This window comes from Semicossyphus pulcher, unplaced genomic scaffold, assembly GCF_022749685.1.
Source record: "Semicossyphus pulcher isolate SPU_LCO1_2020_fin unplaced genomic scaffold, fSemPul1.0.p SCAF_8, whole genome shotgun sequence".
In the NCBI taxonomy this organism is placed as follows: domain Eukaryota; kingdom Metazoa; phylum Chordata; class Actinopteri; order Labriformes; family Labridae; genus Semicossyphus; species Semicossyphus pulcher.
Genome location: NW_027211759.1, coordinates 25,625,132 through 25,769,310, shown reverse-complemented (window position 1 = coordinate 25,769,310; position 144,179 = coordinate 25,625,132). Strand labels below are relative to the sequence as shown.

The following is a 144,179-nucleotide window of genomic DNA, read 5'->3' as shown; positions in this document are numbered from 1 at the left end:
ATTGTGTTCTTAGTTTACAGCATTTTTTCACACCTGCCTTTACACACCATACCACAGTACTGTGCAAACAACTTTTGCACAGTACTGTATTTGGCGTACTTGGCGTGGCGTGGATCTAGACACTCTCTAAGCCAGGGGGGGCCAACCCTGCTCCTGGAGGGCTACCTTCCTGCATGTTTTAGGTTTCTCCGCACTCTAACACACCTGATTCCAATGTTTTGCTCGTTACCAATCCTCTGAGACGCTTCAGTTGGTTGATAATGAGCAGATCATGGCAAGACAGGCTCTCAGTCCTAATATGGGAGCGGCAATGAAACCTGATATTGGATGCATAGCTGGTCTTAGTCACACATTTTCAAAGAGTCTTTTGGAAAGCCATTCAGGGATAACATTGGCTGTGGCTCTAGTTTAAATCTGATACTATGTTGCTGTGAGCCTACATCAATATCTGCAAATGCAAAATTGCTAAATTGTTTGTTTGCCTTCGTTTTAGCTTTGTTATAGAGCCTATGAACACTGTTTCAGCTTTGTGGGGTTATCTGGTTCTACTGTATATACAGGATTTGGCTTATGTGACTGTTCTAAGTGGCAGGCTTTTGCAAAATAGTTTTTTGGAAAAAAATGTCATTTTGACAGAGCAGATGTCCTTATCAAAATGCTCGTGTGCACATTGTCCGTAGGTCTTGGTCTGAACGTCTTGTCATCGGGGGCCATAGTCATCTTGCAGCATAAACGTCTTTTCAGCTGAAAAATGTTCACTAGGTTCCCAGGCAATTTACATTCATACATTCATACATACATACATACAGACAGACAGACAGACAGACAGACAGACAGACAGACAGACATGTAGACACACATACAGACAGACAGACAGAAAGACAGACAGACAGATAGACATGTAGACACACACACAGACAGACAGAGAGACAGACAGATAGACATATAGACAGATAGACATGTAGACACACATACATACAGACAGACAGACAGACAGACAGATAGACATGTAGACACACATACATACAGACAGACAGAGAGACAGATAGACATATAGACAGACACACAGACAGACATAGACAAACAGACAGACTTATAGAATTGTTTAAGTATGTGTAGATACACTGTGTTATCCCACCGGTCACTATTGTTGCCCTCAACATGTTTAGTCATGCTATGACCACACTGAACAAAGATGAGGGAACACATATATCAATACTAGACACCTTAAAGATGATGTGTAACAAAAATTGCTGTCTTATCTTAATATTTAGATACTTTTATAACCTTTTTTGTCAGAGCTTTGTATAGCAGTCATCCTCCCCTAATGCTGCAACCAGGAAGTAATCAGTTCTGCTCCTGTGACAATTCACACAGCAATCTTCCTGTCACATAGCGGCTAAAATGATTGTACAAGTGAGCAGTGCATCACAGTCACCAACATATTTTTTTTAATACATGGATATGATTCGATCTCATAATCGCTGCACTTGCGTCAAGCACTCATTACATTGCCTCAACATCTTCTTTCACACCCTTGTCCGTAGGGTATTAACCTAATGACCTACGTCAGCATCCAGCGCTCATTCTGCTTTCATAGTCAGAGCTGCACAGCCCAAGTACCTGGGCACACGCAGTCTTCTTTTTTCTTCTTCTGTGGGGAATGTTTAAAACGGCTCCCTTTATGATGTCACTGAACCTTCTTGTTAACATCACACAGCCCATAAAGCGCCATATTTTTTTTATGAAAAATAAATTGTGTTGAAATTACGCCTTTATGTGGACTGGTTTTGACTCACCGCTGGAAAAGGATTTTGGACCCCTTTCATAGCTAAAATGAATCATAATGATAAAACATAAGTGGCTGAAATTAGGTCTTAGAGGTTCAGACCTGTTTTCACCAGTTGAGCTTGCTGGGTGCAGCCTTTCATTAAACTTGTATCTGGCAAAGATGTTGTTTGTTTAAGGCATGAGACACCTCAAATTTGTCACAATATGTTTTCAGCTTCTTTACTCTATCAGATGTCAGAGTCCATGTGTTATTTATATCTCTGCCTCTTTGGCCTACCCACAGAATGAGATAGCTGCCATGGGTCTCTGGTTTTTGTCTCGCAGCAGTCCGGAGAAGCCCTACGTATCGACGTAGGAACACTTGATGAATTCATCATTCGCCTGTTTCGAGTAGCAGCTTGTTCAGGGAACTTCTGGTGCCATGTTATATTTTGGGAGTTACATGACTCCAATTAACATAGCTATACATGTGGCTGCAACCATTTACTGCTTTATTGTCTGACTTCATGTCTACATGCTTCACGCTCATTACACTCATTAACACATACATTAAACAAACAGTACTGCAACAGTTTGTCTGTCCTGATTGTGCTTCCATTGTACTCTTTTCAGTCAGCCAGAATATTGGCTTAAGCAATGCTCCCATGTTACCACCCTAGCAATATCACAAGTCCAATTAAAGACCTCCATGTCTCAAATTTAAAACTCTGGCTCTTAAAGGAAGGCCATGCTCCAACCACACTCAAATCTTGGGTGTATAGTCTGCCACTCTTTCCATGTGATGCATCCTCCTCCGTGGCCACACCAAAACTCTGGAGCATCTAAAGGGTGCAGTTGGTTAAGCAGGTTTTTAATTGTGGTTTTGAATGTGGCCCAAGGGCTGTAAGTGGTTATTAACTTTCTCTGTTAATCCAGGCTTTCCGCTTTAGGCTCTGAGCACTCACAGAAAAAGGGGTTTTACGCAATATTTGACGCTTCTTCCACACAAAAAGGAGCTATCATTGTTTCAGTCAGACTGTTTAAATGAGAAGAGATGATGAATATATAAAATATATTACGGTAAAAACCAACACTGCTGCGGCAAATAAGGCAAGAGAGTAATGCTGCAAAAAATTATTTGGTTAATACGTGAATTAATAATAAGTATTTATTTTACTACAGGAAAGGCTCTCAGTGCTTTCGTGGCCATAGTCCACTTATAAACAAACTGATTATATTCATCTGCATCAACCACAACTGTCAGACAGGGGAGAGGGGGTTGCTGTTATTTACAAAAAACGATTTTAAATGCACACCATTTTTACATAATACCTTTTCATCTTTTGAACATCTTGGTTTTATTGTGTCCTCCAAAGCCGGAGTTTTAATTTGTATAATCTATAGACCTGCCTCGCCAAACAGTCCAATAATTTGCTGGCTTTTTTTTTTATCGTATTGTCCAAGTACTCTTATTTTAGGTAATTTCAACATTCATGTCTGCTGTCACCTTGGATTCTTTTAACCTCACTCAGGTAATTTATGTTCCTACACATTCGAAAGGTCACACCCTTGATTTGGCTTTACACCATGGCCACAGCCCCTACAACTTTAAATCTGAGGATATGTGTGTGTCAGATGATAAACTGGTTTCATTCAGCATGGTTTTATCTCTTTTAGCCCCTCCACCTGTCATAGTATTGATACCTGACACGAGACATTTTTTAAAATGTGGTACGATTAAGATCAGTGATTTAAGGCGATAGATTATCCCCTGACCTCTTTTTTTTATCCCACAGTCATATTCATAACTATTTAAGCAGTTTTACACCTATTTCAATGGCAATTTTTATCAGAAATATTATCTCATATGAATCCAACTACATGCAGCCTTGACACCATCCCCTCTACATTTCTGAAAGAATTAATGGACACGGTTAGGCCCAGTATTTTATGAATGATTAATAGCTCACTTTTAATGGTCATTTTCCTTCTCTTTTTAAACATGCTGTGGTCCAACCTCTTTTAAAGAAAACACATTTGTATTCTACTGTTCTTGCAATTTTAAGCCAATTTCTAAACTCACATTTTTATTTGAAGTTTTAGAGAAAGTGGTTTCAACCCACTTTTAGCTTTTGGAGTCAAAATAACATCTTTGAGAATTTTAAGTCAGGTTTGTTGAGCGTTACATATTACAGAAACTGCCCTCCTCAAAATAACAAGTGACCTTCTTTTAGCTGCTGATAAAGAAGAGCAACATTTAAGTGTGACATTCGACACAGTAGACCATGCCATTTTTATTGAACATCTTGAGACCTGGGTGGGCGTCAAGGGCACTGCACTTATTCGGTTTTATCTTGTAAACAGAACCTTCTTTGTCACCATAGTTGATCACTCATCCTCCTACTGACTGTGCTGTACTGCAAGGTTACATTTTAGGTCCACTTTTATTCTATATCAATATGCTCCCACTTAGTAATATTATTCAACGTCACAATCTATCTTTCCATTGCAATTCAAATGACACACAGACACTCCTTCCGCTGAGACCTGGTGACCAAAAAAGCCTAGCTGCTGGTTTTAACTGCCTCAGGGATATGAATGAATAGCAACTCACACATCAATCTGATTGAAAGTTCCCTCAGTCCACTGTCTTCTAATATCACACCCACTGCAAGAAACTTACAAGTAATTTTTTTAATTCTGATCAAACCTTTGAACAACACATAAAGAAAGTTAAGATCCATATCAAAATCAAATCGATTCTGTCACATGCCAACCTGGAAGAAGTTATTCATGATCTGACAACCTGACTACTGTAAGTCACTCCTTTCCTGTATCACCCAAGAATGATGTGGTATATGTGATGTGTATACATATACATATATATGTTAGGGTTGTGTTTTGTTGGACTGTTTGGTTTTTGTCTGCTCTGCTCTTTTTTCCCCCCTCCCTTTTCTCTTCTCCTCTCCTGCAGGGCTGGTGTGTGACGGGGAGTGTGGCTGGCTTCACCTGCTGCAGGCAGACTAGACACACCTGATCCTTACTCATCGGACCTTCCTCTACTTAAGTTTGGCTTCAACTTCTCTTCGACGGCAGATAATTCCAATTCCTTTGGTAGTTGCTGACATCCTGATGTATTTTTTCTCTTTCGTGTTTCCTGATTGTGCTATTCTAAACCCGTGTTTTTCCGTGTTTGCAGGTCTGGTGAATTGCCTGCCTGCCTGCATTTTGGCCTGCTCTGAGCCTGAGCATTTCCATTTTGTCTGATCCTCTTGGTGTTATATCGGACCGGCGAGTCTCTGCAAGCCAGCCAGCCTCCCGTCACCACACCTTGTTTTTGAACATTCTTTTGTAAATAAATCCTTTTTACTTTTTACTGAAGTCCCGTCTCTGCTTTGGGGTCTAAACAGTACCTGGCCGTAACAATATATATATATATTTACTCGCCGGCCACTTTATTAGGTACACCTGTTAAACTGCTTATTAATGCCAATATCTAATCAGCCAATGACTTTGAACCTGGCATGGTTGTTGGTCTGAGTGTTTCAGAAACTGCTGATCTACTGGGATTTTCATGCACAATCATCTCTAGGGTTTAAAGACAATGGACTGAGAAAGAGAAAATATCCAGTGAGCCGCAGCTCTCTGGGCAAAAATGCCTTGTTGATGGCAGAGGTCAGAGGAGAATGGCCAGACTTGTTTGAGCTTATAGAAAGGCAACAATAACTCAAATAACCACTCATTACAACTGAGGTATGCAGAAGAGCATCTCTGAATGCACAACACGTCGAACCTTGAAGCAGGTGGGCTACAGCTGCAGAACACCACACTGGGTGCCACTCCTCTCCGCTAAGAACAGGAAACTGAGGCTGCAATTCATGTGGGCTCACCAAAACCAGAAGATTGGAAAAATGCTGCCTAGTCTGATGAGTCTCGATTTCTGCTGGGACATTCCAGTGGTCAGAATTTGGCATAAACAACATAAAAGCATGGATCCATCCTGCCTTGTATCAACAGTTTGAGCTGGTGATGGTAGTTTAATGGTGTGGGGGATATTTTCTTGCCACACTTTGGGCCCCTTAGTAACAATTGAGCATTGTTTAAACGCCACAGCCTACCTGAGTACTGTTGCTGACCATGTCCATCCCTTTATGACCACAGTGTTCCCATCATCTGATGGCTACTTCCAGCAGGATAACGCACCATGTCACAAAGCTCAAATCATCTCAAACTGTTTCTTGAACATGACAATGAGTTCACTGTACTCAAATGGCCTCCACAGTCACCAGATCACAATCCAATAGAGCAGCACTGGTATGTGGTGGAACGGGAGATTCGCATCATGGATGTGCAGCCGACAAATCTGCAGCAACTGCGTGATGCTATCATGTCAGTGTGGACCAAAATCTCTGAGGAGTGTTTACAGCACCTTGTTGAATCAATGCCATGAAAAATTAAGGCAGTTCTGACAGCAAAAGGGGGTCCAACTAGGTACCTGTAGATGGCACTGTGTTATTCATCGCCAGTTGATTAATGAAATGACGTCATATAGGCTACGTTCCTCTTCTTATTAAATAGCTAGCATATTCAAGTAAAGGCTGGAATCATTACAGAGCAGTTGCATTTGCTTAAAAAGTAAAAAAAAAAAAAAATTAAAAAAAAGGATTTGCTAATGTTAATATTCTGTGATGATTAAATGCAGCTGTCAATTGATTAAGCTACACTGAACAAAAATATAAACGCAACACTTTTGTTTTTGCTCCCATTTTTCATGAGCTGAACTCAAAGATCTAAGACTTTTTCTATGTACACAAAAGGCCTATTTCTCTCAAATATTGTTCACAAATGTGTCTAAATCTGTGTTAGTGAGCACTTCTCCTTTGCCGAGATAATCCATCCACCTCACAGGTGTGGCATATCAAGATGCCAATTAGACAGCATGATTATTGCACAGGTGTGCCTTAGGCTGGCCACAATAAAAGGCCACTCTAAAATGTGCAGTTTTACTGTATTGCGGGGGTCTGGGGGGCTCAGAAAACCAGTCAGTATCTGGTGTGACCACCATTTGCCTCACGCAGTGCAACACATCTCCTTTGCATTGAGTTGATCAGGTTGTTGATTGTGGCCTGTGGGATGTTGGTCCACTCCTCTTCAATGGCTGTGCGAAGTCTTTCTGACTTTTGTGTACAAAGAAAAAGTCTTAGATCTTTGAGTTCAGCTCATGAAAAATGGGAGCAAAAACAAAAGTGTTGCGTTTATATTTTTGTTCAGTGTATATAACTAGTAGAAAAACATTATATTAATACTTACTTAATACTTATATTAAGCACTTCATCACAAATATGTGGCGGATGGTCAAATGTTTTTCTCTGTTATGTAATCTGGCTGTTGTTGTAACTGATGTCTAGTATGTAAAATCTAAATAATGTTAAGCTTGCCTGATTAAGGTACCTGCATCACTGGAGACAGCTGTTGAACATATTTACTAACTATGCTGCTGGCAGACACTGAGTTGCCACCACAATAATGGCAGCTACACTCTGGTAGAAAACACAAATTGGTCGGATCTGGCTATAGGCTAACCAATTTTATCATCTGCATTTTAGCTCCTAAACCAGCTGTATAAAACATACTTAGCAGCATAAAAACATAATCCAATGTCCTCAGAATTAGATGCTGTTTCCTCATCATTCTTTTACTGTATGGATGATCTGCTGAAATTTTAAGTGTCACTTTTATGTTTATGTATTTGCAGGATCCTTTATTTCTATACATTTTCTTAATAATAAATAAAATCAGTAAGTTCTGGGTTTGGATCTGAGCTTCTTTTTCTTTGGATCTAGCATTCTCTTCTGTCCTAGTTGAGTTAGTGACACCCTATATTTCACAGATGACTCAAACTTGCATTACATTCCTTTAACGACACAAGATGCTTGAGAACCCCATTCCTGGCAAGCATTAAATCTCATCTGGCTATTTTTAGAGTAACTCTATGAGATTCAACGCCATAAAACTAGACCAGCTCGTTAGGGTGCTTGGGTGGAAAACTGGATAGACTCCATACTGCTGAGTAATTGTACTTCCTTGTTGTATCGTGCAGAGGCTGGTCCATCATATGGTCTCTCAAACTTAAGTCAGATAAGAGGCGTAAGATTTATACTAAGGAGAGGTAGTACCGTCTTCCGCCGCTAGAGGGCGAAAAAAAGTCAGAACGAATACAGGCATTAGTGAGAAGACGCCAGACTACGAGCAGGGGCTGGCCTTGAGAGGGGAGGGCCATCGTACCAATTTTCAGTTTCTTTGTACATGGATTGAGAAGAGATACGAAAAGCCACGCTGCTCTGACACACACCAACAGACACCGCGGACTCCTCGTGGCTGATCCCAGCCGGAATCAGACCAGACACCAGACCGGCAGAGAGAGGAAGACCAGGCAGAGCAAGACAGCCGGCAAAGCGGGAAGCTGTGTGTCCGCCGAGTAAGGGCGAGAAGAAACTTAGTCAACGATGTCAGGGTTGAAAAAGAGGAACTCAAATTCCTCGGCAGATAGGGAGGAGGACAAGCAGGTCACGGAAAGGATGCTCACCCCGTCAAGCGGCGGAGATAAGGGGGACACCAACCGGGTCGAAGGACCAGGAAGCGACGACAAGTGCCTCAACAACGCCGCCGGAGGAGAGGGAGGGGAGGACGGGGTTGCCCTGAAAAGGACCATCACTCTGATGAACGGCGTGGCCATCATCGTGGGCACCATCATAGGTTCCGGTATCTTCGTCACACCGACCGGCGTGGTGAAGGAGGCCGGCTCTGTGGGTCTGTCCCTGGTTGTCTGGGCGGTGTGTGGAGTGTTCTCCACTGTGGGGGCTCTCTGCTACGCGGAGCTGGGGACCACCATCAGCAAGTCTGGTGGGGACTATGCCTACATCCTGGAGGTGTACGGCTCCCTGCTAGCTTTCCTCAAACTCTGGATCGAGTTACTCATCATCCGGCCGTCCTCGCAGTACATCGTCGCCTACGTTTTCGCCACCTACCTCCTGAAGCCCCTGTTCCCCGTGTGCCCGGTGCCAGAGAGCGGAGCCAAGGTCGTGGCCTGCCTTTGCATCCGTGAGTATCCTAGCTAAGCCGAGACATGCTGCCCGGGATGATGCGTTTTCAGTCGTTGATTTGTTTTTGTTGTGGGCTGAATTAGTTACGTCTATTTAGTTGTGTCTATTTATGTGTTCATTCAAAGTCAAAGCACACCTGTATGGCTGAAGGAAATCGGAATAAAATAGATAATCCAAAGACTCGGCTCACTTTTATCTTTTCGAAATCTTGCCGAACACGTGTGATGCCAGGGAGTGTCAGGCAGACAAATGAAGTATATATTATAGTCTACTCCACGCACGCAGCATCAAACGCAGTGGTGTAAAATTCGGCGTTATTACATCAGCTCCGGTGATGTCAGAAGATGCTCACGCACATCACTAGCTGGTTGTCTGTTAAAACAATTATTAGGTCGTTTAGTTAGTTATTTCCAGTTTTTTTTCTTTATATAATTGATTTGTTTGTATTTTCAAACCAAGTAACAACAAAGTTAGCTGTAGAAACGTGAAGTTGCTAATAACAAGATTGTGGTTATAATAGAGAATGAATAGAGAATGTTCTTAATAATTAATTAAAGGTATGCAAATATAGAAAAATTTATTTAAATTCATTGGACACCCTCCAGATCTTCTATATGTCAATTATTATTTGTGTTTTATTGTATAAGTTCCTGTTACCTGAGCCCATATATTGTAGGCGAAATTATAATAAATTATAATATTACTTCTTTATTAGCCCTTACGATGATAACTATGTGTTGATAAAATATTCTAAAGGAAGATGTATCATTTATGGTTGCTTTAGGAATTTATAATTCCAAAAAATTATAAGAATCGAACTGAATGTGTCAGGTAATATAATTCTATGCAGTCAATTAAACCCAAACTGTAATGCCATGGTTCAGGATCGGCAATTGTTTTTAATGTAAGTTTCAAAGTTATGTCTAAGCCTAAAATAATGATACATTTGTGTGTGTTTGACAGAGACATTGTCTTTTTCTGCCTGTTGTAAGAGGAGTTTTCTTTAACCGCCACATAGAGAAAATCCCCCTTCCACCTCACACAGTCTATCTCTATCTGATTAAATTATTATGCTTGGAAATTAGTACATGTCTGTTTGTCTGTCGTGTGTTATCACAAGTGTTTGTGGTGCCAGCTAGTTACCTTAGTATCTAATCTTCAGATTGACTTAAGATTAAATCCTTGCTTAGAGCACATGACAGAGCCATGGACCGAGAAGCTTGGTTTATTGTGTGCGTCTGTGTGAGTGTGTTTTACCAGGATGGCTTGCTTTAGTGTGTGTGCATGCCTGCAGTGTAGGAGGAGGGTTGGTCAGGGTTACTGTGGGGCTGAGAGCCTCTTGCGCTTGACACACACACACACACACACACACACACACACACACACACACACACACACTCTATAGGTATATTTTGCAGCATTGAGCATTTGACCCTTTTTTATTTTAGAATATTTGATGTTATTTTTGTACATTTTTATGTGACCATGTACACAGAAAAATGCAGAAAGTATTAGCCACCTGTGTGAATGCATGCCTGGGTAAGTTTGGATGCCAGCTTCTGTGCGTGTTTGTGTGCAAGTTAGTGTGTGACCAGCCCTCCGCTGTACTCAGTCTCCCTCTCTTTGTGTTGGTCTCTTTAACACAGAGCCTCATTGTGTTCTGTCTCGTCTTTCTGTTGTGGCCCTGACCTGATTTAGGAGCTTTGAAGAGAACCTGCTGCTTTAGTTAATCACTTTTAATGGCGTCCAGTGTCGGGGGCTGCTTCAACAACCTTAGGAGTGTGTGTGTGTGTGTGTGTGTTTGTGTTTGTGCAACAGGGGGTGGTGACCATTTTTGTGCATGTATTAGAAAAAGAGAAGAATTTCTTTAACATCTCTGTGAGTTCTTCGCCAGCTTAGAGCATGCCTGTTGAACCATGAATACACACGCATTACCTGAGAAGTATTAATTAAGGTATTAAGTATAAAATCTTTTGTTGCACAGTATCGAACAAAATAATAAGACTATGCGGTGGGGAGGTTTTGTGTAATGCAGTGTGTACATTTAGAGTCTAATGGTGAAAGGAACTCTTTCATGAGGTTAACAGGTGAGGCACACCTGAGCTTCTTCGTGATGCTGCTGCTAGTATCTCTCTCTCACTCTCTCTCTCTCTCACTCTCTCTCTCCCTCCAGTCTTGTTGACCTTTATCAACTGCTACAGTGTGAAAGCAGCCACCAGGGTGCAGGACTTCTTTGCAGCAGCGAAGCTCCTGGCACTTGGACTCATCATCATCATCGGCTTCGTCAAAATTGGCCAAGGTACCTTGCACTAGCACACATACATACAGTACATTCATAAGGTCCCTCTTGATGTGATTTGGTTACCCAATCCAAAGGTCAAAGAGGGACTTTTTTAATGGCCCCTTCTCTTCCCTCACCATAACAACACATAATACAATAATGAAAAACAGGATTTACTCTTCAGCACTAGAATAAGATAAATGAATGAACATCTTGAAGTCTTGGGTGACATTTACATACAAATTAAAGCTAGAAGAATCATATCCTGATGACATAAACTTAGCACGTCATTGCACAATGGTTTTAATCCAGATTAATAATTTCAAATAAGCAATTAAAGTGTTAACAAAATTATTGACTGCCAAATATTTGTATTTTTAATTTATGTTCCTTGTTTTTGGCATCAGGTTAATATTTTTTTGATATTTTGTAAAGGTTACATTAGCCTGAGTGTAATGTATTAATAATAAAAAATTATAACATTGATCAGACTAATAGGAGTGGGATTCATTATTTTTTTTATGATTTTGAGCATTTTAAATTCTTAACATACCAATAAAATAATCACAATCACATTTTTGGATTTTATGTTAGATTTTGGAAATACTTTACATCCCAAAAAATGTTAGAATGTAATAAGCTCCTGGTGAAAAGAGTTTTAGGAAGGATGTAGGAAGACAAAAATACATGCCATTTAAGCTTTTATTTCTGATTCAGATTTATTAAGGCTTGATGTTCCTTACAAGAAGGGATGGGTATCAAGAACCGCTATTTTTTTGGTACAGGTGGCGTCTGATTGTTTCACAGTGGTTACGCAACATCAAACTAATTCGCTCACATCTCCACACAACCCTGCGGGAAGGTACAGGATTTAGTTTGTCTGCAGCTGAAGCTGTGCATCCAACTGTATGTCCCTCTGATCTGCCCTCCGTCACCATTAGCTTTTCTCATTCACAGGTCTGCAAATACTGACATTTTGTTAAGTCCTTTTGGCGTCTCATAAAGATGCATAAGTTACTTTAGCGTCTGTTACAGACAAAGATCAGAGCACTGTCACCTGGTTTTCATTTAGTCCCAACCTACAGACTGTTGGCTGTGACCTAAACACTACTGCACAATTATTGACACCCAGAAATGTCCCAGACACTGCAAACTGCAAAAGAAAATGAGAAAATACAGATAGAGGGAAGACACAACTAAATGCTTTTTCTTTTTCTTATTAGTTTATTTTATTGAGTTTTTCACATGAACATTGTCACATTTTGGGTAGCAAATTGGATGACTCGTGTACATATGAAAATATAGTAGTAGTAATGATAAAAGAAACAAATTCAAAATAATTATAAAAAAATAAGACACTCAAAATAAATACATGAAAATGTGTATTCCTACAACTAAACACTTCTTATGTTTGTGATTGATAATTCAGAGAGTAGTATGGGTCTTAACCAATAACTGTACATATAGACGGACAACGCGTCTCCATCTGCTCCCATTGTACGTAATTGATGCCAAAATAGCCCCTGTGATAGGCGCTGCCATCTTGCAGATGGTGACGTCATATGGAGCCAGAGACTGCGCAGTAGAGATCGGCGAGTGAAGCAGCCGTAGCCACTTCTGCTAACCCAAACACACACTTAACTTACCGAAAAAACAGCAAGGATCCCGCACGCCGGCGTGTTTAACAGCAGAATAGCTTCTCTGTGTTGGTCTGAGGTTAAAGTTCACTGACTGTAGTGATTGTTTTAGTTACGTTTCCACTCACGGATCGTCCTCCGCTCTGCTCATCCGGAGCTGATTGGCTGCAGGAGCCGAATTTGTCAACAGAGCTGTCAATCATCATTTTTACAGCATCGAATAACTAATTAAAAATAAACTTGTCAGAAAAATTAATGCTTGGACGTGAATCAGCATGATAATAACTAACTATAATGACAGAAACCATGTTTGAGAAAAATGTATCTTGCGTGTATTTTGATTTTATAGTTAGACTCATGTCCCACCCGTAGACTGTATAAATAATGGACGTAGTCTCTGTGACGTCACCCATTGGTTTCTGAAGCAGCGTTTTGAAGCCCAAATTACGCCGCCACTGGGGGTCGCCATATTGGAAATGCCAGAAATAAATAATAAAAAAATAACCTATCTTCTCATCACTGCAGTCCGCTGTAATCTCTTTAACTCCTGACTCATATTTACTGCAGTTTTTTGCACTTCCGCATTGGCTTCATTTTTCAACACCAGAGGTTGCTGCTTGGTCCCACCTGTTAACATGGAGGAGGCGGGCTTTATGACCTATACTGCAGCCAGTCAGCAGGGGATGCCCGAAATGTTTTGGCTTCACTTTTATGGAGCTGTCATGTCGTCCATCTCTTTTTACAGTCTATGGTCTTAACAATATCAAATAATAATAAACCATTTTTTGGGGGGGAAAGGCAAAGACGCCAGCTAGATGCGGCCCACCAGGTGGTCTCATCTGGCCCCAAGACATTTTTGGGGACAGGGAGGGAAAAAAATTATTTATTTGAGAGTAGACAAAAATGCTTTGTAATACATATTTGCATCCAGTTGTTATAATCCATGTGTAATTAGCAAAGAAAGAAGTTGCTATGATACGATTGATTAAAATCTTCCTCAGCAGGAAGTTACAATATGAAGTCGTTAACTTCCTTCTCTATCGCTCAAAGTTAGTCAGTCTTGTCAAAGATAATCTCAACACAGCCTGTTGTCTTTTTTCTATACCACAAATGAAATTGTTGGTAGCTTGTGTTAAGCTTCCTGGAGTCGGCCCGAATCCTCACTAAGGCCATAGGATGTTTTGAAGTGTAGCAAAGGATCGGATGCTCTTGAGAAGAAGGTACAGTAAATTACTGCCACTAATACAGACAGTAATGGATCATGGAATCAAAGAATGCCCACTAGAAGAAGGCAGTGCAACTCTCAGCCAAGAGACTACTACGGTTTGCAGTCTTACTTAGGGTAGTACGTTTGTGCTTCCTTTCCAATGAACAAAAACCTCTTCTAGGTAACTGCAGGATTCTATCCCCTTGCTGCTTACTTTGTGTTTGCTGCCAGGCCTTACTGTGCTCCTATGGCTGGCTCTTTTCCTGTCCATGGGGAGGCCGTTGTATGCTGTACTTCTCAGAGAGAGACACAGAGGAAAATGGAAAACGGCAGTTCATTAGATAAGCATTAGATCTGAAGGAACCCTGTGTTCTCTAAAGGGGAGGTCAACAAGCAAGTGTGATGAATGTAAATGAGTCAGTGTAAGGCAAAGTACAAGTCTTGCAGATTTAATATAATCGAAAAACAGAAACAAAAGAGGACATTTTACTGAGTTTGAACTGAAGTGCAGCTCGTACAGACTGAAGAGTGATTGAGAGTGACCTGACCACACCAGTAGCTTGTCTGCCTTCTCCAGCTGTGCCTTTCCTCTGTGAGGAAGTCTCCTCACAGGTTAGGTTTAAAGCATAAAGCATCTAAGATAATTTAGAGGTCACAGGTCTCATATAAGCAGATCGGCAGACAGGACCTTAACATTGACTGGATATGTTCAGAAGCTGACTAAATAGACAGGGTTGAGGGAGGAGGTGAGCGGGAGGTTCAGATGGAGTGAAGAAGAGGGGCAGTGTTTGATTTCTTAGGGAGACATTATCACCACAAGCCCGGGCAGTAAGTGGTTGATCTGATGGGTTTGTAGATGTATTGTTGGTAATCAAGCTCTAAGTGGTGACACATTCTCTGCATTATACATGCTGTTGTTGAGTTCGGAATCAATGCTGTATTGCCAATTGCCATGCTGTAGCCACCTAATGTTAATACAAGAAAATCTGTAAAATATTTAATTCAGACTAAAAGCAACATTTATTTTTTTTAATGTTTAAATGTACCTCATAGCTTTAGTCAAATGTCTAAACACAGCACTACAGGGGACATGTGGAGTTAAATCAAATTTCAATCAATCAATCAAATTTTATTTGTATAGCGCCAAATCATAACCAAAGTTATCTCGAGGCACTTTACAAAAAGAGCAGGTCTAGACCGACTCTTTGTTATGTTATTTAAAGAGAGGCCCAACATGAATCACCATGAGTAGCACTTAGCAACATTCGGCACGTTGGCAAGGAAAAACTTCCTTTTAACAGGCAGAAACCTCGAGCAGAACTAGACTCATGTTGAACAGCCATCTGCCTCGACTGGATGGGCCGAAAGTGGGATAGAAGGAGATGCAGGATAGAGACAGGCAAAGAGAGCAACAACAACATATGTTCTTGTTACAACAACAACATATGTCCTTGTTACATGAACAACAACAGGTAATACATACTTAAGGTTACAATGCCAATAATAGTGGTACACTAGTGTGAAGATTAGCAAATAATAAATTAGCAAGAGAAGCAGAGTAATGATAACAGGCTTATAATAATGAATTTGCAAGAACAGCAATAAAGCATAACAATTAAATTGATGACTAAAATGAGGGTTGAAGAAAATGAGGGTTGGTTTTACTCCTTACATTGTATTGGATTTATTGACAAATAACCTCGTAGGCCACCGTACAGCCTACCAGATTGTAGAAAATATTCTGTGATCCTTTTGTAGCCCTGTTTTTAGGCAGGTTTATCAGCAACAGAAGTTGTCTTCGGTCACTTTCACGATAACAATGACTTAACTTGTATTAGCATTAATTTAAATAGTTTATATTTCTAAATGTTGGTTAAAAATATCCACCACTGTTTATTTTCTCAAATTTGTATGAGGATCACAAATGTTAGGTGCTTTGTGTATGTCTGAAACCCAATGTTACCAATTTTCCTAATTGCTACAAACTGTATTTGTCAAAAATGTTCTTTTGTCAGTCCTCCCTCAATCCCAGTGGATCAAGCTGGAGCCGTTAATCTAGAATAAATAACTAGCATGAGCTCTAAGTGATCCAGTTCTTTGTTGAATAGAGGCAGGTTTTTGAGTCTCTTTATTCCACAGAAAGTAAATGCAGACCTTGCTAGTATAATAACTATTTAGAGGTGTTGCTGAAGCATAAAGAGTAATGCTTCTTGTTTATAATTCTAGTCCTTTAGGCAGTGCTGTTTTAAAAGTAAGCTTTTCTAACATCATATTTAGTATCATGGCTTTGTTAAACCTTTGACATCTGTTCTCTTGTATTTGGTTATCTGAAAAAACCTCAGATTATCTAGATTTAGACGAGGGCCGTGTATTTGGCGGTTACATTGAACACATCAGACTGACTGCCTTTGCTGCAACTCCACCTGGTTCTGCAGCCCTTTCTGCCTGGATATTATAGAGTGATTCTTAGATATTTGTTGCGTAAGCTTTATCGTTTAACCAGCCATCTGGTCATGGAAGAATAATGAGAAACAGAGAAAGAAAGATGTAAGAGGCTGTCTACGTGCTATTGAATTTCTGAAATATATCAATCATTTGAATAGCTCTATTCCAGAATGAAAGTTGAATCAGACACTGGAATGTAACAATTTTTACCGTAACAAAAAATGTTGTATTCCCCCTGTGTTTATGCACAGGTGTTTGTGCGTCTTATTGAGCTCCGTGGCTCAGAGTTCAGAGTCTGCTGGTGTCTCAACTGAGAGATCAGTGTAATCGGATTAGCTGCTTAATGTCACACTTGCCCGCACTTTTAGGGAGTCGAATGCTTAGAGTGACTGTCAACATAATTTCCTTTTTGTGAACAGTCATAACAATGTGTTTATATAAATACAAACTGAAGGAAACTTTGGTGCGTCTATGAAGAAGTAGACAGACGAAGGTCAGCCAGTCACATAGAAAGTTCAGTAATTGTGCTCCCACGCTGAACAGTGGCTTAGGTCTAACCCTCTTAGTACCAACACTGCCCCAGGCTGTTGGTTTAGTAACCGTCACTGTGTCTGAGAATGTGTGTTCATGTTGTTGGGAGCAGCTCCATCAGGAATGTGGCACAGATCCCCTCAAACCAGCACCAGTCTGGGGATCAGAGGAGAGGAGCTGCAACCAACATATCATAAGTCCTCATAACGGCTAATCATATAAAGTGAAATAGTACTGCTCTCAATCCATCAACTGCTGTTGCCCTGCCTTTGAGCAACACAATAAACCACCAAAGATTCTTTGTATCCCTCTCATCTTGTAGCCCCTTCTTTTCATCCGTTGCGTGATCCATCTAAGCCTCAGGTCAATCTACAGCTGAGCCACAGTCTGGGCAACTTATTGACTGTCTCAGACCGTCTAACTCCACTACATTCTGCAGGCTTTAAGTGAGACAGATTTTTGCTGAATATTTGTCTTTCTCCCCCTCCAAAGGCTTTTTGTTGCATGTCAGTGTGCGTCAGGCAAATACAGATCATTGTTTCATTTATTGTTTCGCATTTCAGGCTCTCTAGACTAGCTGCTAAACTTCCATGTAAAGCAAGAATGCAGCCAGGTGGATTTGGGCTTGTTTTTTTGTCTTAACCCAATTCTTTCTCACTGTTCTTCTTCAGGTGACACCGACGGTCTTCTTCCAGAAAATTCCTTCAAGGGGTCCAAATATGAGTTTGGCAGCATTGGCTTGGCGCTTTACAGTGGCCTTTTTGCTTATGGTGGCTGGTGAGTTAACACATCGACCTACATCTGTTACACAATGGTACAATTCCAGACGCTTTTGTCCAAAGCAACGTATATCTGAGATTTAATACAACACAAAGAGGGATCAAGACAGGATGGAACAATGTCAGTAAGTCCCAACAAACAGCTTAAAGTGGGATCAGACACACATGCTGACAAGCAGTACACAGGGCGTAAAGCAGCAGCTGTATATATATATACTGTATATATATTTTCAATAATATCATCATGTGTGAAATCATCATCAACAAGGTCAATATCATCATCATCATCATAACATCAACATCATCATCATAAATACCATATCATTAAGCGCGGAGGTGTTCGTGAAAGAGCTGGGGCTTTAGCTACATCTGTGATCTGGGTTTGTCCTGCTAAGTTAACATTTGCAAGGGACCACTCATGGTGACAAGATGAAAATGAACATATGAAACCAAGTTTTACTACCTTGATCTCTAACTTTTTTTCTAAATAATGTTTTATTATAAAGATAAGACTGAACTGTATCTCCATTAACCACCCATCATATTGCATTCAGTATGCAATTGCGATATGCATTTGATAAATTTAGCTACGTAACTACAACTATACCTCTTTTTGTTGCCTCCTCTGACTACAGGAACTACCTTAATTTTGTAACTGAGGAGATGATTGACCCTTATAAGTGAGTATATATGAATGACTTGTGTGCTTTTATGATAAAATACAGAAATGTTTTGAAAGAGTGACTGATGGTCTCTGGTTGTAATCAGACTTAAGACTAAGAATGTTGGTTTGTCTCTCTCAGAAACCTTCCCCGGGCCATCATCATCTCTCTACCCATAGTGACAGCAGTGTACGTCCTGACCAACTTGGCATATTTCACAACCCTCTCCCCCGAGCAGATGCTTGGCTCTGAGGCTGTGGCTGTGGTGAGTGCACATAGCTTGAGCTGCTTATTTTTTTTAAATGAAGGGTTTCAGAAAAAGTTTATACATAAATTACTATTTTCTTATCTTTTAAATAACCAACACAAACCCAAAAATCTGAAATGTATCCATGGTACATCATTGATCAGGTTTCTAAATGATCTATAGAAATATTACATTATTGTTCAGCAGAGTAAATAAACCCATCACAATGGCATTTAAAATAATGGACATTTACGGCAGGCGATATATTTCAGTGGAATGTGTGCTATAGGTGGATTCAGCCAGTTGGGTGAAGTACCGACACAATTTATAATTACAATTACAGGCTGTCTTTAAAGTGCTGCCCATGAAGGAAATGGAAAGATAGTTTAAAACATATGAAGCTACCAAAGATTTTAAATCACCCCTTTGCCTTGCAGATGAGCAAATTGTTTCTGTTTGAAGTTAACAAATGAATAATACAGATACTCCCAAACCTTCCAATTTATTGTGCATTTTATGTAAGTAAAAGTATGAGATGACTTTTATAGTGTCTCTTATTTATTTAAATATCTCAATATCAAAAATCCAAATTAACAGTTGGATTAACAAAATAACATCAGGTATGTGCTCGTGTTGAAAACAAAATATACCACAAGAGTCTACTAAACATGTTGATGTGTTTTTTATGTATGTGGTTAGGGGCTAGAGTTTGAGGTTGAAGTTTGAGGCTAGATCCTCACTCATCAGAATCGAATCAGAGTCGTGCTTTATGGGGTGTTGGTTTAGCTCAGCCGTTAAATTGTGTGTCCCGTATACAGATGAGGTGGTCCCAAGTTCGACTCCCGCCCTTGGCCCCTTGCAGCGTATCATCCCCTCTCTCTCTTGTTTCTGACGTCCACTGTCCTCTCTCTCTCAACAAAGACATAAAAGGCCAAAAAACAAAAATAGTGCTTTTTTACCAATAGGTAACAATACAAGGAATTTGTTATTGGTTCATTGTGGTAAACAGAAAAATAGAATAAAAATAGGAAACAACGTGAACACCAGATAAGCTCTAAATAATATAAATCTAAAAGAATATTACATAAAATATGTACAATGAATATCTTTGGTGTATGAGAAGAGTTGTAAAAATGGCAAAGGTGCATGTTTGTATGTCCCAGTACCTTTTCATCAAAATTTCAGAACCAATTGCCCCATACTGTTCTGCATGTCGTTTCTTACGCAGCTTAAAAAGCATGCACTGGGCATACGTGTGCTAGTGTAAAAACAAACAACAGCTCTGGTTCTTTAACCCAATAAATCCATGCTCCGTGTATGACTGATAACCTAATTGATCACTAGATTAGCTCAAGGCACATTTAGCATTCTACAATTTGAAAAATAAAATGCACAGCAGTAGCTACCATACACAACAAGCTCAGCAGGGTAAGGTCCATTAGCAATGCATGTAATCCGTTTTTTCATGATGAGCTACTACTGCTGCTCGTCGAGGCAATTTTCATTTGTCCTCTTCTGGAAAAGAATAAGAGGGGAGGGTATTACAAAACAGGGAAGAAAACCCATTTTACAAGCCAATGCTGGTGTCTGTGTCAACTTTTTTAACAGTCTCTATTTTTTAACTTAACCTAACCCTTAAACGAGAGAGTTGTTTGGATGCTGGTTGTAAACGTAACAAAGCAACTTAATTTAAAAGAATTTTGACCTCCTGTCTACTCAGGTGTCAGATTTAGCACCCCCTGTCCCACCCCACCCTCTACTTGCCACATACACACTCATGGTACAATCTATCCAGGTCTTAAAAAGCATAAAAATGAAACTGCGATCGCATGCAAACCCTTGAATCTCTCAAAATGCCCATATGCCCAGAAAAAAGTTCCATTTGGTGTGAGCTGTTCAAACTTTTTTAAAATCATTTTTCTCCATCAAAGTATAGCAAAGCAGTGTGTCACCAAAGGGGGCATGGACCTGAAGTCCCTTCACACACATTCGTTTATCTTTACAATACTTAATGTGTGTTTGTCCTGCAGGATTTTGGTAACTACCACCTGGGTCCAATGGCATGGATCATCCCTGTGTTTGTAGGACTGTCCTGCTTTGGATCAGTTAATGGCTCTCTGTTCACATCATCGAGGTAAACACACATACAAACAAAGACCCCAAATGACAAACGGTACACGGCGCACAATCTGGGTGCAAACTGAGGCACATGGCACAAAGAGTCTTCAGTCCCTGGATTATTCATAGGTGTGTTTTCAGTATAACATGAATCGAACCAATCCAGCTCTAATTCCCTTTAGGAGCCAGGTGTTGCTATTTACACGTCAGAATTCTTTTTATATAAACCGGGCTTGGGACGGCATATTTAACTTCTTTCTTTCCTCTGTGCCCGTGTCCTGTGCAGAACACACACAGGTCACTGTGCGATATATGTCGAAGCACTGATGATGTGAAAGCCACTGAAGCGATCCCACTGCCCAGCAGAAATGAACATTAAGTGAGACCTGTGTACCTTTACGCGCGAGGCACAGCAGCATAACATTAATTATTTACATCACCAGACCCGCCGTCAGGATTGGACAGGATCTTATGTTTATTAAAGTTGTATGTGCTTAACATCAAAGAAAGGTAGGCTGTAAATGTTATTATATCTGTGGGCACGATTGTTGGTGCTACAGGTAGTTATGTTTGAGGTTTGTAATAAATGTACCTCTTAGTTGCGTGTGTGAGTGTGTGTCTGTTTCTGTGTGTATTAGAGACAGCATGTGTCTGAATGAGTTCATTATGGAGAGCTTTGTGTCGGTCTCAATCGTTTTGGCCCGTGCGTGGCTCGAGCAGGAATCTCCCTGAGGTGAAGCAGGTGTGTGTGGAGGCAGCGGTGAGTGCGGTGAGCTGTCTGTCCCATAAACAATGTTATTTCACCGTATCTGCAAATACACTGCATTTTCCTTAGAGTAGAAGCTCTTCTGTGCGTCCCTGTGTGAGTAACAAACAGAGACTCACATGTTGTGAACTCATGGATGTATGCCCATGATGTGCTCTTTAGATAGCAGAGACAGACTTTGAAACAGGTTCTTGTTGGTCTATGGTGCAGTCACTTTCTGCTTCAGATAGCAACGCCCCACCCATCATCACACCTCATTTTATGTTATGTACACAGCGACACTTGCGCTGAGTGCTGCAGTGCTTTGGGCTGGTCCCATAGACTCATTTAAATATGTGTAGACTATCTAACAACATTTGGGAAGCAGTAAAATCTCAAAACAACTGCATTACACCCAGAATGTCATAGCAGCAAAATATATATTTAATGGAATTATATATATATTTATTGACAGTCAGTATTTCCTTCCCTCTCAGATTGTTCTTTGTAGGTTCTCGCGAGGGTCACCTGCCCAGCCTGCTGTCAATGATCCATCCTACCCTGCTGACTCCACTGCCCTCACTTATATTCACTGTACGTAGTCTCTTTTCTTATTGTTATCCACTGTGCACTAAAATACAGATATCTAAGCTGAACTCAAAGATCTGAGACTTTTTCTATGAACACAAAAGGCCTATTTCTCTCAAATATTATTCACCAATTTGTCTAAATCTGTGTTAGTGAGCACTTCTCCATTGCCGAGATAATCCATCCACCTCACAGGTGATGCATATCAAGATGCTGATTAGACAGCATGATTATTGCACAGGTGTGCCTTAGTCTGGCCACAATAAAAGGCCACTCTAAAATGTGCAGTTTTATCACACAGCACAATGCCACAGATTTTTTGAGGGAGCGTGCAATTGGCATGCTGACTGCAGGAATGTCCACCAGAGCTGTTGCCTGTGAATTGAATGTTCATTTCTCTACCATAAGCCGTCTCCAAAGGCATTTTAGAGAATTTGGCAGTACATCCAACCGGCCTCACAACCGCAGACCACGTGTAACCACACCAGCCCAGGACCTCCACATCCAGCATCTTCATCTCCAAGATCGTCTGAGACCAGCCACCCAGACAGCTGCAGCAACAATCGGTTTGCATAACCAAAGAATTTCTGCACAAACTGTCAGAAACCGTCTCAGGGAAGCTCATCTGCATGCTCGTCGTGCTCATCGGGGTCTCGACCTGACTGCAGTTCGTCGTCGTAACCGACTTGAGTGGGCAAATGCTCACATTCGATGGCGTCTGGCTCTTTGGAGAGGTGTTCTCTTCACGGATGAATCCCGGTTTTCACCGTACAGGGCAGATGGCAGACAGCTTGTATGGCGTCGTGTGGGTAAGCGGTTTGCTGATGTCAACGTTGTGAATCAAGTGGCCCATGGTGGCGATGGGGTTATGGTATGGGCAGGCGTATGTTATGGACAACGAACACAGGTGCATTTTATTGATGGCATTTTGAATGCACAGAGATACCTTGTCGAGATCCTGAGGCTCATTGTTGTGCCATTCATCCACAACCATCACCTCATGTTGCAGCATGATAATGCACGGCCCCATGTTGCAAGGATCTGTACACAATTCCTGGAAGCTGAAAACCCAGTTCTTGCATGGCCAGCATTCTCACCGGACATGTCACCCACTGAGCATGTTTGGGATGCTCTGGATCGGAGTATACGACAGCGTGTTCCAGTTCCTGCCAATATACAGCAACTTCGCAGCCATTGAAGAGGAGTGGACCAACATTCCACAGGCCACAATCAACAACCTGATCAACTCTATGCAAAGGAGATGTGTTGCACTGCGTGAGGCAAATGGTGGTCACACCAGTTACTGACAGTTACTGGTTTTCTGAAAGTCTCAGATCTTTGAGTTCAGCTCATGAAAAATGGGAGCAAAAACAAAAGTGTTGCGTTTATATTTTTGTTCAGTGTAGATGGTTGCTGTTGTAATGTAGCACTGCTCATAGCCCTGAATTCTTAGCATTATCCTCAGCAACAGAGATGTGTGTTTACTTCATCTGTTGTTTTCTGGTATGCAAACCTAATATCTCTCTCACTCTTTCCAGTGCATGATGACACTGCTCTACGCCTTCTCCAATGACATCTTCTCCGTCATAAACTTCTTCAGCTTCTTCAACTGGCTTTGCATTGCCATGGCAATTGTTGGGATGATGTGGCTTCGTTATAAGAAGCCAGAGCTGGAGCGACCAATCAAGGTGAGGCAATTTATTGCAATCTACTTATCATAGCACAAAAAAGCACAACTGGCATTTGGAAAGGCCTCTTTTATGTTTCTTATGATAATGGCTATGAGGGGACATGGTCGGACAGACGAGTACAAAAAGGTTTCTTCTTTGTTTTATGCAACAAACAAAGATCAAAGATCCAATCAGCAGAGCTCAGATGAGAAGACTGATCTCAGATTAACAGAGGACAAGCTGCATGCTTGTCAGCTGATATTAAGAGGAAGAGCACTATGCCTCCTGACTAGACCAATGGCTGCAGGACTTCCCAACACACAGAAGACCATTGTTCCATAGTGGCTCTTAGTTTGCATGTGAGTTTGTAAGCTTTGGAGTGTGATGCTGTGTATGTGTGTGTATGCTTTATTAGAGCCTGACTGCTGTCCTGACTCTACTGCCTGCGGTCCAAAGTTGTGTGTTGGTCAGCGGCTGAGTTTGTCAGGGCAGTGATGTGAAATAGGCAGATGGATCTATTGGCCCAGCACTGTGCGTTCGTGCGTGCGTGCGTGCGTGCGTGCGTGCCACCACGAGTGGTGTGACAGTGGTAGCACTGTTTCTCTGCTGACCTCCATCTCTCTCTTTCAGTCTCCCACTCTATTTCTTTCTCCTTTCTTTGTCTGTCACATTCCTGCTGTTCAACAGATTTGGAGCAGAGTGGTCAGAGAATCACACTATTATATATACTATATCGCACACATTAGATTCACTAAATCATCTCTTTGGTGAAGAGAGAACAGAAACTGTGATTCATGACACATTTGCTTGCCATTAAGTTTACATGGCCTAAACAATGTCATCACAGCAGGCTGCTTAAAAGTGAGTATTGAGGCCATTCATAGGCCTGTATAACAGCTGAGGGATTTGCTCCTTGCCAGCCTTAAGAGCATTTGTAGTCTTTGTTGAGTGTTTTGGTATTCTGCCAACATCAAAACACCCACAGCAGTGTTTCCCACACTGCTCTCAGGGTTTTTTCTGCAGTTATATTTAATAATATGTTATTAAATATCATCACTGGGTCACTGAGGTCCTCCAAGAGTTGCACTGTATTTTATTTCCCTTTGCATTTTCAAAAAATGTGACGGTTTTAACTTAACAGCTACTGACTTTGAACGACTCTTTCATTGGACTGAACTGTGGAAACATTTAAAAAGTAACTCAAGAGCTGATTTGTCTTTGTTTAGCTTTGAGTGTTTATGTGAACGTTTGTAAGAGGTGCTCTTTCAAAATGCTAAATAAACACATTTTATTTATATCTATTTATTATCATACTTATTTGCACTATTTATACCTTTTTGACTTTGGTCAGTCTCTTATGACTTCTGGGTTTAATTGTTGAATAGTGCTCCTTAGATCTCCTTAAAATGTTCTGAGGTAAATATACAACCATGTCGAAAGAAGGATACCATTAGGACCTTTCTCAGTAATGAGACTCATTTATTTAGAGGGAAAAAATATTCAGTGAATAACAGCTACATGGATTGAACATTCACTTTAATTCTATTGCATATTCAATTTACTTTCTTGCTGAGACTTTGACGAGAAGAGTCATACCACTATTATAGACCCATGATAGGGGGATGGAGCTAGCTTGGCTCTGTCCAAAGGTAAAACAAAAAATCACTTACAAGTACATCTCAAGTTCACTCGCTAACATGTTGTTTGATAAATGTTTGGTTGTTTTGGTTTTATTGGGCATTCCAGTCCTCCAGTTAGCAACAAAGTGATTAAGCTCTGTCGGATAAATATAAGTCTTTTGGACTGACAAAATCTCTTTCTATCTTTCCTTCTATCTTTTTCCTGTAGGTGAATATTCTGCTGCCGGTGAGCTTTGTGCTAGCCTGCCTCTTCCTCATTATTGTCTCCTTTTGGAAGACTCCTCAAGAGTGTGCCATTGGTTTTGGCATCATTGCCACAGGAATCCCTGTCTACTTCTTTGGTGTGTGGTGGAAGAACAAACCCAAGTGGCTGCTTCATGGAATCTGTGAGTCTCCTCTCATATTTAGGTTTCTGAAACTGTAAATTCACTTTACATCGTCGGTAATTTTAACTTTTCTTCATGTTTTTTTGCAGTCTCGACCACAGCCATGTGTCAAAAGGTGATGGAGGTGGTGCCTCAGGAGTCCTAAAAGGCCATGCTCTTTACTACAGCCAGTGGCTTATTGGGTGGCACCAAATGTGACCTCTGGGGTTTGACATCACAGCTGATTAGGCTCGACCTCTTTCCCTACTTTCTCACCCCACTCACTCCCTCCCTCTTCACACACACACACCCACATACACGCAGACAACACACACAGACCCTATCTGCAGGGTGCTGATAAGGACCTGATGAAACATGCAGATGTTTGAGGCTAACGAGTTTTAGTTGTTTTCAAATATTTCCTTTTCTGTGTCTTATGTTGCTGACATGTTAGGGGTTGTCATTTGAGTGAGAACTTTTTTTTTGTCACAATTTTTTGTTGGAGGCTGTTACTTCTTGATGTTTGTTTTTGACAATGCATTATAACAGTTTTTATTATCCTCATGTTTTTTCAAGCACATGTTCATGTTAGATATCATCCCTCACCTGGTAGCATTAAGCAAGTTGTGCCTTTTCTGACAAATGAAGGTCAGCTGTGGCAGGAGGTGTAGGTAGGATCTGAGGCTGCTGTCAGCTCGGATACGGACCTGCAAACAGCTGTAAACAGAGCTGTGCCAAGCCTGAAACCTTTTTTGTAATCCTGCAAGCATCCCCAGTAATTTCCTGAAACAAGCTTTTTTAAAAGCACAGGTTGAAGTTACAAACGTTTGAAACATGTGGTCCTGCAGTTATTACGGTTCTTTAGCACTTCAATCTAAAAACCTTGTGTTTGCTGGGTTTGTTAAGAGAGTTTCTATTTTCACATTTTTACCGTCTTCAGACTCTTGACAATGTTATTTTATATAATATTTGCTCATCTGTCTAGCTAACTGAACAACTCATAGAAAGTAAAAGTAGAGATATAAGTAAAATATTCTCTTTAAGTCTTGTTTTCCTTTTAAAGCCAGCTTCTGTTACATGTTTATGTCTAAAGTGTTACAGACCAACCATGGTGGTAAAAGTGAGAGTACTGTATGTAGTCTACTTATCTCACCTCACAGGATTTATTTTAGGTGATTGCTATTTAAGTTGCTTTGTTCTTTTAGTTATCATGACAGGGCTGTGTATACTAGTATTGGGAACTGTATTTTGACTAACACTTAAAAGTAGGTCAAAATGTAATGATGTGGTATTGCCCTCCTGTTAGTTATTTTTTGGGTCAGAGATCTCATTTTCACTTTGAGGATCAATATGTCAGCATACTGAGCCGGGCTAACAAAGCGCTATTTAAAGTCAATCACACTGAGAGTGTTGAAGAGACTACAGTTATAAAGCCATATAACTGTACTACAGAATCAGGTTAAAGGTAAAAGAAAGAAACCTGATGGGGCTTCTTAGCAGAGTGGGAGCCTGTGTCATGTGTGGGTATATGAGTTATAATATTTGTGTGTGTGTTTGCGTGCGTGTGTTAGACATGAATGTCCTTTTCTTTTTTAGATTTGTGGGGCTGAAAAGGACAAAAAGGACAATAAAAGCAGAAAAACAAACTTTAGTCCGTGAAGGAAATGGGAACGAGTTTTGTTTTGAGAGACTGTTAATTTTCAGATCACAGTATGAACCGCTGGTTTTTATTGTTCATCCTAATGTTTTGTTTTTACCTGTCAACACAAACCAATAGTTACAGAATAAGTCAGTGCTGTATTATTAACAGAAAGAACGTTGACTCTTCTCCTGGCAACGGACCAAAAGTACGTTACCCAGGCAGCGTTGTTTCCGTAGTGGATGCAGGAGGGGTTAATGTGTATGTTTTAGATATAGAACCTTGGCTAACACTCTACCCATTGCTCAGAGGCATTGGGAAACTAACCGGAATAGGACTGTAGATTGTTTATTTATTTATTTTTAGGAAACTTTGTTGTTAATTAGTCTCTCTAATTTGTTTACAGGACATTTTGTGGAAAGTGCTTTACAAATAAATCTTGAGTCTTTTTTCCACTCATGTGTTCTGTTGTTTTTAGTTTTGTGTCTAAAACACCAACTCTAATAACTGCAAAAGGGCAAATGCCAAAAATATACACTGCAGGATGATGGTTTTGATTTAAATTTATTTTAAGTTAATGCTGCTCATCTCTTCCCCCCATCCATCGTCTTAATCCTGATCCTACCAGCTGCCATTGGGTATGAGGTGGGGTACACCCTTGACAGGTCACCAATCACAAAATCATCCTGTTAAACAAATAAAAAAAAGAATAGAGGAAAAAACATGCAGGTTTGACAAAGACAAGGGTACATACCCGTTTCCACCTTGTCTTGACATTATTCGATCCTCAGTCCCAACTTTTTAGTCAATGCTCTGTTTGTTGTTATTTTGTCCGGCATTGGCATGTGTAAAATTAGTAAGTTTGCACAGCATCAGGCTGACTGCCACATTAAATATGTACAGAGGAGAATGTGAGCACAGTCCATCAGCTTTTTTGTCAAGATGATTGTAAAATAAAATTTTCTTAAATCTATTCACATCCCTAAATGAACTGCTGTTATGGGAGAACATGAATACTGTTGATACATGTCTTGTTACCCTGATAACATCAAGCTGCTTAGTCAGACACATCTGACCTTGTTCAAATTTTATTTAGTCTAGTGCTACTTGAAATTAGCTTTTGACCACGAGGCAGAACCAGATGTACTATGAGTTCTTCCCTCCTCTTCCCCTGGTTTCATGCAATTTAAATTATTCATTCACATCATGAAGAATGTGAAAGAGGAGATTCAGCTTTTTTAAAATTTCAAATAGGTTACACCATTTTGCACTAAACTGTGGACCAATTTTTACATTTAAACCTTTGTTACAGGTCACATTCAACACATAAAGGCAAAAAAAAAATGACCTACTTCTCTTCATTACAGAATCTAATCTTTTGTTAGGAGTGATTTTAATAGGTTAGAATTTAATCTCTCCTTTTAGATATTTTATTTTTTTGTAATTATTTTTTAATTGAAATAATACACCTCACTTGATGCAATACTCATTTATACAGGTGTATAGCTTATGTTGCCTTTGTACCTGTGTAACTGCCTCTCATCTAGCACTGAAGCCTCTACAAGTGGGAGGATGGGTGTGAATTCCCTGTAAAGTAAAGGGACACACATCCTGTCTGCCTTCTAAATTCTTTTCTGTGATCCTCCTAGCTTTACTCTGCCTAAACTTACTCTTCTCCTCCTTCTCATTGCTCAAGATAGAAAAGGTGTGAGGCTGAGATTCTCCAGTATCCATCAAAGACAGAAATTCTTCTCTAAAGCCTCTGCTTTGCTTTGCCTTAACAACCTGTATTACTACTTAACCACAGAGGAAAGGAATTGCAGAACTGCTTGTTTCATAGCCATTCAGAGTTTTTGTGATACTTTATAAACAAAACAAAAAACGTGGAGTAAACAGATGATACATGGAGGACCTGTGCAATGGAAAGGTCGGAGGTTCGATCCCCAGCTCCCTCAGGCTACATGTCGAAATCTCTTGGGCAAGACACTGAACCCCAAATTGCACGCATAGCCAACGGGTATGAATGTGATAACTGATTGACAGTTGGGCACTTATGTAGCAGCCTCTGCCATCAGTGTATGAATGTGTGTGAATGGGTGAATGTGACATGCAGTGTAAAAGCAGCTTTGAGTGGTCGCAAAGACTAGAAATGTGCTATATAAATAAAGTCCATTTACCATTTAAATAATAAGGAAGAGGAAATTCCACCTTCGGCTTGAATTAAATGAAACAAAAAAACACAAGTTGACTAAGTATTCGAACGCATCCTAAAGTAAACTAAGTAAAGTAAATTATTATTCAGAATCTAACTGATTTTCAGTGTTTTCAGGTTCAGTGTCTTGCCCAAGGACACTTCGACACGTGCTATCCTAAAATATGAGACCTGATGTTGCCATTTTTGTAGAGCGTAGAGCGTTTAAGACAAGGCTGATGCAGACTGAATATCTTATAACTTTTCTGCCATTCTGCTGTGTTCATGATATATCATACATTTATCTTTCTCTTCTTCTTTTTTCACCATCCTCCTTTTCTCCTCCATCTTCTTCTTTTACCTAAACATGTCCAGCCCTTCTGCCACAAATAAGGTTTAATATTGTTGTCTGTTGTGACGATATGATCACAGGAATCTACCGTAACAGTAAACTGTGAAAAGTTAAAGCAGGGCTCTGTAGGGTGTGTTGCTGAGGTAATGATGACACGTAGCTGATGAATGTTCATAGAACCAAATAAGATAATCCTCTGAAGTATTCAGAGCACCCAGTGCAGCCTGGTGGAACTGGGGGAGTAATCTGAGGTCAGTTTAACAGCCTCATGGTAATGTAAGGCCTGAGGGCAGGAAAGCTAAACCCTTAAGCAACTTCAACATGTACAAACAAGGTTTTCTAACAGGTTTACTTGAGCAAGGGTAATTGTTTCTACAACACTAGCATCTCTTTATTAACCACGCTTTGAACTGAAGATTGTTGGGCCCTTTATTTTTATTTGGCCATCTCACCACATGTCCAATTAGTAGGTATTCTTGAGCTATCACTTTTTCCTCTATGTCTTTGTCATCAGATGTAGTTGGCAACTTTGTAACGAAAGAACAGTCAAACAATGCACAGCTATGGAAGGTCATTGGTGACTGAACCTAACATAGAAATAGAAAAATTGGTGTCTATAATATATATTAATAATAATATCTATTATAATTATATATAATTCAAATATATATTTCAAATCAAAACTAGATGATCACCATCTAGTTTCATCGAGGCATGTCCAAAACATGTCAGTCTGCCATAGCTGTGCATTGTGTGGCTTTTCTTTATAAAGGGGTGTGTGGGGACTTATCCTTGACTAGGGTGGAAAAAATTAAATTATTGATTTACTATTTTGGACTTGTGATCTATTGCCTTTTCTGTTTCTGATTGTAATTTAGCCTTTGGGACTTACATTGTCCACTTAACTTGAATTTATGAATTGACAATTACTTATGGATCACTTCTTTAACTTTCTGTTTATGGTGTGTTAACTTTCAGTCAGGAAGCTGATGTTTGTCATTTATTTATTTGTTTTTAGTGTACACAGGAACTTTAATCTTAGGTATTGGTTTAACACTAGGTAGATAAAGCTTATGGAATATTCCTGATTAATGTTGCTGAGAGCAAACTGATGATAAAACTCCCACTGACATCTGCAGTGACACAAAACTAAATTTATCTAATTAAGCCACTGAGGGGCAAACTGGGGAACTACTTTTGGATGTGCGATCTTGACCCAAAAAATATACTAATGTCCGATGCACTTTACCACTTTAGACTCGCTGATCCATTTATACACAGTTTCAGTCCACACCAGGCAATCTCAGACATGTGATCTCATTCTCAAGAGAGACCTGTTATACAGCAGCAACACAAAACCTGTTTGCTTCCAGTTCACACCTGGATGCCATCACCTGGAGCTTGACTTTGTCAACATTCTAAGTCAAGGCTTCACCCTCTGTCAGGATTCACCTTATGTTACCTAGCACGTTATACAAAGAGTACAATGCAATGTGCAGTGCAATGGTGACATGTGCCCCAGTGCAAGCTGTACCACTCATAAGTAAAGTATAAGTATAAAAAAGTATAAGATCTGTGGGTGATGTCTCCTGTTGAATGAATAGAAGAAGTTGCGCAATTATAATGTTCTGTTTCATACGTCCTTTGTACAGGCCGTCTTTAGGATGGGATGGCTTATAAAATTAGATTACCGAATCTTCATCAATGGTTGATAACAAAATGAGACTAAAAGGCGAGGGAATCTCCAGAAGAATTGTCCCGATGCTTTAAGTCATCTGACAGATTGAAGTTACCTATATATGATTAAAAGACTGTTTGCTCATAATATTACTTTGAATGATTGAAAAATGATTGAATTAGCTTGACAATATATAAATCTGCTTGGTGTGATATTAGACAAAGATAAGTTTTTACTTTTTTAAGGTCTGAGCATTTTTTATTGCCAATATTATTTTGTTTGTTATATCTTGTTGCAGAAGAAGTTTTACTTTGCATTTGTTATAATCAACATATTGTTATGCTTTGTTAAAGGCCTCTGTAACTGCTGTAAGAAAGTGTGTGTGTGTGTAAGCAGGAAGCAACTGTAGCTGCACAGGAACTCACACAGAAACATGCCAGCTGTGACCCAGAAAAAGCAAGTGTTACATTTTTTAAAAATTATTATTATTTTTTAATTTTGTTTTTTTCCGAACCAGACACAGCAGGTGTTCACCACTGTTGGACCCAGGGAATTTGCAGCTAGAGTGCAGGTGCAAGGTCTTTAGACGTGCATGTGCGTAAGAACAGACTGTTCAACTGTTTTGCGTTCACACGCATGCTGCACGAGGACGGAATGGTTAGGCTTCCCCTTACAGTATAAAAGCAGCTATCTCGTGCTGCTGGTGAGTCTTCTCACAAGACTTCAACCAGATCTCAATTGGCTTGCGAAGTCATACAGCATAAGAGTTTTTTAAACAAACTTAAAAGTGCTGGGATTATGACTACAATTTTATTAACTATAGAGATACAAAATCACATAGTACAAGAGCCTCTTGGATAAGTGTTAGTTTTAGAGGTGTGTAGGGCACTGAGATGTTTTTAACAGATCAAAGTTCATAGCACAGGGGTCTAGGGCACTGTGTTCTTTTAAACAGATCCAAAGCGCCTCGCTTAGAGGGTTTTAGAGCACTGACTTCTTTTACACAGATCGAGGTGCTTAGTTGAGGGGATGTGTGAAGCACTGATAGAAGTGTGGAGCACATTTGTGAAGCTCGGGTGTTTTTTAGACAAACTCATAAGTGGAACTAGTCTGGGATGGCTTGACTGCAAAGGTGTGATTAAAATCTTAATAGAAACAAAACAATAGGAAACTAGATTAGGGAACTTTCGGTGCCCCTTTAGTTTACAGCCCCCTTTAATCTATTTTATTTTTTTGTTCTTTTCAGTCTAAATTGGTATTGATGCATTTTACTTAATAACAACCCTTTAAAACGCTTAAGGGAGTTTCTGGTTATCTGTTTCTGCGAGTTGCTCACACAAGTACACACATAAGAGTCTTCTTCATGGCGCCCTCGAAGGTAAGCTCATCCACACTACGGCTACACAACTGACGACATTAGGGTACATATACACACACATACATCAGGTAGAGACTCTGTCGGGGCCCCTCCCCGGGCTGGGGCCTGGGTCAAAGCTTGTAACTGTTAGGCTTTTGAGGTTAGGGATCCTTACAGGTTCTTCAGATGGAGAGGAGAGATAGCTATGGTTAAAGGAGTTCCCTTAAGTGACCCTCTTTAGCTGGGCAGGTAGAAGGAGAGACTTCTACAGGGGCTAAGTACTAGACAACAAAAACTATGTGAGCAGTAAATAGTTTGTCAGGGAGTCAGGAGACCTACGGAAGCCAGTGGGAGAGAATCCCATAGGGAAGCCTTACTCCGCCTTTCCTCCCTTCCTGTGTCTGCATGCCTCAAGGCTCATGAGTGTTTCAGGTCGAGGACTCACGCCAGTGAGTGAGGAGTGAACACTAGGGACCCACGGTAACTGGACAAGGGGATAAAAAAACTATCCGAGATTGATATTAAGATTTAAAGTAATAAATTGATTATCCGATAGAGGCAAAGTTAAAATTTGTCTTTAAAGTTAGAGATTAAAATTAAGATTTAAAGTAAAAATCTTATGAATCTTTTGATTGCCATAGATCTATATTGATGTTATTTAATATTTATTATTGATTAAAATTGGGATCTTAAGTCAATCATTCCTCGAGGGCTAAGGACCCACTAGCATAGTCCCATCGATCCGTAAGAACTTACAGACAGAAGATTAATGAACGTTCCGTCAAACGGCAGGAAAGTCTCGGGATTTGACACCCCGAGGGCAGCCTGTTTAATCTCTTCGTATTGTTGTAGTAGCAACTCGCTTCACCTCATATAACCATTAGATCCCTGTACCACACCAGCAGGGTAAAGAGGAAAAGAGGACTTGAAGTTTCATAAGAGCCGGTCAATGCTACTCTGAAAGACTGTTAGGTCATATCAGTATAATGGAGGTTGCTGGTTGCTGCAGCATTTCACAGAGAGGCATCAGACAAACTGGGGGAAGCCTGTGTGAGAGCTGATCATAAGACTCATCATAAGATCATAAGAGATAGAGAGAGAGTGAGTAAGAGTGTGAATGCATATGTGTTGTGGGATGCATCTTCCATAAATTGGCTGCAATCCAATAAACATTATCATTACAGAATTTACAGGATTTATTGAAGCTGAAATCCGGGTTCCCGATATTTTATCAACTCGAAATTCTTTATTACCTGAGCTTTGAGGGGCGAAACTACGTGGCTTTTGTGGCTTCTAAACCTCAAACTGCTGTGATTCCCAAACTGCGCTGCCAGGCCACTTTATAACCTGTTGAACTGCTCATTAACGCAAATATATAATCAGCCAATCACATGGCAGCAGCTCAATGCATTAAGGCATGTAGATATGGTCGGGACAATCTGCTGAAGTTCATACCGAGCATTAGAATAAAGAAAGGTGATTTAAATGACTTATAACCCATATGCTGGGTTATTTTTTTTCTTATTCCCAGCATCTTTTTAAAAAGATTACTATTATTATTATTATTATTAACATTGCTGTTATTATAATTATCATATTGGTATTATATATTAATATTGTTATATATATTATTTTGTAATAATCATTATGTTTGTCATTTATATAAAATTACAGGAAAGCACAGGAAACAAAAGGTCTCTGTTAATCTGCATTTATTGACATTTTACACATTTTTGACAAAAGGATATACACTTCAAGTTGTTTTAAAAAAATAAACATTCAACAGTTTGTCACAAGCAATAAATATCACTCCTCTCCGCTCTCTGTGATGGTTTGAAGACTTCTCCTCTGTCTTGTCGATGGATCAGGAAGGCACAGCTGGTTTGACCTACAATTTGAACATAAAACAAAGCGTTGTATTAACGGTCAAATTGTATGGAACATATGATAATTAATATTTCTGAGGCAGTATTTTTTTACTTTACTGCCCTGAGGGACATTCATTTTAAACTGTAACAGAGATGAAGGCAGAGAGAGCAGAGCTGAGAGGGGGAGGGAGGGGACCACAGGACACATAGCCTAAAGCAGCGAGGAAAACTGACTAACTAGTGCGCTAACTGTCTTACTATTCAGTTGGCTAACTAGCGCATTAGGCTAACTAGCATGCTAAAGTTAGCTGATGTTAATGTTCAGTGAGACAGTAAAGTCAGTTGAATTATACAGCCAGGAGACACTTTAAAGTGACACATAATGTGTGCAGATAGGCTACTTGTGGTTCAGCTAACATTAAAGGGACTATATATAAGATTTTGTGAAACCAGTGTAAAATTAATCACTCAAAAATGTATAACTTGTGGCAAAACATTACACAAAATACCAAAGAACAAGTCATTAATGCAATAACCCTTAAACCACATGTGACCCAGAGCAGGGGAGAGAAGCAGAGGGAGCCACTGTAGAGTCCCTCTCAGCAGACGATCACTGGATGCACTGTGACGGGTCGAACAGCAACAAGTGTAACTGGTTGGCTTCTGCGTTGCGATAATGAGGCTTTGACACCAGGACTCTGTCAGCAAATTGATTCTAGTAAACAGAAAGACAGAAAGAACCTCTGTTACATCTCCCAGCCTGCTCCAGCTCCTCTCCACCATAAGGGAATTTTACAAAAGGGCCGAAATAACATTAAACATTGATAAAGAAAACTACATACAAGTAACAATAGACACGGTAGGACATTGTAGGAAATAAAAATATACTGGAGGAATACCATGAATAATACAATACATTAGACATTAGCTTCAGCTACACAATGGACAACAACCTCTCTCACAAGGGAATTTTACAAAAGGGGAAAGGGGAGGGGGCAAAAGGAATATAAAACAAAAACCAAAGAAGAAGAAACAGAGAAGAAGGAGGAGCCATATTCTGTACAGCACCAGTTGGAGCACTGAGGTACTCTCATTCACACACACAACACGAGGTATATTTTGTGTAATTATAACAGCAACTGTCAAAATACAGGATATTCACAGCCCTGTTACATTAACATATATTCATCATTCAAATATAATTTTTTATTGCCAATGTGTGAAGGGACAGTAGAGGAACTGATAATCTGAGACTTCCCCAACTTCCTCCACTGCCAACAGCCTGTGGGCTGATTTTTATGTAAAGCACTTGGGCCAGTTTTTCCGCGAAACACGTATCTGCGCGTTCGCAAGTACCTCTGCCTAGAGCTCATTCTCTGCCACTACAGTCAGCAGTGTGCAACACGAGACAACGCAAGCTGTGAAATGGAGATGGCTAATGCCAACAAATGACTGGCACCCACAACAACTAAATGATGACTTCTGAGGTTGAGCATGCTCAGTTTCATGTGTCTTCGGCATAAACCCTGGATGCTCGTTCATGCGTGCGAGTGTCCATGCGAGAAGGTTGAGTGCAGTTCCCTCAACGGCCGACTGTCGCTAGGAATGAGGACTTTTTGAAAGTTACATATAGTATCTTTAAATCAACTGTAAACTAGCATCTAGTAAAGAGCTTCAAGCTAGGTAGCTAGTTAATAAATGTCACAGAATAAAAAATCTTTAATGATCCCTAATCATATTTGTATAGTGAAATGTACATGCTGTTTAGCACTTATTAAAATAAAGATAAAGCATTATTATTAACCTACTATTTCATCCTGTCCATCCTGTGTCTCAGCCTCTGTGAGAGAAAGATCCAGATCGATCTGGTTGAAGTGGGAAAATGAACAACCCAGCAGTTGGGTCAAAGTGACCCAACCAGCTGTTTTGGCGGGAACGAACCCCAAACATCCTCTATAACCCAGCATGGACAACCCAACAATGTGTTTAAAGACACTTAACAACCCAGAATTATGACCCAACACAGTTAACCCAACAATGTGTTTATAGGGTAACAACCAAGCACTTTTCTGAGTGTCCATATTCTGTACATTTCTGTATTTTATTAGTACAACATTGCTCATTCACCATGATAAAAAACCCCCCAAAAAACCAAAAAGCACCTTTCCCACTGGTCAAAAAACCCGCTAACACCCGGCTTTTTGGCTTAGTGGGAATGGTTACAATTGGCAAATGACTCTTTAGACCCGGGTAATTATCGCCTTGGCTATGATGGGAACATAAAAACCGGGTCAACACGCTAATCTCCGGCACGATGCTATGACATGCAATGAAGATCCGGCGGCTGTCACGTAAGTACAGAAGAACAACATACAACGGCCAATTTGTTCTACATACAATTATTTACTAACCCTGTTTCCGGTGTGTTTGTGACATCAGGTGGTGACATAGCAGAAAAGAGACTGAAAGCAGTAAACTCCACTGGCAATGGGAAAAGAGACAATCGGCATTTATTAGCGGTCTTCCCGGGTCTGAAAAACCTGCGTCAGCACACTAATTTTGGTGGGAACGGGGTATAATTAGTGCCATACAAGGTCAGTAATCATTCATTCACAATCACAAACCCACAAACTTAAGCTATGCCTCTGGAACCAATTTGGGCCTCAATATGTTTTCCCTATCGGCATGTCAACTTGAGGAGCTGGGGATCAAATTGCTCACCTTCTGATTGGAGGATGGCGACTCTGAACCACAGCCACAGAGTTAAACAACCCATTGTTAGTGTTGTGGAAAGTAGATTCAGACACATTAAGAGGTAAATATTGATCTATTCAGGAGAAAAGGCTGAAGAACTGAAGAAGCCTTTCAGATGAGCTGTGAAACATCTTTAAGAACTTCAACCAAGTTTAGTTGCCTTAGAATAACCATGCCCTGCATGATTGAGAACCTTAGCAGACATGTGTTTTTTCAACATTCTTTTATCTGAACATATTCATCCCATGAAGTCCGGTCTCACAGCAGACAGGAGACACACACACACACACACACACACAGCTCGCTGAAGAGCATAACAAAGAAGGGAGATCCACACAGTAGCAGCGTTTTAAATAAACAAATGGTTTATTAAGTTTCAAGGTGCTATATGTAACTTTTAGAAAATTGAGAAAATAGAGAAACTTTTTTCATTGAGTGAACTGCAGAGCATGAACGAGTATCCGGGGTTTTTGCCGAAGACACACGAAACTGAGCATGCTCAGTCTTGGAACTCATCGGCTCTGTTTACTTTTCACTGACGAGTCGTGTTCATTGACCGGTAGCATGTTGACCGGCATCATGTTGTCCGAAATCAACACTGTTAGTATCATGTTAGGTGGCGAAGTTATTTGTCAAGTCAGACTGACAACACTGACATATACACTCGGATAGTATTTTGGTTGTCATAACGTAAGCGAGCATGCTAAGGTTAGCCAACTAGCTCTAACATAACTACACTGCATGGATCTGGCATTGTGCTTCGTAACCAAATGGCAACTCAATTACCCATTTACCAGCCAGATCAGCTCTCGGGAGTCTGCGCGAGTTGACACTTGACAGTGTTTTGCTATGTTGCCCAATTGGCAAATCGTCTGCGATAGCAGACAAGCTAACATAGCTTGTTGCTTGCCTAACCTTAGCCTAGGCAGGTAATGCAATGATATTGGCTAATAGAAAACAATCGGTAGTTAAACACATTTGTTTTGATCTGCAACATAATTTACAAAATCTACACCGTTTGTTATGTTAGCTAGTTGTGTCAAGCTAGATAACCAACATACACCCTCAGATAGTATTTTGGTAGTCATAATGTTAGTGAGCATGCTGAGGATAGCCAACTAGCTCGGACATAAACACACTGGATGACTCCTGCATTGTGCTTCATAACCAAGCGGCATTAGTGAACATTAGCCAGGCAGGGCAAGGCGGCTGGAGAGAGCTAGGATGAAGCACTTGTGCCGTGAGAGAAAAAACACAGCACCCGGTGAAAGAATGCTGCACACAGGTTTTGTTTCTATGACAACAATAAGTTGTGAGTCTGTTTTGATCCCCAAAAGCAATCGAAGGTCTCCATGATTCGCATGACCTGCCGATGTTGACCCTAGTTTTCCCCCTGAAGTCGATCAAATTCCTGTTTGGTCAGACGGGATTCACTGGATAAAACGTAGTTTAGTTTTTTGTTCTTGCGTGTAGTTTGTGTTGGTGTTGTTGTGGGTGCTGTAATTTGTTGGCATCCATCTCCATTTCACAGCTTGCGTTGTCTCGTGTTGCACACTGTTGACTGTAGTAGTGTAGAATGAGCTCTCGGCAGAGGTACTCGCGAAACCGCAGATACGTCACATCGTCTTGTTTCGCGGAAAAAACGTCCCCAGTGCTTTACATAAAAATCAGCCCACAGGTTGTTAGAGGCAATGAAGGAAGTTGGGGAAGGTCTCAATTTATTAATTCCTTTACTATCCCTTCACACATTGGCAATAAACAATGATATTTGATTGATGAATAGATGTAAATGTCACAGGGCTGTGAATATCCTGTATATTCACAGTTGCTGTTACTATCTTACTTATCTTACATATAGCCCCTTTAAATCAACAAAAGCAAACTAACAGGTGAGTCAGCAATTAGATAATATTTAATAAGTTGCAAAAGATACCAAGGCTAACCTTAACACAAACAAAGCTAACAAAAACCAAGGAAGGCACCAGCCTTCCAGGAGGGAGAAAAGTGAGAGCCATCTTGGATTCCCCAAGCTTTTAAAGACCACAGCAGGTGAGTGCAATCCCTCAACGAGGTGGGAGGAGCCAGGCAATCAGGGAGGCTGGAAGGAGAAAACAGAGGCAGGAAAACAAATACAGACTGACCCAGGGCTTGTGGCCGTCACACACTATGTACAAAAACATGAACAAACATGCACAAATCATGTACTTTAGTACATATAGGGTAGTGCCTTGTTTATCAGCTCTTAATGATGGCATAAAACAGTTCTTACAATATTCATCTTCAAAGATTTTGAATCAAGACAAGGTGTGAGCATCCAGGCATTAATGTGCTCATAAAATATAACACCTAACAGCCATAACATTATGACCACTGACAGGTGAAGTGAATAATATTGTTCTATCTTTTTAACATGGGCCGAAATATTTGTCAGTAGAAACTGAATTTGAATTTTTAGGGCCCAAGCACCAACGGGTATGAGGACCCTATTGGAATGCAAGGAATTATTTTACGCCGCTTTAATCGCAGTTTTGAGGGCCTTCCCGTGCTTCAAAATGTATTAAACTGTGCAGGCACATCAGAAGTACCGAACATTTTGATATTTTATGGGTCTCCAACATGGACGCTGCAAAGTGGCTCAGTAGCACCCCCTGCAAATTAAAAAAATTCAGCCCCTGCTGCCCATGCAACCAAAATTTATGAAATTCGCCACACATATGTATCATACCTAGACCTACAAAAAAGCCTCTTACACCTATGCTTCAAACCCAACAGGAAGTGCACAATGTAATGATGAATATGAAAAAATTTTGAATTTTGGCCATTTTCAGGGGTCAAACTTGGATCAACCCCTCCTACACCATTCACCGAATCCACTTCAAATTCGGTGAACAGGTAGAGGAGACCTGTACAAAACTCTAAGGGCGTGGCCTTGGCGTGTGCTCAAACTTCCATGATTCGCCACCAAACAGGAAGTGGTCTGTAACTCGGCGGTACATGTTCCTATCTGACCCAGACTTTCCGTGTATGATAAGGCTCCTGGCCTGAACACATTGATATGGCATTATTCAGTGATACTCCTAGCGCCACCTACTGGCGATGGGAAATAACAGGAAATGTCATGTTATATGCTGCAAGCTACTATTCCAAGACGGTACAACATATCCTCCTCAAATTTGGATCAGTACGGTCCTAAGACCTTGATTAAGGTTTGGGGAAAAACCTGGGACTCTACCTCAGGAGGCGTGGTTGTGGTGGCGTGGCAAAAAAAACAGTCGTCAAAATCCTTCACCATAAAATTTCAAACTGCTATAACTTGGCTGTACATCATCATATCTGCCCCAAATTACTTGTGCTTCATAAGAGTCCCAGGAAGTCACTCTTTGTACTTGTACATGTCCAGTTCCTATAAGGTTGGTAGCAGCCCCTTCAGATTTGTTCAGCAGGATCCCAAGACCTTTGCCATGCTCCATTTTGAAACTCATAAGTCTATATCTAACGCTGTTTGCCTTGAACAGGAAGTAGCTTTTTCTGGGTCTTCAAATACCAGTATTTGTACAGCCATGAAACTGGATACACATGTCCCCAGTGTGGACAAGGGTAGATTAATGTAGGTTTTGTTAGTGAGCATTGCTAACCAGCTATTATTAATTAATGATAGCTAGTTTATTAGCTGTTTGTGCTACGGTAACTTTGCTCGGGGAGCTCAGGGGGCAGCTGATGCTGTAACAGGGAGCTAAAACCGACTGATTGCCATTGTGGTGGGGTGTCAACGACTTGCTGCTGTTACGGGGGGGCTGGTTAAACCATAAAGGTGAGGACCCAGATGCAGACTTAGATATATGATTTTATAAACAAAAGTCAAAAACATAATCTAAAATCCAACAAAAGACAAAAAAGGAAAATCAAAAGGCAGAGGGTACAACTCCAGGGAACACATAATCCAAGGGAACACGAGGAGCTACGAGGAAATCGGTGGAGGCACGAAGATAATCCAGTGTAGAAACACGGGGAACAAATTCACAGGGGAAAGGACAACAGGTCACAGACACTGGCTGCGTCCCAAGTCTCTTATTTGATATCTCCTCGCTCCTCGCTTCTCGCTCGAACCGGAAGTAGTTCCGGAGCCACCATATTGAGGATTGTCTCAAAACTCATCGCTGCTCAGAGGAGCGAGGAGAGAGGAGGGAGTTACGAGGAGTGATAAGCGAGGATACACGAGAGCAGCCTCCACAGAAGTCTTTTACTGGCCGACACGCCCCCTTATTAGAGTTAGTGATTGGACGCTGCAGCAGAACAGACTTATGTGAAACATCACCGGAGATTCATATCGCAGAGAGGAAGAAGCAGACCTTAAAACAGACTTTACAGGGCGCCTTGAAACCGACTATAAACAACGTTGGCATAATGAGTTGGTATTTGACCAGCTGTGATCGTTTAGAACGAAATATTGATCATAACTTGTCGTAAAATACATAAAATGCAGGGAATAATTGCAGATTTGATTTGTTTTCTGAGTCAACATCTGAAAATCTAAAAAAAAATACTCTTGTCATTGTCATCATCATCAGTTATTCCCCTGCTAACTTTTAATACGGATGAATGAATGAATTCAGAGGGAGCAGGAGAGTCTCTCTCTCAGCAGGTAACACTTTTTATGCCCGGTTCGGCGTTGGTTTAGCTCAGCGGTTAAATCTGCGACCAAATACAGAGGCCATGGTCCTCGGGTTCAACTCCTGCCCTCGGCCCTTTGCCAAGTGTCATCTGTTACTTTGACACGTACCACCTAAAGAAACATTGTTGCGGACCAAGTACACCCCTTCATGGAAGTGGTATTCCCTAATAGCAGTGACCTCTTTCAGCAGGATAATGCACCCTGCCACGCAAAAAATGTTCAGGAATGGTTTGAGGAACACAGCAACGAGTTCATGGTGTTGACTTAGCCTACAAATTTCCCAGATCTCAATCCAATGGAGCATCTGTGGGGTGTGCTGGACAAATGAGTCTGATCTATGGAGGCCGCCCCTCGCAACTTACAGGACCTACAGGATCTGCTGCTAACGTCTCGGTGCCAGATACCACAGCTCACGTTGAGAGGTCTAGATGGGTCAGGGCTATTTTGGCATCAAAAGGGGACCTATACAATATTAGGCAGGTGATAATATTAGTATATCATTGGTTTGATATGTTGAAACTTGAATAATCATTTTTCATTGAATCTTTCACCCCTTGGAATTTTTTTGGGGGTCAAACATTTAAATCAACTTCTCCACTGTTGTGATTTCTGACATCTACACAATATAGACAACATCCCATTGTCAACTCCTTTCATTCCATCTGCCTTGCACTGTCCTCTTTTTCCCACAGTCAGCTGTTTGCTGATAACGGCTGTGTGAGAGGAAACCAGTTCGAACTGTGGCCGGAGTACAACAAACAGTCTATATCCACAATACAGGAAACACAAATGAGCACTGATTTTCTTCTTCCCTTTATAAACAGATACACACACACTGAAACATCCACATGCTCCCTGGAACACACTGAACACACATGTGGATGGAGGTTCACACAAACACGCAGACAGACTGGGTGGTGCACTGGGATCAAACAGTGTACATTTATTTGTTTTTCTCTATTGTTTGTGAGGTTTCAAAAAGTACTGACGAAGAAGAACACACAGAAACACAAACACGCACCCACACTCACACACAAAGCGCTTTTGCATTTGTTTTTATTTGCCTCATTTGTATTTATAAAACAATATGAAAATAAGATAGATAGTTTATTAGTTTCCCATTTGGAGGTTTGCTTTCACAGCTGGTAGATATTCTACTTAAATTTCATTCCCCCAATATGTTCTATAACTTTCTTGCATTAAAGTATTGAAGCTGTAGAACATTTAAATAATTAATTATATTACTGTTTATATGTAACGTCACTTTGTAGGTGGGTTGAGAAAATGGGTGGAGAAAGATGAAGAATCTGGTCTGGATTTTTAAGAAGGAAAAATAAGTATGATTTGGAAACAGGAAACAAAAAAAAGAATTTGGGAACAGTTAAAATGTCAGATAATGAGAGAGGCTGACAAAAGCGATTGGAAAGGGCAGAGTGATTGTGATAGTTAACAATGTAATTCCTTTGTTTGTATGCTGCAAAAGGGTCATTTGAAAAATCTTTATCATCACAGTCTGGGTAATTGTCTGTCTCTTCTAGTGTCAGCATCCTTATTCATCTCATCACCTTTGTTCTATATTCTATTGACACCTGTGTCTTGACCAGACTTTCACGATGACAGACAGACAGCACAGTGCTGAAGGCATTATTGACGCAAGGACACTAAGTCACAACACATTTGTATGTGTGTGTGTTTATTCAAAGAGGGCCACAGGTGCTGTCCAGCCATCTGTTCTTCTGTCTTCATCAGAGGAAATAATAATTTGTTGACACAGTAGATGTCCATGTTGTCTTTTGGCTCCCTGACCTGGGCTTGAAAAGTACTTCTTTTGTAACATCCAGGAAAAATATTTTCAATCAGTTAGAGTAAAGTCAAACTAGGTCATGCAGACCAACCTCAACGTCGTCAAAACAAATAAAATGAAATCAGTCAATTCAAGTCAAGGCAAGGAAAATCCAAAACTGATACTAGGTCTTACTTGTGTTGACTAACACAAATCAAGCAAACTCTAATCAAGTCAAGTTAGGGAAGTTAAGCCAGGCCACTCTCTCAATTTAATACATGTCAAGTCAACTCAAAACAAGCTTGGTAAGTAAAGCTTATCAATCAACAGCAACTAGATTCAGAAAAACAAGTCAAACCAAGCCAAGACAAGCATAATCAAACATGCCTGCATCTTTTGCAGTTCAGTGCACATTCTTCAACAATGACTTTTATTTAAACAAACTGTGGCGGTCACTTCACACGATCTCTAAGACATGGACAATTGCTTGAAAGACATTCCAATGAAAGTACAGAATGTTGGTGGTGTGTTTACACTGTAAGCAATTGCTGTTAATTTACAGCCAATTTTCAACATTAATCTACTGTATTTATGTAATACGGTTTTGTACTGTAGTTAGCAATGCATTGTGGGCTGGTCAATTTAAAGCAACAGCACAGAACAGTATGCTAATGTTTTAAATTACAGTACTGTATTTTTGGGAAATCGGGTGTTGCAGACAGGATATCGGAGCTTGAGGTGACATTTTCAGAAACGTCATTTGGAAAGCAGTTTGGACGTGCGACACATCAAGAAGAAGTTCTGCTTCAGCTGCATCGATCAGGTTGTGCATCTACAAATGAGACGGTAATTCATTTTTTTTTAATTTGACTCATTAGAATCTTATTCAAAAGGTTGCATTACCAAAATTAATGTTTGTAATGCCACTGATGTTCAGCAAGCTGTCTAGCTAACATTAACTTAGTGAGTGTGTGATTTTAAAAACCATGTTTTATCAGATGCTAAGTGTTTTGGGTCATCTGTGATTGGTCTGTAATTGGTTAGCGTTGTTAGCTAGCTAGCTAGCTACCAGATAGCCTTTTATATCTTGTTAATAGCTGCATCTGCCACAAAACAAAACTAAACAAACTTGACGGTTGGAACAGGGATGGGATAATTTAAAGTGGAAAGGAGGGTTATTTTTGAGAGGAGAGCAAGCTGACAGTGTTAGTGTTTACATTCTTTCGCTGTTTATTTCATAGCCAACCAAGGTTAACAAATTATTTTAAGATTTGAAATTTCAGCACGAACATTGACACAGGTGGTACAGAAAAGTAGCCAGTATTTCTAAAGTATCTGGGCTGGGCTGCTTGATTATGCATTTGGTTAGTGTCAACACTAATTTTGAATGTTGAGGAAATATTACACCACACTAGTGTATTACTATGCAGTGGAGCCGATTCTCATATCAAGTTGACAATAAGCTTGAAATGGGGCATAATATGAGAACTGGCTCCAGTGTGTAGTAATATACTGGCAATTTTAAAGAAATAAAATAGTTACAAGATATAGAAAGAAATAGAAATAAATAAATAGAAATCACCTTATGCTAGAAAACCCAAACTACCCTTTACTATTAGACTTTATTATTATCAGCTTTATAAGCATTGATTAGGCATTGTTATTGTACATTCCCGATTCTTGAGCTATTTTATTAATTATTTTGTTTGTTGCTGTTTTACAGTGGCAACATTGGAACAAATCTAGGGAGAGGAACAACAACCAGCAAGGTCTTGATCATCTCTACCTGACGCAGAAGATTCCTCTTTGAATTAGGACTGTCCACAGCCACCCAGACTCTTCCTGAAATTAAGCATGCACCTACCTAACAACTCTTTAGGAGGTAAAACACGAGCCTACCTCACAGGACTCTTTTAAGAGGTAACACACGAGCCTACCTACAGTTTTTCTAAATGTTCTTACTGATGTATATTTTCACAGCTGAGAATACATTGCTGTAAATGTAGATATAATAGTCATTTTAAACTGCGTTTTGAGAGAACCTCAGCATACCTCACAGGGTTCTTTATGGCTTAAACACTTATTTCTGGTATTAGTTAGTTAGCCTTGGTATTCAGCCCCATTGTTTGATCTGAGGTCAAGTTCAAGTTTTGTAAGAAGTCATTTATAATAATAATAATAGTAATTCAGAAGGAGTTACAACTTGTGTCTAATGTGTTTTCACATTTAGTAAGGGGCAGTCTCTAACATACAGTTTTTATTTTGCTACTTAAAATGTCTTTGGCCCGTTTCTCTGGTTCATCCAACAGTTATTTTGTCTTTTGTTTTTTACAGTAGCAGTATTTATGTTGACAATACCATTTTAAATAAAAGTTTGTTTGATTTATATCCTTTCCAAAATGTTTATTGCTTATTTTGCACAATTTCCATAATAATAGATATTTTTAAGCAGACGCCTGTAACCCACAGAACGATAAAGTTGTAATGTGTATTGCACTGAGATTATTTTTTAGATATCCTAGACGGCTACATTGAGTTATTGTATTATTAATTATGCCTGTCTACAGTAAACAGTGAGAGTTTAAAGTAATCTACTAGTAACCCCCTAACCAGAATGTTACTGTAAATTCAAATAATACACAGAAAAATACTGCATTTTATTTTTACAGTAATAGGCTGTAAAGTCATTTCACAGTATGAATGCTGTAAAATAACAGTAAAGTGCTGGCCTCTGTGCTGCCAGCAATATACTGTAAATTGAAGATAAACAGAAATTTACTGTATTTCATTTTTACAGTAATAGGCTGTAAAGTAATTTCACAGTATAAATACTGTAAAGTAACAGTAATGTGGTGGAGTCTGTGCTGCCAGTACATTACTGTTATTTTACATAAAAAGTCCTTACAATGTATATTATATCACGCCTGCTATAGAGTGTGCTGTTACCCTGACTTTAAAAGCAACATCTGCATCTGCTCTAGTAACTTGATGGAGGGATGAATTTACCATATGTGAATTGTCAATTGATAATAAGACTGTACAGATCCTGACAATAACCAAGCATTTGGGCATTACAGCAAGGAAACACTCCCTTTGAAGAGGCAGAAACCATGAGCAGATCCAGGACATAAATGTGGATGTTATAGAGAGAAAGAAAGAAAGAGAGAGAGAGAGAGAGAATCAAATGTACAGACAGACAGACAGACAGACAGACCAGGAGATAGATAGCAACAACAATAATACGTTAACAACTATGAGAATAATAGAGATAAGAGTAATAATAATGACAACTATAGCATAACTGAAATATCTGATAGCAATGACAACAAAATTAATAATCAAAGAAATATGACTTAGAAATAGAAAAAACAATGGTAGCAGTGGAAGTCAAGCAGGTCCAATTTGGTATGCAATCTGCAACAGCGTTCCATATGTACCTGTGAAATAAGAAAGCAAACAAACTTGATAGTAACCTGCATTAATGGGACATGAAAGCATACAGATGGAGAAGGAGAGACGAACTAAAACAGTCAAGAGCTATGTTCCAGAAGGGTTATAGTGAACTATAAAGTCCTTAAGATGTGATAATGCCCAACCATTAAGGACAATGAAGATGGATTTTAAATTGTAATCCAGATTTAAACGGGGAGTCTTTGTGTACATTTGTGGGGATCTGCATTAGTACACCAGTATAACTTAAATCCTAAGAGCCTGTGTACCTCATTTTGTCTAAAGAGATTGGAAATGCATCATGCATATTTCAGTAAGTCTGCAGACAACTCTTCTGGAGTTATCTGGGGTAAAAAGAGACAAATCAGAAAAGAGATAAAAAGATAAAAATAAAATGTGTGACTGCCTTGCAATGCCCTGAGGTGGAGTGTAACCTACCCCTCTAAACACACTCATATAAAACACATATTCATTGAAGTGAAGTTCACTTAAACACACACACACACACACACACACACACACACACAAAGTGGTACCCAGTAGCGCCACAGAAAGCACAAAAGGTTAGCAGTCAGGAGTGAGAGGTGCACTGAGCAGTCATGTGCTGTATGCGTGCAGTATGCGTCAGCTGATGTGTGTGTAAATGTGTGAATGGGCATTTGTGAGTGTTTGTCGATGGTGGGAAGGAAAATGAATATCACAATATGCTGACAGATGGCTGGAAAGAGCTGATGCCCACGGAAGGCCATGATGATTTCATAGGTCAATTTTAAACATTGTCTCCTCCGTTTTTAATCACTGTGAACAGATAAGTAATTAGAGGCCTTGAAGATGACAAATTAAGCTTCAATTTAACCAGAGATGACCGATCCTGCTATTACTTATGTTGTTCATGCTTAATTGCTGATGCTGTTGTTCCAGTCATAAGTGAAGGAAACTGTTTTTGGAAAAGGTTTTGAATGACTGGGTTCAAAGAAACACAGCAGCCCCCTTCTGATAATAATGTGTACCGGCATTCATTTTTACGGTCTCAATTTTATTTGCTACATCTCTGTGGTTTTCAACTCTAGTTAGAGAAGAATGCACTTTAAGCAATTTCTCATCAAAGTGTCATATAGCTGGAAATGAACAAAAGTTACATGACTTTAGTAAACAGGATGGACACTGCTGCTGTTCCTGAGGTTTTTTAAGTGATAAACAAATGCCATATCAGTGTGTCAAGACATTTCCTGCTCATTAGTACTTGTCGATTCTCTCCGTGACATTCCACACACACTGAAGATAAATGGACACGTGAATTCAAACAAGCAAGCAGTTTCTGCACACGGTTACACAGAAGGCCCTATCTTACACCCAGCGCAAAGTCCCATGGCGCACAGCGTATGTTATTGCTATGCTATTGCTATAGTGAACTTGCGCCCATGTTATCGTCAATGGGTGTGGTGGTCTAAAAATGAGGTGTGGTCAGGCACACAGGTAGCTTGTTGCCTTGAGGACGCAGAAGGTGCCTATGCCCCTAGACCAACAAAAACCTGGTCTTAACTCCATGGCGCAGGAGGCTACTTTTCTGGTTTTTGAGGGCACATTAGTAAGATAGTAAGATGGGCTTATGTAAGCGAGTTTACTACGCACCTTCGTTCAACTTATTACACACACAGGGATGGACGGCAACACTTCCATTCGGAATGAGGCCGGTCTGGTGATGCCACAAGATGAGGACAAGCTCACCGCTGACTTTTACATGCTTATTTCACCTCACGGAGATTCCTGCTCCAGCCCTGCACAGGCCAAAAACTCCAGCTTGAGACCCCAGCTCTTCATCATGTGCCCTAACTCTAATGCGATCTCTCTAAGACACGCAGAAACACAAGCACTCACATGCTCACAGGCAACAAAGAGCAAGATCTATTATAATCCTCAAAAATAGCTCCAGACTGTCCAGTGTCCAGTATGCAGTAGAGAATGTCGCCATGGATTTAAGCAGCAAAAATAAGTAAATATATTATTACAGGCTACCTTTCTTGGATGTTAAGCAGACAGAACATTAGTTAACATTAGGTCCTGTCTGGTACTGTCGGGGTGTCTTGATATTGCGATTTTAAAAAAAGTTACGCTGTTTTGCCTCGTATACAAATGTACACAGTGTCTCTCTTTATTTGGAACGGCACTAATCGTTTCTGGTTTTGTAGGATTGCTTCAGTGGATGTAACTTCAATCCGAGCATCAGCATATATCATATATCATACATCATACAGTGACCTGTGTGTGTTCTGCCTGGGGGCAAAATAGAAAGAGAGAAGTTACAAGATCAGGCCAGAGCCCGTTCTGTGAGGTCAGGCCCAGTGCGACAACTTACAATCAGTTGAACATGATCCACAAGGTCAACATCCTTGCGGCCCCCTCAAATAAGAGCATGGTAGTATATACTATACTATTCCCCAAATTCAATACTAAGCAAAGTAGTAAGTCCCATAAACAACAGTGCACAAGCATTCCCTCATCCCTGGTGATCAGAGGTGACTGTGGAGTACACCATCCTCATCCATACAATCCATACTTATTTCGTAGTAGGGGTAGGCAATATGGCACGCTATTTCACAAAATTTTGTGATAATATTTTAAAATTTTTAAAAATGTTGCGATATTCATGACGATATAAAAAAAAAAAAAACTGAATAATGCTTTGTATGTGATTTCAGGCAGCAGCATTTTCAAAGGAGAATGAAGCTGTTTATATGTTTTAGCCCACTCTGTGCCCACCCAGTCAATGTTCACATTTGGATCTAAATGACAACGTGGAAACACAACTGTAGCCTACAAGCTGTGATGTGCTTAGACTCTTCTTACTTATTAATAAGAGTTTTTTGATCTGCCACTGCATCAACCGTCCCTGTATGTTGCGTATCTTTAAATCAGTAAATAGCGAAGCTGTCTACTTTATTACTCTATACATGGCTATGCTACAAATTTCAATTAGTTGGTAATCTGCAAGAGAAAGAAAGAAGAAAAGCGAAATGTAGGCTTTATTAAAAGTAATTTGTTGATTTGTTCATTCATTCAGCCCATAATCGTCTGCGTATTAGGAAAACATTTTAATGCTTACTGTGCAGGCATCACATTGCTGCCACCGTTTTTTTCCAATGTTTTCTGAAGCAGCACGTAATGACGATGGGTGCTCTCTTTGCATTAAAATGCAATTGTTCTTCTTGTCTTCAATTCTTTTGCTAATATCTATCAAACACTTAAGTCTGGTCTCCGCCAAATGCGTTCCCTGCTATCAGCTGAGCGCCCCTGCCTCTCCACACTCACGCACTCCACATGCAGAGGCGGGGTTTACACGGACAGACAGGCATCTCTCATGCTCGTATTGATTTAAAGTGGAGGCGAGTGTTTCTATAATGAACAGGAAAAGCAATAAGCAACTTGTTAGCTGTAACAATCGTCTTGCAAATTTACACAATGACACTTTCTTATCATAAAAAATCATTTGGCACAGCCCTAATTAGTAGTCATCATAATTTCTAATTATTTTATCAATTTAAAGGTATAATAAGTAGGATTTTTCCTTGCATTTTGTCAACAACACATTCAAACTGGGCCCCTCCTCCTCCTGGGCTCTTCATCACCAGAAGCTCACTCTCACTCTCTCTCTGCAAGAACACGCCCACCTCGCCGAGCTAACACAGACAGCAACATGGTTACCTTTGCACTAGCATGCTTATCGCCGGTTAGCTTGTCCTACCCAGTTTGAGGCACCTACCTGTGCAACAGAAAGAAGGCCAACTCTGCATCACTCTTTCGCTATATTCGCCGGTCTGAATGGGGCCCAGTTAAAATTTGAACCACTCCCACACTCACCTGTACGCTGCGATTGGCTCAGGGAACCACAACAGCACCCCTCCTGAATACGTCCTGTGCAAAGCAAAACAATCAATCAATCAAATTGTATTTGTATAGCCAAATCATAACCAAAGTTATCTCAAGACACTTTACAAAAAGAGCAGGTCATGGCCGTACTCTATTTTTTGTTATTAAGAGAGGGACCCAACATAAATCCACCATGAGTAGCACTTAGCAACACTCAGCACATTGGCAAGGAAAAACTGAAACCTCGAGCAGAACCAGACTCATGTTGAACAGCCATCTGCCAGCCATTTTCCAGCTTAACATAGATGGCTTCCTTGACACCTCTTTCGAACCAACAGTCTTCTCTGGCCAGGATGTGAACATTGCTGTCTTCAAAGGCGTGTCCTTTGTCCTTTAGATGTAGATGAACAGCTGAGTCCTGACCTGAGAAGTTGGCTCTCCTATGCTGGGCCATGTGTTTATGGAGGGGTTGTTTTGTTTCCCTGATGTACAGATCCCTGCATTCCTCATTGCATTGTACTGCATACACTAGATTGCTCTGTTTATTTCTGGGTATTTTGTCCTTAGGGCGGACAAGCTTCTGTCTGAGTGTGTTCGATGGTTTGATGTGTACCTAAATAGTTCAAGAACTTCAACCAAGTCCATTTGCCTTTTGGATTAAGCTTAGAACTACATCTCAGAGGTAAACATTGTACTTTTCTATTCCACTACATCTGTCTGACAGTTTTAGATACTTTACAGATTAGGTTTTCCCCTACCTTTCCAGTGACAGCCATGTACCTCCAGATGTGTTGATTTTGAATGTTTATAATTCAGTGTTTAACCCCAAGTTTTTTAAGCTGGAGAAAGGACTTATTTTTATAAGCTCATGAGAGGTGCACTTCTAAGAGATATATGGCACTCACAGGTCAGTTAAGCAATAATACTTTTTCAAAAACATCAGATATAATAGTGACAGACAGGGACCATTTAATTATTAATGCTATCACTACTGTCAATACTTAAAGCACTTTAACTCCATGAAAATATTTACACACTCATACTTACTTGAATGCAGGACTTGCCTTGGAGTATCTTTACAGATACTTGACTTGAATGATTTCACGAATCTTAGGATTCTGTCTGGATGGACGTAGGTCACTCACTGCTTTGCAAAGCTGGCCCAGTAGGAGATGTGATTGGGCCAGCTTAGTCATTATAGAAAATGAAACAAAATGGAAAAATTTAATATGCTGGGTCCTCCTACACTAGATGGCTGGTCCAGTCCTGGCAACAAGCACTGACCTTAAGCGAAGACCTTTAGGCTTTTTACGCATCTTGAGAAAGAGTTTTATGCAGAGGCCAATCAAAATCCAGTTCAAATATTTCCATTGATTTTATGGCTACATGGTGCCTATTGTTAAAAAAGTTTGTATTTAATGAAATACAACAAAGCTTCCTCATATTCCACTGCAGTAAATGAGATTCGGGGTTGCTGAAACATGCATACTGGTACTGTACTTCAGTGGGGGCTTTGTTGTCCTGGGGGGCCCCCTAGTGTAGCAATCTGTTCCTGCATTCATATGTGTATATATACATTTTGATCATAATCTCCTGATGCGCAAATATGTGTGTATGTATAATTTAATATGTGAAACACACTTTACATAAAAACAGTAGGCTACTTTTACCAAAATGAAACTTTCACTTGTTACACCACTTATGAGTAGCCTCATTTATTTATTTATTTATTTTTTGCTTTGACCCTGTCTTTTCTGGCTGGTCTCTTTAGGCTAATAAACCCGCATTTGAGACTGGAGTTTAAGGTTTATAGAGTCAACGTTTAAAGCCCAGTGCCAAAGTATAACATTCTACATGTCCCCCGACACGCAAGAGGGAGCTGTTTAACTTCCACACTGTCCCCTTGTCAATTTGTTGCCGGAAGTAAATCTCACATGTCTGAGGAAAAGCATTGGCACTCGGCATGCAATACTTTTTTTTGGCTATCCATGTGACACGTCCTTAATATAACATAACCGAAAAACATTCGCTGGAATTCAGCAATACGTTATATGACAGTGCAGCACAGCAGCCATGGGGAAAAAAGGCAGGAAAGAAAATAAGGTGAAGGGAGCAGAGAAGACAGCCGCCAAAATGGAGAAAAAGGTTTCAAAAAGGTCCAAACGAGAAGAGGTAATACAACCAGGAAAAAATCACATCCATGCAATTATTGTACTTGACACGGTAATGACACTCTGCAACAATTTTAGCGTAGTGCAAATGGCTCTTCGCGTGATCAGATAAATATCTTGTATGCTAGTGAATTTTACTACAAAGCTGACTGCAAGTGCTAACTTAATATGTTCACGTCTACAAAACTGAAACATTACTAGGATCCACAACTTGTTCTCATAGCGATTATCCTTCTCTCCTCCCATACCGCTCTGTCTCCAGGAGGATTTAGAGGCCCTGATTGCAGAGTTTCAGAATCTGGATGCAAAGAAGACCCAAGTTGTAGAGACAAAATGTCCTCCTCCATCACCAAGGTGATTGACTGCAAGACTTTCTTTAACTTAGACTTTCTTTTTCAAATGTTTTCTTTTTCCTCCTTTTTATGTTTTATGAAGCAGGTCTAGACTGTATTCTTGATAATAGTATTCGCAGAGCAAACACTTATTTAGGGGGGTGGAAAGGCAGACCCCTCAAGCAGAACAGGATACAAGATGGATCACTGCTTTGACCAAATGAGTTAAGAGAGAGAGAAATAGAAAGAAAGACAAAAATAGAGTTTAAAATCCCATCAACAACAGAAACAAAATAACACATATGATGATAGAAGAAATGATAATTCTAGAAATGAAAACTATGATAATAATGCCTACAACTTTGAGCTGAATTCTGTTCATTCAATTTTTAAAAATAGAGGTACCAGTAAACGTCAAGATTTAAACTTCAAATGAACAATAAGTACAAAATGGCTGCTTTCCTGTCGGTGTAGGGCGTGGCACAAAGAGGTTTTTTGTAAATCTGCAGATGTTACATGTTACCAACCAAATTTTCTACATCTAGGTGAAAAGAACTATCAGGGCTCCTTCAATGAAATTTGTAGGGGGCACTATCGAGACAGATTGTTGCACCCATTTACCCATATTAAAAATGAGCTCTTCTGATATTCTTTACAACTTTTAATTGGCACACAATGTATGAATTATGGCGGGTAGCTATGGTAGGACAATGGACATGTCTTAGTCTCTGATGTCTTTATGTTTTTCAGACTGAGTGCATCACTCTCTAGCCATCCTGAGAAGGATGAACTCATATTATTTGGAGGAGAATTCTACAATGGGAAAAAGGTAATACAATATGAAATAAATGCTCCCTATTATCAGAGATTTATGAAACTTTTAGTGTGGATTCATTTTTTTGCAGCTCTTGTAATGCGGAAATAACCTTTTTTCTTCATTACATAATTGGTTAACAGAGAAATCCAAATTTTTTTATTTTTTTTTTGCAATAGTCCATTTTGCACAAACTGAATATGAATGTCACTGGCTTTGCTGCTCAAACTGTTTCTTCTTTTGTCAAAATGTTGCAGCAGATGTTCTACTAGATAAAATCATCCCTTCAAAGACCTGTTGTTGCTTTTTCTTTGCAGACGTACCTGTACAACGATCTGTTTTTCTACAACATCAAGAAGAAAAGCTGGGTTAAATCGGAAATCCCCAACCCTCCTCCCCCACGCTGCTCTCACCAGGTACAACCAGTCCTCTTTAAGTCACACACACACACACACACACACACACACACACACACACACACACACACACACACACACACACACACACACACTTTTTCTCACATTCAAACATTGTTGTGGGTTTTTTTTCAACATTTGACAATTGAGCATCTCAGAAAAAACAGCTTATTCCACTTTCTGTCATTGTGTAATTTCTTAACCCTCAGTGAGAGTATTGAGATACTCAGCAAAAGTTTTAGTTACATAATGCCACTTCCAAATAAGCAAGCAAGGTTTTATGATTTATGATTTTAATAAGGATCCCCATCAGCTACTCTTCCTGGGGTCCACACAAAACATAAAAACATGACAGACATTCACATGGGGAAAAAAAAAAAAAAAAATAAACAAAAAAATAATAATTGTAATAATAATAATAATAATAATAAGAAGAAGAAGAAATCATGTCAAAAAGTAAGACACTTACAGACAAAACAAAAGAAAAAGATCCCCATGAAATAAAAACCAGAAAAGTATAGCTAACAATATTCTTTGTCATAAAATATTACTAAACATAACCTTGTTCATATGGACAAAAATACAGATAAATAAATACTACAATGGTTGCGGATGCTTGAATATACACTAAATTCCTAAGTACTAGATATGCATACAAAATGAAATCCTACAACATATTCTTATTGCTATTACCATTCATAAAATGTCCAGAACGGTTGCAGGCGTAGGTCCATCAGGTGTAGCTTCACTTTTAAAGCTTGCTTTACTGTGTGCTCTAGCAATTTGAGCTGGAAGTGAGTTCCATGCAACCATGGCTCGACACTGTGCGTTGCTTTAATTGTGTTCCAGCTTTAGGAACTGTATAGCGCCCTGACTTGGGTGACTTGAATTAAACATACGGCAGATGTTCAGAATTGATTTACAGCTATGTGTAATGGTCCACTGCTAAGTCTTAATTTGCTGCTTACTTGGTCCTTGGTTGAGTCCTAAATCAATTATGTTGGTTTTCATTGAAACCACAAAGGGGCACACTGCTATAGATCAGGGGAAACTTTGAGGCTTAACCTCAACTTTTAATCAACACTGATGGTCTGTTACTAGAGAAGACTTATTAAATCGGATTAAATTCAACCCTTTATATCACTCTTTTTAAGCAGTCCTCTGCTTCCCTTTCTTTCTTCCTCGCCCCTCTCTCACATCCTGCCTTCCTTCCCCTTAGGCGGTGGTAGTACCCCAGGGTGGGGGTCAGCTCTGGGTGTTTGGGGGAGAGTTTGCTTCTCCAAACGGGGAACAGTTCTACCACTACAAGGACCTATGGGTGCTGCACCTTGCAACACACACCTGGGAGAACATTAAGTATGTGCACGGAACCATAAAAATAAATGTAATGAGAAATGGGATGTTGGAAAGATAGAAGTAACGTTAAGCAGATTGAATGTGTGAAGACAAGGATCTAAGTGGCCTGAAACATGAATATTTTTATTTAATTGATTTAAGAGGAAATTAGTTAAACCTATTATTTAATGCTAGTCTGGTCATTAGATAAGTTGATTGCTTAATTGTTAAAAAATATACAGCCTCATAAGGTCACTGGCGGATTAAGGAAAACAAATAAAATAAATGTATATGTCTTTGTATATATAATTATCATTTTCCAAACATCAGGGATAATTAAAGTAAGTAATTAAAAGTTTAATGTTTTTCCAGGGCACCCGGTGGTCCATCAGGGCGCAGCGGCCACAGGATGGTCCTTAGCAAGAATCAGCTGCTCGTGTTTGGAGGATTCCACGAGAGCACCAGGTAGACGACGGTTGGCAGGCAACAAGTCTGTTTTCATCATGACTTCATAGATAACTGTACTAAAGGGAGACAGCCTCTTCAAAATCATATTCATGTAATGCAGTTGTATTCCAAAGAGATCAGCAAAGTTTAATTTATTCATCACTTTTCTGTATGTATCATATGGGTGGTGATGATGGTATTTGTAGTTTAACCTATGTAGGGCACACCCCTGTGTTGCTACTGTACCTTTAAAGTTACATAGTGGTGTTGAAGGCCTGGGGGTTGGGTGGAAAAATAATTTAATGTACAAATAACTAAAAGGCGCGAATAAAAATAATTGTATAAATACTAGGAGTTATAAAATAAATAAAATATGTAAATAAATAAAAACTAAAAAAAACCTAGAACTGAGAAATTTATAGGTTGATGGTTTATTTCAGTTTTGGGTGAGTTGTTGATTTATGTTTCACAGGTTTAATAACAATCATAATCTTTATAATTATCATATGTTACATGTTATTTATGTCAGCATCATAACAATGACAAAATATTAAACTGGAAAACATACAGCAGCCGAAACAAAAAACAGACAAAGGATGATAATTATCAGTGTTATTAGCTTTAGTATGTGTTTTTACACACACATATATGTTCTACATCTATTTATTTATTCTATACTAATTAATTAATTAATTAATCTTTTATATTTTAATGGACTTGTTTTGATGTGCGTAGGCTCAGCTTTCAGGTGTGGTAGCGTTGTAATTAAGGAAACTAAGGAAAAGGTTCCAGGTTTTATTGAAGATTCTATAAGAGACTGTTCTATGAGAAGGTGAATTCAGTCATAATGACTGCTTACAGGCCAAGAACTGTTTTCTTGGTTATAGTTAGAGATCTGAGTATTTGGTTGCAAAGTGTGTTTGAGCAGGCAGAGGGATGGAGATGAAGGGATTCTACAACCCAATTTTTGGCAAGATTTTTCTTGGCTGTAGAAATATGGGCAGAAATAAGTGTTCAACTAAATTTGAATTATTTATATTGGAAATTGATTTGCTGATTTAAAAATTGAATTAAAAATTAGAATTTGAATCACATATTTAGAAATGAAATGTATTAGTTTGAAACAGAATTCCAGTTAACTGTAATTCCACATATCATTTTTGAAATTTTAATTCAGATCTCACAATTCAATTTCAGTTTGACTGAGACACACAGTTTGTGCTCTTGCGGTTCTGGTACTCTGACAGTTTCAGCTCCCCATTACTGCGGCTGGTGCCCCTCGGAGCTTACCTGAACAAAGCTGCCGTAGCGTAAACAGCTAAAAATACCACAGCAGTTCTGGCAGGTCTTGGTAGATACCAGCAGTTCCACTGGCAGGTCTCAGTAGCCACCACAAGTAATAATATAACGATTCCTAATAATATAACTATCATTAATTCTGGTAGCTACTAGAAGCTCAAAGGAAATGGTCAAACACGTAGGAGCTGACTGGCCTACAAGGAGTGCTGTGAATCGGCACTTGTTTGCTCTTCCTCTTCAACCTCATGTGTGTCTGGGTAAACTGAATTTGAATTGTGAGAACTATAATTGAATTGTAAAAACTGAATGTAGAATTACAGTTTTTAGAGAAACCAATTAAATTTCAGAATATTACATTCAAATTCTATCATTCAAATTTGATTTGTATAGCGCCAAATCATAACCAAAGTTATCTCAAGACACTTTACAAAAAGAGCAGGTCTAGAGTCTAGACCGTACATGAGCAGTACTTAGCAACATTTGGCAGCAGTGGCAAGGAAAGACAGGCAGAAACCTCATGTTGAACAGCTGTCTGCCTCGACTGGATGGGCCTGAAAAGTGGGATAGAGGGAGATGCAGGATACATTCAGTTATTCAAATAAAAATGTTAATTAAATTATTCAAACTGAGCAATTCAAATTTAAATGAATAGTAAATTTCCCTTCGGGGATCAATAAAGTCATTGTTATTGTTATTCATTAGTCATTGTTGCCTAAGATACATTCTGGAAAGATGTCTTAAGTTTAGTGTAGCATTTAGAAACTGAAGAGATATTTTTTCAGGAGCTAAAAACTGAACTAAAAGGAAAGAGAGTATTGTATTCACATTCATTAGTTAGTCAGAAACAGACCTTTGAAAAATGCTTTTTTTTCTCCTCCATGTCTGCTGGATGTGTAAATATGCAACTTCCTGCCATTTTAAACCCTTAGTGCAAAGCTGTTTAAAACAAATTAATGATTCAATTTTCAGTGTGTAAAGTTAGTTTGACTAAAGTGAAAATCTGTTTGCAACAGGTCATAGAAACAAGACATTTTCTCTTATTTGGCTTAGTTTCAGCCTTTTCTTTTCCCACTCTCATCTCCTCCTCCTGCAGGGATTTCATCTATTTCAATGACGTCTACTCTTTCTCCTTGGACACCTTTTCCTGGTCACGCCTCACTCCAGCTGGCTCCGCCCCCTCCCCACGCTCCGCATGTCAGATGACCTCCACGCCTGATGGAATGGGTGTCATCATCTACGGGGGATACTCTAAAGTGGTGTGTATATTTATATTTCTCTAAGATGACTTTTCCTGATGTAGACTGTGAACTAATTGTGTGTGTGTATTGTTTTAGAGAGTCAAGAAGGATGTAGAGAAGGGGACCATTCACTCTGACATGTTTCTTCTGAAGCGAGAGGGTAAAGATGGCCAAGGTACAAGAAGCATTATTGATTAAGAAAATTGCTAAAAGCCGGTACAAGTGATAAATATTAACAGATATCACCAAGCTTAAGTCCTTGTTGGTATTTTTTGTGACTTGTATTGACTGTTTCTATGTCTGGCAGAGAAATGGTCGTGGTCCAGAGTGAGCCCCTCTGGCAACAAGCCCCCTCCTCGCTCTGGTTTTTCTCTGGCAGTGGGACCAGCAGGGCGGGCAGTGCTGTTCGGTGGTGTTTGTGACGAGGAAGAGGAGGAGTCTCTGGAGGGCGATTTCTACAATGACCTCTACCTGTATGATACAGTGAAGAACCGCTGGTTCCCAGGCCTACTCAGGGTAAGCTAAACCTAACCCTGGAACTAACTCAATCAATCAATCAATCAATCAATCAATTAATTAATCAATTAATTAATCATTTTTATTTAAGCAAATCATAAAAAATTCTCAGTATCTCAGAACGCTTTAATAAAAGAGGAGGTCTTGAACATACATATTTGTTATATTATTTACAGAGATCATGAAGCCACCATTAGCAAGCACTTGGCAGTTCCAGGTCTATGAGAACTTCCAAAGCCTTGTATGTTTTGGTTTACCATCTCAGGGCTCGGCTTTAGCACCGTAGACATTTTTTAATGCACTCCAGAAAAATCTGTGTTGTGCTGTTACACTGTTAAAGATCAAGATTGTTAAACAAATATTGCAGTGTGGATATTGACTATACAGTTCCATTGTCTTTCTCTTTAGGTACACTGCTAGAATGTGCCCTAAACGTTAAAGATAATGCCCACTGAATAAAAATATGAAATATTTATTTAGAACAAGCTTATTGATTGGTTATGGTTCCCTTAGAAGTCGTGCTTAACACCGTGCCTGTGATTGTAACACATAATTTCTTCTGAATCCCGAATATTTGAAATAGCAAAAGTGCTGTGTTTTACATCAACAGTCTTCGTAAACCCAATGTTCCTCAAACTTCTCTTCTTCTTAGGCCAAGTTAGGCTCGCAACAAAATGTACACCAAATAAGAGAAGGTATTGACCGCTGGCTTAGGCTTCATTTGGTTGGCCAAATGTTGAAAATGTAAAGCCAGTGTTATAGTGGGCTCAATTTGATAGGCGAAATGTGTGCATGCTGAATGCAAATTCACTCAGCATTCAGAGCCAGACAGAAAAGAATTGCAGCTTCACAGCAGACAGTATGTGGCGTGGCAGTGCAGCTCTAGTTTGTCGGAGGGCACAGGGGGTTCTCCTGGTGCATGAGCATTGCTGCTATGGCCCTCTGAGCAGAGAGATGGTGGTCTGGTGGGACACTTAATGTGCTGTCTGTAGTTAGAAAGTTTGTGGCTGAGGTTTACTCTGTTAAAATCCACAAGATTAATGAGCGGGGAGTCTGGGTGTTTTGTCTGTTATCTGGTCAGCCAGGTGTTGTGATGTGACACTAACGCAGGTCTGAGTCGGGATGTAAACACACAGAACAAATGAGGAGAACTCCCGCAGTGAATAAAGGTTTTGAAGAGTGTCTCTTAGTGTGGGCTGAATGACTTCTTCAACACTGTGATATCTGTACACCAACCTTCAACCTTTGTTTACGTAGATGCATGTTCCACCTCCCCTCATCTTTCCCCAAAGCTCTGTTAGGGCCCGATCAGACAGAACGCGCTTTGCAGGCGTAAAACGCGAGGCGCACCGCACTGCCTTTTTGTGAAAGTAAACACCCGATCAGACAGCGCGTTTTAGCAGCTGGGGGCGGCTTTTTTCCCTGCTGTTGTTAAGGCAACCACCGAATCATTAGCTGTCATTAACCTAACTGTTACATTGCAAACTGACAGAAGGCTCGCCTCTCCTTTCATCCGATCGGACAATGAGAAAAAACGCCCATGACGTCGGGCGCTTTTCTGCTTTGAGTTGAAGTTTTTTCAACTCGAGGCGCTCGGAGCGTTTCCTCAAAAACACGAGCCGCACAGAGCGGAGAAAAGCGAGGCGCTCTGCAGAGCAAAAGCAGCGCGCAAAAAGCCTCTCATTGAAAACAGTGACAAAAAAGCCGCAGTCAGGTGCTCACTAAGCCAGGTTTCAGTGTAACCGAGGGGGGGCAGATCTGCAGAAGCAGTTGGTCCATCTTGTTAGTCAGAGAGCAGACATATTTCCTGCTTGCTTCCCCCATCTGTATCGCTGGCAAATCCCATTGAGAGCTGCTGCCCCTCAGACCAAAACCTCTGTAAAAAGGTATAGAAAGCAGGCAGAGAAAGCAAGACTAATGCAAGTACAAAGATGGTCTGCAAAGCATAGGCAATACAGGGATTGTTGCCAGACATTTTGCAGGATGCTAATGGAGGACAGCTAAAACTTCAACACCAGATGGTGGACAAATCTTGCAGGATAATCCTATTCACAAGATGGCTTAGTAGTGGGGCTAGCAATGAGCAAATGCACTGGGGCTTTATACACGTAGAGTACTAGCAGTTGAAAAAGATAAAGGTAAACAATACTGCACTTTGGCTTTTGACATGAAACATTTGGCTTTTGATCAAATCATGACGATATTTAAGGCATGCAACCAAATGGTTTATCATTTCTTTCTTTCTGTCCAGGGAAACAAGTCAGAGAAAAAGAAAAGAAGGAGGGGAAAGAAGGGTGCAGCAGAGGAGGAGGAAACAGAGAAGGAGGAGGAGGGACCTCAAATGCCCACTGAGATTGTCAAGGAGATCGTCACAGAGGATGGCACAGTGATGACCATCAAGGAAGTGGTCCCCGGTGCTCAGGAGGAGCAGGAGGATGAGGAAGAGGAAGAGGACGAGGAGGAAGATGGCAAGATTATCGAACACTAAAATAACCAAATTTAAATGTGAAAAATAAAACTACTTTAGACAATTACATGTTTTTTGTCTCCTCATTCTCAGCCCCCTTGGTGGAGCCATGCCCAAGGTCCAGCTCCATGGCAACAACACGTCAGGGTAAGCTCTTCCTATATGGGGGGATGTTCGAGGTCGGCGACCGACAGTTCACCCTGAATGACCTCTACTGCCTGGACCTTCATAAGATGGACCAGTGGGAGGTTCTAGTTGAAATGGACCCAAGTGAGTAAAAAAGAAGTGAATGTGTATGTAAAGGAACACCTGTTGACAAATATTGAATGAAATGTGATTAGTGTAAGCTAAGCTGTGGTAATATCTTGTGGTGCAGAAGGTGAGTGGAAGGGCTAACATAGGAGTGAAAGGTGTGAGGTTTCATTTGGATTAATGATTCTTTTTCCACAGAGACACAGGAGTGGCTGGAAGAATCTGAGTCAGAGGGCGATGAGGAGGAAGAGGAAAAGGGAGCAGAAGGGGAGGAAGAGGAGGAGTCTGAGGAGGAAAGTGACAATGAAGAAGGCAAGGAAATTGTCTGCCTGTCTGCTTTAGGCTCTGTCTTTTACACTTTACCTTTTAATGTGACTTATAATGAGTAACGGCCACAATATCCAGATCATAATATGCCTGACATTGAACAGACTTCGATATACGGTTTAAAAACCTTCTGAAAACAAAGCTTGGTAATCAGAAGAAGACAAAAAAAAATATGTCTGTGAGAGAGAGAGAGAGAAGATATCAAGTGAGCTGCTCATATCCACATTCACATCCTTATGAGTAACACGTAATCACATGTCATCATTGTCTTCAACTTTATATACTTTAATGCTAGCATGTGGCTGTGGCTCAGAGGTAGATTTGATCCCCAGCTCCTGTCCAAATGTTGAATTGTCCTTGGGCAAGATAATGGACCCCGAATTGCTCTAAATGAATGTGTATAAATGTGATTGGATAAGTTTGGCACTTTGCATAGCAGCTTCTGCCATCAGTGCAGTCATCCTTCAGGGAACATGACTTTACAACCTGTCAAGGCCTTCTAGTTAAAAGTTTTTCTTGTTAAAGCTGCTGTGTGAAGCTTTTTGTGTCAACCTTGCTGACCCCTGACATAAGCCCCTTTCACACATGCACTGCACTCCTGAACATTTCCTGATATTGTCCGGGTGGGCTGCATGTGGGAGTGCAAATGGCTGAATTTTTGACCCCGAGTTTCTCCTGCCGGCCTCTTAGTAAAATGTTAGTATGAAGTCGGGGTCAGCCGATGTGTGAACGCAGCAGGTAATACTCAGGTACATTCACCGCGAGCCAGTGACGGGGGAAGGGAGGGGGGCGGGGGGTTATTGCCGCGAACAATACGTCACCCTATTTAAAAAAAGTTATATCGTAATTCCACTATAACTGTGCTTCATTCTTGTCCTCCATATGTTAGTGTTCACCATACTACTAAAACTGCTACTACTTCACCTGCTGTAACTGCACACAGCAGCTCTTCAACATGTGTCTGCTCTGTTTACATTCATCATGAGCTGCACGTTTTAAAAAGTTCTTATGTGAGAGACGATAAGGGACACGAGGTGAGAGTGTCCAGTAAGTTAATCGATTGATGACGAACTTTTTGACAGATAAAAACAACAAGTAGGAGTAAAAGTGACATGTATGGTTAATACAGCAAATAGTGGCTTGGAGCTGCTGCAACAGGCTGCTGACCTCTCAGTGCCCGGAAGTCTGTCAAATGTATCACTTACTGAATTTTTCCTGTGGAAATGTAAACAACGGCTGTTTTGGCAGCGTGCTGTTAGTCACCTTGTCTGAAATAGACCTTGTGGCAGTGGTTATGGGCATTAAAAATGACTATATATATTATATATTATATATAAGTATAGCCTTTTTCCACAGAAGGACATTTTAAATGTCATAGTACAAAACTCGGGCAGAATTCCGTTTACTGCTTTTGTTTCATTGTCCTGGTATTGTTCATGCTGGCTCGCCGTCACACTGTAGTGACTTACTGGGCTGCATGAATGAAACAGAACATTTGTTAATCTTATTTCTAACAACTGTGATTTTTTTTTTACACACACAAACACAAGAAAACCCCAGCAAAGTTTGAAGAGTTTTAAGTCTTGAATTGGTATCGGTGTTGGCCTTAAAAAATTATATTAGTGGGACTGTAATGGGGATTTTTAATCCTTACTGTGGGTCAATCTAAAACCTCACGGAATCTTACATTTGCTGGAATGTGACATCATATTTTTTTGTGCCACATCGTTGCCCTCGGTTTATGACTTAAACCTGACCTTTAAGTCTAGCTGGAGTTTTCCTTTAACATAAGGAGTTTGACTTTCCATTTCCAGTCATAGCCACTTTGGCTCACATGAATTCATCAAATATGCTTGTTTAAAAATAAGGGACACATAGGCTCCCTTCATAGGTGACGTTTGTTTTTGCAGGAAATTAGCTAGTAATCGTTCTCAGTAAATTTGACACTGATATTTATGAAAATGTGACCAGAGGCTTGAACCCCTTTACCCAAATGTGTTTCCAGATGAAGAAGACCACCCTGCAGCGATGGAGGGAGAGACAGTGACGGATTACCAGACCCGCACAGAGCAGTATTGGATCAAACTGGCTCGTGCCAACATGGGACCAGACGCCAAGGACAAAAAGGTTGCCAAGGTTGCCCTTGCTATGGCTAAAGTCTTCTACGAGGACCAGTAATGCTATCTGCCAAAATATTTTGGGTGACTGTTAGGGTGCTGTTTATGTGTGTGTGTAAAATATTTTTATTGTATATATTATAAAACATGTAATTTGAACTGTACTGCATATAATCCCACAATGCAAGTTGGTTAACATTGAAGTGTAAAATCGGAAAACAAAATAACTTTTACAACAATTGCAATTTCAATATATTGGCTATTTTTCTTTTGTGAAATACTATCATATTAGAAATTGTATTATGTTTTTTATTCATGTGAATAAAATGTAATAACCAGCCTTGCTATGTTGTGGAGGACTATGGAGGACTATGTTGTGGAGGACTATGGAGGACTATGTTGTGGAGGATGGGGTATAAGGAGCCCCGCTACATAGTGCCCATTCATTGTCATTTTGCTGAAGGTCTGCTTACTCGCAACATTTGTGTCAAAAGACATTAATGGGCAACTTGCTTTGAGATTAGTAGAGTTTGGATGTAAGCTCTTGAGTATGTTCAGCCTCATGGCACGATTAAAATAGATTTTAACTTTATAAATTCAGTGTTACACTCCCTTTACAAAAAATGTTTGAAACATTGAAAAATTACATATGTATATGTGTGGTGAATGTACCTGAAAGCATACTTGAGTAAAAGTACAGGTATCATAGCAGAGAATGACTTTTGTAGAAGTGAAAGTCAGCTAATATTACTTGACTAAAAGTTTTAAAGTCTCTGATATTTACTTTACTTACTTAAGTATCAAGTAACCAAGTATTTTTCTGATATTTATTGTACTTTAGTATTAAAGTGATAATCTCGAAGATTCCATTTAAATAAATGTCTGTTAAGTCACCATCTGTTGCTGAAGGAGGTAACACAATGGTGATTGAGCCTATGCCCACTGATGAAAGCCTTTGCATTTGCAGTATTATAGACTGGGCATCTGGTGTGACTTTCGTGGAAAAAATCACAAGCTGCGCCCGCTTAGTGACCCAGCAGTGGTCTGCCAGAGGGGGTAGGCGGAGCTAAGCGGCTGCTTTTCCGGTCTCTGCAAGTGTTGCAAGTAAACAGTAATCTACTATGGCTGAACAAACAAAGGAAAGATCTATGACTACAGATACAACTTCAAAAATAAGTGAAAATCCAAAGTTAAAGTCCAAAATTAAACAAATCAGACACTCAGATGAAGCAAACAGTCTAATAAGGAAAGCGACTGTCAGCGAGGAAAATCAAGAGTTACAACTGGAGACAACCGGGGACGTCACACATGCAACACTGTTTGGATATCTGGGAAGCGTGCTTTATCGCCATAGGTGCTGCTGAAGGGATCTTCGAGATTACCACTTTAAAAGTAAAAGTAGGCTTAGTGATATTAATAAAAAAGAAACTGGTAAGAATTTCGAGAATTATTAACTTTTTTTTTTACTGTAAACCACCTTAAAAAAAATGGAGTCACTTGAAGAAAAACAAGGTCTTCACAACTAAAAGACCCCTTTAACAAAAAAGGTCTTCTTCTTCTTCTTCTTCTTCTTCTTCTTCTCTTGAGTCACAATTGACATCTCACCCCACAGAACACTTCGAGGCAAAAACTGATCTTCTTACACAATAAGTTACAAGTTATCCGTAATATGACTGAATGAGCATGTGCAGCACTGCTGTTTAAAAAGTGTTAAGAGGAATTAAATAAATGATTGTCAAGGGAGGGAAGCCACTAAGGATTTAGTTTAAAATGTCTTTATTAAGTCAGGGCATACCTTATAAAAAACATCAGAGAGAGAAATGCCAACTGGTTTCAACCAATGACCGTATACATAGATGCACAACGCGTTTCAATCTGCTCTCATTGTACGAAATTGATGCCAAAATAGCCGCCGTGATACGCGCTGCCATCTTGCGATAGTGACATAATTTGGAGCCAGAGTTGCGCCGTAGAGATCAGTTGGTGGAACCGCCATTAGCCGCTTCCGCTTCACTTTTAGGGAGCCGTCATGTCGTCCATCTTTTTATACAGCCGATGGTTTCTTCCTCAGGGCGTGGCTCAGAAAAGTCACAAAACATAGTGAAAGGTGAGGTTCACTTATATCGTCAAGTGGCCTTGAGTCTAAACTATACCAGCATATCAATAAATAAATGTATAATAATTGGGAAAAAGTAATACCATATAGTTAATATGAAAAGATTGGACAGAGAAGAAATAGGGCAGCATGTTAAATAAATATGCTGCCCTGTTAAATTACTCGAAACATCACTGAATATTGTAATCACAATCACTTCAAATAGAACATATAATTCAAGAGTATTATATAGTAAAGAGGGGAATTGTGTGGACCAAACATTCCATAGAATAAGCCTAAGGTCTATCTCCACTATAAGGCCTGGGTTATTAAAAATGTATTGAAACAGGTTGCTGATGTGTTGCTCCACCTGCTCAATCCCCTCTACTTTCAATAGTCATTGCTATGATGGCAGTAGTCTAAATTTTTAGTTTGTTAGGAATATTTGTGTTCTGCCACTCTGTCTTTTAGACCCCTCTTGGTGCATCCTAAGTCAAAACATTTACATGGGCAAATAAGGCGTTAAACTACATATAATTACAGTTTATTAATTGTTTTTTATGCACCACCCTCTTAAGCTTAAGCTCAAATGTCTTTTGTTGTTTATTGTTAAAGTAGTGATTACATAAAGATTGTAGGAAATTAAGAGTCCCATAAGGTTTCTTGAGCCAATGGACTTCCCTCGAGCTGGAAGATAGCTAGATCCAAAATATGACTACCTTTTTAAAAAAGAAAGATATCATCAGTTAATCTGCAATACAATTTAATGTTGTCAAGCAAGAGATTCTCAGCAGGGTTGAAGACATATTCTGGCTCCCTTTCACCTCTTATCCGAAAGGCTTCTGAGGTGAAACGTCTTCAAGAACTTCAACCAAGTCCAGTTGCCTTTTGGATTAAGCTTAGAATTGTTATAGTCTCGCTTATTCAGAGACTTTTTTCTTTAAAAGTAACATTAGCAACAACATGGAAAGCTTTCACCTTCGATCCTACAAAGGGTTGAGGGAAAATACAATTTAAAAACAGACTAAGCTATTGGATGCAAGAAAACAACAAAAAACATCACTCATTTATTCTATTAAGTTATATAAAGTCTGGGGTGTTAACTTCAAATATGCTATTAATATGCTTATGGATTCCCCAACAACAAAAGGCACAACGACCTGGCAATTCCAGAAAATATGGTAGTGATTGGTGTCATTTATCCCACGTAGCCTCCAACAACTACTACTTATTGGTGTAACAGAATTCTTGCCATGTAGTTGAACAAGTGGAGCTCCATTATGCTTGACATATTCTTCTCCAGGCCTCCCTGGAAAAGTTCTTTCCTTTCGCCACTCTTTTATATACCATGTATTTTCAGGCTTGGACTGGAGTATGCCATTGCATAGTCTGGAAATGATCTTACTACATAATGCAGATTTGGTTATTGACAACAGTTTTTTCACAATCGCTGTCTCTTCTGTTTCAAAGCTACACTCAGGATCTAGTTGAAATAGTGTCCAACTTGAAGATATCTTTGTCTCAATCTCTCCAGAGTCAGGATTTCTTATCTTGTGTATAGAATTGTCCGTCTGTTTTCGTAGTCTGTAAGATAAAAGTTTCAAAGATTTTCCACCAACTTCTTAATTATGTTGTTTTCTACATGGCCAAGGAGGGCAGTCGCACTACTACCCAAATGGTTTCCATTAGAAGAAACAGGCTGCAAATTCAGGAACAATGCAAATTCAAATACACAAGCAAAAATCCAGGGACAGTGGACACTGGTGATGGAGTTAGATGATAGCAAGTAACAATAATGTTAACCTGAGCGGAGGTTCGGTGGGGGAATCCCGGAGATGCCAGGAGCCAAATCCGGCAAATAAAACCATAGACAGCGCTACTTTCTTCCTGTGCTCAACGTGAGCTATGTTGGTCTTAGACTGTATTGGCAGTGGTCCGACCATGTCTACCCTTGTGGGCAAGATAAGTTGGAACTCCCGATGCCCTTGTGCTAGTTATCTAACTAGCACAAGGGCATCGGGAGTTCCAACTTATCCGAACCTCCGCTCAGGAGATGGGCACAGACTGATGCCCGATCTCCCTCTCACTCATCGCCCATCCCACTGTGTCACTCACAGGGCCACAGTTATCTAACTAGCACAAGGGCATCGGGAGTTCCAACACACCTCAGAGCCCAACACTGAGCACTATCATCTAAAAGTACTGCTAGCTGCACGGCTAACTGAGTTCACTAATTAACCGTCTTGTCCCACTCTCTCTCCCGTCAATAATAAACCTGTTCCACTTAGCATCTCGTACAGGTCAGGAGCACTTCTGTTGTGTTGACTGGATTTGCAATGTTACAATGTTACAATTTCACTGAGCAGACGCTTTTGTCCAAAGCAACATAAATCTGAGTGTTAATTCAATACAAGCAAGGATTAAGACAGGAGGGAACAATTCAGTAAGTGCCAACAAACAGCTTCAAGTGCACAGGGCGTACAAAAGCAGATTTCTTTTTTAAATCATCATCATCAGCATCATTAAGTGCAGAATTATTCATTGAAGAACTGGGTCTTCAGGTTTTTCTTAAAGGTGAAAGGGACTCTGCGGACCAAATGTTTGGTAACTAATTTCACCACCGGGGGACTACTGAGGACAAGAGTCTAGCTAGCGACTTAGGGCCCTGTTGTGATGGGAGTACCAGGCGCCTTTCATTGGCAGAGCGTAGTGGGCAGGAGGGAGTGTAGACCTGGATGAGGGAGTTCAGATTGGCAGGTGCCGCTTTTGTTGCAAAAGCTGGTCAACAATTATGACACCCAGGTTCCGGGCAGACTTTGGTATGAGTTAATCTGATCCAAGTTGGATATTGATCTGTGGTTGCATAGAGAGACTGGCTGGGATGACAAGAAGCTCAGTCTTGGATAGGTAGAGCTGAAGATGATTTAGAGATCTCAGCGAGACATGACGAGATCCGTACTGAGACTGTAGTGTCATCTGGTGGGAATGACAGGAGGAGCTGGCTATCATCTGCATGGCAGTGGTATGAGAAACCCTGCGAGCAAATGATTGCACCAGATAGATTAGATTAGATTAAATGATTAATTTATAGCTTACTGTATAAACCCTGATTTGTGATGTAGTTGGTCCCATCTTTTCTTAAAATGTATTGAATGACATGAATTGTTTTGTATACACCTAGGAATCATGTTTATGTTGAAAAGATATTTAAAAGACAAATATGGCCCTTGTTGAAAAGACAACCCAACTCAAAACTGGTTCGAAAGTTATTTCACCGACTATTTGAAGACGTTGATTAAACTTTTATGTTTTGATTTTACCTGCTTCTGTTACAAGATTCATCACACATTCACACACATATTAACTGGCTAAAAGAATTGTATAAGCAGTGGCGTTTTTATATGTAAAAAATTGATGGGGCACCAGCTACTTCAATAGAAAGGCTACATACCAGGAAGACTTTTGACACGTCATCAAACAGCACTGGGCCAAGTCTCACGCACCGACCGTGAGACTCACACAATTGACACTTTTCACATGATCTCACGTGACAAGTCCATTTACTCAAGCAGTTAAGAACAAATTCATAACTTATGTGTTGCAACAAAATGGCCCAAAGAACTGTTTAATTCAATGATCAAACTATAAAAAAACTTTAAGATAAAGAAAAACACATGACAGGCTCTTTCAATTGTCATGAATTTACTGCATGGAACCTGTGGAATGCACCATTATGCAGTGCTCACAGCCTACCTTCCAGTGTCATAGTGTTAAATCATAGGACATAATCAGTATAGATAAGATTTGCTAAATGTGAAGTATTTGTAGATAGAAGCACAATATTGCGCAATTAATCTTTCAGTTCTAAAGTTATAATTATGAGAAATTAGTTGGCATGGATTTTTGACTGAGCAGTGACTCAGTCAACTCAGTTTGTTTGAGGCGAAACAAGTTGCCGTTCTGACTAAAGCTGAGAAGTAAATAGATCATAGTTTACATATGTTGTCTGTGGAGCGCTACCATGCTCTCACTTCTAGTTTTAGTTGTAGTCCACTGTATAATACGTGGATCAGAGTGTGCCTCTGCCTCACCTGTGCGTAAAGGCGCACCTAACCATCATCCCTGTACCCAGGCCTTATAGCGATCCAAAGACACATTTATTTCAGCCTGGGACAACGTTTGAAAATGTGACATCATTGAAAGCAAAAGATTTCATCGAGTCAAGTGTATATTTTCGCAGACGGGATGTCGCAGAAGACAGAGCACATACACGAGTTCCATTACCACTCCATAGGTGCATGGACGCACTGACACTCATCACCATCTATATAAATCGATCCAGCATAACAATATGGCCAATGCACGAGCCATCAGCAAAAAGGCCGGGACCAATAAATATAAACTGAAACCCTAACACAAATGATATGCAATTAAGGAAGATGCTATCTTCATAGATTAAACATTACAGCAGATAATTATCTGTGAGATTTAATGATAACATTTGTTTGCAGTTCTTTCTGACGACAGCTATGCCCCATCTGCCCCGAATGACTGATCACCACTGTGTATAAGTGAGCAGTGCATCACAGTCCCCAACGAAAAATGTATTGCATACATAGGTTTGGGTTCGATCTCCTGAGGGCCGGTTTAAAATTTTGATGTCAACTAAAGAGAAAGGAGGTCTGGGTCTACCTAAGCTTAAATTCTACTACTGGGCGGCCCAGTGGTGTGCAGTTGTTAAAGATTTAGAGGCTGGATGGGTCTCTTTTGAACAAAATTCCTTACCAGGAATATCACTATCCATCCTCCCATTTGTTATTGATCAGTCTCAGAAAAAAATTCTAATTAATAATGTATGGATCAATCACACTGAAAGTCCAAAAGCAGTTGAAGGGAGCCGTAGCGATGTCATGGGCCATGCCCATATAAGGAAATGTAGAGTTTCTCCCAGCCATGTGTGATAGTACGTATAGAAGATGAGCTGAGAGCGGGGGGAGCGAGACGTCGATCGTTGTCATATAATGTGAACTTTGGCTATCAATCACCTGGGGTCTCATTTATAAAACAGTGCATAGAATCAAGGGGTGGCTGTGGCCCAATGGTACAGTCGGTTGTCTTTCAATCGGAAGGTCGATCCCCAGCTCCCTCAGTCTACATGTCGAAGTGTCCTTGGGGCGAAAGGGCAAGACACTAAACCCCAAATTGCTCCCGGTGAAATGTGAACCCCCAATATCCAAACTGAACCATGAAATTGTGTTTTTCCACATAGGATTTGCTTTCATCTGGTGGAAATTTTAGTCACTGATTTACAGTTGGGCACAGTGTATGAATGTGTGTGTGAATGCGTCATGTAGTGTAAAAGCAGCTTTGAGTGGTGGACCAAAGACTAGAAAAGTGCTATATAAGTGCAGTCCATTCCATTTAGAATCCATACTAAAAGCGTACATACCCAGAAAACCAGAAAATGGGGTGCTAAAATAAAATTCTGATTTATACAACTGATTCACCTGCATGCAGTGTTCCCTTGATAAATCACAATCAACCTGGATATGTGCACACGTAGATAGATATTAATAAAACCTATGGCATTGTGTTCAACAATTCTTTAACGCTTTTTCAATTTTCTATTATTCTATTTCTACACCCATAGAGTTTGCAATTCACTTCAATAGTATACTGTCACAGTTTCGAGTTAAACAAAAAGGTGAGGACCCAGATGCAGACTTAGATGCTAAGGTTTAATAAACAAAAGACAAAAAGGAAAATCAGAAGACACAGCAAAAAAACTTACAAACAAAACCAGGAACAGGGTAATCCAAGGGACACGAGGAAATCAGGGGAGGCATGAAGATAATCCAGAGTAAGGGACATAGACTCACACACGATGGACGACAATGAACTGGCAACGAGACAGGGGAGCACAAAGACTAAATAAACTTATGAGGTGAGGCTAATCAGACACAGGTGGGACAATCAAGGGGCAGGTGAAAACAATCAGGGCAGGGCACAGAATCAAACAAGCGGGAAACACAAAGGCAGGAAGTGGACCAACACGAGAGACAAGGTGACAAAGTAAAACAGGAAATGATCTAATCAAAAAGACACAAGTGAAATACTTAAGACTAAATTGTGACCCGAACATGGAATACACTAAACACAAAACTAAACAATGAGAACTCATGACAGGGAGACAAAGTGACATGGTAAAACAAGAAGTAATATCTAAGCCCTGAAATATACACATATCAGCATTCACCCATTCATACACACATATACTGTATACTGTATAAGTATACGTTCCTTGAGTGGTTAGAATACCAGACAGGTGCTTATAAGTTAATTTACCCTTTACCTTTAAAGGGAAGGTGAGCTGCTAATGAGGCAAATTTTTCTAAAACGCCAAACAATTTCAACAAGTGACAACAGGAATCAACATATAGAGGGAGTATGCGTGTTTCAGAAATAATAAAACAAACCCACAAGCAAAACAACTTACCAAGGAGCAGTTGCTCTCCAATACAAAAACATAGATAGTTACACCCTTTAAAAACTTGTCAGGAAATAAACACCCAACACCACCATTCTAATGCAAGCTTCCTGATCCCTGAAAGTACAAAGATTTAGCCTTGCAACAATAAAGCAGACTAAAAACCCCACTCCTGTTATGCTATAATGCTATTTTAAGCCAACAAAGGGTGAATACTTACCTTGCTGGCCTAGATTTTAAGCTGATAAAGACACCTGAGAGTACCAGCAAAAACACTGGCCTGACAGTTAGAGGTTAGCAGTGTAGCTGTGCTTCTCTAATTGCGGTACATGAAGAGCAAAAGATAGCTCTAGCCTTTGCCCACGGCTTTTTTTGTTTCAACCAGCATTTGAAAGATTACCTCCACGAAGAGATACAGGGGACATGTTTCATGAAAATATGGCCTTTTAAACTACGTGTTGTAACAATATAATGGAGATAGGGCTGCACTATGGTGAGTGTTTAGCGCTGCTGTCTCACAGCTAGAAGGTTCCAAGTTCCAATCCAGGTTCTGACAAAGTGGGCCTTTCTGTGTGGAGCTTGCATGTTCTCCCTGTGCATGGGAGGACGTCCTCCCACAGTCCAAAGACATGCTCATTAAGTTCATTGCAGACTCTAAATTGCCCGTGTGAGCATGAAAGTTTGTCTGTCTCTGTGTCAGCCCTGTGATTGACTGGCGACCAGTCCAGGGTGTACCCCGTCTTTCACCCATTGCCAGCTGGGATAGGCTCCAGTCGCTGTGACCCTTAACAGGATAAGCGGTATAGATAATGGAGGTAAATAAAAATTAAAAAGATAAATGATGAAATCACAATTTTTTTGCGGTTTAAATTTTATCTCTTCACAGAGTTTCAATGAAGAACCCCCAACATCCAAACTGAACCATTAAATTGTGTTTTTCCACATAGGATTTGCTTTCATCTGGTGGACATTTTAGTCACTGTAGTCAACCACACAGGTGGAGAACAGTGGTAATAGAGTGTTTCAACAAGTTGATATACAATAAAGCCGGGGATCAGTTCACCTTTCCACTGGAAATCTTCTGTGAATAAAGCCTCACCCTAAAATTGCGGACTGTGCTGTTTAAAACCACCGCTGGTTTCATTGATGATTTGAGCAGAAAGTAGAGCAAAAGGTCATCCTTTTCATCATTCAAGCTAAGTCCGTCTGTCCTTTCTTCAGAGATATGATGGTTTTGTGTGGCCGTTACTGAGAGCTAGCAGCAACACATCTCCTTTGTCTGAGCTTTTCTCCTGTAAAACAAGAAAGAGGGAGAATAGGAAGACAGAAAGAGAGAAAAAGTTTAGCCAAGCAGAGGAAGAACACAATTCTAGAATTCAAAGATGAGAATTATGAAAGATGTGAGGGGATAGAGGGCAGGGGAAGCAGTGCCAGGGAAAGGAGAGGGTAAAGAGAGTGAGAAAGCCGGTGAGAAAAGGGGAAGACAAGACAGGGGCAGAAGGTAAAGAAGGGGAGATGGGGAGGGTACATGTGCATGATGTGTGAGGGAAGACATCAGTCACTTTGCGAGCACAAGCCTATCCCTCAGTGACCTATTTTATCCTCTATCAGCATGCTGAACGAGGGAAGAGACGAGGCTGATGAATAATAGAGGAGAAGAAGAGATAAATGACAATGAGGCTGCCTTCCTCTCATTCACTTCAGCCCCTCTTCTCCTTTTTTCCCTGCAATCCCCTTTTTTATTTTTACTCCGGTACAAAAAATGAATTTATAAATAATACAGATATTTTTTGGGGTGCAATGCTGACGTGGAGGCACATACAGTGTAATCGTCAGAGATTACACATGTGTGTGTGCGAGACAGAGAGAAATGTACAGGTACATTAGTTTGAGACAGGGATGTTTCTACGTTTTTGTCAGCTTGGTGTTCATTATATTGCATGAAGATAAGATAAGATAAGATAATCCTTTATTGATCCCCAGGGGGGAAAGTTCGGGTATGAATAAATAGTTAGCCTTGGTATTTATAAAGTATTAGCAGAAGAACTGATTCATGCTTGGCTGCCAGGACCTTATGGATAAGGATATCAAAGTGACTTAAAGAGGTGACTCAACCCCATTTGTTTTTTCCAATTGGATGGAAGCCATAGTATCTTTTTATGTATGTGTATTATGTATGCTATTTCGTTAACTTAACAGTCTGCTTGGTGTCTTTATGATTCTAAGCTACATACCAACACACACTTATGTAGCTACTGACCGACTTTGTGAGCTTGTTGATTGCTTGGAGATGGCACACACTGTACAGACAGACCAGATGGTGAACTAAACAATAAGCTGTTGCCCTATAGAAGAGAAAAATATCATTTGAACTCATACAAAGCAGGAGTGGCTGTTTTTTTTTGTTTTTTTTAATTTACTGTCATTGTCTGATACAACACGGAGGCACTCGTCAGCACATTTGAACTTTGAAGTGTTTTTAGCTGGATTTTTAGATGGCATATAGGCCACAGTTCACACACATAGTTAAACCAAGTCAAATAGAAACCACTGATGTGTCACTGAAAGTGACAAATAAAAAATACATCATCAAGTCAAAATCTTTATTCAAAATTCTTTGACTACGAACCATTTAAAAAAAATACTGTATTTACAAATATAGCAAAATATTAGGTACTTTTACATTTCAATCAGGAGAGACTTCATTAAGATTGAACAATTATTTATTTACAAGTTTGGAAAGAATGAAATGTGTAAAGTCTTTGGCGATTAGACTCCATCATGATATCTTCATGTACTTGAAGATGTCGAGAGGCCGAGAGCAGGATTGGATACCCTCCGATGCAGTCTAGACACTGGAGTGGAGGAGGGTCGCAATGATCGAGCTGAAACGACAAACTGTCTGCGTAAGAGAGGAGAACAGATTTAAAATTTGACAGCAGCAGGATGATTGGTCGACAGACGTCGAAGCTGAATCTGGTTGATTTAGTACTTAAATAGTATACGCCCATAATCAGCTGATCACCAGACAAGAAGGACAGAGCGGGAGAGAGAGAACGTGATGTGAATGAATGATGGTAATGAATGAATGAGTATGAACATTCTCCCTGGTTAAACGTAGGCTCAGCTACATTATCAACTGATGGAATGGCAACTGTAATGTGACAGGTGTTGCTTGTGGTCATGAACCCACAGAGAACATTCACCTGACTCACCAATTGTATCAGCTCTTTGCATCCTGAGTCAGGGCCTTTTTACTTTATTGATGTGAAGGCCCACAGATGAAATGTTTTTAGTTTCCTCTCTGTTATCATCATGCCTTCTACATCCCATGACACTTTATATAAAGTAAAAACTTTCTTTTTATCATGAAAAAAAATCTTAAGCAAAACTGTGTCAAATTGGTTTAGTATAAAATCGATAATGTTAACAGTTATATTGTTACATAAATAAATCATACCTGTACAAAGTTAGTCATTAGCGCCTGTTTCATGTGTCTACCAAAATAAGATTTTCTTTGCTTGTACATAAGTGTGGACGTAGTCTCAGTGACGTCACCCATTGGTTTCTGAAGAAGCGTTTTGAAGCCCAAATTGCGCCGCCGCTGGTGGTCGCCATATTGGAAATGCCAGAGCCGGCTAATCCAGAGGCAGACAAAGAGGCGGAGCGTGAACGAGCTGAAGCCTATGACTGAGAACAATGGGCGGTCCGCATTAATCAGCCAGTTACGGCTATGAAGCCATAAACTGTATAAATATTAATGAATGAGCTAGTTTTACTTTGATTCTGTTTGTGATGGTGACTGATGGCAGGTGTTTAGTTATCAGAGTAAAGAAGTAGCGGACTTGTTGCTCGCTCGCCCGGTAAGATAGTGGCGAGCCAACACGTATCAGGAAACGTAAAATAACCGGCTTCTCATCACTACGGTCCACGGTAATCTTTCCGGGGAAAAGCCATCAAGTCCTGACTCCTACTGGCCGACGATTAAATAAATGTTTGATAAACACTAAACGGGCTAACAAGCAGCTAAAGTGAGCACAGCATACCTGCTACTTAGCACTATAAATATATCAATACAATTATACTTGCATTTAAGTCACCGAAAAGCAGGAGCTCAGACTTCTTGCATGGCCTTAAATTTCCATAATCCCACAGAGAGACAAATTATTTGTCCAAACTTTGAATGAAAAAAATCCCCCAAAGGCACCAACAACATAAACAGTTCAGTGACTGTGTCGTGTTGATGTCTAGCAGACAGCCAGCAGGATCCACCTGTCAATCAAGTGAGCGGGCCCCTATTATTTAAGGCTTAATATAATATATGCACGGGTGTGTGCATTGGCTTTATTTTTCAACACCAGAGGTTGCCGCTTGGTGTTAAATGAGAGGTTAAAATGATGACAATCTTTGTTCTTTTTTTCTGGTTTTCTGTAATTGTAACAATTACAGAAGCACTTTTGTTGAGGTGTTGCATGTCAGATTACATAATTACTTAATTAATTTGAAACGTGTACTGTTCATTAAAATACTTGTTTTATGTTAAAACAGGAGTTCCACTCTTTTATTTGAGGAATAATTGCTATACTACAGAGTTAAATAAACTCACAACCAGCTGGGTACATCGACCTAGAGAAACTGAATAGCCCTTAACTGCTGCACAAGATGCGGCTCTGGCTCTACACTCAGTCTAAAGCTGTGCCTCGATCTGGTAAATGCATTTAATGTTGTTTTGAATTCTCCTAGCTAATAGTTACATGTACCACTTCCATGCATGCAGTGTGGTCATTGCTAGGGAACATCTCTCTCGCTAGAGCATAAGTGCAAACAAGTAGACCCACATAACGCTGAAAAAATATTTTATTGTATTATCATAATAATAATTTAACTTTTTTCATATGGCTCTGGCTCCATCATTCACCTCTTTTTTTTGGGATAATGCCCTCCCAGGTTTTTGGACTAGGTTCAGGGCTTGACATTAACACCCACCAACCCACCAAATGCAGGTAGAATTGAGCAGTGGCGGGTGACTCACTCACTCTCACTAGCCACTCTGGCCTGTTGCATTCTATTTTTCTTCAGTAAGGAGACTGCTTTAAAGTTTTTAATACGGGACGATCCGGAAACGACGAGAGGGAGAGACAGCGCGGAGAGAGAGAGATGATCCAGAGTATGATCTATTATCAGTTTGTCAGAGTTTATAATCATGTGATCCAGCAGTGAGCAGTTTATAATCATGCAGCGCAGTGATGACACCGATCTGTATGTGGTTCTCATACTCTGCCCCTGACTAAACAGGGTCGCGATCTGTCCCCGTATGTCTGTGAACAATCATCTTTATAAAGTAACTACATCCACAGGTTGTGAATGAAATGAACCGGAGGTGATCCACGCGTAGTTTATCATGCGGCGCAGGGAGGAGGAGATATGACACAGATCTGTCTTTCTACCCGGTTCAATATCATCGCAATCTGTCCGTATTTCCGCGCACAGGTAGGCTACTATAAAGTATGAACTCTCCACATGCTGCCATATGCTGTGTACTTCATATATTTCACTGATGAACACAGGCGTCAGGCTTCATCATCAAACAAAGTTTCACGTCATCACTTCAGACCATACTCACTTCGATTACTGCAGCCTTTATCATTACTATGCTGTTCTTGCTAACTCATTATTATAAACCTGTTATCATTACTCTGCTTCTCTCGCTAATTTATTTTTTGCTAATCTTCAGACTAGTCTACCACTATTATTGGCATTGTAACCTTAAGTATGTATTACCTGTTGTTGTTGTTGTTGTAACAAGAACATATGTTGTTGTTGCTCTCTTTGCCTGTCTCTGTCCTGCATCTCCTTCTATCCCATTTTCGGCCCATCCAGTCGAGGCAGATGGCTGTTCAACATGAGTCTGGTTCTGCTCGAGGTTTCTGCCTGTTAAAAGGAAGTTTTTCTGCCAGTGTGCCGAATATTGCTAAGTGCTACTCATGGTGATTCATTTTGGGCCTCTCTTTAAATAACATAACAAGGAGTCGGTCTAGACCTGGGGTCCGTTTCACAAAGAAGGTTCAACAAACTCTGAGTCTAACCCTGGACTCTGAGTTGATCTACTCTGAGATAGGAAACTCTGAGTTTTCGGTTTCAGAACAGCTGATCAGAGTTAGTTCAATCAACTCTGAGTAGGTTCAGCCAGAGTTAAGTGCGTGCACGCTGACTATAAAAAGCCAGCATTAATGGAGCCTCGATACCACGATTCACCATGGCAACGGTACACAATAAGAGGTCCTCCTACGTCACACCAGTGGAGCTCGAAATGCGGACGTTCAGCGAATACGAGCATGTTTTTAGAAAAATAAAGTAACACGGCTGCAGCTGCAAAAGAGAGAGAAGCGGCGTGGGAAGAAACTGCTGCTCGAGTTAATGCGCTAGTTTAAACTGGTCTATTTATTTAATACTTAATCACGACCGGAAGCTAAAATTTATAGTAATTTAGGAGCAAACCAGCGGGAGAAAAAAACATACATGGAAGCAGTTAAAAATAAAACACCTGAACATCATTCAAAGGTAAGGCTCAGGCAGAGCAGGCTCATTGCTGAACCTCACTTCAATCATATTTTCAATATTAAACTAATGAAACATCATTCAGTGGCTGTTTTAATGTGCATTAGCCTTATCCCTAACATGATGCTGACTTCACATACATTATAATTTATGTTGATTAAACTGAATTGTGTTAGTTCAAAAAAAATCCAATAACTTCTTAAACGTCTCATTTGAGCGCTCTCGGCAGTAGTGGTGGAAAAATCTAAAAGTTATGACTTTGACACAGATTTGTCTTTTGATTTTTTTAATCATAATTATAAAAGACTTTTGCAAAGCGGTCAGAGCAGCACAGAGACGCAACATTTCTTTTTTTTAAATTTGTAACTGCTCAAACACGCGTGAGACGGGCTGAATGAATGAGGAAGTCGAATGAGGGTTTTTTGTATTCTAGAGTGAGGAGACAGAGCGAAACTCTGAGTTTCCTGAAGAAAACCTGCTCCCGACCAGGTTAGGTTCATAGAGTCTGTTACTACAGTAACTGACCGAGAGCTTAAGTTACCTCTCTCTGTGAAACAGGCTAGAGTTACCCCTCTTTCTCTGGTTTGAGTTAACAACTCAGAGTTTGTTAACCCTGAAATGAGGGAAACCTCGGGTTTGCCGTTTCAGAAAGAGTAAACTCTGAGTTGGTTACTATGGTAACTGAGTCTGTGAACCTAACCTGGTCGCGAGCAGGTTTTCTTCAGAAAACCTCTAGGCTGTAAAACCCTCATTCGACTTCCTCATTCATTCAGCCCATCTCACGCGCGTGTTTGAGCTGTTACCGAAAAATTAAAATAAGCGTTTGTCTGTGTGACAAAGAAGATAATTTGCGACCATGGCATGTCCATTTATCGACGACATAGTTGAAGAGGGGGCTGCACTTCTCCGCAGGGAGTTCAACCCTCATCGGGACAGGATGATAAGACCCTGATTAGATGTCTTTTCATTTCCGAACCACTTTTTATTTGAGCGTTTCCATTTTTCTTTACAGTCACTGCGTCATATGCACACTCTTCTGCAGCCGCACATCACAAATATCACCCACCGTCGACAAGCACTCACATCTGAGCAAATTCTTTGTGTTGCCTTACGTTTTTTTGTGAATGGAAGTTTTCTTTATAATATTGGGGATGCAGAGCACCTCAGCAAAGCCACTGTCTGCAGGGCAGTGAGGAAAGTGTGTCTGGCTCTCAAACGTTTTTTGCACATTTTTGTCTAATCCCCTGGCCACAAACCACTGAGAGCCATGAAGGAGGAATTCCACAGGATTGCAGGTAAACGATGTAGAAATCTGTTTTAAAGAATGATAATGTATTGTGTACTGTTAATGACATGTTGCTGTGACCTCAGACTAGGATTACTAATGTCAGTTTATTCTAGGATTTCCCAATGTGATTGGGTGTGTCGATGGAACCCATATTCCCATCAGGGCTCCCTCTGAAAATGAGGGAGACTATGTAAATAGAAAGTCCATCCACAGCATTAATGTGCAGGTAGATATGACCACAGTGTCAAAATGTGAAAGACGGCATCACAATCCTGCAACTAACATCTGTCATTCTCTGCACTGTCAAGATCATATGTGATGCTGCACATCTAATCACCAATGTGGAGGCCAAGTGGCCCGGGTCTGTGCATGACTTGAGTCTACTGTAAGCCACAGAATGGAACGTGGTAAGTAGCCTCGACCTTTGTTCAATATAATTCACTTGTCTCTCTCCTTTGACACACTCAAAATATCCACTACAGGACACTTTGACGGCTATCTGCTGGGTGACAGGGGGTACCCATGCTGGCCAACATTGTTGACCCCTTACCCTGACCCTGAGCCAGGCCCCCAGCAGCGCTTCAATGTGGCCCACTGCAGGAAGAGAGCTCGGGTGGAGATGACCATAGGCCTGTTGAAAGCCCGTTTCCAGTGCCTACGTCACCTCAGGGTAACCCCTGAGAGGGCCTGTGACATCATTGTGGCATGTGTTGTTCTCCATAATATTGCCACAATTAGAGGAGAGCAACACCCTGCCCTACAAATAGAGGCTGATGAAGACCCCATCCCTGCAGCTGACATGCAGGATGGAAGGGCAGTCAGAGATGTCATCTGCCACAATCATTTAGCTGTCTAAGACACTTTTTGAAAATTCTTATAGTTCTTTAACATGTCTTACCTTATTTAGATCATACATACTTTAAAGTCTTAGTTATACTTCTTAATTCCAACCGATTAGCCATTGTTCATATGTTTGACCTTTGACCCATTTACACAGTGCTTCTCAGATGAGGCCTGGATAGTTTTCTACTTTCTGAAGCCCAAGGACACTGAGTACTCCTATCTCTATAAAATGCCTGTGTATTCACTCATTTCTTTATCATTCTCATTAGGCTCTCTTTGGTTGCCTCTCTGTTATGCTCTGACCCTTTGCAAAAGTCTTTTATAGTTATAATAAAATAATCAAAAGATAAATCTGTGTCAAAGTCATGTTTTGTAGATTTTCCACCACCACTGCCGAGAGCAGTCAAAAAAGACAAATGAGACACATTTTATTTGATCCTCTTTATTTCCTACAAATACAAAAGCAGACGTTAATTACTGGAACAATATTTAAAAAATAAAACAACAAAATTCACCTGTGAATATGCACCCACCTCTCACTTGTGTTGCAATAATTCGATCTCCAGCGCTGTCTTTTTATTCTGGAGGTCCAGGAACACCAAAGATGTCTCCTGTACAGTTCCTTTACAGGTAACTGGGAATACATAAGGATGACATTAAATCCTGCAGTTCATGCAGAATTAACCTCTGGCATTTAGTGACTCACTGTGTACACCTGTGCTGTGGACTCTGATGGACCCTCCTCCTGCTGCCCAGCCATGCTCTGTTAAAAAGGATAAGAATGTATGTTCATACTTTAATGTAGGCTACGCGCCACAATATTCCACATAAGAACTTAAAGAGCAGTGAATGGGAAGATAATGCCAGATATCAGTAACATATCATTTTAACATGTTACCTCTGTAGGCCTCTCTGTGGCAGCAGAGAGGGTCCCTTCATCTTCTTCCTGAGGTTCTTCCTGTTTAGATGAGCATTAGGAACACTTTACACTATTTGGTCATCTCTGGAGTATTGAGTAGCCTACTTACAGCTGCAAGGTGTTCTGTCGTTGGATGGGGCACGACAAGGCAGAGAACCCCATCACAATCTGTTAGGACAAATGGCCATGGCTATTACATCAATCAATTAATTTTTATTTGTATAGTGACAAATCACAACGAAAATAATGTCATAACACTTTACATACACTGCAGGTTTAGACCGTACTCTTTATTTCTTACATCTTATGAAGGCACTTGTGTCCTGGGGGGTGACAGGCTCAGATGAGCTCCCCCCAGGGATTCCCTCTGCCACTGGCCTCCCCGTGTTCTGGCTCAGGGCCAGCTCCTCTGCCGCAGTCAGAGGTGGTGGTGCTGGTCCTCCACCTGTTTTGCGGGCCTCTGCCTTCTTTCTGTTGGCTGAGCAGAATTTAAATGTATTGAGGCCTAATTAATGAAATGCATGTGAAGTCAGCATCATGTTAGGGATAAAGCAGCACATAAACAGCCACTGAATGATGTTTACTTTAATATTTTAAATATGATTGAAGTGAGGTTCAGACATGAGCCCATTTTTCCTAAGGCTTACCTGTTTGAATGATGTTCTTATACTTCATTTTTAGCTGCTTCCATGTGCGTTTTGATCCCACTGGATTGCACCTAAATTAATATAAATTTTAGCGTCTATTCTGTGATTAAATATTTAATTAATACACCAAGTCAAACTTATGCGTTCACTCGAGCAGCGATTTCTTCCCACGCCGCTTCTCTCTCTCATGCAGCTGTAGTCGTGTTACTTTATTTTTCTAAAAACATGCTCGTATTCGCTGAACGTCTGCATGAGGCTTTCGAGCTCCGCTGGTGTGACGTAGGAGGACCTCTTTTTGTGTACCGTTGCCATGGTGAATCGTGGTGTCGGGGCTCCATTAATGCTGGCTTTTTATAGTCAGCGTGCACGCACTTAACTCCGGCTGAACCTACTCAGAGTTGATTGAACTAACTCAGATCAGCTGTTCTGGAACCGAAAACTCAGAGTTTCCTATCTCAGAGTAGATCGACTCAGAGTTCAGGGTTAGACTCAGAGTTTGTTGAACCTGCCGTGTGAAACGGACCCCTGCTCTTTTTGTGTCTTGAGATAACTTTGGTTATGATTTGGCGCTATACAAATAAATTTGATTGATTGACTCACCCGCTCCGTCCCTCTGCGCGCCTGCGCAGCAGCTCTCCCCCTCTCTGTGCTTTGAGTCTGCATCACAGTTTTTTGTATTATATGAAGTTTTTTTTAAGTCTTATTAAGGTGAATGAGGCTCCGTGTTCATTTGCATACAGATCGGGACATGAGCACTACCTGCACACAGTATTGCCTTGTGGTTGCTTGCCAGTGATCACACATGAAGCCCCTGTGAAGAATCATAATGTGGCTGCACATAAGTGTAACAAAGCCTGGGGAGGAGACAACTCAGAAGAGAAAACTTGATGAAACAGAAAATGAAAAAGAGACAAAGAAGAGAAAAGACCAAAAGGTCAGGTCAAATTGGCTGATGATGATCCAACAAAGAAAATAATGTAGCTGTGCTGACTGTAGGACGTATGGCTGTGAAAAAATTGTGGCTAGTGAAAATGTTGAGTGGCTAGTAACTTTGGAAACCACTAGCCACAGTGGCTGGTGAGCAAAAGTTAGTTAAAGTTAATGTCAAGCCCTTTAGGTCCCATCCTGCCTGCCCACCTCAGTCTGTGGTCTGTTAAAAAGGGGAGGAAATTATTCTTATTATTGAGACTAATTAAAAATGAATTTAATAATGATTTAAGTCACCTGTCCTTGAACTTAATTAACTGTCTTTATATACATAGGATAGGATTAGGCTAGATCTATATTAGGTAGCTAGTTTATACGCAGCTTCTTAAAGGACACATCTTGTTAAAAAACTCCTGCTCCTCCACACAATTAGACAGGATTACAATGAGCCATGTATCCCTTTAGCCATTAGTAGTAAAGCCTTTTTTAGATTCTTTCATGATATAATCCTCATTAACATTAGTGACAAAGTTTGTCACATCCTACCCTTACCTGGTACAGATTTTCCCTCAACACAGGGACCTTAGACACAGCTGCAAAACCCAATATGCACCTAGACTGTTTATCTCCAATTGACCTTTGTGAACTTACTCAATGATTTAATTACATCAGCCATAACATCATGACCACTAGTGGGTCGGATATGTTAGGCAGCAAGTGAACATTTTGTCCTCAAAGTTGATGTGTTGGAAGCAGGAAAAATTGGCAAGTGTAAGGGTGTCATGGCCAGCATGGTCAGAGCATCTCTAAAACTGCAGCTCTTGTGGGGGTATTCCCGGTCTACAGTGGTCAGGACCTACCAAAGGTGGTCAAAGGAGGGAAAACAGGTGAATGGGCGACACGTCCAAGGCTCATTGATGCACGTAGGGAACGAAGGCTGGCCTGTATGGTGCGACCCAACAGAAGCGCTACTGTAGCTCAAATTGCTGGTTCTGATAGAAAGGTGTTACAATACACAGTGCATCGCAGTTTGTTGTTTATGAGGCTGCCTAGCTGCAGACCGCTCAGGGTGCCCATGCTGACCCCTGTCCACCGCCAAAAGCGCCTACAATGGGCACGTGAGCATCAGAACTGGATCACAGAGCGATGGAAGAATGTGGCCTGGTCACGACGTTTTCTTTAACATCATGTGAATGGCTGGGTGCCTGTGTGTCACTTACCTGGGGAAGGCATGGCACCAGGATGCAGTATGGGAAGAAGGCAAGCTGGCGGAGGCAGTGTGATGCTTTGGCAATGTTCTGCTGGGAAACCTTGGGTCCTGCCGTTCATGTTGATGTTACTTTGACGCGTACCACCTACCTAAACATTGTTGCAGTCTGAGTACACCCCTTTATGCAAAAGGTATTCCCTGATGGCAGTGGCCTCTTTCAGCTGGATAATGCGCCCTGCCACACTGTAAAAATGGTTCAGGAATGGTTTGAGGAACACAACAAGTTCAAGGTGTTGACTTGGCCTCCACAGTCCCCAGATCTTAATCCAATGTAGCATTTGAGGGATGTGCTGAATAGACAAGTCCGATCCATGGAGGCCCCACTTCGCAATTTACAGGACTTAAAGGATCTGTTGCTCACGTCTTGGAGCCAGATACCTCAGCACACGTTCAGAGGTCTAGAGGAGTCCATGCCTCAATGGGTCAGGGCTATTTTGGCAGCAAAAGTGGGAACTAAAAAATATTAGGCAGGTGGTCATAATGTTATGGCTGATCGGTGTTAATCTGTTAATCTTAACCACCAACCTTTCTCTTAGACCCCATCCTGTCACAACTAGCTAAAGGAAGTCTCAACCTTAGTTACCACTTCTTTGTATGATTAATCCGTCTTTATAAACAGGCTGTGTATCACAGTCATTTAAAGTAGCTATAATTTAACTTTTTCCTAAAAGGCATTTTCTTCATTCCACCATAGCTCAGAGACAGCATTAGGGGGAAAAAAAACTTTCTAATTGCTTAGGACAGAGGACTTCTCTATGTACTTTTAGATCTTATGGTGGCATTTGACAAAATGACCATCACATCCTGTCACAGAGACTAAACACTTAATTGGCATTGAATGGAACCACAATAAACTGGCTTAAATCCTATGTGCCAGATTGATCTCAATTTGCATGTTAACAATGAATGCTAAAGTCACAGTCGAGCCAATCACAGCTGTCATTGGGTGAGGGATGGGGAACACCCTGGGCTGATCGGCAGTCAATCACAAGGCTGACACACAGAGACGGACAACCTTTCACGCTCACACCTGTGGGCAATTTAGAGTCACCAATGAACCTAACCAGCATGCCAAACTAGAAAAAGAGGGATACTAGGCGCTCACGGTAGCAGGTTGTTAAACTCCACGGCCCGTATTCATAAAGCTTCCTAGTACAAAGAGTTGCTCCTAGTGAAGAAATTCTAAGATAATTCTTAGAATCGTGACGTTTAATTTCCCCTTAAAGTTAATACTAGATCCTGGTAAAGATAAAAGTTATTCAGAAAGCATCTCAGCCCTGAAGAGAGCTCCGAAGGTGAGAAACTGTTAGGAGTAGTGAGGAGGACTTTTAAGAGGCTTCAGAGTTTCTTAAGCAAAGAAGAAAATGGAGGAAAGACGGAGAGATAGGAGAAAAGTTCTCAAAACACTGAATAACAGTGAGCTCATTAGACAATAGCCTACAGAGTGGATCGTGCAGGGATCATGTTTGTGGTAGATCTCATTAGAGATGCGACGCAACAAAGCAATATTGCCAGAAATGAAAGTGATCACAGCATTAAAATATTTGGCAACTGGAAAAATGCAAAGTGCAGCAGTGATGACTTGGGGCTGTCGCAACCTTCAATCAGCAGAGTGATTACAATTAAAGGGAATAGGCATGGGTATAGCGGGCTTATGGGACGCACATCCGTATTATTGCACGGGCATATTTTAATTCTGCATCTAAGTAAACTCTGACAGCAGTTACAAGTAAGAGGTAAACTATCTCACCTGTGCTTGCAGACTGTTTGGGTGCTACATTCTCCCCTCTCACGTTAGACTTTAACACAGAGCGTACCACTACTTTTCGCACTCTTCACTAGTGCACACAACCAGAGGGAAAGATGCATTTATCTGCTGCGCTACATCTTCCCATGCCTGCCTCTTGGTTTGAGCTGTAAAACCGGGGCTGAATTTATGTTCTACAATGTTTTTTTATTCATCAACTACTTGAGATAAAAGTAAACACTGTCCCTCCATCCAGTTGGGTTTTCTGGTTCTTCTTGTTAAATGCAGCAAACGCAGATTCTTATAAGCTTTATAAAGGCTGGCCAGCATTCCCACAACTTGCGAAGATGAGCCATTTTCCCTCGTTAATATCAGTTAGATCAAGTACTAAAATTAGCAGCAGTGTATATAAAAGTGATCAGGTAAATATAACTGCATGTGAAGATGAGCATGTGTTTCAAACATTCTGTAGGCTTTATACTTTAAAGTGTGGCCTAAAATGTATTCAACAGAGATGTTCAGTACATAAAAAGGTGTTCATAATTACACAATGTCTGAGTAAATTCTATGATTAGGCCGATAGATTTCACTGTCCTTCTCTGCCCATCATCACTGAAAGAGCTTTTTTTTGGATCAGCCAACACAGCTTCTGAAAGAATGTGTCATACCTAGCAACGGGGTCAACCACGCCTCCTCACTAAGATAAAGGTTTCTGTCCCTTCCTTGCTCAGAGTTGCTCTGAGAGTGTTCCTAAATCACTCCTAGGCTAGGACTCCTTGCTAGAAGTTTTTAAGCAAAGTTAGGATCTTTCTGGGAGTATTCTGAGAATGTTTGTGAATACGGGCCCAGGTGAATGCCTGGCGCTCTTGAAGGCTAAAAAGTTAACTGTCAAAAGAAGGGAAGCCACTGGGCTTCCTTCAGGCACACCCGCACAAGACAAGGATTTAGTTTAAAATGCCTTTATTAAATCAGAGCATCTCTCGTAAAAAACATCAATATTACAGGAGTAAACGCTGACCGGTTTCAACCTTCATTGGGTCTTCTTCAGGGCGTGGCTAGGAAGAGTCAGCATGACTGCAAGTGTGCCTGAAGAAAGCCCAGTGGCTTCCCTCCTTCGACAGCGACCGAGCATGCCTTTGGACTGTGGGAGGAAGTCGGAGTACCCGGAGGAAACCCACGCATGCACAGGGAGAACATTCGAACTCCACACAGGTATGACCACTTCATCCGAATGGGGATTTTAACTAGAAACCCCCTAGCTGTGAGATGACAGTGCTGACCACTGCACCACATTGCAGCCCTTAAAGGAAATCATATACCATATCATATATCATATTTGGGGTAGACGGTAGCTCAGGGGTAGATGGCAGCTCAGTCTGTAGGGACTTGGCTTGGGAACCAGAGGGTGGCCAGTTCAAGTCCTGCTATGGACCATGCATAGAATTGGGGCTAGTAGCTGGAGAGGTGCCAGTTCCTTTCCTGGGCTCCATCAAGGTGCCCTTGAGCAAGGCACAGAATCTCCCACTGCTCGAGGCGCATGTCTATATGCAGCCCCCTCACTCCGACATCTCTCCATTAATGCATGTCTATTGGTTCCTGTTTGTGAATGTGTGTAATTTGGGCGTTTGTGTGGGTAGCACGTTTGTACTAACAGAGTCAAATTTAATTTCCCCTCAGTGATTAATTAAGTATCTCTTCTTCTTCTTCTTCTATTACTTACTTAGGCCAGGACTGATTTGAGCTCTTCCCCATTCCCCTCCACCAGCTATCATGCCAAACCCGGCATTTTGTCATTGCCAATATCCACTGTCTCTAATAAGAGAGAAGGTTGGTGAATTCTTCAACTCAAATCAATGATGGAGCGGCATAATTCAGATAAGACAACTGTGCATTTCTGATTACCAGTCTGAATCAGTAATTTTATGTGGAAATATTCACCTGACTACGTTTTTTTGTTTCATATTAGATTCAAATTTCCTCCACATATGATCCATAACACGGGCACAATTTAGCAAGGAAACATGCAAGTCTTCCCCCTACCTTGGGGCAAGTTGTATCATATGACTAACCTTTTGTGATGGTCCCGGTGTAACAGTATTTTATGTCAAGGGTTGAATATTGGCGCTATCATTCTTTTCAGTCAAAAGCTGTCCACATCTTACTGATGATTGGAGGTTAATTTTTCTGTAATGTTAAATTAAATCAATCAAAATGCTCACAGTAATATAAGACGGACTGGCTTCCCTGAACATTACTTTATACAGCAAAGCCTCTGCACTCCACGGTGGAGGTGATGTTGCCACTGTCTACTGAAATCTACAGGTGCCCAGTATCATTTGTTTTCTGCTTTTTTTGCATGATATATTTAACTTTTTACATTACAGGTTTCATAAGATCAGGTAACTAAAATTGGTAAAGCATGCTGTGTAGCTAACCTAGGTACAGCTCAATTAGCTTTAGTTATGTAGCCAACAGCAAAGCTAGTTTTGTTACCTTGTTAAAGCTGCTGTGAGGAACTTTCTGTTTAGGTTGATTGTGGCGCCCCCTGTGGAGAAAGCCGTACCTCTTATCTCTTTGCAGATTTTGTCCTATACACGCTTAAGTGGTGCTTTTTAACAAAAAAAAATCTTATCCTGCTTTCTTTAACAGTCATATGTATCACTCGCTTTAAATCTTTGCCCTGGAATATGTAAACAAAGGCAGCATGCAGTTAATCACTTCATCTGACACCTACCCTCATCTAGTGGTTTCAGGCTTTAAAAATGACTATATAGAAATAATCTTGTCGCTGATGGTCTGGTTTGCTTTTGTGGCTCATATAGAGTTATCAGAATAAATTTAAGTCTGTTTCATAACTATCAAAAAACAGGGGCTTTAAAGATTGTTTTAAGTTCTTTATTTTCTCTGCTTAGTTTAAATATTCTACAATATTTAAACTAAGCTATATAGGCTAGCTCATGATGAGCACAGCAGTTTTCCAGCATTTCTTTAGACATTTCTGTAAATTTAGTAGGGTAACCTTAAACTCAGTTGGAGCCAGCAAAAAAAAAAGCCGGTAAGGTTACTTTATGGCATTACAACACGAAGATTTAGCTTGTTTGTGTTTACCTGTGCTATTATAGAGCTGACTGTAAAAAGGGAAGGAACGTTGAAAAGGTCAATTCTACCAGCAAGTCCTCGGCTCACTTTGCTCAGTAAATATTTTGGTGTAGCCTACAGTTAAAAAGCACTTTATAAGAATTATTTAATTACATAATAACTATATAGTATTTTCCGCCCTTGCAAAGTCCCATCTGAAATGCATGCAATGACCTTTTTCTGTTTTTTGATTTTGAAGTATTGCGGTAATAAATCAAAATGTTGTGAGATTCTACCAGGACAAGGAAATATTTATAAGAACTCTGATATTTCCCACAAGGACATTTATATTTCAGGCTTTGCTTTCTCTTCATGCGCTGTGTCAATTGAAAATTACCTCTAAGAAAAGCTTTTCTGTCATTTTTGGATAGTCCCACTGCCCACTTTGGAGTACACAGGGCAGATTTAGTGCTGCTAATGTCATCAAAATGGTTCCAGGCCCCACCAGATATGCTTTCAGTCATGTCCAGGACATACAATCAGCATTTAAGCTCTTACTCACACCATCAATTTAGAAGGATATACCTGAGATGACCTACGTGACTGAGGATGAATGTCTGGTTGCACTTCGTGGGCATGTTTTGTTTTAAGGGCTAAGTAATGAAACAGAAACTTAGGTAAAAAAAAAAGGGACTATTATCATTTTCATGAAACAAGCCCACAACAAACAGCAAGAGGGTGATTAGCAGTGAGGGGTGTTTGTCTGTCCAGCCATTTTGCTGCACTGTTTGAGGTGTTCTACATTTTCAACGTACGATATAGAGGTAAGGACTCCAAAAGCCTGGAATCATTTATGAAGTAGCTATTACTGGTGTAGAAATGTTATACACCAAGTTCAGTTTTGTTGTAAGTGATGTTGGTAATGAGGCCAGTTGACTGGAGGAGGACTTCCCCCTCCATATAGGCCAATACTTCAAAGTGCCAAATAGAAACACTCATCACCATACGAACAAATTCAATGAAATAATCTACGAGACTTCTTAATGACTGCCTCTCAACTCTTTCTCCTTTTCACTTTTACAGTTGTGCAGTTCTTGAAGTTAAACTGTGATGCAGTTCTGTTATATATTTTATTCTCCATGATATAATTCTTATTATTCTTGATGCTTTCTTTCAATTCAGCTATTGAGATTATGCTCATCACTTCAGGAAAAGCTGCCATCAATGATTTTATTAGAGACTGTTTCTTCCCAATATCATTATGCAATAGTTCTACCTTATCAGTTTTTTTAACAAGTGTAACAGATATGAGTGTACTTGTGATAAACTACAGCTATGTTTGATTAAATATTTATTCTCTCGTGAATGTATCAGAATTTATCCCCATTTGTAAATTACCAGTGAAATACTGGCACATACTGTAAATTGCAATAAGTAAATATTATAACAGTAAAATGCCTAACACCACTTGTTTTAATGTTTTGAAATGATCAAATATAAAAAGTGGCTCATGTTATCACAAATTGCAACGTTTGCCATACATACGGATCAAACCAATCAAATAATATGTGCGAGCTGTTTTATGAGTTTCAAGGCATAAATACAAAGTTTCAGTTACAAATCTGTTTTAATTAATATTTAAAAGTGCTGAGTTTACAGGTAACAACACTTTGTCATTTTGTGATTACTAAAGGGGGGATATGACACACGAGCTCCTCTCTCTCTCTCTCTGTCTGTCTCTGTGTGCATGTGTCTCCTTCTCCTTCTGTCTCTCTGTCTGTCTGTCTCTCTTCCTCTCTCTCGCTCTCTCTTAGCAGCTCATTAACTCTGTATCTTCTGGTCCCATTAACAGTACTAACCATATATCTTCCCGGGAATTCTTGTGCTCCCTTGTCCTGTAGGTTCCTGGAGATCGTTGCTGCAGACCACCTGCTGCTGTGGACCTGCTCGACTGCAACAACTACTAACATCAGCCTTCCCCATAGTATCATTATTGTTGCTGCTAATGCTAATAGTAGACCTGTTGACTTCAACTGTTACAATTACGATTACTACAGCCTTTATCATTACTATGCTTCTCTTGCTAATTTATTTTTTGCTAATTTTCACACTAGTGTACCACTATTATTGGCATTGTGACCATAAGTATGTGTCTGTTGTTGTTCATGTAACAAGGACATATGTTGTTGTGGTAACAATAACATATGTTGTTGTTGCTCTCTTTGCCTGTCTCTATCCTGCATCTCCTTCTATCCCATTTTCGGCCCATCCAGTCGAGGCAGATGGCTGTTCAACATGAGTCTGGTTCTGCTCGAGGTTTCTGCCTGTTAAAGGAAGTTTTTCTGCCACTGTGCCGAATGTTGCTAAGTGCTACTCATGGTGATTCATGTTGGGCCTCTCTTTAAATAATATAGCAAAGAGTCGGTCTACACCTGCTCTTTCTGTAAAGTGTCTTGTGGTAGCTTTGGTTATGATTTGGCGCTATACAAATAAAATTTGAATGATTTGATCGATAAAGCCCTTTTCAGTTTCAAGTCTGCTGAAACAGTTTCAATTACTAAAGACTCCTCTTCCTCCTGCTCCCCCTTCTACATGCTCAACCCAGGCGCCATCCCTCATCTAAATCAATTAGACTATTTCCAGTAGGGAGAATGCATCCACCACAGATAATCTCTTACTGTGTGGAACATGTGCCAAGTCAAGTGAGGAAAATGTAAGGACCAGAATGTCTGGAAGTTGTCTTGAAATGATTGAGTTAATTTGTAAAAAGGCTTGAACAGTCACAGATACATTTACCAATCACTTTGAAACCCCCCCCAAATATATTTAAATGCTATTTTACTTATGTTTGGCTTCCTAAAATGTTAAATAACTAACCAATTAATCATTTAAACTCTAATTGACTTTTAAAATGATGTCATATACTTGTGTTACAACTTCTCTAAATCCTAATCCCTTTGTTGTGGTCAGGAAATCACTCTAACTGTACCTTTCTCTGCCTGTCTTCTCATTCACCTGTTCACCCCCCCTCCTCCTCACCACCAGCGTGTTTAGAGGCCTAAGCCTTAATCCCCGGCCTTGCAGTGATTTTATTACTGTAATCTGTGCTGAAATTGGTTAAGCTCTCCCAGACACTGGCAGACAGTGGGACAAGGACAACAAAAGAGTTGAGCAGAAATAATTTGTATCACTTTGTGTTTCTTTTCAACCTACACTTTACTAACACAAGTCGAATGATCCCTGATGGCAAAAAAACAACAACCGTCAAATAAGGTCAAGGTTTAAGGGTGGGGCTGTAATTCATGCCTCCTTCAAACACACTGAGTTCTCCTTTAGCAGGAAGTTAAACTATAAATCCACTGTGAGTCACACAGGGAAGAAAAAAGCTGCTCCAAACCTGACCTCCACAATGCCAGCACATACAAATACACATGTTTATGTGTATGAAGAGCTCCAGCCGTAGACATAAATAAACAATATACACACAGTATGTCATGGCTGAATACACATGGAAGAGGTAAGACATATGTCACTGCCAACACTTAAAACTTATAAAACTATGAAATTACCACTTCATGAATCACCTACACCAAACTTAAAGGGAATTCCCATCTATTGTTGCTATGAACTGCTGCTATGCCGTAAGCATAAATGTGTACATGTCTCTTACTTATCGTAAGTAAGAAGTATTACTGTTCTTAAAGCTACTGTGAGGAACTCTCATTTTGTGTTGATCTTGCCGACCCCTGTAGTTGTACATCTTATGTTTTTGCTGATCCTGTCCTGTACATGCATAAGTAACATTCTCTAATGAAAAAAATCGTCCTGCTGTCTGTTAACTGTCAAACTGTATTACTCGCTGTGAATCTTTTCTTCAGAAAGTGTCAATTAAAGCACCTCCGGCATGCTGTGACTCGCTTCTTCTGACACCGACCCGGTGGCAGTGGTAACAGGCATTACAAATCAATTACTATATAAAAATAATCAATATTCTCGGATGGTCTGGTTTGTTTTGTAGCTCCTATAGAGGCATCAGTGTTCATTCCAGTCTTTGTCATAGCCCACTAAAAACTCCTCACAAGAGCTTTAAGCAGCGGGGTCACTGCATGTATGTTCATACTTTAGACAATGTATTTAAACTTCTGTGTATTAATGATATGTAACCAAGAATATTTATGTTCAGTATTATTTTCTATGTGCTACACAATCTGTAGTAGTTTTGCTTAGACTGTAGTGGGGAAGCCGGAGAGTGAAGGAATCACATTTGGCAGCGTTGTGGTGAGTTTAGCTGAGTGGAGGTAGTGCGGCTAGTTATATTAGCCAGTATTGTCGGTCAACAAGAGGAACCACAAAAAACGTTTCCTCACATATGTGTGAACTACTTTCATTTACTGCTGTGATATTAAGAGTGCAAAAGCTTTAGTTGAAGCATATTCCTGCACTGATAACCTGACAGAAAAATAGAACAATATAAGCCATAACCAAATTATCTTAGTACTGAAAGAGCAAATATATATTCACTTCCTGATTTAAAGAGATACGCATTTCCCTTTCTCAGTAAGATATTGTATAATCTTGATTTTAAGATTATTGATTTTTTTGTAAAAACAAGCATCTTTTTTTTTACACAAGCTAGGTTTGGATTCTGGATTCTTCTTGACAAATGATACGATGAGCCTACTCTGAAACTAATCACCCCCTTATCCAAAGGAGCTGGATCGCGATCACCTTTTACTCTGAAAAGGGGACCACAGGTTCCTTCACGCTCAGACCAGAGTACACCAGTGAGTTAGAATGCCTTACTTAATGCCTAACTTCTTACCTCTTGACTTTTTGGATTTTTCCAGAACATGAGACCTTTTTGAAACTGAAACTGACACTACCCTATCTGACCAAGGCTAGCTGAACTGTCCTCAACAAAGAAATAAAAGTTGAACTTAGAGGATTTAGCTAATGACACTTGAACTCCCATATTTCAGAGATTTACCTAATTGCAATTGAATGGTGGTCATGTTATTTATTCAAACAGTGAAGCACTGTTAAGACTTACATTTTACATTTAAGAGACCTTGTGTCTCCAGTTGATTATTGTGTCTGAGAATTACTCTTTCAACTCCTCCTCCTGACTTAAACACTGTTCCATAATATATTAAAGTATTCTGATTGTCACAGTCCTTTGGTTTTTAGTGTTTTATTTTGCAGTTCTGCTGCCTCGTCTTACATTGCGCGTGGGAAGAACAAACATGAAAGAGTCTGTACATTCTTTATTAAATTTATATGCAAGTGGGCTGTGAACAACTCAGAACACATGACCATTTATTTTATTCGGAGTTTGCATAATTATGGTTTAGCACTATTTAATTGTGCTTCTCTCTGGAGAAGGTCCTCATTGCAGAAGGTATTCAGTTTCCAAACAGTAAGAAGTTACAGAAATGGTGACATATTTGAGCGCAGTTGTTTAGGTGTAACTGATTGATCACTAATCCCCATTCTGGGAAGGGATACATCATCCAGCAGTCTTTAGTGGATGTAAGGGGTCTCTTTTGGAATGTTTCAACCGAAGCAGCAGGGAGCCTGCATGATGCCGGAGGGCAGTCCTGGTCAGTGTTGTGCGGTCCAATGATGTGCCACTCCCTTATGAAACAGAGCATTTGTGGACATGATGTGGGGTACTATATCCTTGGTGATGCAGTCAAGACGGTGAAGGGGTGGCTAAAAAGAATAGGATGCCACTGTATTAAACAAGCAGTCGGCAAATCTTTTGTGCCGGAGAAGGCTGGTCTCTGACCATTCCTCGGCCCATGGGCAAAATTCCTGCAATGGAAATGTAGCTTTAAAATGACACTATTGGAGTGCCATTGTAACCACACTCAAGTGCACTTAACTGTAACTGACTGATTTAAGAAACCCCAGAACTCTGAGTTGTGTTTGAGAAGGATGAACAGGAGGCTTGTTTGTCTTTTTATGCCTCTGTTCTGAACAAGTACAAAATATTTACTGGTCAGTCATACAGTTGGCTCTTAACAGACAGCTCACACACAGCAAACTCAGGCTTGTCTCTCATAAACTGGCAACATATTAAAACTATCTTTTGATACAACAAATACAATAATATTTACCTGAACTGGAAAAGAATATGTTATTATAATATTAAATCACAGTGCACACTGGTCAGTAAGTGCTAGATACAGACATAATACATCATATTTGTACACAGTGCTGCACAACTAATATTTCCACAGAATGCTCCTTTGCTAACTTTATAATAATAATGATAATAAAGCTTTATTTATATAGCACCTTTCTAAACCCAGGTTACAAAGTGCTTTACAACAACAACCAGATAGATCAACATAATAAGATAAAAAAAGCATGAATAGTTGTAATAAACAATACAAATGTATGGAAAATCACAATTATCAAAGAGAGGGAGATGTACTCCAAAACGTGAGACAATAAATGCCAGAACTTCACACATATACCCACTCAAACTACAGAAATCAAAGATTAAGGTTAAGATTATTTAAAAGCCCATTTAAAAAGGTGGGTTTCAGATTCACCTGTTTTAGTGCCAGTGGGGAGTGAGTTCCAAAGTCTGGGAGATAATCCAGCAAAGGAGCAGTCACTATTAGTTTTACATTTTGTGCATGGTACCACCAAGAGATTATGTACACTTTTGTAAAGTGGCTTGAGATAACTTTGGTTATGATTTGGCCATAAATAAAATTTGATTGAATTTGATTGATTAATGATAAAAATGGTGTCATTTTTGCGATGTCTCGCAGTTGAAAGAAACAAGATTGTGCCAACTTGTTTCAGTTGAGGTTCAAATAAAATGCCAAGATTTCTGGAGAAAGGTTGGATAAACCGGGAAAGTGGACCAATATGCTGAAGAGTGTTGTTTTTGGGATGTTTGGGGCCAATAATAAGAAGCTCAGTTTTGTCAGAATTAAGCTGAAGAAAATGAGAGATCCAGTTCTTGATTGCAGCCAGACGTTCTCCAGAGTGGCTCAGTTTCTGTAGTCATTTGGGTTTACAGAGATATATAACTGAGTGTCATCGGCTTGGCAGTGATATGATATACCACCAAAACAACTGAAAATCTGCCCCAGGGGAAGCACCTGTAAGGAGAAAAGAATAGGACTAAGGATTGATTCCTAAGGCACCCCATGTAATAGAGGGGCAGATGAGGACACATGGTTCCCTATTCCTCTCAGCAAATTAAATAAGTTGGTCAGCAACAGTTTTTTTCCAATATTTTTGAAATAAGAGGCAATATTGAAATTGGTCTAAAATTGTCATGATTAGATGGATCAAGGCTGTTTTTTTTTTTTCAAAAGTGGCTGCACATAAGCTATCTTAAATTGGTCAGGAACACAGAGGTTATTATTCTGAGTAGAGCAGGGCTAATGGCTGGTAAGACTTCTTTAAAAAATTTGGCAGGTAAAACGTCAGTAAGACAGGAGGACTGGAGCAGGTTAGAAATGATACCTGTCAGGTTATGCAAGGTAATGGGGCAAAGTGAGTTAAGAGGGTTAAGGCAGTATGTGTTAAAACAGGAGATGAGACTGGAGGCACAATGTTGGATATGATACAGCTGATCTTCAATCAACATTTAGTTCCTCAAAACTTGGTCAGCTGGTTGATAGTGCTGAAGATTCACTGTGAATTACACTCTGACTTAGACTTAAGACTCTGACTTAAGTATGGCGAAAACTAGAAAGAATTTTGCGCTTCACCAAAATGGAAGAATCTCACTGAGTCTTACAAGACAGTAAATAAAAATAGAAAGGCCCTATGAAATATTTGGTCATGTCACATTCAAACACTGATGACTGACTCAACCTCCAATCAGGATCTATAAAAATTCATAGCAATTTGGCAATTTGGGGTTCAGTGTCGTGCCCAAGGACACTTCGACATGTGACTGTAGCAGTCAGGCATCAAACCTAATTCTAAACTTTAAAGACAATATTTACCTTTAAACACAGGAACCATAGAAACTGCTCTAAAAACCTGATAAATATCAAGACTATTTTTCTCCACTTGATCATAATCAAAAATAATTTCCTCAACTTTTGTCCTAGACCTGATGATCATGATCATGATCAATCTATCTCTGTCACCAGAGCTAACTACAGAACTGTGTCCTACCTTCCCTTTATTGTGAAGATCCTTAAGAAAGCAGTGACAGTTACGTGACTATCTTCGTCCATCTGAGACATCACTGGAGAAATGTCCAAATAATCTCCTTTGTTGCTTCTGGGAGGACTTCTCTCACTTCTTGACCTGATAGAACTTAGTGCTGCATTTGACACTATTGACCATCACATCCTGTGACAGACTATGGCAATTAATTGTCATTACAGGAAATGTATTAAGTTGGTTTGAATCCTAATTATGTTTGTCTCTGTTCACCAATGAGTCGGGTTCTCCTTCAGGTTTCTGCCTGTCAAAAGGAAGTTCTCCTTGCCACTGTTGCCAAGTGCTTGCTTGTGCTGGTGGGTCTGTGTAAATAATAAAACAAAGAATACGCTCTGCGCATGCTCTTTTTGTAACGTGTCCTGAGACAACTTTTTTATAATTTAGGATATATAAATACAGATTGATTGACTGGTCCTATATTATTTTATCTTATCTTATCTAATATTCTAGTATCCACTGAGGGAGGTTGCCCCTAATCTAATAAATCCAAATAAACTTTCGACTTTTACACTGGAGGCTGCCGTTGTGATGTGAAACCAAATGTCAATGATGACAATGTACGTTTAAACCAGGACTCAAAGAGTGATCATTAGAACGGACCAAAATAATAATAATGTGTAGTCTGAACCAGCACTGGTTAACATTTTTGTTTAAATGTATCACTTTGCTCAACTGAGACAGAAAGAAAGACAGAGGGTGAGCAAATGATTAAAAGCTACAGGTGACATTTATAAGCATATGAGTAGTTCAGTCTTTTTTTCACCAAAGTGTGTATGTCTCTTTAAGAGCTGGAGCGTGCTATTCAGCAGGAGAGCCGGGGGGGGATTGGTTGGCTGCATTGGAACAGTCCTCTTTAATGAGCAGATTTTCTGAGAGAGAGACATACACACACAAGAGAGAAATACAGTGATCCAGCCATAGGAGCTGAAGACATTGTAGACCAACACAGCAGACCGTGAGGCAGGCTATGCGTTAGCCGGCACTCCATTGGGAATTATGATGACGAGCAGGAGATGTTGAAGAGGACAGAACACACCATAACTGGATCATATAGATGGATGTTATTTTATCAAGCAGGCAATCTGAAGACAACCCACGCAGAGGATAAACCACTTATGGACGTAGTGGATTAAAGACCAACAAACAGACTGAGAGAGGGGGGAGAATAGAGGAGATTTATTATCTCATTTGTTTATTTTCATTGTCTGTTTGTGCGCACTTGCTGTTAGATAGACTGTGTGTGCCTGCTTGTGTGCGTGCATAAGGCAGGAGACTGCATTGCTGCTCTCCAGCAAGACAGGACAGAAAAAAACAACAGCAGCCAAGCAGATAACCTTATTTGTTTCCGCTATTTTTCTGTCTCTTCCTCCCCTATGCATGTGTGTGTTCCTTCACTGTGCAACCAGGCACAATGTGTGTGTGTGTGTGTGTGTGTGTAGGCTGAGAATAAAAAGAAGGATGGTCAAGTCTGAAGTGAGCTTTAGATTCTGAGTCAGACTTTAAATGGTTTCTTTTTGTCTGATCATCAGGAGCGGGCTGAATTAAGAAATAATTTTTGAGGAAGAGATCACACAACATGTCACATAACTAGTTTGGGCTTTGGTGCTGATTAAGGAGCCCAATGGTGACTTCTATGCTAGAAGCTTGGAGGTTTAATGGGCTGCAACAGAGGAACTTCTTGGCAGTACACCCTAGAGAGGTGGAGGCATCATCAGGTAGGAGGCCACTGAACGCGGGCGCCTGAGTGGAAAGCAGGAAAGAAGTAGGTGTAAGAGTTGTGCATGTGTGTCATAGACTGTGTAGGCAGGCTGTTGGCAGGCCGATGGAGCTGGCTAAGGGTTTAAACTCCTGCTGAGAGAGGATAATGGCAACTCTGTGCCCAGTCTCCTCCTCTCTCTCTTACATCTGCCACACAAAAGCTGGAAAGGGCTAGCTGGTGCTACCAAGCGCCCACCAAGAGGATGATGTGAACAGCATCAACCTTTTCCAAAAGGCCAGGAGACCCCTGACACCCGGTGAGGGGGCAAGTTTTGTTGTTCAACATTTTTCCCCTTCTTTTCCAAACCACCTGAAGTTGGTTTGAGTTGGAGTTCTCTCCCTCTCCCTCTCCCTCCCACTCCTGCCTCTTTCTTACCCCTGACCTAACCAACCTCCAAACTCTGATCCATGGATTGGTTCTAGCACCAACCTGTCCTTCTTTTTCCTCCCTTCATTTTATTTTTCTTTTCTTTTTATTTTTGTCGAGGCTTCAGGAGAATTGCCAAGACCTGTTTCATGCATGTCCACTGGCGGCAGGTTCAACTTTGACGATGGGGGGTCATACTGCGGTGGGTGGGAGGAGGGTAAGGCGCACGGCCACGGGATCTGTACAGGACCCAAGGGCCAGGGCGAGTACTGCGGATCCTGGGCCCATGGCTTTGAGCTGCTGGGCGTCTACACCTGGCCCAGCGGGAACACCTACCAGGGCACCTGGGCTCAGGGCAAGAGACATGGTGTGGGTGTTGAGAATAAAGGCCGCTGGGTGTACAAGGGCGAGTGGACGCATGGCTTTAAGGGACGCTATGGCCTGCGTGAGAGCATGGGGACAAGTGGGAAGTACGAGGGGACGTGGAACAACGGGTTGCAAGACGGATACGGAACAGAAACATACTCAGACGGAGGTAAGAGGGGGAGGAGAGTCACACAGACACATGCATGTTGGTGTTTCAGGGTTTGGTTTTTAGTCTGTGTATGTCAGAATGTGTGAACCAAACACGGGATGGGGATGAGTGATTTCTGAGAGAGCCTGAAAACTATCCTCTGTGACAATGACAGTTACTAAAGATTGTTTGACAAGCATATAGGCACTTTCAGAAGCGACAGATGTACAATAGAAGAAGTTCATTCAGAGGTCCTCTCAGGTCATCCTTCCTTCTGCTGAGCCTTTTTCACACACACACACACACACACGCACGCACGCACACACACACACACACACACACACACACACACACACACACACACACACTCACATTCGTGTCGAGGCAAGGGGTTGCATAAGGACAGGTTTTTAAAAATGATTCTCAACCTCTACTTTGGTTTTCAACCTCTGACTCCTTTTCTCTCTCCTTTTCCTCCTCATATTCTGTCCTACCAACCATCACCCCTCATTTTAATAACATGAGGACACATATTTTTAAGGGCTTATATTTTAGGCCATGTAGTCATATCAGCTGAGTAAAAGGTTAGAAGGACAAAAGAAAACAAGTGCTTCCAAGTTACTTGTCCCGAGACAACAGATTGCTTTAGAAAACAGATTACAATGTTGCCATGTTACTCCTTGTCTAGACAAGACTGAGGGTCTACAGTCACTACTGCCTCTGTGAGCAGCATTATGACAATGCATGCAAGCTTATTTTAAGTTTGTGTAACGTTAAGCATGTTTACCACCTTACGCCAGTATGCTAATATTTGCTCTAATTAGCAAACACATAATTATAGTTCAGGTTGATGTAAATGTCATTTCATTTGCTGGTATTTGGTCTTATAACAAATACCATATTTAAATAAAAAGAAAAACAGTTACCATGGACGTCTGTACAACATTTTGTGTGACTCCATCTCGTAGTCGTTGAAGCATTTTTGTCTTGAACAAAGTGGCTAATAAACTGACCAACTGTCTGACACAACTATCCCAAGAGCCGGGCCAATAGTAAAGCAAAAAATACAGCCCAAAAAAGTACAGTAGCATTTCTTATGATTGACACTGAAATTAAAATCTAAATGCAAAATCATTTTTATCCAACAGACTTGCATAATTAAGCTACGATGTTGCTATGTGTAACACATAAATTACTCTTTGTTTCTCTTTTTGTTTGGCTGCACTTAAAAGTTGAAGTATCTATTTCCTACAAGTCTTGTTCTGTCAACAAAGTATTTAATGATATCTTTACATTATTATCCTCATTATTCGTAAGGTAAAATGAGCATATTAACATGCCCTTTTATTTTTAGAAAATCCTTTCAATCAGTATGAGACTTGCTGGGAATGGTCAATACAATCAATGACATTGATGCACGTTGAGTTTCTTAAACAGGGACTCAGTTCATTCATATGTAATCCTGCTTAAAAACAGTACACACATGAAATCTGGCAATATGAGCTGAACAACAGAGCTGACAGTAGCTCTCATACAGTCATACAGTTAAAGCTTTGTTACATAACCCTACGACTAGCAGGCTGTTTCACAATGTCGGTCTGTACCACACACAAACGCATACATATTCACGCACACATCATCTCAAACTACACGTTAAAACCCTGAGATGAGACTAATTTAAAGGGGTTAAGTCAGGACATGACAGAAGAAGTTGGCTTAAGAGATAACCAGACAGATGGGATGAGGGAGAGGGAGGAGGGAAAGATTTGTCAACAGATGAGAACATTGATGGATGAATGAATCAGTAAGATAATGGAATGATGGCTGGATGGATGTATGAATGATTATCAAGATTACTATGAGAGATATACTCTTAACAGGGGGGGGGCTGCAAAAAAAGTGATAAGAAAACCTCCCAAAGAGGGACGTGCTGGAAAGACACTGTAGTTCTGTGAAGTGTTTGAACCCACATACTGTAAAAGCAGCAGAGAATGGCCTAGTTATGAGTGTTTATCTTCCTCCAGCAGTACACAGTGTCCTTAACAGCATGCATTTGTTCTTTCTATAAATCTATGATGTAATAAAACTGTGTTACCAAAATATTTTTTAAAAGAAAGAGTGATCAAGCTGGATCAGGATACAATGGAATGATGGATGCAGATGCAGACCTTTAGTCTGCAGGAAGATCGATCCTCTAGTCTGCATGTTTACGTCCAGAATTCTGTTTTGATAACTGAAGATCTGACCCAAATTTGAAACAATCCACTTTACATGTATGAACAGCTTTTATGTCTGTGAAGGTTCTTCTAAGGTAATTCTAAGCTTAATCCAAAAGGCAACTCAGTGTTAGATCTTTGTACATTTTATTAAAGAAGAAAAAGAAGAACTTTCCATAGGGGACTTAAACTTCATAATCTGCAAACAATAAATGCTTAAGGGTCAAAAGATGGAATGTATTTTATGCAATGATAATTTCATGCAGTAATAGCTTTATGTATATTCAGGATAAAATTGCTGTGACTGTTACGCCAACCAGCATGTCTCTTTCTAGTGATGCGCACATGGCATTGGACATAGACCTCTGGCATTAAGACAAGTAATAGCAAGCCCAGATGAAGTTTTGAAATCACAAGGTGTATTTAAACAATTGACAGTAGCGATAAATCATAACAAAAAGAACACTTTTTTGGGGGTTTATAGAGGATATGTTGGCACTGATCGATTAATACTAACCCCTACATGGAGGATAGAATGAAGTAGAGTCAAAACAACAAAACACATTGACTGAAAATGGTTCATGTGATCGTCAGTAATGTGTGAAATCTATTTAGAAGAGCTCCCGAAAGATTTTAAATCCCAGTTCACGTCTTGCCAAAGGCAAAAAAGATAGTTATGGTTGCCACCCCTTTGTGTACTTCCTGTTCATGGAAGTTGTAATGTCAATGCAAGCTGATGATGATGTTGCATGATATCTCTCTTAGCAAGGACCTGTCTGGGTTTAAAACAGTATAATACAATTTCAAGCACCAGTTTCAATGCCAAGAAAGAAGCATTATTCCTTATCGTAAAAGGATTGGGCCCATAAGTATAAAGAGGTGTGTTGGCATTCCAGCTCTGAGGAGTGAACAGGCTTTAAGGTCCAAGCAGGCAGGGCAAACTAGATCCTTTAGAATTGGCTGAAATGTAAGCCACACTTCAAATATGATTAATCTCCTACCTCCAGGGGAAGAACCCTCCTGCATCCCAGGGGAGGTGGAGGACATGGAATCCGAGGTTTAGGAACTCCTTCACCTGAACAACATGTCCTCTGTGGGAGAAGCAGAGTTAGGAACAGTCTCAGCCATATCTATGGCAGAACTTGCTGAGATAGTCAGGATGCTCCACAGTGCCAGATGGGGATGGGATTTGCTTCAAGATACTGACAATACTTGGTAGTCTTTTCTGACATGCCAATTAAGTGTCGCATTGAGGTCCTGGACAAGGCCTGGGGAGTGGCAGACCGGGGTGATTGCTCCATTTTTTAAAAACAATGACTGGGTGGGGTATAACACTGCTCAGTGTTTGTGTTTTTTTTTTTTTAAACGACAGGCAGATTGTTGTGGCACCAGCAGTAATGCAGGCCTAGTACCTGAATGTTGTGGTAACAGGAGAGCTTAGCCTCTTATGTGGTCATGGGCTATGGCTATCAACAGAAAGAATTACACTGAGGATCCAGCCTGGGAAAGTGAGTTTCCTCTTCAGGGTGGCAGGGCTCAGCCTTAGAGATAGTGTAAGGAACTAAAACAGAGCTGGGAGTGGAGCTGCTTCCCCTTTGCATCTAAAGGAGCCCGTTGAAGTGGTTTGGAGATCTGGTTGATCTGATCAGGTTGCCTCCTAGGTACCTTTGTTTGGAAGGTTGTCTGGGCTCATCCCACCAGAAGGAGACCCCAGTTCTCTGGAGGGATTCTATAAATATATATACACACATATATATCTTATCTTATCCCATAGAGGAGCAGGAAAATGTCCATAAATAACAAAATGAAATGCCTAGAAATATCATGAGTCACTTTTAGTCTTTATGAAATGATCAATCTTTTGAACTACAATTTAAAGTAGTTCTGGATTAATGTCTAAAAGAAGTGTTCTTGCTAGTTAGACAAAAACAGCATGAAGAGAAAATGCTTTAATTATCATAATTGTATTAATCTAAAAATTAAAAAATATATATATAGTAAGTGACGCTGTCCAAATAAACTTTATGATACATAGGCCATAGCTGCTTAAGTGGTAAATTTGATATGGCCAAATAAAGGTTACTCTCACTTTAAAGCTGACAGTGTATCTTTGCAACCTCTGGGGGTCTCTAATGTTCAGAGCAATAAGATGCAGGAACCAATACCCTCATAGAAGCTCAGCTGCCTTCATACTTTGGGAACATGCTGTACACTAAAACCAGCTATGTTTCCCACAGTCAGGTCTAAATTGAATGCCGGTCCCTCTCTCCCCTCCTCCATCACCTGATGCCACATTTCTAGCAAACACTCCTCTTCTATCTTATTGCTGTTGTTTGGCCTTTCTTTCCTCTCCTACGTTTGGCAACATTCCTATCTCCTCTCCTCTCCTCCCACCTCTCTCTCTCTCTTTCCTCCCTTGCTCTACTGCATTTTCACAGCCGCTCTGTACAGTAGGGTTTCCATAGCAACGCTCATAGACATGCAGCAGGTCAGGTGTCACGAGGGACTCTGTGTTCCAAGCTGCTATTGGTTGCCCAGCCGTCTCTACCGGGCTCTGATTGGCTCTTGTTCTTCCGGGCTAATGCTGTTTACTGAGATAAAGAGCTAAGCTGACTGATTACCAACCACACACAGAGAAAGAGAGAGGGAGTGAAGTAGAAACATGAAAAGACAGCCTCCGTGATCATTTTAGTGAGAAATGAAGTCACAAAGGAAGAGGCAGATATTACGACTGTCACTGTGTCATGGTGGTAACAGCAGTAGTGGTTGTTGTATCTGACTTACTCCACACACAGGGTCAAACACACAGGAACTCTCTCAACTACGCTTTGTAACGTTCTAAATGGAGACTTCACCACAAGTATAAAGACAAATCAATTACAGAAGCTTCAATTTAATGTGTCTTGTAACAGCCAAGCAGCATATTGGAACCTCCCTCCAGTCCTCCAGCTTTTGGCAGATATGCTACAACAATATAACAATTGTCCTACATTAGCATATCTTGCTAGCTTGCTTAAGGCCACTATCAGAGCTGAGCAATTATTACAGCTCTGACTATGTTATGTAAGCTGGCATAATGAATTCATTTGTATGTTTAAATACACCCAGGAAAGAAATGAAATATTATTTTGAGTGACACATGATAGGTTGGCAAAATAAAAAGAATGCTTCTTCAGTGTCATGTCTTGTAAGCCTGTTAATAGTTTCTGGTAAAAGACCATTTGAAAGAATATATTTGCAGCATATTTGAGTATGTGGGAGGAAGCCCTTCAGGAAACAGTGCCACTCAGTCCACCTCTTTCTAATCTTTGCTTTCCAATGTCCTAATTCTTGTGCCAAGTGAAAGTCCTTGTTTGTTGTATCCAACAAGAATAGACATGGGAAGGGTAAACGTCCTTGACCCTCAACTCAAACACATTTGTGAGTAGCTCTTTATAGATTACTTTGCAGGCCATTGTCGCTTGTTTTTTGTTTTGTTTTTGATTAAATAACATTGACAAGCCTGACAGATATAACACAATGTTGAAATATTTTCCCAAAGTTCTCCCTATCTATGTTGCCAAATACTCCTAGGATGGAAATCTACATTCGCTCATTGCTCACTTACGTTACACAGCAGTGTTGTGATTTGGAGTGTACAGGATCCTGTCTGTGAAATCTAGTGAGCTGCTCCTGTAGCTGAATGCTGACTAATACCTTTATACAGTTCAAGATGATCCTGTTAAGCACCAGTTTGGCAAAGATAGGATGGCGATCCCACTGTATGTTTGTGTGGGCACAGTTGCTGAGGCTTTAGTGCAATCTTGAGAGAGATGAGCATCTTCACCACGGTGTTAAAGAAGAGAAGGTGGCAGATTGTGCTGCTTTTGTAGATCTCTGGTTTGGTTTATTACCTTCTCTGTTGATCCCCTTAGGTTTGTCTCCCTCCTCATCTTTCACTGATATTTTCTTAACCAGCACACTTACTCTGTGCCAACAAAAATATTTAAATTATCACAACTTTTTGACCCCACTTGGGTCTTTTTCAGGTAAACGGGTGATTAGTTTTTTTTTTAAAACAATAGTATAATATTTTTATGTCCATAACTTACCTGTTGGTTGCTTTATTCTTTTTCATATGTAAATAGCCTAGCCTTTTCACATTAGTATTGAAATACACATGTCAATATAAAGGTACAATGTCAAGAACTAAACTAATTTTGTGAGCAGGTCCCTGATTTTTTTTGTATCTTTTGTTCAAATGCAAGGATAAACACACATGCTGAGTACACACTTTTTTGATGGCACTTTCAAGCCAAACATATAATCAGTGTCTATAATACAGCAAGAAATGTAGAAAATGCCAACAAAAGGCAGGAAGGGAGTTAAAGGTAAATGTAAACAATGCAGGATTAACACATTTGACAATGGCTTTGACCACATTTGTGAGGCCTCCAGGATACATAAAATATGTTTTGTACACAGGAAAACACCACAGAGTATCTTTAAATCCATCCTCATATGAATGAATCCTTTATTAACGTCTTAAGGCTGGTCCAGCAGAAAGCATCTAAATTATTAGATTTTCCTAGAGGTCAAACATCTCATTGATTCAGCCACCATGGTTTCATTGACGATGTTGTAGGGGATTTTACAAGCCAGAGAATTAATTTTTGAGAGACAGCAGAGCAAAGTAAAAACAGCCCAGTTGCATTTTGGACAAAGTTCTTTGTGTAAACACAGATACCATCAGTTAGAAAATGACAAACAAGGGCAGGCATTTTCTGATGTTCATGTCAACAGCATTACACCGTGTTATCATGGGTCTTTTTCATGAAATTTCTTAGCAGATAAATAATCCTCAAATGGAAATCTGAAAGGCTCAGACAGGAAAAGGGCCTAAGCAAAATCCCTTAAACGGATAACAGTCCCACACAGTACTTTACACAGGGAGAGGTTTAGCTTTGTATTGACTTCCCTTGCTGTCGTGTTCAGTGATTTGAGCAGAGTTTAGCTTGTCTGTCTGCATGCCGGTCCAGCATATCTTTTATGTGTCTGTCTAGCTGTTTATTCTGCCTGTCAGCTGTCTTGTCTACCTATCTTAAGTCTTCCCTTGTTGTAGTTGTTGCTTTTCTCCCTTGTCTTGGTTACCTGAAGGTGATTACCTTCTGACAAATTTGTGACTTTCTCTTTTTCTGCTATTGGTATTTCTCCCACATCAGATTGCATCACTTTATAGCAAGTGATACATCAATGGCCAATCAAATGGCCTTTAAGGACACACACTCACACGTGTAGAGCACTAGATCTATTCTTTCATCTTAAAACATTGTTCAGAAACATCTCACAAATAGTGTAGACAAAATTCCCTACAGATAGACTCCAATTGTACAGTAAAGAAAGTATTCAGATGCAGACCTTTTCTACTGCCACAACAACCCCACAGCAAGCTTTAGCTTATGTAATGGCAGTGGTTTGATGTTTGTACTGAGGATTAGCAGTGCTGTCTGAAATATGAAAACTACATATCTATCTTGGAAGTCAGCCCTGCACTACTGCTGATGCTAAATAAATAAATAATAACCGGACATAGTTAACAGGGAGTGTTTCCTGGAAATACTTTGGATGGCGATGTGCTGAAACCTCTCCAAAATATTAGGGACTGTTTGGAAATAAAAAGCAGGGGAAGAAGATGTGTTGGGTAATGTATTTTTGCTGATGCTAGTCCTATTTCATTATTTCTGTTTCCTTGCAGAGTAATTGTAAAATAATACAATTACATTCCTGGGGTAAGTTTAAACACTGGAACGTTTGATAATATTGCAGTTTTTGACTAATGGGGTTGGTGTTAAACATAAGGTTTTTCTAAGAACGTTCTTAGGATGTTACGTACTAACATCCTGAAAAGATCCTCAGAATGTTGCAGTAAGCATGTTCTACCTTTGTTTTAAATAACATTGAACAAATGTTTTATAAAAGGCGTTCTGACATCCCAGGTCTCAATAACATCCTGAAAATATCTTCAGAATGTTGCAGTTAAAACGTTTTGTCTTTGTTTATGTTTTAATGTGACAAGAACATTTGAAATGATAAGCATCCTTAAAACGTAGTAGTAGTAGTCGTGTTAGCCAATGTTATGGGAATGTTCCCTGCTAGCTGGGTCAGCCCCTCTATCCACACATGATGGTTTTTAAATAGTCCCTTATCACTACTATCAACATCAGACTGTTATTAATATCAATGTTGTTGGAATTATTGTTTTCTGTTTCATTTATTAGCTGTGGAAATGGAGCATTTAATGAGAACTAAAGAAACTAAAGAAAGAATACTACTGCTGATACCTTCACGGTCACCAATAATCAGAGAAAAGTGTGTCAGAAACTTGAACTTTCGTTGTCTCTTTCTCACTCACCATTTCTCTCTTCACAAAGTAGACACCCGTCTGACATGGAAGTGCTCACATGGTGGAAAAACACATTAATAATGCAAAAAATAACCAATTTAAACTCCTTCCTTGGCTGTCTTGCTATATGCTTTTTTTTCTTACTGCTGTTAATTAACATTTGTGAAGTGTAACATAAAAAACAAATATAGATGCATATGAGTTCAAACAAACAAGAGGAATTTACAGTTTTACTGTCTTGTACTGGTGTATATGTAGAATAAAATACTGACCCCAAGAGACATTTTTAACATAGAAACAGAGAACAGACGCATTTGTTAAAGAGATAGTCATTCATCTCAGGGGTTGGCGCATGATCAAATTGCATTGCCTCTGTATTGTTTCTGCAGCTGTGATCTCTCTGAGTTAACTCTTTCTGTGCAGCTGCCTTGTGCACGGACTGGGGTTATGGGCCCACATGATTTGAGAGAGCTTCCTGTTTGCCCTCCAGGCAGTATCGGTGAAATTGTTTCGGCATGCAACGAGTTGTGAAGCCAATTCACCTCACAGCTGTAGGTCCGTGGTCCGGGGCTTTACATATAGTAAAGTCTATTTTTTTCTTTTCAATGGTGACAGGTTTATATTAAAAACAATGTGGGAAGAATAACGTACCTTCTGTAGCATGCCATTCTTGCCAGAGCTGGTAAAGCATTCAAAGGATGCAGCTTTAGTACATAAATGTAATATTTTACCTTATATAGTGTGTACCTTGCTATGACAGATGCTCATGTTTTCATTTAATACAATGATTTCCTTAAATGCACTGTTTTCATATAAAAATGTGAATGAATTTGATTCTGAAGTAATTTCCCCAACAACAGCCTGCATCTCAAACTACATTTTTTCAGCACCATGGAGAGCAACAGGCTCGTATTAGACGAGCAGCCTGGTGCCCCACTGAATATTTGATTTACTCAGGCATTAGTGATACAGGGTGGTTTATGCTTGGAAGAAATCACAAAAAAGAAAGAAACCCACACATTGCCTCACAAGTAAGCAGCCTGATAGAACAGCCCTGCAATAAATCCTGTCAGTAAGGTTATAGTGTTTCACAGCACAGGTGTTGATCCAAATTTATGGCCATTCTAGAAGCTTTAATTTGTGCTGCTGTTGAACCCTATTGTGTTATTCTGACGGTTTTTGTAGTATAGCAGTGGTGTAGGCAAAGGACAGGTTGACAGAGGTAGCTATAAACCTTTAGAGGATCGTCAATACTGTACAAAGCAGGGACATACAATATTTGTATGAAGTAATAATTAATCGCTTGGATGATACTAAAACACATAATGTTAACTGGGTCGTAAAATGATCTTCAGGTAGCTTTACAACATTAACACAGCATGTAACAAGGTGTAGATATTAGGTATGTAACACAGTCATTTTACACATTTATAGAGTATAAACTAAGTAAAGATCTTTATTGTGTACAGTTGACATTTTTTCAAGTAACAGGAAATAAATTGTAGCACCACTGGAAATCAGTCAAACTGTCACTTCAAGTAACTGCTCTTCATTTTTTGAACATGTACTTTTGAAGATTGATGCCACTCTTGTGTCAACATGGGGAATATTAAGCTTATGTGACGGATGCCATTCCAAATAAACTTGACAAAGAGACAGCAAAATCGTTCTTTATTTCAAGGACCTTATACAATCCATTCTTGTTTAAAGTATCGCTTATTTTGTCACTTTTAATTAGGGTGACAGTTAATGTTTTGGTTGTACACCAGTCAGTCAGGGTTTCTGTCATTAAAACGTCAACTTTTCAGTAATCTCATTACGTGCCTACCTCCCCTTTATGGACAGCAAGAAAAACCAGTCAAACACAGGTGATGCTCCTGTCTCTGTCTTAGACACTATTTAACAAAATGGGTATTTTGTCATGCCAGTAAGTGTTTGTGTGTGTTTGTGTGTGTGTGTGTGTGTGTGTGTGTGTTTGCCTGTGTGTGTTTGCCTGTGTGTTCTTTGATGTGTGTCATATGGTTGTACAGCTGTGTACTAACACTATTACAAAGGCCTGGCCAGATGTGATGACCAGCTGTCTATGACACACACTCTGTTTTGTGTGTGTGTGTGTGTGTGTGTGTTTGTGTGTGTGTGTGTGCGCATGTGTGTGTGTCTGTACAAAGGATAAGAAGGAGCATATAGACATGACCAAGGTAGGATCAATGCACCACAATATACTTATGGACACAAATGTTTTTACCAGCGCCTTGGCTTGGCATGATGTGTCAGTGTAAATGTGATATTCATCTTAGAACCGAGGCAAAAAATATGATTGGTTTACAACATTGTCTTCATTCAGTGCTTCCCACTTCACTGACACTTGAGCCCACAAAGGAAATGTTTGTGTGTGTTTGCGATAGAGCTGGAGAACGTCGTTGCAGTCCTTATATGGTCATGTAGTTTGGGTAGAGCGAGTGCGTTTGCTACAGAATGAATCAGAGTGCTGTTACATCAGAAGTATGGGCAGGCAGGATGGATCACTTGCACTCCTATTGGAACACACTTCCATTTGTGTGTGTGCGTGAGTGTGAGAGTGAGAGAGAAAGGGGGAGAGAGAGAGGTATGACGGAAACACACACTCAGATGCCCTACTTTTCAGCAACGTGGGGATGTAAGGACTATTATGCAGCAGTATGTGCAGGGTAGTGCAAAGACATGGTGTGGATGAAAGGGACAGGGATGGACAGAGAAGAGCAAGACACTCTTCTGTGCGGTTCAACACCTCATCTTCTTTTTCTCGAACTTAATCGCTAAATTGTAAATGTCTGACTGTTTTAACATTCCAGAGAGGCGATAACTTCAAGATAATAGAAATAGATAATAGAAAACATAAATAATACAATAAGAATCGTTTGTCAGTAAGAATCACTATATCAAAGAGGAAAAAAAATTAAAAGTAAACACATTATAAATCATTGTGTTAGAATAAAAAGTGAAGAAAAAGTAAAACAAAATGACAATACTGAGGTCATACCTTTCATCAAGCCATCACCAAGTAAAAATATATTCATAATTCATATTATTCATATTATATCATATTGCAAAATAAAAGACGAGACTAAAAGAGCTAAAACTAACAGGGCCCTTCAAGACTGACAAGACCATTACATCGAATCGCCACTCATATATGTTGGATTTGATCCACGTTTCAAATAGGACTGGAGTTGTGCTGATTACAGCTTTAACCGGTTGGTTCGGCCAATGTACATCTGGTTACCCCCATTGACTCACACACACATACACATATAGCAAATTTTTTTAGACTAATAGGGGACTGATGCAGCTTTACAGGTTGTTGTGCTGACCTACAAAAACAACAACTTGCTTGTTTTATCAATATGAAAATAGAATACAGTACAACGACTATAGCATCTTCCATGTCAACTAAAAATGACCGTGGCAGGGTGGATACAAACAACAATCAGAGAAAAGAGGGAGCCATGCGGCAGTTGCCCACTTTACTTCTAGGCGATTAAGTTTGCATCCAGCAACTCTTGAAGTAATCCCTGACTATGCAACGTATGATGGTGGCTACTGACCACTGATTGTACACTACTCTTAGGAATTGGAATCTATTTTAGGGTATAAAGAAGATCACACATTATTCAGACAACACTACGAACAAAAATATGCAGTGTATAGTTGTGTACTATAAAGAGACTAGGCCCTAACAAATGTCACAACAGTGTTGCATTTCAAAGTTGTCTCCCCTATTTAACTCTGCATAAATTATATAATTTGAATGTATTTGTCTGTTAAAAGATGGACGTTACTTTGTTCAGTGTCCAATATAGTATCCTCTTTTGCTGCCCCCCAAGATAACTAGTTGCTATTTCAGGGACCTGTATAAGTATCTGCATCTGCAATCTATTGTTGCTCAGCCAAGGTTTCTTGTTTTAGCCATTTTGCACCACCAATTTACAGAGAAAATTATTTCATAGAATTGGTATTGGTAATTTTTCTTCTCTTCCTCTAGGAACATTTCAGGGCCAATGGGTTGGCGGGATGCGGCATGGCTATGGAGTTCGTCAGAGTGTCCCATATGGCATGGCTGCCGTCATCCGCTCCCCACTCCGAACCTCCATAAACTCTCTCCGCTCCGGTTCAGAGCACAGTAATGGTACAGCTTTGCTGGACCGGACTGGGGCGGTTGTCCCTGGTCCTCTTCCTGTTCCTGGAACTCTTACCACCAGTGTCTCTATGTGCAGCACAGGCAGCAGTGGCAGCAGCCCCGCCGTGTCTCGTGGAGGTTTTGTGCTGACAGCACACAGCGAGGCTGAGCTGCTGAAGGGGAAGAGGAAAGGTGGGCTGTTCCGGAGGTCTATTTTGTCTGGGCTCAAGCTGAGGAAGTCAGAGTCCAGGAGCTCTCTTGCCTCCCAGAGGTCTAAACAGAGCTCCTTCAGAAGCGAGGCTGGGATGAGTACTGTGTCCTCTGCTGCATCTGATATCAACTCTACTATAAGGTAATAACAAGAGTAAATGAGAGAGGAGGTGGGTTGGGATAGTCCTAGTCAAGTAGCCCTATAACCTAGTCTACTAATTCCTTTTTCCAGTTTGGGTTATGTTGCAACCGAGTGTCCCAGGAGTTTTGTAAACAACAATCTTAATCCAATGCCAACATTCAGTGACAGGTCAAGAAGTATTGTCTGATTGATGCAGGTGAGCAGTTGAAAGCATGAATTACAAAGGTGTTGGCATTGAAGATAAACCAGATTTCTGATGACATGTCCATTATCAAGTTCCTTCTCTGCCAGTGAGGTGAAAAGTATTTTAAGGGCATTTCATGGCACAATTAAATCTGGCATATCTTACTAGCCGACATTGAGAAGATGCGTGGTATAAACTCTATCCTAAGGTGATGATGAATGACTGAAAGTAGGTAAATGGTAAATGGACTGTACTTATATAGCGCTTTTCTAATCTTTGCGACCACTCAAAGCTGCTTTTACACTACATATCACATTCATCCATTCACACACTGATGGCAGAGGCTGCTACGTAAAGTGCCCAACTGTCAATCAGATACCACATTCATACCCGTTGGCTATGGTTCAGTGTCTTGCCCAGGGACACTTCGACATGTAGCCTGACGGAGCTGGGGATCGACCGACTCTACCACTGAGCCACAGCCGCCCCAGAAAGGCAGTGTGAGAGGAAGACTAATAAGAAAGGAAACTGCCCTTCATCTGAAGGACATCAAGGCAACAACAAGCACCTGCCCTGCTTAAGCATCTCTAAATTGGATTGGCATGTAGTCCTTAGTTCCTTATAGGGCAAAAGGTCAGTTTACTGGTCAGGTTGCCAGGTCACTACTAAAAGGTTTCCGGTTGTGCATCGTGTTTCCAAGTGTCAAGTATGCCATTTTAGTGTCTCTGCTCAGCTTTTGCCAGGTCTGTTTTTCTTAAAAAATGTCTGATCAATCTTATGGGACACACCAGTTCAGAGTTAGTCATTGTGAAGACATGCTTCTGGGTACTCTGAAAAACAAAAGAATGGTCAAAGCCTTGTATATTTATTGCTAAAATAGGAACATCCTTGACTTGAATGTGACACAATTACTACACGAAAAGCGTTAGTAGCTCTGAATCTGTTTGTTGGCAATGTGGCTGACAGCAGCTTATAAGTTCTGATTAATTATTGGCAAGGCTGAGGAGTAGAGACACACCATTCTACTCATGAAATCACGTACAAGAAAAGCTTCTGTAAAGGCTCATATATGAATGCTGGATAGAATGCAACATTTTATATTACAGGTATCCAGAGACAAGGGAATGGGGTGAAATATCTAGAAAAAATCCACAGTGTATTCTAAAAGTTCTCAAAGTGTCACTGTGCTTGTGAAGAATAGCCTATGCTCACTGACTTTACCTGGTAACCCTTTCCTTTAATGCTGCAAAAGGCTTAGCACTAATTCTCTGAATACTGGGAGCACATTGTTTCTATCGTGGTAAGTCGACTACAGTCCTTTCCATACAGATTCCCTCAACAGTGCCATAATGAAGCTCAGCTGTTAGGGCGCCTTTATACTTTTAAGCTGAACCTAACAGCACCTGTATTGGTGTCCCAGTGTGTGTGATTTAACACAGCATTTCAATGCCATCACGTTTTGAACGGGCTGTGTAAATTGGCCATAGAATATTAGACTTACTCTATGATTAGTTACATCAAACCATCCAGCCATTCATTTTCCTCTGCTTATCCTAGGCTGGGTTATGGTGGCAGCAGGCTAAGCAAGTTTTTCTGAATGTCCCTCTCTCCAGCGACGCCTCCAAGCTCTTCATGGGGTATCCTGAGGCATTCCAAAGCCAAATTACGTATATAATCCCTCCAGCAGGCTCTGGGTCTACCTTAGGGTCTTCTCTCAGTTGGATGTGCCTGGAGAGCCTCGATATGAAGTCAACAGGAGGTATCCTTGTCTGATGCCGGAGCCATGTCAGCTGGATCCTTTTAATGCAAAGGAGCAGTCGTTCTACTCAAGCTCCCTCCGGATATTTGAGTTCCTCTTAGGTGGAGCCCATGAGCCCAGCCACCCTACAGAGGAAACTAATCTCAGTCACCTCTATTCACAATCTCATTCTCTCCGTCCCTACCCAGAGCCTATGAGAATAATTGAGGTTCAAGACGGATCAAGATAGTCAAGAAGGCGAGATCGAAAGCTTTGCCGTCCAGCTCAGCTTACTTTTCACCACGACAGTTCAGAACATGACTGCATTACTGCTGACACAGCACCAATCCATCTGTTTATGTTACAATCCATGTTTCATTATGTTGAGAATATTACATGGTAGTCAGCCGAACACCTAGCTAAGCATTATTAGGCCATACCTTGGATGTAGTAAAAGGTTGTGATTAGTGTGGTCATACAGTAAGCAATACAGTTAATTAGCAGTACTTTGAATTAATTAATTTACTAACTGTGAGATTGCAGCAGAGGAGAGGTGTTTTTGAAGGCTGTCAAAAATAGTTTAAGACTTTCAAAAGGATTTTGTGAGCATTTTAGTGAGCAGCACTACACCAGAAATAGAATAAACAATTAAATCCTGCATAGTTATTTTTCGTGGTTTTCGTGAACAAATTTGGACCACACTGGATGGTGGTCTTGAAAAAATAGGCACTACTTAACTATTCTTTGTAAGTCCTTTTGCTAAGTTTAAGTACACTGGGATCTTCAAAGTGAGGAAAGACAATGAGAAACAGAAACAGTGGTGAAAAACAGGCTGAGATAGTATAATTGAGTGACTACAGAGAGCTTTGTCTAGTAGTGGCAAATTAAAACTTTAAACGTATATCTGCCATTCAGCCCGCCTGGTGTCAGCTGAGACACAGAGCCGTATGTAAATCTGTACTGTCGGTTTACAAATCCATGCGCACAGTTTATAATCCGTGCCCACAGATTCATAATCTGTGCCCTATGATTTGCAAACCCATGGCACGGTTTTGTAAACACAATGTCTCTCTTCAGAGAACAAGGAATGGACCAATCCACCAACAAAGTCCAGTTTGTCTGGGTTTAAGGGTAGATTTAATGCTATACTGTGTTTTGCATTGGCCTTAAATCTACCCTTAAACCCAGATAAACTGAACTTTCTTGGCGGAAATGGTCCATTCCTTGCTCTTTGAAGAAATAAATCGTGTTTACAAATCGTGCCCACAGGTTACAAATCCGTAACCAAGGTTTACGAAACTGTGCCCAGAGATTGAAAATAAGCAGATTATGACCCTGTGGGCACAGATTTATAATTCAAAGTACAGATGTACATGTGGCTCTTATTTGTTCTGAGCTGACACCGGGGGGCTCCGTAGATGGTACTTAATGACAGAAAACAACAAAATCGTTACATCTAGGATTGTTAACAAATACACCAGCCAAACCAATATTACCTTTTACCTTCACAGTCTTGGAGATGCAGACACAGATTTGGCTGTCGCTGACGACGAGGTGGACGCCACAGCAACAGAGACCTACAGCGGAGAGTGGAAGAACGACAAGCGGACTGGATTTGGCGTGAGTCGGCGGTCCGACGGCTTACAATATGAGGGGGAGTGGCTAAGCAACAAACGCCACGGCTATGGCTGCACCACATTTCCTGATGGCACAAAGGAGGAGGGAAAGTACAAACAGAACATCCTAGTGAGTGGCAAACGGAAGAACCTGATCCCCCTCCGGGCCAGTAAGATTAGAGAGAAGGTTGACAGAGCTGTGGAGGGAGCGCAGAAGTCAGCCGACATTGCCCGGCAGAAGGCTGAGATCGCTCTTTCCAGGTAGGGGCTTTGTGATTGATTGGGAGCAAGTCTGTATGCCTGTCTCTCTTGTTATTATTCCCTCCATTACTTTGGTTGAACTAAAAGGCCATCGATTCTAGATGTGTTTGGGTGTGCATGCAGGCAAGGTAGATATATCTGTAAGGTCACTATTGCGTTGTGTTTCAATTACCCAGCAGTGGCTATTGCAACAGGGTTCTTCTTCAACTCACTTGTGTATGAAATGGTTATTGTTTTCACCTTATGCATTAATGGATTAAACAGGGTTACAATGACTGAACAAACAAAAACCAGATTGATTATGTGGATGAAAACTGACTGACTTCGCACAGGCCGCCCTGTTTGGATCTCTGGGAAGTTAGAGCTAGTAAGGTCAGGAAAACTCAATTACAGCTTATCATAGTAGCCACATGTAGCCACCGAAGAGAAAGACAGATCTTAAAGATTGCAATGATAATCTATCATCTTAATTGACAAAGGCCTTTAGGTCCCTGAAAACCTATTTTCACAATCATCTTCTCATCTTGATTGATGTACACGAGCACAAACATTTTAAAGTTTAAAAGAACTTAGTTTTTAATTTAAGAGTTCTATTCTCTATCTGTTTTTTGTTTTTTTATCCGCCCAATTTACAAATTTGTACAGGATTAGCCTCATTAATGATGATGATGGTTATGTCATTGCCTCTGGTACCGCTCAGGATTAAGTAATCTTGATACAAAATATGATAACCGCTGTGGGATTGTTTGCCCAGGTAACACCCACGGCCATAAATACCTGCCGTGTGACTCAAACAGCTCACTTCAAACCCAATATCACAACGTTTACATATGCTTAAAAGACAATATTTCAGTTTTGGATTGAAACAAATTCCCTTTTATCCGTATTTTTACGATGCTTACTATTATGTAATAACACTGAATTACATAGTTATAAGGCCATTGTGGTTTTGGGGATTCCTTTAACTTTCTGTCATTGTATTGTATTGTAAACACGATTACTATTTCTATAAAATGGAGATCAATGAGATTAAAGAGAGGATTAAGATTAAGGTGAAAGTAGAGTTAGGCACAAATGAAACAGCAAGTGAATCAAGACTGTCAGGATCTCCTCATCATCACTCTGCTCATTTCACTTGAAAAAGGAACACATTTGTGTTTATGATATTAATGGCCATGCCTGACCTTTTTTATTGCAGCTTCAAATTTTTGGACAGGAATTAAAAGAAACAATTTTGTTTTTCAGTTCAGGACTAAAAGCAGAAATTAATTAGTAATCCAGGGACCTGTCATGGATACTCGTGTCAGGAGGGTACGTATGAGAAGAAGGCCTTAGATCCAAATTGGTCTTTAACTTTATTGTTTAGGGAACCAGGTTATAGGGCCATTCATACAGCAGTTTTCACACATATTTATGTAAGCATTTTGTAATACATTTACAGTATATTTTCAGAAATACATGCCACTGTCCTGCTGAGAACTACAAAACTAAGATGAAGTTTAACATGAAGTCAGAGCCAGCAGGTGATTATCTTGTCCTAGCATAAAGACTGGAAGAAGGTTAAAGGATCTCAGTTGTCATCGCTTTTGCGAAACATTCGTGACACAAATTTCTTGCTTGTGTAAACTTGTGCAAAAAACTGATTCACATTTATAAGTGTTTGTGATGCAATTTGTGTTTATTGACGTCTTCACATCACGCCTATTCACTTTTGATCTGGATATAACATAACTCTCAACAAGAATGTGAATAAGTCTAATAATGTCTAACTATTTGTTTAATGTGCTGGTCATTAGCAGGTGTGTTATACAGTTCACATTATTATTTGTCATGAACTTCACCTTAACACAAGAGTATCACATGAAATCTCTTTTCATCTGTACAACTCAAGTTGTCACCCTATGTCACCTAATATACAGTATACTGTCAATTATTATGTTATTTTACTGTAATGATTTCAAGTCATTTTTCTTCTGGAATGAATTATTATTATTATGTAGAAGGCCTGAAGCTGGTGGTGTGCAAACCCAGCATACATTTCTTATCTCACCTGAACTGTGTTATCATAAGCTACAAAATCAGACCTTGCAGCATGCAATCTGTATAGGAGTTATTTTTCAATAACCAACAATGGCAAACAAGCAGGTAGTGTACAGTTCCTTCAGTATTATCCAGGAAGTCGACTAGTCTTAAACTGCCAGCCAACATTTTTGCCTTTAATAGGTTATGTTGGACAACTTGATGTCAAGAAGTGCAAAAGAGAGCAGCATCAGACAGTTGGTTAGTGACAACAGAGTTTGTGAATGAAAAAGGGGGTTAGGTTTACTATCTGATTAGCAGTTGACCTTGGAAGTGATCAATTATACAATAATGTGACACCACGATCAATAAGTGTAACGTAATTGTGTTATGTTATATCCTTTTGGTGCGGGTGTTTAAGAAAAGATCCCCTGTTTTTTTGTGTCATGGCTTAAGATGGGTTGAGAAAACACATGCACGTGATTTGATGTGAGATAGAGAGGGGAGAAAAAAGGAACAGTACACAGGGGTAAAAAGAGGTAAAGAGGATCAAAAAGTGGGGGTTAGAGAGAAACAGAAAAGATAAGTGGGACATAAAGTAAGAGAGAGTAAGAAAGACTTCCGCATTATGCCAACAGTGTTGGCAGGCGGCCTGAGTGTGTGCAGGATGGCTAAAAACTAAACTAGGCACACACACACACACACACACACACATGCACACAGACACATACAATGCTGCTCTTCCCTATATGCTTGTTAGCCTACTTTGCTAGTATGTGATTGCAGCTTTGCTACAAATACCTTTTCAGGTCAATGCAAGATATCATAATTAATTATCCAATTCTATTCATCCTGATGACAGTATTCTGCTAATGACATTGTGACCACAGCTCACTATCATAAACTGAAAAAAAACGTTGCTACTGTGATGCCACCCTTTGGTTTAACATGCCTTTTTGAAGCCTTGACTTGACATTCGCCAAGTTGGTTTTCTGGAGCCAGAAGTAAAATGGACTTATAAGTACTTATAAAGTTCTTTTCTAGTCTTTGAGACCACTCAAAGCTGCTTTTACACTACATGTCACATTCACCCATTTACACACTGATGGCAGAGGCTGCTACATAAAGTGCCCAACTGTCAATCAGATATCACATTCATACCCGTTGGTGCCACCGGGGGCAATTTGGGGTTCAGTTTCTTGCCCAAGGACACTTTGACATGTAGCGTAAGGGAGCAGGGGATCGAACCTCCGACCTTCCGATTGAAAGACGACCGACTCTACCACTGAGCCACAGCCATCATCAGGGTGGCACTGGAAAGGAGCAATGTTTTGTCAAACACCAGGCTATCAAAGCTATTCAGTTTTTATCTGATGCCAAATCATTAGCTGGCAATAATGTTTTGGGCTCCATAATCCTGGGCTCCAAGCCACTGCATCGCACAATACAATGTTACAATGTTACAAATTCATTTAGCAGATGCTTTTGTCCAAAGCGACCTACATCTGAGTTAATACAACGCAAGCAAGGTTAAAGAGTTACACAGAGTTAATAAGTGGCAATACACAACATCACAATGCACACACACGCTTTAAACAAAGCACATTCTTACGTTCACTGTCCAGAGGCAACTGGATTTAGAATCCTTTCGGATAGCCTGTCAGTAATTTCTTAAATATTGTATTAGCACCATGGCTCAGCAAGTTCTAGTATGCTGCTATAATAGGTGGCAAAATTTACCCTTCCTGGTTGATATCCTCTGATATGAATTCAGCATGTTGAGTATTAATTCTACCTGTACAGCACAACAGCATAACGAACTTAGGTGTGAGTTATCTTCATCAAAATAAAAGAGAAAGTAGGTGTGAGACATACTATACACTATACTGCACAGATTAGTGTTTCAGTCATACATATCAAAGTCAGAATAAAAATAAGGGCATGTAGGGATTGTTTTTCAGTTTGTCATTTTATAATAGTTTAAAAAGAACATATTTATCTTTTTAGTATTGACTGGCCTAAACTGATGACATATGTTACAGCTGACTAAACTAAAACACAGTGAATTTCAAATGAAAATACAACTTTTTTTGTTGTCAATGTGAGCTAGCAGTATCCCTGCAATGGCCTGTCCGACAGTAATTCATGACACAAGACCAATTCTGTTAGCTTCAACAATTTTTGACTGAACCACATGTCAAAAACTGAACTGGCAGGGTTAAGGAGTTACAGAAAGAGATAAAGACTCACAGTCAGCTCATGCAGACTCATGCCTGGAAAGATTGTGTGCTCAGTGATTTGGAGGGCAGGAGCTCATGCTCAAGGGAGGGGCTTAAATTATTTTTGGGGAGGGACAGAGTGTCCTTGTTGAAAGTAGGGTGCCACTTTATGCATGCTTATAGCAGATAAATGTAAATAGAAATTGGACTGCACTTACATAACGCATTTCAAGTTTTTAACCCTTAAAGCCCTTTACCCTACTGCTAAGATCACGCTTTCACACACACACACACACACATGCACACACATTCATACAGTTGGCCGTGTATGCCATCCAAGGTGCCAACCGGCCCATCAGGATCTAATCTGATTCATTCACACACACATTCACACATTGATGGTTATGCCTTTGGGAGCAACTTGGGGTTCAGTGTCTAACACAAGGACAGTTTGAAATGTTGACAGAAAGGGAACGGCTGATCTTCCAACCTGATTTACCGCTGAGACACAGCCCCCTAATCCAAGATCTCTTTGTACTTGAATTAACCCATTTCATAAGTGTAGTATGGCACAATACATCATATTATATGTGAACTGTTTCACATTATAAGCACGATACGTTTTAAGAATATAACATGAGAACAACAACTTGTTATAACAATGACATTTTCACATTATACATTTTTTCTGATGCTGCTGTGGGGTTGTTTGGTTAGCAGACGAAAAACAAGAATACGAGTTTACAGCCATACTAGTAAATAGTTGCTATCTATATTTAGGACCATTCATAACTTCCTGATTTGAAAATCATAGCATGCCTTTTGTCAATGTCCATGATATGGTCTTTTAAACAGAAATAAAACAGCTGTAGCAGAAGTTAACATACATATTGAACTCATTTGATAATATGTTTGTGGTTATGCCCTAAATATTTGCAGATGCAAGTGTCAGTTATGATCCTAACTGTACAGTTGAGTCTATAATACGGCTCAAACCATATCTTTTGCGCACACAACATTTCTAAGCCAGATTTATATGGCAGCATTGCCCAGGACAGGAGAGCCTCTCTTTCTGTGTGTCCCAGAAGAGCAGGGTATTTCCTTGTGGAGCACCAGGAGAATCCCTGAGAGCAGACACACAGTCACAGAATAATTGCTGTAGATACTTTTGAACCTACATTAAAGCACAATGGTAATCTGATTCAAGGGTGGTGTGACTCTTTGTCCAATTTTCCCAGAGCGTGACTGCTCCTTAAGATGTTCATAGGTTAATGTATATTTATTATGTGTGTGAGGCAGTGTGTGAGGCAGAGGTCAAAATAAAAGTTCAAAAAACAGTTCTGCTTCGGTTTTCCACGTGCCTGATGTTACAATAAAGGTAAGATTTGTGTGTGTGATACTAGGCTGATGTGCCCTGATTGCAGTTGTCATATGTGCTGACGTAACTGATGTGGCATCAGGCTACCTGTGATTAGCTCGTACAAAATAAACACACCAGTGAGTCACTGTGCTTTGTGGACAGAGCCATTCACTGCAATCCTCTGACCTCGTTTCATCTGCAAGCCCCAAGCCTAACACACACACACACACGCATGCACGCACGCACGCACGCACACACACACACACACACACACACACACACTATTGGTAGTGATGCAGACCGGAAAGCTTAGTTAGCTTTTCAGGTATGAATCATCCTCATCATAATCAGCTGGTTCATAGTAATGACAGAGATGGTGGAGGAGCTTAGCATGAGTCCTGTCTCTTTCCTCGGATCTCTGTGCTTGTTTTTGTCCTCACGCTGTATCTGTTCTATTTAGTCTTTGTTTTGGTTCTCCACTTCTTAGCGGTTTTCCTTCATATCCTGCCTCATTTTGGCCTTGGTAAGCCGCCATAGTTGTTTTGTCTTGCTCTGTTTTTACAGAAGTTTTTACCTCTGTACTTCCTTTGCTAAAATCATTGTTATTCCTGATCTGTAAAACTCATTCTCTTGTAAAGTAAAACTGTTTGAAAACTTAAACTGGACTCTGTTGGAAAAGATAACATGTCTGTAACATTGTCTATTTTAACTGGCTTTTCATCTGCTAGTGAAGATGCTGACTTTTTGCTGATACTTGTAGCTTATGCCTTAGGATTTTGCGTGAAACATCTCAACAACTATTTGATTATTTCCATGCATCTCCTACAGATATAAAAGCCTAAACTTAAATGGTAAACATGGTAGACATTGTGACCATTTTAGCGTGCTGTTAGCATTAAAGTGACAATCTTGAAGATTTCCATTCAAATCAATGTCTGTTACGTCACTATCTATCACCGAATGAGGAACACTTAGTGACGTCTTTTCCATCACCCAGCAGTGGTTGGTCTGCCAGAGAGGATAGGCAGAGCTAACGCAATGTAAAACAGCTGTGTTTCCGGTCTCTGCAAGTGTTTTGAGTAAACAGTAATCTCCTATGGCTGAATAAACTAAAAACATATTGATGACTACAGATACAACTTCGAAAATGAAGATGCCTCGATAAAGGCAAACAGTCTAAAAGGGAAGTTGCCTGTCAGTGAGGAAAAATCAAGAGTTACAACCGGAGCCAACCGTAGACGTCACACATGCGACACATGCAGAGTGTGCTCCCGTGATTACCGTTTACTGCCATAGGTGCCGCCAAAGAGAACGAAACTGAGATCTTTGAGATTATCACTTTAAGCTCGATGTGCTTGGTGCACTGTTATGCTATACAGTGAACAAAAACCTTTAAATATTAAGTATCTAATATAAGTAAAGCGTCAGTAACTGATTTTGTTTAGTTTTTCATTACAGGTTGATTGAAATGACACAGTAACATCAGTAACATCAGCACAATAAAGAACACTGACAAATGTTACAAAATTAATTCAGCCCCATTAAGATCTACAGCAGAAATGTTGGCAGGCCTGTCCAGGGCCAGTGGTAAGTGTCAGTGGCTCTCAGCATTACAGTAAACCATAAACCCTGTAGTTTCCTTTCACAACCAAGACTCGCCGATTGTCCATCCTCCCTAATTTTTGTTTCAATGTAGAGGTTGTCAATGTGCCTCTAATTATGCTGTCTCACAATAACCTGGTAATGATTCAAAGATGTTGAATATTTAGCCCCTTTTAACTCCCTCTCTTCCATCTACGTCTCTTCTAAACCAATTCTAAATAACTGCCTCTGTAACTCCTCTTTGTTACACTAAGTTGTTTCACCTTATCCCTCTTTCCTTCTCTCTTTTGGCTCTCTGTCTGCAACTCAAGTTGCCATTGAACAGGCATGTCCTTAGTCACGCTGTTGATTCAGTGAGAAAAAGGTTGTTCCCGGGAACACAGGAGTGGGACAGGAAGTTGTGGAGGAGGCGAGAGAGAGAGAGAGTGAGAGAGAGAGAGAGTAAGGGAGAGTGGGAGAGATGAAAGGAGTCTTTTTTGTGTTGTGAGCACCAATGCTTTTTCATGGGAATATTTTTGACATTTTAACCATTGTGAATATAAGTCTTCTGTCAGAATGTCTACCCGTATCTTTTTCATATAAAAGAGAAAGACAGGCCTCCACACCTCACATCCCACACAACCACCCAGCATGCACTAACACACATGCTAGTGGTGTTGAGTATACTGTTGGCCTGACATAGCAGTACTGGCACAGAGTGCAGAGAGGGCAAAGAGAAACAGAGAGGCAGAGAGCAAAAAATCCATAGCCATCGACATTCAATTCTGCATCAAGACTGTTACTACCAAGAGAAAAGAAAAGGGAGGGGGAGGGGGTTGAAGAGGTTATTTTACAAGAGTCAAGAGGCCTTTGATAGACAGATCAAGATAGGTGAATGAAAAAGACAGCAACAAAGATGAGAGGAGGGTTGTAATTGAGAGAAAATAATATGACCAGTGAAAAACAAACGAAGGTGTGACAAGAAGCAGGAAGAAGGAGGGAGCAAGTAGGAGGAGGCGAAAAGGAAAATGGGCAGAAATAAAAGAACAAGTGAGATATGAAAATGACTGGTGTAGGATATAATAATAATAGTCTTAGCTGGTGTGTGAGGTATAATGTAATGTCATCACTAGTCAGCTTTTGTTTGGTAAATGATATAAGTCTGGGTTTGTGCTCAAGGCTGTTAGGAGAAATATTCAACCAACTACATGGTAGCAGCTATGATGAGGAAAGAGAAAGCCATATGAAAATTAACACTGACACTAGACACATCAAATAATGTGAAAAACATGATATATACACATAGCTGCTTCTTGGAACAACTACTGGAGCATCCATGTCTGAGGACAATTGTTTCATGGGGATGGCTACGTGCTACATACAAAACTAAACTGGCTAATTTTGAATACACTATAATGTGAAAATGACGTGCTGAAAGTTTACTGTAACAGGAGCATAAAAAAGAGATTTATCAATAGCTTGTGGATTGTACTTCTAAACCAGAGGAACATTTATTAACTGCACAACTGTCTCCAATGACGATAAAATCGCTGTTTTCTATCTGAAAGTCATTCAGCGAAATCAACACTAACACAGCTACATCTGTATCCTGTTATTGTAGCTTGACAAGAATTCAGAAAAAGTGTGTTTCTCATATGAAGACAAGTCAGGGCAGGTAATCTTTACCTTACGTAGGCAGCGAACGTGAACATCAAAAGATAGCGTTCACATTGCTCAATATATCACCCTTTGTGCACAACACAATCCAATACAAAGATAAACGTCTTCTGAGAGTCCTGTGTGTATTGAATTATGTTTTTTGAATTATTATACCCCTATATCACAAAAAAAAAGTCACCATGATAATGCTGTCAATAATGCTGTATGTATGCCATTTTTATTTTGTGTGCAAGTTAAAATCTGATTTATGTATTGTACTACATATCTATCTGCTTTCTTGTCTTCTGCTTGTCAGAACGGCTCATGCACAGGGTAAAGCAGAGGCAGCAGTAGGAGCAGCTCAGAAAGCCCAAGAGGAGAGTCGCATGGCGAGGGTCACCGCCAAACAGTTTTCTCCCTCCTTTCAGCACCCAGGAAATGGTGGGCACACACTCGCAAAAATCAAAGCATAGATATTTGTCCATATGCAGCACATGTCCATGATCTACGAACTCAACACGTGTGCTTACACCTGCACGAACAATTAAACGCATTCTCTTGTGTGTATATGTGTGTGGGTTAGGGATTAAGGTCAGTGTACACCTCCTTCCAGCTTTGCGTTTCTGGCTCTGTCACTCAAACCTGTACAACACTGCAGGAAGCCAACCCACAAGAACGAGTACTACTCAGCACAGTGACACACACACTCACACACACACACACACACACACACACACACACACACACACACACACACACAGATACCTGAGATGACAGTGATTTCTGTTTGCCTGTCCTTTCTCTCTCCTACAGAAAGGAGAGTTGTTTGTCTTTCCTAAAGAAAGGACAGTATTTTTAATCTTTTGGAAGAGCAGGAGAGGGTCTTGGAACTTTTTCTCATCCCCAAATCATTCTTGCATTCAAATAACAATTAAATAGGTACATCACAAAGGTAGCTTTTCATTTTTTTAACACTGCTCTCAGTGAAAGAAATGTCCCCAGCGCCCCTGGCATCATATCATAGATTTGATAGCAGGAAGAAATCAGAACTCATACAGTACAAACAAGTCAACAACATCTATTTTGATGTATTTTATTATAGTATGATTAAAAAGAATCCAGGCTGGGGAGAAAATACTGCAACGTTCAAGGCCATCAGCAGCCACAGAGCTGGTGATTGTGAAAGGTTCACTTATTCTGTATCTGTAATAAGTGTTAACATAGCACCTAGCTTAGTAATACTTTTGTGTGTTTTTTGTATGTTTGCTATAGAAATATTATTAGAGTGTTGCATTCTTATGTCAAGGATTAGGTCCAAAGGAAATATTAACACTGTTGTAGGGAGTTACGTGTTTTTTTAATGAGCCCCAATGTGTATACATTTTTGTACAGTCCCTATGTACAGAGACAATATGCACGTCATTAAACTGTCACTAGTGCTGAAACTGAAGCAATCTTACATTTGTAAGAAGCAGTGACTGTGTTATGTAAAGAAGCCACAGACAGCTTCAGAGCTGTCTTCCCTTAGCCCCTCTTATAACGTCATCTTTCTGATGTCATCTGTCTTGTGTAGGCATGGAGGTCCAGCGTCCCAAACGCCAGGTGTCCAGCGAGGTGGAGGGTGAGGGGTTGTCGAGTAGCGCTGGCACTGCAGACAGCCCAGACCTCTATGTAAAAAGCGCAGGCTCAGATGACCCCTCTAATGATGCCGCCACACCTGACCTCAGTCCCCCTTCTTCCTCACCGCCCCACACCCCTCCTCCCCCAGCCCGGCCTTCACAGCGCAGCAAGAGTGCCCGCTTCCACCGGCAGAGTGCTGTGGACCACAGTGACAGGGGGAAGGATGTGGTAGAAAGGGCTGAAAAAAGTGGGGGAGGAGGGCAGACAGAGATCCAGGTGTTGATGGAGGGAGGAAGTGGGAGAGGTGAAGGAGGAGGAGGAGGGGGGAAGGGGGAGTACCCACGGGCCAACACCTGGAATGAGGACAAGAGAAGAGGGATGTTTTCAAAAGCAGCAGGTGGGGTCAGCGGACGAGGAGCGAGCCGGACCAACGGCCACAAACACAGCTCCTCCAATCACAAATCCCGGGAGCATGGATCATCCAATCACAGACAGACCAGAAGAGACAAGTGGACAGAGTCATCCTCATCTGCCTCTTGGACGTCAGGGCACAGGGGTGTGCATGGCAGGGGAGGCCGGCTGCTGGAGCAGGATGAAGAAAAAATTAGCAATTATGAAATGGAGATGAAGCCTTTACAGCCCAGAGACTCCATTACCCACAAGCCCCATGGGCATGGGGAAGAGAGGCATGGGCACAGTCATGCTCAAGGAGAGGGGCGCTCGCACACTGTGCAACGACAGAGGCATAAGAACCGAGAAGGGAAGGAGAAGAGGGAAGGAAGAGAAGGGAAAGAGGGGCGGGAGGGGGGTAAAGACTCAGTGCACAAGCTGGACGGAACGGGGGAAAAGATGGAATCGCGGCCTCTACGACGAGACCTCACCCTCTCCCCTCCGCTGAAGTCCTCCCCCATCACACCAGATCAGCAGGACCACAGCCTCATGCAGAGAAAGGGCAACTCGGTAAGACATAACAGACAAACACAACCCTGTCACACACAAAAACAACAGCCTGACTGGGATAGTCAACCTGGCACTTCACAAATTACATTCAGGTACTATGTGTGGTCACAAGTTTTACTTTAGGAAAAACCTTAGGAAACTTTAGGAAAACTACAAATCTTGCTCTCAAACAGCAGTAAACAAGTAAGCTTTTCAGCACTCACCTCATACAACTAAAGTTTTTCTCTTCATCATTGCCTTCACCTCACCAGCAGCTGTGAGCAATTGAAGGAACCATACCATTTAGAAAGACCAAAAACCACAAGAATTATTTCATCTTTCAAACTTACAGAATTTCCATCAGTGCAGGGTCGCTTTTTGCATTCTTTTTTTACAGCAATAAAAAACAGACCTTGCTAACAAAGCACTTGTTTTAAATCCAGTGAATATTATCTTGTTTTAACTGTACTGTCTTTTGTGTAATGTTTCGGCGGCACCGGGGCATGGCATAGGGAGCCAAGAAAATGGCCAGACTGTTTTTAAAGTTTTTGCATAATTTGAAATGAATTACTGGAAATTTCAAAGTCAATATATCCTACAGATGACATGAACACTGGAGTGTCTTAGGGTTTTTGGAGGTCTTATAAAGTGAGAGTGTTTCTTTTGCCTCCCAGAGACTTTGCATCGTTCACCTCATTCTTTGGGGCTTACTTCGGGGCTTAAAAATTAATTCAAGTACGTTACTTGCTTACAAACAAACAGTACACTGATAAGCTTAGAATTAGCACATGACCATAAGCCATTTTCACATATGAACTGCAGACAATGTCTTGAGAATCAGGTCTGGATATTGACCAGAGTTACATTCTCAACTCCTGATATTACTGTGGTTAGGTTTTTGCTGGGTAAAGCATGCGAGGACGAGGAGGACTGGTCTGTTATGATGACTGTTTTTGTGTTGATATCAATAAACATGTTTGTTCAATCAGCAAATGAAGTGAAATAATACAAGTTATATACAAGCAGAAAAGAATGTGAAGTTGCTTAATCATAATATTTAGCTTTTGCGCTACAAAAACTTGGAAAAACACTGATTCTAAAAGCTTTGGGATGCTGGGCTCTTCATAAAAATAATGAATGAATTGAAATAGATAACATTCAAGTCTTTCACTCCCCCAATAACTTGTATTCAGGCACTGATTGGCAAGCAGTAAGCCCCTACCTTTTATCTATACTTGGCGGTTCTTATTCTAAATGGCATCAGGGCTGTTCTCCTGTACAGGCAAAAATCTGCTTGTCATTCCATTGCTTCATTAACATGACGCTGGTTTAGGGTTTAAGCTGGTGGAGCCAAAAAAGGTTAGAAGTCACTTCCTGATTGCCATTACCTCCTGTAATTTAACCCTAACTAGGTTTTAATAGATTTACTATCTTATCAATAAAGTACTAACTTATCTTGTTACTGAAGGATTGCTAGCTAGCTAAGGTTGCTAGCATTGGCTAGTGAGTTAATAGTGTCAAGTGTTGAAAGTCATTCTCCCCTTACAAAAAAGAAGTATACTTCAAGTTCATTTTATTAAGTAAACTTAAGTAAAGTTCAAGTATATTTCCCAAGTATACTTTACGTTGTAAGTATGCTAACATCAATGTACTAGTAGTATACTTGTAAGTGTACCACTTCAATACTTCTTGGGACAAAATTGGCCCACATTTAAGTTTATAAAAGTATACTTTTAAGTAAACTATAAGTGTTAAAGAAGTAAACTTTGTATACACAAGAAGTTTACATCTTAGTTTTATTTTGTACTGCAACTATACTGTGGACTATACTATAAGTGAACTTATAGATACTAGTTAAATACTTCTAGTCCACTTTTTAGTTTGAAAGTATACTTTTATGTATACAGCAAATTAAAGATTTCAGTGTACTAGTTATGTACTACTAGTCCACTTTTTAGTTTATAAAAGTAAACTTTCAAGTATATCACAAGTAAACTTATAAGTACAATATCAGTGTACCAGTTATGTACTACCAGTATCAGGCAACATATCATCCATTTTGCTCCGGTGGCAACAAATTATTTTGTCTGGACTACTGTGAGGCATTACATCTCCTGACTACAAGCTGGGTGAAAATGCAGCTGGAGTCAAGAAATGTAACAGCCTCCTCTCTTGTGGTTATAACTATAAACCAGCACAAAAATGACGATTACCAACGTATGCCATATTCAGAACATATGTTCTGAACAGACACATTACAAACACGAACAAAAATTTTTTTTTTGCATTTTGGAACATGAAATAGCAAACTTAACAACTTAAACTACTCAGTCAGCACTAGGCGGCAGGCATGATGAGAAATGAGGACAGATGAGGAGTAAGTATACTTTGAGGTATACTGCAAGTATACTTAAAAGTACACTGTTAGTTTACTAGTTAGCTTTGCACTACTAGTCCACTTTTAGTTTATGAAAGTATACTTTAAGAATTCTACATATACTGTTTATTCTGGTAATAGCTGTACAATATCAGCCAGAAAGAATTAAGTCTGTTACAAGCTTTGATGTGCACACTTTTGTTTAAGAATGACTAAGTCATCAGTTAAACACATTGTACCATCTTTCAGTGTACAGCACTGTTGTATCTTTTGTTTAGTCCGACATATATTTGATTTTGATACAAAACTCAGTCAACCAAAAAACGGCTGTAAGACCAGTAGCAGTTTTCCACATAACTTGGCAATGGCAAGCCTATATGAAATTGTGATATTTTCTTGCAATGGGGAATACTTACAGTATACTTTCATAAACTAAAAAGTAGACTAGTAGTACATAAACTAATAGTGTATTTATAAGTTTACTTGCTGTATACTTCAAATTATACTTTCATAAACTAAAAAGTGGACTAGAAGTATATAACTAGTATCTATAAGTTCACTTATAGTATAGTCCACAGTATAGTTGCGGTGCAAAATAGATGTAAACAATTATACTACTAGTACACTGATGTTAGTATACTAACAACATAACGTATACTTGGGAAATATACTTCATCTTAACTTAAGTTAACTTAAAGCTTAAAAATGAATTTAAAGTATACTTCTTTTTTAAAAGGGAAACTAGGCTAACTAGGTTAAATAGGCTACTCTATCGAAAGAGTAATCACAACTACAAGCCAAGTAGACTTTAACTTTCTGTATAAGGCAAATATACTTTAAATTATACTTGTCTTAAGTATATCTGGATCAAAAGTACAAGTATAGGCCAAATATACATTGACTTTTCTGTATACTTGTCAGTATATGCCAGGTATACTAAAGTATACTTTTGTTAGGTATATCTCTGATAAGTACATAAAAAGTAGACTGAAAATATACTTTCTTATTCTTAGTTTAAAAGAAGTATGCTAGTAGCACACTTGAATAAACATCTATCCTGTAAGGGTCTGCACAATTGCAATAAATGGCACTGAACTTAGACCTGCTTTTTTCCTGTTTAACAATCAGGTTTCACTCTCATCATCTTTCATCCGTTTTGAACCAAGCTTCCCAACTGTAACTGGAGTTGGAAAGAACATCTTAAATTCCTTTTTTTCCTAAAACCTGAAGCTTAGGCTCTGCGGGAGGTCAAATTCGGCCTGGCGGGCGGTTGGGCTTGCCATAATCTGGCATTAAAACTTACTCCAAGTGGAAGAATCAGTAATTGCAGGTTAAAGCATTAGGAGCAATTAATGATACTTTAAGAATCTAATCTTTAGAGTTTTCATAGAAATAAAAGGTACATGCTGAATTTATGCCTGATTAAAAACTCAAGAACATAAACACTATCCCTCATAATTACAGGTGTAATGCTGTAATTAGGTATCAGCATCACTTAGTTTTCACTGTTTTCACTGAGCTGTGCCCGATCTGCGAGTTTTTATGACAGTGCACTCCCTTACTCATCCTGTCAAACAGCACGCTGACATTTTTATCTACAAGGGGACAAACAGCTGAAACTGGTAGAGTCAGCATATTTGTTCATTTGTTATGGTTCAACAACACACTTGATGAAGTTATAGCTCAATGTCTACTTACATTATATTACTGTGATATTTTGGTAGAATTGTCACAATAATAATTTAAACACCTGTTTAAAGAGGGCTTAAACACTGGACAAATATGACCAGGAAGTGAAATTTAAAAATGGAAATTTCCACAACAATGCAGTGAGAGAACTGCAAAAATAAAATTCTAAGAACAGGGGGGTTGTCTTGTTGAAACAGAAATCAGCCTTTGGCAGACTTGTGCAGTAGATTATTGTCTAACATTTAAAACCATGAGAGAGCCCCAGAAAAAAAGTGCACACAATCCACTGGCTATGCACAAATGGGGAGTGCAGATATTTTGTGAGCGTGCACATACCCTAAATGAATTCCCTCAAAATTCCTTAAACCTGCATTCGTTCATTTTTTGGCAACTTGTTGTCCAGGTAACAGTTTTCATTCTTTCTTAGCCCATTCAGTAGGGGCAGATGGGTGTTCACACTCTGAGTCGACACACAGCAACATAAGGATCCTTTTTTATTCCTGTTTCTTGCCATCTCTTGACAAATCCAAGTTCATTATTCACTCTCTTTTTATTTCTGTTTTGGTCCTCTCCAACTCCTTAGGGCTCTCTAGCAGGAGATGCTAGATTGTGTTCGATAGCTAGTCACTCACTTTGTCTGCTGCTTTGTGTTGGGCAGGTATCTCAAGGGGAGTTCATCAAAGAGCAGCAGCTGCTGCTGGAAACAAGGCTGATGAGAGCGCTACGACTGAATAAAAATATCAAACTTGCAGGCTCAAAATCCTAAAATTGATAAAAATGCTGTCACTTGATAATTCTCTGTGGATTTATCACCAAGAGCAGCCAATTTCACTTTTCATGTAGTCATTGTATCCACTGTTATTATGAAGCTTTTGATAATAGCAGCTTTGAATAGTTGCAGTTGAAACCCCTGCATGGCCCTGTTTGGCCTTAATATCATCAGGGACAGCAGCAGTATGGTGCATTTGTCATATCCGTCATGTCACTACCACACATTGATTTGGCTAAAAGGATTTGTTGCTCACTGTCATGAGGATACATTCCATTCGCTGTGACATAACACAATGTTATCCCACATATTAAGATTATCCAGGGGAGAGGCACAAGGGTTAACCTTTTGAAATAAAGAAAGATTTTATTGTATTATGAGCAAGCAGGGGGGATTATGCTGTTGTAATATAATTTTTTGGCTATGTCTTGACTTAGGCTGGTGGACGGCCCCGACCATGCTAATCCTGGATGATAATACACTCGCAGCAGTAGTGAATGAAACCAACAGACATGCACTGAGCACTTTATCAGACCGAACTCTCTCTCTTTTTCCAACACAGTGTCTACTTGTGTTCAAACTCTTAGACAGTACCCAGCCCCACCTACAGCTTGCACAGTCTACAGCAGTGTGGTTACAGCAACAGTAAATGAAATCAGTTATTTAGTTGGTTAGACTCTGCTGCTAGCTGCCACTTGAGAACATGAAGCCTTAAACACACACACACACACACACACACACAAAGATATACAGGCGAGGAGAGAACCCAGCGGTCCTCGCTGCACCTTAGTAACAGCAGACTGGCAAACTAGTCCCATCCCCTCAGAAGGCCCCCTATTGGTTAACCAGTGCTCTGTTGCTAGGGAACAGCTTATGCCTTGCTTCAATGGTGGCCAATCGGTGGGCGTGTGTCAGTGACAGGGGGGCGGAGGGTGGCTGAAGGTGGGTTGTGTGTATTTGTGTGTTTGCAGCAGATTTGTGTTAGGCAGGTTCACAGCATACACAGATACTTGCAGCAGATTTGTGTTTGGAAGGTTCACAGCATACACAGATACCAGCACACTCAGAAAAATACACAAAAAGAATCGTGCATCTGACAGAAATATTCAGCCATTGTCATGTGCACGCACACACGCACACACACACACACACACACACACGCGCGCGCACGCACACACACACACACACACACACACACACACACACACACACACACACACACACCTACACACACACACACACACACACACACACACGCACACATAGAGGAATCTTTTTATAAATCAACTAATAAACTTTACCGATGGGTTTTTTTTGCTAATGCATCATATAGAAGCAAATAATAATAAACATATATCTTTTACTGCATCCTATACAGCAGTTCTGTACCTAAAAACAACTGAACCTCTGTGTCTCAAAGTCATCAACCATCATCATGGAGCACAGGAATGAACCACTTTGCATCCCAAAGGCTCATATTTACAGTAACAACACCTTTCTTCAACACCTTACTGAGATGTGTCCCCAGGCAACTGAGGCCTTCATAGCCCACATTAACAAAGTCTCTAACAAGAGACTGTAAAAGTAAAGGGAAAAGATTGTATTACAATTGATAAATGCATTAGATAAAGCAGTGAACATAAGCTTAAAATATAAATCTTAAAATTTTGCTTGAAAACACCAAGATACTGTGATGCCATCAGCTACAGATAAAAAAGCTGATGATCTTTTTGAGTTGTAGGTCACCGAGCAATGAATGAACAGTGTTAGCAGAGACAAAATGATTTGATATGTCGCTAGATTGCACTAGAACAATAAGTGATTTGAAAACCAAGAGCAGTATACTAAAATTAAAATCATTGTGGGAGAGATATAGCTTTTCATTTGGAGTTTCTCCAAAGATGATAAAAGGCACTACTGGTGATATTTTCTATACGAGCTTCAAAATTCTGCCCAAATTCTGTTTGTGCTTCAATCATTTGAACTATTGATTTTTATCAGTTTTAGGGAAGTTTTAATAAGCGCATGTAGGCTTGACATAACTGACTAGTGATTCAGAATCTTTAGCGCATGACTTTAAGGATCATGTCCTTATGGGACTATTCTGCACCTGATGATCTTCTTCCATTGCTGATGTTAAATGCCAATGAAGGATGTAGAATGCCCCTTGTGTAATGAGGCAGGTTTGAGTGTGATTTTTTTTAAGGTTGGTAAGTGGTAGTGAGTCACTTTCATGCAGGGGACCGGGGTTCACTTTTGTTTCCAGACCCGCCTTTAACATTTGCCTTAACTGACATGACAATTGTTTTTCGTTGCCTCAACCTTTAGTAGCTTGTATGACTTGCTTAGCAAAGAAATCAATTTCTGTGTCTAATATTCTTGATGTTTGCGTTTTTAGTCTGAACAACATTGGTCAAAAATGGAGCCTTGGGACGAGTCAATGTTAGCAGAAGAGTTGTCACTAAGTGAGCAGACAGCATAGTCTCTACAAGACGGACAAGACTTAATCCAATTCAAAACTGCACCAAAATCATCATATCTTATTATAATACACACAGCATGCATAGTTTTTAAAAAGGAGTATTTCTCTGCAGGATAAATTATGATATGGGTCATTTGAAAGGCAAAATATCTCAAGTTAAAACACTCAGCTTATACAAACAATTTGGCATGGAGCAAAGGGGAACAAGACAAAGTTAGAAAATTGTTTGGTTTTGTTTTGAATGGGAATGATGGGTCACAATTAAGTGGATTTTTCTCAGTTTTGTTCTGCAAATAGCAAACATTACAAAGATAGGTCTGGATCTAGCATAAGAAAAGTGAGTAGTTAAGCTAGGCTAACGGAGATTAGCAGAGCATTAAGGCTAGGAAGCAAAAAGCTTTGTTTGTTTTGAGACAGAGACACGATCATTTTAATATCAGTGTATGTGGTTTAAAGGTATTACATTCTCAGTTAGTTGGTTTAGTTGATAATGCTGAAGGGCTGAACTGTTTCAGAACTGAACTGTGTCAGACCTACGGTGAGGTGACTTTGTTTAGTAGACTGGTATTTCAAAGATGCAAAGCAACACGTGTGTCTTGCATATTTAACATACACATAGTCATAACATTATGCAATTATTGTACCTTAATATAACAGCTTGAAAATAATTTTGATGTTACACGTAGGCTGCTTGTAATACGAGACAATGTTTCCTGTTTTATACCCACCCCACAAACTGAACGCCTGTTCTTGCTCTCTAACTTGAGTTGAGTGGGTACAACCTTCGGCAGGAAGCATCTAAAGCTATACTCTGCCGCTTTCTGGCAGAGATCCCTTAAGGCAAACTTACCCTGTCACCAGTCTAAGCTCGGTATTCTCAGTATGGACATGTTGGCAGAGGCAAGGAGACTGAAGAGGACGTTGATGGAGAAAACTGTAAAGAAAAAAAATGTTTTTTTTTAACTTTTGACATAGACTGTGTGTGGAAACTACAGCAAATGTAGCCACCAAATTAAAGCATGGGCACATCTTGCATTTTTCCATCGATTCTGAAGGACTATGTTTCAGTGTGAATTTTCTTTTCATTACTTATTTAAGTCTACAGCTACTTACAAAGTCTACAGCTAAACGTTCACAAACCTCATAGCAGTACACTTTAAGCCATTACCTTATTGCATTGCACCCCTAAAGGTCACTACGTAACATATATCTTCCTTGTCAAGTTTGTACAATTAATAATTTTCTCAAGAGTTTAACTTTTACATCAGTAAATCTGTATGCTTTACTGATATAAAATGCTAGTCGTGATTATGCTCCTTTATAACACAAATTAAGTAATTGAATGGATGCATTAGAAAAACTCAACATATCTTACTAAACAGAGATAGCAAAGACATCTTTTCAGAGGAGAAAGATCTCTGTGAAGCCTGTCATGGGACTGATCAGCAGAAACGTTGTTAGCAGCCACTATGGACTGATTGATTAACAATGTTTCACTAATAGTGCCCACTATTAGTGCTAAGTGTTCCATGTCCCATTTTCTCTCCCTGAACATTTATTGTTTTAATTATTCTAGAGGTAGACTTATTCAAACCATAGCTGCTCTGCACTTCCTATTTTTGTAAATCATTTAATGAGATTGAAAAACAAACAAATAAAATGGGCTACTATTAAAATGTTGAGTTTTTGAGAGTCTCTGCATGGGGTAAAGAGCTGCTGCATCAATGATAATATTTACCCAGTGTAGACAGGTGGTCAGAAAGACTGGCCTTCACCCACATGACCCAGAGGGTCAGCAAGCATCTGCCGAAGTGTCATCTGGCAAGACACTGACTCCACACCAGCTCCAGGCTGCTGATCTGCAGCAGAGCTTGCCCTCTGACCTCCCTCTGTCAGGGAAGGTGGGCTGCCCTGTGCGATGTGAACATACCCTGTGAACACAGGGCTGTATTGCTTATCTTAAGGTGCAAGTTTTCACTCAGTCATTACACTGCGTACATGTGTCATCATCTCCATGCACTTGTGTCATGAGCCAGTGCAAATGTAAAACAGTATTAAAATGTATTTATTTTTGTTAACTGCATTTATTGTTAGATATGATCTTTTGTATAATGTTAAGTTTCCAGAGACCACCAACACCCCACAATCTCAATGATAATAAAGAGTGGTACAGTGGGAAGTCAGTCTATTTAGCAATAATATCCTATTTTATTGTGCAAGGAAGTTGATTAACATATCTTATTGCTCTTAAATGTTTTTCTCCCTATTTATCTTATTAGCACATCTGTGTATGAATTGCAGACAATGTGTCCAATTGTGTTCCTCTGACTTGAGGAGTTCTTCAAAGGCTCACTGGAACTTGTCTTTTTCACCCTACATGCTGTGCCCATGATGTCCAGCTCAATGTCATTGTAAAACCAGGATTTTTTTTATATTTGAAACCAAAGAATTTTCTCAAACCAAAACATTTTGAGTCAGTTGAGTCATGTTATTTTCAATTAAGAAATTTTGTCAAGCAATGTCCCTTTAACTTTCTAACTGCTCGAATAACTCGAATGATTTTACAATGTGTGCTGTGCATTGTGCTCTTGAATCCAAAAATGCTGTAGCATAAACAATTAGTTAGGCAATTAATCACTGACTACTACTTCTAAAGGAATATGGGCTAAATAGAGTGACCACATGTACATCTGTAATGTAAGTCTATTTACAAAAATACCCCTCTTAAAAAAGAGTTGGGTTTACTCCACACATCTGAAGAGAACACCAACCACAGACAATAACCAATAAAACTCTCAAAATCAATTCAGCATAAGACATCAGAACTTAAGACAGAGCTAAATCACCGTTATTCAATACAGGAGAATATTGCTGCTGTTAATATGCCATGGCATTGTATTTAACTTGACACGCATGTGTTTGAGTTAATCCATAATATTTTACAAAGGTTTTATAAACTCTGAGGCTTCTAGATTTCTAAATCAGTCCAAATACCCTCAAGTGTTATTTACCTGAATTCTGAGACAGCAGTGAGATGATTGGTGTGAATGCAGTTAGACAAGATCCAAAGACCTGGATGGTAAAAGTGTGAAATTATTGTAACAACAAAAAATTATTTAATCACATACAATTTCATAAGAATTATTGAATAATTGTGGAGAATCATCAACCTTAATGTTGAATATAAAAGACTGTGTGTGCCTTTGAGTGTATTAGCAGCATGGATAAATTGACTGTATAAAAACAGCCCTGTGTGTGAGCTTTAAGTATTATTAACACTCTCCCCCCTCTCTCTCTCTCTCTCTCTCCCTCTCTCCCACGCAGGCCTACAGCTCTATCCTGGTTGTCATGGTGATTCTGCTCAACATTGGAGTGGCTATTTTATTTATTCACTTTTTTATTTAAAGACAGCACCCCTTTCAGAGTCAGCCTATCTATGCTCGAACAAATAAAGTCATATGAGTATTACGTTAAATTTCCTGCCCCTTCATGTTCCTGGCTGAAGGAAGACTGGGGCCAAGGGGGCTCTGCCATCATTTGGGCTAAAGGTAGCTAACCCAGGCTAACATCTGCTAAGCTTGATCCTCTTGTGAAAGAGTTGCTAAAGTGCATAGCCCAAAGAAGTTGACGAAAGAGGGGTGAAGCAGGGAGATAATATGGTCCAGAAATTGGATTTAAGTGAGCTTCAATTATTCACGTTCTATAAACTCAGATGGGCTGAACTGGTCTAAATCCCAGGTCATAAGAGCTGCAGCTGGCATTACAGCAAGAAGTCTGCTTCCACTGTTTGCAGACAGGACTGACAACACAGACTTTTTCATCTTCAAATCATAAGTTTCATCAGATTTGTAATTTATAATTTATTTATTAACATTTTCTCTCATGTACAATATGTTGATGGATATATTCTTTATTTTGTGCCCCTCCTATTTAACTCCTGCCTTTTGGTTCTTCCACCTGCCCTGGGGTTGTTACTGATGGCTCAAGGTGTGTGTTTGTGTGCCTGTGTGTCCATGATAGACTCAGGGGCTTGTCGACACACAAATACACACAAACACACACATACACTGTCCTCTCTGATCTCTGTCTCATTTCAGTCTTCATCTCGTGCTGGGAGACAGAATGTGTGTTTGTGTGTGTGTCAAAAAATGAGATGTTTTCAGAGTGTAAATGGGCTTTTGTGAGCATTTTTGCTACTTATTCCAGCGGCAATGTCTTTGCAGCAATGGGTGTGTATGTATGTGTGTTTGCGTTTGGTCTCAAAGTAGCTCAGTGGCTTTTCCCACTGTTCATAAACTATAGATCTCATAGATCTTATTAGGACACAGTCACTGCTCATCCATATCTAGCCTTCTAGCATCAGCTGAAAGATGTGCTCTCTTTGTCTTTCCCTCCTACTCTGTCCCACCTCCACACACACCAGTCAGAGGATGGAGCTTCCTCTTAGTTGGTGGAAGTTCAAGACAGCCCGTCCTGGGCAAAGTCCTGTTTTTACTCTATTACCAGCAGATGTATTTAGAGGCTATACTGTATTCACTGAAGCAAAGCCTGTATTTACAGCCACAGAACTTTGGCCTTAAATACAGTACATCATGATGATAAATAAGTGTCTCCCACTGATTTACTCAAAACTTAAACTGAAGACAACAACAAGTCTTATCCTTTACTTGTAAGAGGTCTAAAAAATATCTCGTAAGCAACTGCCTTGCTTTTTTCTTTTTAGCTAAAACGGATTAAAATACGAAGACGCATGCATATGTACTTTAATCTTTTGGCTATGCGTTGAACCTGAAACAAAAAAGATTCTCAGAAGCACATGTGCATGTTGAGGTTTGAAAGGAGAAGAGAATCGTATTCAGCACTAATAAAGCCAAGATAAAACAGCAAAGTCCAAATTTGTCATATATATTTTCATTAACCTCTCTGAGTTAAATGAAAGAAGTTGAAGCCTTGTTGTTTGTTATAGTTGCAGCAGCCTAAGAAGAACTAAGTGTTTGAAAAGTGTGTTATAATGTGGCCAGGATTGACATCAGGATTTGCCTTCACCATTCCTCAGCGTCTTCTCCACCATTCCAAGACCCTCACTCACAAACAGACAAAGTACAGTCAGAAATAACAGTCAGAATTTGTCTATTTTTATAGTTGAGTGAAAACACTGTGTGTGTGTGTATGTGTATGTGTGTGTGTGTGTGTGTGTGTGTATTTGTCAAACCTATTCAGCAAACCAGCCTCTGTGTTTGTTTGCATGTGTGCACATGAATGCTCATCAGAGTGGATGAACATGTGTGTGCGTCCGCCTCCTTCCACTTGATGGGAAGGGATTGCTGAGCCTGTTTCCATCAGTAACAACTTCCAGGGGGCAGGGAGGCTCGCTGTTGTTTTTTCTTCTCGACAGCGTTTCTCAAAAATGGATTGGAACTCAAACTCGGCAGTAGGCTCATTGCTGGTGTTTACCAACATTATTACAAGAGAACCATCTAATGTGCCTGCACCTCGAGAGGCAGAACAATATATTTTCATTTCATTTTGGTCCCAGACTGAAGCCCTGCTGTATGTCATCAGCCTGGTGAAGATGCCCTGCGCCACCCTGTTAGTCCGCAGCATGCTACAGCATGCCAAGCTCTCTCTATAGTTTGACTGTCTTCTTTCTTTCTTTCTTTCTTTCTTTCTTTCTTTCTTTCTGTTTCTGGGAACTACTCTGTTTTGTTTTTGAGTAATGTGGAGAAAATAATGAAAGTGTTTGAAAGAAAATGATTCTCGGCTCTTGTCTTTTTAATCCTTTCTTTTTCTTTGCATTGCTCTGTGTTGTGTTTTCATACAATGTATGTGTGTGATTGTGTGTTAGGCAGCATCATTGATGCAGAGAGGGAGTGGTACTGGCCTGGTTGAGAGGGAGGGGTATGGTTACTATAGCAACCTTCACCGAATTTTCCTCCGTCAGCAAAGGGGCGGTGTGTGTGTATTGAGGCGGGGCTTACGTCCAAAGACCAATGTTCTTAATGAGAGGTAGGATGTCGGAAGGGCTGTATAGTTGGGAAAGAGAAATACAAGGAAAGAGATGGACAGGGTGAGGAGGACCACGAGCTAATAAAGGTTCCACGAGGTAAATCTTTATGTAGTCAACATTTAAACATCTTTTTTCTCATGTTTTTATCACCTGTGAAGATGCATTGTCAGGTGTCATGCTGGCTGTACTGCTGCGTCAGGTTTCGAAATGGACAGGTGGCGCCATCGTCTGGTCCTAGATATAAACTACAAAATGACAGCACCAAGAGGCTTCAATTTGTTACACGGAGGAGTTAACTTTTAGATTCAACTTTAAATATAATATGGATTACTGCTGCTATCAAGGTCATGACGTATGTTAATTTATACACTTGGAAAGGTGACGTCTTCCGTCCCTTTCATTAACTATATTTGTATTGGCTAATTTTACGTTCCGATACTGATTACTGTAACTTTATAGTTGACTTTTTCTATTTAAGGTATTCTGAAATCTGGCAATATCACCACTCCTTATGAATTACAGAATCCTTAGCGTATGTGTACCTGTAATGCTTAGTGGTGACTGTACCTTGGCTACAATAGCCTACCTTTGCTCTTATAACTGAATAGCCAACCTTCATTCTAAAACTCAAGAAGTCATAAGGGCAATAACTATATGTCGTATAGGGACGTCGGCCGTAACTTGCTTACTGGTCAGGATTTCATACTAAGTATATTATAT

General features: G+C 40.1%; 3 protein-coding genes and 1 pseudogene across 4 annotated transcripts; all 4 read left to right on the top strand.

Annotated features, from left to right (window-relative positions):
- The first annotated feature begins 8,092 nt into the window (after nucleotides 1–8,092).
- Nucleotides 8,093–27,882, top strand: slc7a5 (solute carrier family 7 member 5). Its single transcript, XM_069685951.1, has 10 exons — nucleotides 8,093–8,871; nucleotides 11,047–11,172; nucleotides 17,646–17,751; nucleotides 18,389–18,433; nucleotides 18,557–18,680; nucleotides 20,693–20,796; nucleotides 22,023–22,119; nucleotides 23,652–23,801; nucleotides 25,632–25,809; nucleotides 25,899–27,882. Exons 1-10 carry the CDS (start codon nucleotides 8,277–8,279, stop codon nucleotides 25,952–25,954), a joined length of 1,581 nt encoding a protein of 526 aa, XP_069542052.1. The 5' UTR covers nucleotides 8,093–8,276; the 3' UTR covers nucleotides 25,955–27,882.
- A 25,468-nt stretch (nucleotides 27,883–53,350) lies between these two features.
- klhdc4 (kelch domain containing 4) lies at nucleotides 53,351–66,549 on the top strand. Its single transcript, XM_069687202.1, has 13 exons — nucleotides 53,351–53,571; nucleotides 53,833–53,924; nucleotides 54,653–54,731; nucleotides 55,034–55,132; nucleotides 56,352–56,488; nucleotides 56,840–56,932; nucleotides 59,307–59,469; nucleotides 59,548–59,626; nucleotides 59,759–59,967; nucleotides 62,219–62,435; nucleotides 62,528–62,704; nucleotides 62,885–62,998; nucleotides 65,019–66,549. Exons 1-13 carry the CDS (start codon nucleotides 53,473–53,475, stop codon nucleotides 65,189–65,191), a joined length of 1,731 nt encoding a protein of 576 aa, XP_069543303.1. The 5' UTR covers nucleotides 53,351–53,472; the 3' UTR covers nucleotides 65,192–66,549.
- Nucleotides 66,550–78,374: 11,825 nt separating this feature from the next.
- Nucleotides 78,375–82,414, top strand: LOC138612738 (putative nuclease HARBI1; annotated as a pseudogene).
- Nucleotides 82,415–100,079: 17,665 nt separating this feature from the next.
- jph3b (junctophilin 3b) lies at nucleotides 100,080–143,188 on the top strand. Of its 2 annotated transcripts, none has more exons than XM_069686058.1 (6): nucleotides 100,080–101,854; nucleotides 114,453–114,939; nucleotides 118,373–118,738; nucleotides 127,893–128,017; nucleotides 129,150–130,156; nucleotides 140,777–143,188. In XM_069686058.1, the coding sequence occupies exons 1-6, from the start codon at nucleotides 101,473–101,475 to the stop codon at nucleotides 140,855–140,857; spliced, it is 2,448 nt and encodes an 815-aa protein (XP_069542159.1). In that variant the 5' UTR covers nucleotides 100,080–101,472; the 3' UTR covers nucleotides 140,858–143,188. The 2 variants fall into 2 exon arrangements, with proteins under 2 accessions (XP_069542159.1, XP_069542160.1); XM_069686059.1 differs by having other exon boundaries at nucleotides 129,150–130,163; nucleotides 140,783–143,188.
- The last annotated feature ends 991 nt before the right edge of the window (nucleotides 143,189–144,179 follow it).

Coding starts and splice junctions, on each gene's coding strand:
- klhdc4 (XM_069687202.1), top strand. CDS start 53,473: ATGGGGAAAAAAGGCAGGAAAGAAAATAAGGTGAAGGGAGCAGAGAAG. Junction 59,470..59,547: donor ACGGGGGATACTCTAAAGTG/GTGTGTATATTT, acceptor GTATTGTTTTAG/AGAGTCAAGAAGGATGTAGA. Junction 59,627..59,758: donor AGAGGGTAAAGATGGCCAAG/GTACAAGAAGCA, acceptor TATGTCTGGCAG/AGAAATGGTCGTGGTCCAGA.
- jph3b (XM_069686059.1), top strand. CDS start 101,473: ATGTCCACTGGCGGCAGGTTCAACTTTGACGATGGGGGGTCATACTGC. Junction 118,739..127,892: donor GCTGAGATCGCTCTTTCCAG/GTAGGGGCTTTG, acceptor TCTGCTTGTCAG/AACGGCTCATGCACAGGGTA. Junction 128,018..129,149: donor CTTTCAGCACCCAGGAAATG/GTGGGCACACAC, acceptor TGTCTTGTGTAG/GCATGGAGGTCCAGCGTCCC.
- slc7a5 (XM_069685951.1), top strand. CDS start 8,277: ATGTCAGGGTTGAAAAAGAGGAACTCAAATTCCTCGGCAGATAGGGAG. Junction 18,681..20,692: donor GCTCTGAGGCTGTGGCTGTG/GTGAGTGCACAT, acceptor TTTGTCCTGCAG/GATTTTGGTAACTACCACCT. Junction 20,797..22,022: donor TCTCTGTTCACATCATCGAG/GTAAACACACAT, acceptor CTTCCCTCTCAG/ATTGTTCTTTGTAGGTTCTC.